Source organism: Phocoena phocoena, chromosome 9, assembly GCF_963924675.1.
Source record: "Phocoena phocoena chromosome 9, mPhoPho1.1, whole genome shotgun sequence".
Lineage (NCBI taxonomy): Eukaryota > Metazoa > Chordata > Mammalia > Artiodactyla > Phocoenidae > Phocoena > Phocoena phocoena.
In genome coordinates, this window is record NC_089227.1 from 7,020,489 (window position 1) to 7,164,667 (window position 144,179).

General features: G+C 44.4%; 3 protein-coding genes across 3 annotated transcripts; all 3 read left to right on the plus strand.

The window, feature by feature from the left end:
• The first annotated feature begins 16,232 nt into the window (after positions 1-16,232).
• URGCP (upregulator of cell proliferation) lies at positions 16,233-33,153 on the plus strand. Its single transcript, XM_065883826.1, has 4 exons — positions 16,233-16,296; positions 28,550-28,598; positions 28,803-28,843; positions 30,560-33,153. The coding sequence occupies exons 2-4, from the start codon at positions 28,567-28,569 to the stop codon at positions 33,151-33,153; spliced, it is 2,667 nt and encodes an 888-aa protein (XP_065739898.1). The 5' UTR covers positions 16,233-16,296; positions 28,550-28,566.
• Positions 33,154-41,677: 8,524 nt separating this feature from the next.
• Positions 41,678-44,505, plus strand: MRPS24 (mitochondrial ribosomal protein S24). Its single transcript, XM_065883828.1, has 4 exons — positions 41,678-41,721; positions 41,809-41,877; positions 42,010-42,121; positions 44,083-44,505. The coding sequence occupies exons 1-4, from the start codon at positions 41,683-41,685 to the stop codon at positions 44,364-44,366; spliced, it is 504 nt and encodes a 167-aa protein (XP_065739900.1). The 5' UTR covers positions 41,678-41,682; the 3' UTR covers positions 44,367-44,505.
• An 8,567-nt stretch (positions 44,506-53,072) lies between these two features.
• On the plus strand, positions 53,073-82,824 carry PKD1L1 (polycystin 1 like 1, transient receptor potential channel interacting). The gene is given in 9 exon segments (XM_065884348.1): positions 53,073-53,104; positions 79,714-79,837; positions 80,645-80,728; positions 81,181-81,299; positions 81,349-81,503; positions 81,552-81,573; positions 82,441-82,589; positions 82,592-82,661; positions 82,758-82,824. Coding segments are annotated over 9 exon segments (822 nt in total).
• The last annotated feature ends 61,355 nt before the right edge of the window (positions 82,825-144,179 follow it).

Consider the following 144,179-nt stretch of genomic DNA (forward strand, 5'->3'; position numbering starts at 1 on the left):
TTGTCTAATAATAGGGGTTGGTTAAAACATAAGATGGTCCACCATGCAGTGAAATGCTACATACCTAGTAAAACTCATATTGAAGAAGAATAATTTCATTGAATTAACACTATTCATTATTTCAAAACATGTTTTAAAACCAACAACTTATTTTTAAAAAGTATCTGACCTCCCCCACTCCAATGGCAGTCATCACTGCCTTGAATCAGGCCTTTTAGCAGTTGCCCACTCCCCAAACTCTTCCTTAACCCTGGTCCTCTTAGATTTATACCTACTTTGGGTCTCACAAACCCCCGTGGCTTTACTTATCAGCTCACATTTACAGAGCATTATCTTCTGAACTCAAGGCAGCAATTCTGAGATTCCATTTTACTGAAGGAAAGAAGGATGTGATGGATTCCCAGGAGGTTAAGAGGCCATTTACCAGGCAATGTATTAATCACTCTACAAATATTAACTCATTCAGTCCTCAGAGAGAGGAAGGGACCTATTATCCTCATTTTTCAACTGAGGAAACTACAGCCCTGGGGAGCTTCTATCTTGCCTGAGCTTCCAGAGCTGGTAATTGGTAAGAGTTCAGATTTCAACCCAGGTAGTCTGGCTCCAGAGCCAAGGCTTTCAGCCACAGCGTTGCTGTCTCTTGTTCTTATTAGTAGTAAAAATAATAATGATTATTAATAATATTTAATATAACACAGAAATGTGATCAACAGTGTTTTTCATTATCCAGAGCTTTTTAAGTGTTTTTACTTACAAGAGCTCACTTATCTCTGAAAACTCATTTTGCCGAGACAGGAACTGAGGCTCAAGTACCCATCGCTGACGCTGTGAAACCCACCGCAGGAATTACAGACTCATTATTATTGGTAAATAATATAATGTAAAGGATAATAAAAAGTGCCTCCACAGTCCTTAGGGCTTCACAGTGTGATGTGACACACCTTTTACAATGTGTAACCGGCTCTGAGAGGCCAGCAACGCGGGCAAGGCAGCACACCAAGTAAGATATAGCAAAGTTATCGTTTTGCTTACTAATAATAACGCCTCGTCCTCCATAGCTAAAGAAAAGGCTTTTCTTAAGGAAATCAAACTCATACCGCAGGGAGGTGGTGACTTCACCTGGGTCCTGCAGCTGCTTCGTGGCCCCGGGGCAGTTTCTCGGCCGTTGCGGCACCGAAGGCGCCTCCCGGCGAGTCCCGGCCTGCGGGCACCTGGGCACCTGGGCAGGTGGGCGGGTCCGGGCTGCGGGTCGCGGACCGCCCCCGTCCCCGGTGCCAGCCCCGTGCCGCCCGCGCCCCCGCCGCCCCCAGGCCGCTCCAGGCCGACCCCGGGCCCCCTCCCCGAGTCTCCACCACCCCGCACGCTCGGAGCCGATACCCGGCCTCACTCTCCTCCGGCTCCGGGCCCACTCACACCCGTCTCCGGCTGACCCGGGGCCCTCCCCGGGGCCCTCCCCGCTCCCCCGCCGCCTGGAGCTGCCCGGGCGGGCGGCCGGCGGCCGGTGCGAGGCCCCTCCCCGGCGGAGTCGCTCAGCTCGGAGGAAGCGGAGGCGGCGGCAGCGCCGAGACCTCGCCGCGCTCATGGCGTCGCCCGGGTGAGTGCGGCGCTCGCGGCCGCGCCGGGGTGGGGGGGGTTGCGGGGTGGGGGCTGCGGGCCGCCGCTGGCGGCCTTCCCCGGCCTGCGGCCCCGGACCCCCGCCCGCTCGCCCGCCCGCCAGGCCCCGCGGCCCTCTCCCACCGACCTCGGGCGGAGGCGGCCCGGGCGGAGGCGGGCTGGGGGCGCGGGATGAGGATCTCGGCTCCGGGGGCGGGCTCCGGGGCCCGGGGCGCGGAGGCCGGCGGTGGGGGGCGGGCGGAGCGGGAGGGCGTGCGGGAGCGGCAGCCCCCCGCCTCCCAGCGGCGCCCCCGGCCTGGAGCCGCGGCGTCTGGTGCTCGCCCGGCGTCTGCCGCCCTGCCTTCCGCATCTGTTTTCTCCGCTTGCTCGCGTTGGAGTTGATGCTGGGTTCTCACCGCCGTCGGGATGCAGCCTGGATGTCCCCGAACGTCCGGAGCAGGGGCCGGGGCAGACCCTGCCTCGGCCTGGTCCGGGCCTCCAGCTTGGGCTGGGCCGCGGGGCCGGGTACAGTGGCTGCCCCTGTTCTGACATCACCTCCATTCCACTGTCTTGGTGTGAAAATGTTCTTTCTTTTAGGAAATGATGGTGACCCACTGAGTTTGTAATTTAAAAAAAAATTTTTTTTTTGCAAAATAAAACCTCAGCAATTCATTATGATTACTTTTTGTTTTGGTAATTTAGTCGTGAAAGCTGGGAATGACAAGAGTTAATGCAACAGCTACGTTTCACAGAGGAGGAAAATTAGTCTCAAGGTCATTGCTTTAGTTGGTAACAGGCTTCATTTGACTGCTGTCCACCATTCAGTGTGTCTCAGACCTAGTGGTTATGGTAGCAATTCACTGCACATCCTTGCACATCACAGAGGGCTTTTACTGGCGCACGGGGTGGGGTCGGGGGAATGGTGGGCTGAGAGGCAGAGAAGATGGATATCAGGCCCCTTACAGGTAAGGGAAGTTCACTGGAGTGAACTGGCTCAGTGCAGTGGGCCTTGATGGAGCAAGCTGGGTTTTGACTCCAGCCAAGTCATGGGCATTTCCCATCTACCTGCTGTCTTTCTAGGTTTAGGGAGGAGCAGTCAGAAGTACCCAGTACTTTGAGCTTGTAATTAGAATAAACAGCTCATCCCTCAGAAGGCCAGGCTGTCACCCAGAGGTTCAAGGTCCCACTGGGTTCCTGGCCCTCGTGTCGGGAAAGGGTGAGGCTGGGCGCATCGGAGGCAGTAGTGGGTGGCTGAGCCTGTGTGGGGCTGCCGTGAAGCCTTTAAAAAATGATGGCGCATTGGGCATCCCAGCCCACTACATTAAGTCAGAGGCGGACTTAATGCTCGGCTGGTGTGCCCTTCTGTGGGCCAGTAGTCCCTAAACTGTGTCTCTGTGGAAGGTCTTGTAAGTGCAGATTTGATATTTGCAGTCCCGACTATTTTTGAGGGATATCATGAGTCTGCAGTTGGTACTTATTTCTGAGGGGTACCCATTGCAAAGCTGAGGTCACAGCGTTTTTAGTATACTTTATGTCGTTTCATGGAACGAACTATGTACTTATTATGGTATATACAAATTTGGGGACAGTCTTCGTCTCCATATGTCCGCAGGCTTTGCTGGTAGACCAGTCTAGCCAGGGAGACTTGGTTTCCTAAGCTTCTTTGGCCTCTCCAAGTCAGCAGACATTCAGCCTAGAAGACTAGGTGCTGCAGGAACAAGTCCAGAGATTCAGGGCAGGGATGGGAGGGGAGCCGTGATTTGTGCTGGGCTGTTCACGGAGGAGCCTCCAAATCTGGTGTTCTTTTCTAAGTGACAATTTCCGTAAGAGAGTTGGGAAGGAAAGAAGAAATTCTGACAGTTTTTGAGGAGCTTACCAATGTGCTAGGCCTTATGGAAAAGAAAAGGACAAGAATGAAGGCATCAAAGGAAAAGATATATTTGAGATGACTCACAGCCCAGTGTGTTTGGAATTAAGGAGAGACAAGGCCAGAGATGGAGGCAGGGCCAGATTACAGGACCTGGCCTCCTTTTGTGGGCTTACTGCCCACTGTTCACTGAAGGATATTTGTCATCAGGCTCTTGGGGAATCCATGTGACAGCAGTATGGAAGAGGCGGAGGGGACTGGGGAGATGGAGCTCATCAGCCTGCTACCGCCCTCAGCCTGCTACCGTCTACCCTCTTCTGCCGGCCTCCACTCCTTATGGCCTCCATCTCTTCCTTACTCTGCCTGCTTCTTCATTCTTGGGGTTTCCTTGGGTTCCGTAGCCCATCTCTGCTAATTCCTACCTAGCACACGTTCTCTGCATGATCGCATCCATTTCTGCAGCTTTAAATGTCCAAATCAGAGGTTCTTAACCTGGGGTACACGATTGGGTGGGCTTCCAGGGTCCTGCATTCCCTGAAGCCGTATGCAGCACTGGGGTCCGTGTGCATTTTCCGGGGACCAAGGTCTATAGTCTTCATCAGCTGTAGCCTGCCTCGAAGGGCCTCCTAGCCATAACAAGTTTACAGTCATCCATCCATACCCACCTAGAGGGATAGCAAACCTAGTTAACTGTGCAAAATATATATTTTTTTCAGATTGTTAATGGTAGATAGTTTGAAAAACAAAGAAAGTATAAAACAGAGAATAAAAATCAAGTGTAGTCTGACTTTCTGTAGACCACCACTTGAAACATTTTGGGGTCTTTTAAATTAGGCCATTATTTTTATCAGAGAGACATCCTTACAGATACAACTAGAGTCCCCCCCTGCTACCCGCCAACCTCCCTGTCTAAGTTAGGCAGGTGTCCCGACAGACATTTTCTATTGCATTTACATGTTATATTTGTTCTTTGCTCTGTTTTTCCCCCAGATTTTTAAATTGATTATTTTACACATAACGTAAAATTTGCCACCTTAAACACTTATTTGCGCCTTTTTTACGTAAATGGACTCATACTGTTCTGCAGCCTGCTTTATTCACCCAGCAATATGCTTTGAAATGCTTTTCATGTGAGAACAACGAACAGATCTCCCTAAAACTTGACATTTATATAATATTCTGGGTCATGCTTATGTTACTCAGAGTGTTTTCAGTTTTCTTTGTAAGATAATGCTGTACACTTGGTGTCTCCCTCTGGACACGCACAAGTGGTTTTCTGAAGTAGATACAAAGAACTGTGGTCAGAGGGCCAGCCCATTTTTTTAGCTCATACTACCAAAGTATGCTTATTAATGACTGTACCACCTTCCCCTTCCACCACCATATTTTAAGGGCTCTCTCCACCTCCCAACATGTGATGACATCAGACTTTAAAAGTTTTGCATGTCTGGTAGAATTATTGAGTCGAGAAATAGGAAGCCAATGGCATCTTTATTCACCCCATGTTCAAAGATAGAAACTTCCTCCCTGACTCCTATGTTCCTTCAGAAATAGTCAGTCCTCATTTCTTTGATCCGGTTGTGAACATCGAATTCTAACCATCCACATCCTTAAGTAAACTCTTACCTTCAGGTTTTTGTTTCAGAAAATGTGGTCATTGTAGCACTTAAGTAGTCTCTGCACTGGGCAAGGAGGGATGTAATGAGACCTGTCCTGGAGTCAAAGTATGGGAGGCAAGGAGCCCCACCAAGCACCTCACCTGCCTTCCTGGCCACTCCCTCAGGATTCATCTCCCCTGGAACTGAAAGCACTCCCATTAACATCCACTGGACATTTAAAAGTACCCCGGACTTAACTTCAACCTTTCGTCTTCCCTGTCCAGGAAGATTCTCTCCCAACACCAACATTGTGTGGGCAGGGAAAGGATCCTGGGCTTCCCCTTCTGGGAAGGGCTCAGCTTTCCCGCTGAAGCCTAGCCTGGTCCAAATGGGCCACGAGAGCTCCAAGCTTTTCACAGTGGGTGGAGGATGGGTCCTCCTGCCAGGCCAGGGGTGGGGAGGAAGAGGCCCACAGATCACACAGTGGGGAGGAGACACTGAGCAAGTCGGGCAAGGTATGTAACTGCTCCTGGGTGAGGTCCAGCCGGGAGCCCTTGGCCTCTGCTCAGGAGCTGCTGTGGCTTCCAGAGAACACACATGGCTTTGCCAGTGGGATGCAGACTCTGCTTTTCCCCAGTAGATCTAGGGTTGCCCAGTGAGCCAGCAACCACCCCAGTGTGTCCCCACTGGAGAAAACGAGAGAACTGGGAGGGGTGTTGTAGCTGAACCATCCCTGGCTCTGCAGAGCAGCTCACCAAAGCCCACTTACCTCCTTGTAGGTGGCAGATGTGCCACTGCGTCATCAGATGGAGTGCCGTGTAGCGAACCTGGCCCCCAGCTCAAGGAGAGCCTCTTCTTATCCACAGCCGGGAGCCCCTGGCAGGGGCTTTACAGCCCAAGGGAATGTTCTTTTAAATTTAGATCCCGCCTGCTTCCAGAGAGTGTATTGTTAGGCCCTGTCCTAAGCACTTTTGCTTATGTTACTGAATCTTCGCGACAACGCTATAGTAAGTACTGTTATTATCCATATTGTATGGGTGAGGAAATTGAGGCCCACCCAAGCAGTTTAAGTTAGAACTTGATGCAAAATGACCCCATTATGAATAGTCGGTTTAAATTTGGTTACTGAGGCACAACAAAAATGTTGGACTCAGTACTTTGTTCTGATCTCAAAGCACATGCACTGTCTCTCCGGCCCGTTCGGGATGAAACTGAAACAAGAATGGGTTCACTTGGTTTGTCTGTATTAGCAGAGCGGTTGTACTTTCAGTTACGCTTTGACAAAATACGGCTGAACGTGGAATAACGTAGACGCGCTCTTTCTTTTAAAGAAGAATTCCCTCCGGGAGGCTATATATTCTGAGCGAGACCACCTGCATGTAGTTCAGAAGTGGTGGTTCTGTCCCAGATTCTCCGCGTTGTAACTTTTTATAAAATTGTTAGTTGCCTTACTTCTAAAAACAAGTAATATATGCATATGGTAAAAAGCTCAAAAGGTATAAGAGGAACATAAATGAAATCTCAGGCACCTTGCCCCCTGTTCCTGTCCGAGAAAGTGGCATCCTTAGAGAAGCATCCTCCCGGGAGGCAGGGCACAGTGTGGATTGGTGTCCTCCTCCTTGTTCTGTTTTAAACCCAGAATGCCTTTCGGAGATGTCTTTTGTTACTTTGTTTCTGTTTAGATTCTTGGTTCCTTCTCATGGATTTGTAGATCTTTGTACATTGAGAAAACTGACTTTCATTGTTTGTGTTACAAATGCTTTTCCTTTGTTACTTACCTTTTGACTGTATGAAGCCTTCCCTGCTCTGAGATCTTTGTTTTAAGTCTTTAATATCTCTTTCAGTGCATTTTTGGTTTCATTTTCTAATTTACCTCTTAGATCCAGGTCGTTTTCATTTTGGTGAAAGGAGTAGTAGGGATTTACCTTTATTTTTTCCATGTTGTTGTAACTGAATAATCCAGATGCTTAGAGCTGCCTGGATCAGGGACAAAATTCCCACCTGTATTTGGGCCTGTTTCTGGGCTCTTCTTTTACTGAACTCTGTCTATTCATGAACCAGTGCTACAGCCTTAACTTACTTACTTGTGGCTTGTACTATGTTTTACTGTCTCGCAGGTTTTGTCCGCCTTCATTCCTGTTCTTTTTCAGAATTTTCCTGATTATTATTGCACAAATATTTCTGAATAGAATCAGCTCCTCTGTTTTCAAACCTAAATTCACTTATTGGTTAATTTAGGGAGAATCGACTTTAAAATTATAGTGAAACTTTCTTTCCCCAAAGGATATGGCTTTTCATTTGTCCAAGTCTTTTATATTCTTTAGTATTTAGAAATTCTTTTCATATAGATGTTGCACATTTATATGTGTATTCTTAAAGTTTTTCTTGTTGTTACTCTAAATGGGAGTCTTCCTTTCACATCGCTAAACTTGTTTGTATATAAGAAGGCAATTGGGTTTTTAAAAAAAATGTTTTGTATGTCCCCAGCTTACTGAATTCTCTCATTGCTCACAGCAGTTTTCCAGTTGATCTCTTAGTTTTTCCACATCACCATTTCTTTCTGTTATCATGGATAAATATAGCAAGGTGCTTCTGCCTTTGTTGTGGGCAGACTGTGTGTCTGAAGGAAGGGAGCCAACAGTGGTCTTTTGGATACATTGTGGAGCGCTGCCTTCCCTAAGCGGCCCCAGCCCTTTGCGGCCCCTGTGCCGCTCGGCATCTCCACGGAGGTCGTGCACGGGTCTTGGGCCACAACACGAGCACTAGCTTGCTCGGGGTCCCGTCATGCGCATCCACAGACTTCCCGTTCGAGACAGTGGCAGCTCTACTGAACCTGAGCATTTGGAGGTTTCCTGGACTGTCTTTCTCACACACTCTGTCCAGTCCTTCACAGAGACTTTCAGAGCCCAGCCCTGTGTTGTCGCCTCTGGTGCCGCCACCCAGGTCTGATCTTTGTCCTCTCTAATCTGTTCTCAACATCAAACAGGCATGTCGACTTGCATGCAGCCCATTCTCCAGAATAAAAGCCAGAAAGTTCCGTCTTACCCGGCCTCTTCTACCGCCTGCGTCCCGCTCACTCCATAAGAGCTGCACCGGCCTACCCGCCCCCCCACCCCCGCCCTGATCCCTGAGCCCCTCCGGGCCTGCATGGCACCTGGAACGCTCTCCCCAGGGGGCCGTGTGGCTTACGCCCTCCTCTCCTACCAAGCCTGCCCTTGCATGTCCCCTTCTCCGGGAGGCCCACCCTGACCTAATTACAGCAGTCTGTGCCCCCATTCACCACATGCCCGGTACCCTGATCCTAGTCTACACTTTCTTTCTTTCTTCCAGAGCACTTAACACCTCCCAGTGTATCTTCTATTTAAAACTTTCAAAAATTGTTTCTTGTCAGTTCCCCCCCCCTCACTGAATGTAAGCGAAGAGCAGAGACATTTATGTCCTTCGCCAATATATCCCAAACTCCTAGAAAAGTTCCTAGCGGGAAATAAATGTGTGGATAAATCCAAGAGAACACTGCTTTATATAAACTTGCTTCACATGTGTAAATATCTCTGGGTCCCTGTAGCAACCTGATTAGGTGTGCAGGACAGGGGTGGCCAGCTTTGTTTTAAAGATTAACATACCTGTATTTTGTGGAGTTCATATAATGAGTGTTCATAGTATCTCTCCAGCCTAACCCTAGTATAAACTCCTGGAGGACTGGGGCAGCATTTTAGAGCTGTTTCCTCTTGTATGGTGAATCTACATGGCACGAACCTGGGACCAAGACCTGTTGCTCATTACACTGATTCTGTCCTTGCAACACTCTTAGGTTGGGGTGTGGCAATGATTATTGCCCCAGGATCCTGCTGGAGGGGTAACAGCAGTAGGCAGGACACCTTTGCCTGACATGTGAGGGGTGTGCTGCCTCTCCTGCCTTCAGGAAATTCTAGGTGCATAAAAGCAGGACTGCAGTGGGTCCCTCTGCCACGCTCCCTGCATGTGCCAGCACGTTTCAGGGACTAAATGCCAGGCTTCACGGTGCTTGTCTATTACCTGCGTTATAATAACTGACATCTACTTGTCCTCATGTGCTGTTTGATGGAAACCTTTCATGTATGTTTTCTCAGCCAGTCCCCACTGCTGCACAGTGAGTTTTAAACTTTTCAGAGCACGTGGTCACCTTGCAGAGGTGGGATGGCCCCTAGTTTTGGCTTCGATATTGTGGATGAATTGTGTTCCCTCCAAACCATATGTTGAAGTCCTAACCCCTAGTACTTGTCAATGTGATCTTTTTTGGAAATAGGTTCTTTGCAGATGTGATTACTCAATATAAGGTTGCACTTGCACTGGGTTGGGGTGGGCCCAAATCTAGTGACTGGTGCCCTTAAAAGAGGCAGAGAAGAGACACAGGCATGGGACTTCCCTGGTGGTCCAGTGGTAAAGAATCTGCCTTCCAATTCAGGGGACGTGGGCTCGATCCCTGGTCGGGGAACTAAGATCCCACACCCCGCGGGGCAGCTAAGCCCGCGTGCCACAACTACTGAGCCCATGTGCCTCAACTAGAGAGCCCGTGTGCCGCAAACTACACAGCCCACACGCTCTGAAGCCCATGCGCCACAACTAGAGAGAAGCTCATGCGCTGCAACAAAGATCCTGCATGCCACAACGAAGACCCAATGCAGCCAAAAAAATAAATAAATGAAAATATTTTCAAAAAGAGTGATATGTGGACACATACAGGGGAGAACCCATGTCAAGAGAGGCAGAAACTAATACAGCTGTCAAGAGCCACACATACATTGTCTTCATTTGGTAGGGATGCTATAACAAAGTACCACAAACTGGGAGGCTTAAAGAAAACAGAAATCTTTTTTTCACAGTTCTGGATGCCAGGTGTCTGAAACTAAGGTGTCAGCAGAGTTGGTTCCTTCTGGAGGCTCTGAGGGAGAGTCTATCCCAAGCCTCTCTCCTACCCCTTGGTGGCTGCCAGCAATCCTCAGTGTTCCTTGGATTGTAGATGCATCATTCCAATCTCCACTTCCATCGTCACATGTTTTTCTCCCTGTGTATCCAAATTTCCCTCTTATAAGAATACCATTCATTGCATTAGGGGCTCACCCTACCCCTGTATGACATGATCTTAATTTAACTAATTAGATCTGCAAAGACCTTATTCCAAATAAGGTCCCATTCATAGCAGGGAGTTAGGACCTGAACATATGTTATGGGGAAACACAGTTCAACCCACCAAGAGGGTTTGAAAAAGTTTATTACTAATTTAGTGAGGCTTTCTGGGTAGAGCAACTGGCCTCAGGTTTTGTTTTGTTTTTTGTTTTGTTTGGGGTGTTGTAATGGGGTGACGGTCCCTAGCTAACACCAAAGAAAGGAGCCCTCAGGCTCTCTTGTCTGCTGGCCCAGATGTGGGGCAGGTCAGGAAGGGGAAGATCTTGAAAGCTATTAGCATCAAACAGCAAAAATTGGGTCAAACTATTATCCGAAGTTATTAATAATATACTGTCAACTACATTACAGTAAGCAACTGCTCCATATTTAGTCTCCTTTTGTTAAATTTTCTATGCCGTCTTGTTTTATTGGCGCCACCCAATGAAGGAGCCAGGTTTGTTGCTAGGAATTAGCCCTGCTCGCAAGGTTTGGACAGTTTATTCTTGGCCTTGAGGGGCACTGTCCAAGGAGTGCCCAACTCTGAGGTGGTAGCAGGCATCTCCCTTTCAGAGATGGGTCTCCTGAATCAGAGTCTCCAGGTATAAATAGGAAAGCTCCTCAGGTAATTCTGTTGTGCAATGGAAAAAGAGAATGAAGGACACGGAAAGTGTGCCTTGCCCTGTCTCCTAGGACTGACAGCCAGTGAGGCGGATGGCCTAGGGCTGTCAGGTTGTTGACTCTGCCTGCCAGACTTGAAGGGAGCCCTGTGCACAAACCAGGATGTCTGCTTCCTAACTTCGTGAGAAAGAACTGTTAGACACACTTGGCCCTCAGGGTGGCATTCAGATCGCTTCTTGCCCTGGAGAGAAGTCTGTGTGGGGTGGTGCCCCCAGAAGGGAAGTTGAGCCGTGATGCCACAGCACCGAGGCTACAGGTCTGGGCAGCATGGAGACCAGGACCCCATGCCCGGGCCGGACCTCTGTGCTGGTGGCCCCCAGGCAGGGCCTGCGCTGGGTTCCACTTTTGGCTCTATGCCCTGGGGTCTTGAAAGGACCAACACGGGCCTCAGGAGAAGACCAAAATCTAAATAGCCCTTAATGAGGAAGTAAAACGGGACGCAGAGAAAGTAGTCCTACATATCGATTAATGCAATGAGCTTACAGCAAGATGAATAGGTCAGAAGTAGGAGGCGGGGGTGGGGGAGGATTGGTTAACATATTGAGTAATTGTTCAAAAGAGCAAAGGCATTTTCTTGGTACTTTTCTGTATATTTGTCTTATTTTTGGAATCAGAAAAAGACATTCGCAGTTTTCAAAAACTGCTTTGTAAAAGGCCGCTCTGCTCACGTCTGGGCCCATTGGAAGCACTGCTTGTTTTCACTCCCTTGGTCTTGTCTGCCTGTGGAGGCAAGAGCTGGCTTGGCAAGACTTGGAGTTGGCAGATGGGCTGTTTTTTATGGTTTTTGTAATTACCAGCTATAATTATGTTACCTAAAACCTATCTGAGCCTTACAAATAATGAGCCAGAAGGGAACCAGAAGATTCATGTTCGGGTTCTGGCCCTGTGCTTCCTAGCTTGGTGATGCTGGGCCGCTTAGGCTGCCATAACAAAGGACCACAGACTGGGTAACTTAACATTTGTTGCTTGCAGTTCTGGAGGTTGGGAGTCCCAGATCACAGTGCAGGCAGATTCAGTTTCTCCTGAGGTGTCTCTCCCTGGCTTGTAGATGGCCACTGTCTCACTGTGTCCTCACCTGGCCTTTTTCTGTGCACCTGCAGAGAGAGAGCAAGCTCTTGGGGGTCTCCTCCTCTCACAGGACACCAGTCGCATCAGATCAGGGCCTTACCTCTGTGACCTCATTCAACCTTAATTACTCCCTTAAAGGCCATATATGCAAAAGCGTTTCAACATAGGAATTTGAGGGGACACAATTCAGGCCATAAAGGTATTGAAAGCAGAGTTGTAAATTAAAAAGCATTGCACAAAGGTGACGTTCCATTGCTGTTCTCTCTTGCAAGACTTGGCTCTGCTTCCAGTTTACAACACAGAGACTCAAATAGGTGTGAACTTTGTTGGCAAGAATCAAGAACAGATTTATATGTATATTTTCAGAAATTAGCACAAACTCAGGGTTGTCCCTGTGATAATTTCACTCTCGTTTTCTGCTTTCTTGCATGGAAAATATAGGGTTGGAGTTAAGCTCCTCTCCTGGGAAATTCTGGCTAGTGTGTCCTGAGAGCCTGTGTGCAGTGGGAAGAGGCCGGGCAACGCCCTGGGTATAACTACCTGTCCTCTGCCCTTGTCTTACCTGGGTCTCAGCACAGGGCTCCATGCCACCACCAGGCCGGGCCTGCTTCTTCCCCACTGGGAAACTATTTTTAACCAGTCATGTTTTCTTTTTTTAAGGTTACCTTTTTTTCTTATTACAAAAGCAATATATGTTCTTTGCAGAAAAATGAAGAGAAGACAATGAAAAGTCCCATTTTTATCAGCATCAGGGTCAGATTAAGTCAGAGAGTTGCCTAGTACTCTGCACTGATAAAGTGGCTAAAACAGCCGTGAACACAGTGACCACTGAGGTTACTGGAACTCCTTTCAGAGAGGGCTGAGGATGAGACCTTCGGGGAACATGCTGGAATAACAACCAAGCGTCCTGAAATCCTTCTTTCCTCCAGGAGGGTGGATTTGATTAACACAAAACAGTTCTTTTGCTGATGAATTAAATGGAACTGGATTGCTTGTCTCTGAGGGGGCCTGCCACAAACTAAAGTTTAAACCTGTACACTCTCGGAAGAACATTGGTTTGAAGGGGTGCCAGATTACCAAGTTTTCTTGAGACTCACACATATCTGATTCTGGTCCTGACCCAGACTAACAGCATTACTTTAATGGCTCATTTCGTTTTATTAAATCAATACATGCCTCTTCTATTTAAAAAATTCAAATAAGACAAAATAAACGGATATCATACTACCTAGAAATAACTAACCACTATTAATTTTAAAACATTTTATTTGGACATAATTTCTACTTAGAGATAAATTACAAAATTAAAAAGTCCCCTTATACAGAATCTCCTGTTCTTAACATTTTAGCTCATTTACCATTCTCATTTATCATTCTTTCTCTCTTGCTGTCTCTCTCCATGCGTATGCATGTGTATACACACACACACATAAATACACATGTATATAATTTTTTTCTTAACCATTAGAGAGTAACTTGCATACATCATCACCCTTTATCCCTAAATCCTTCAGTGTCTTATTTCCTAAGAATAGAGATATTCTCTCACATAACCACAGTACAATTATCAACATCAGTAAACATGACATTGATAGCACCTATATTTCAATTCAGTCAGTAGACCCCAAAATGTCTCCTTCTAGTTCAGGATCTAGTCTAGGGTTAGGTATTGCATTTTTTCTTGTCTCTTTAGCACCCTTAATCTGGAACATTTCCTCAATCTTTTTTTTTTTTCTTTTGTGACATTCATACTTTGAGATAATATTGTTCTCCCCCTCTAGCATAACATTTCATTTTGGGTTTGTCCTTATGATGAGATCAGGGTTCTACATCCTCAGCCAGAATGCTGTATAGGTGATGATGTGTCCTTCCTCAGGGTACCACAGTTGGGGGCACACATAGCCATCTGTCCCCATGGTCACTGGCTTTGATTACCCAGCCAAGTATAACTGCTAGGTTTTATTTTTCTCCTAGCACCTAATAAGCAATCTGTGAGGAAACATTTTGAGCCTGGGCAAGTATCTTGCTCCTTGTCAACATTTTCCTGCAAGAATTGGCATTCATTGCTAGCTTGAACCATTCTTGATTAGGATGATTCTGAAAGTGGTGCTGTGCCAGCTGCAGCACCCTTCACATTAGCATTCTCTTATAAACAAGAGCCCTCATCCCCCCACCCCCCCCGTTTGTTTATCTATTTGTTATCTATACGGGCTCATTAATACCTGTTTTTCAATGGTGTTAAATTGATTACTATATCTAATTATATTCATGCCCAAATTGACTCACACTTGGTAGTGGGAGCCCCTTCAAGCTGGCTCCTGTGTCCTGTGACATGCCCCGGCATTTTCTTTTTTTGAGCACGTCCTAATTTTCTGCAATAAGATGCTCAGGCTCCTCTTGTTCTTTTGCTGCTCCAGCCCTGGAATCTGTAATTTCTCCAAGGAGACCTGGTATCTGTTAGTGCAGAATGGTATTAAAGGCTGCTTGGTATGCTCACTGGTACTATAGTGTCTTTGCTTCATGGCCCTTTCAGTAGACAGAGCTAGGAAATGTATGCACGTTTACACAAATGGATACACATGTATACAACGAGCATGCATATAGAAATCACGAGTACACACCAGTACCGCCAGTTCCAGTGCACCTTTGTGAATTCTTTTTCTAACTTCCTCCATTCCTTATTTGTACACCCTTTCTTCAACAATGGAACCCTGACTTCTGATGAAATCAACACATTTACTCATTCCTATGATATACCTAAAATAGTTTATTCTTAAATAGACTATACTTTATCAAACCTACTTAAATTAATTCAGGGGGCTTCCCTGGTGGCGCAGTGGTTGAGACTCCGCCTGCCGATGCAGGGGACACGGGTTCGTGCCCCGGTCCGGGAGGGTCCCACATGCTGCGGAGCGGCTGGGCCCGTGAGCCGTGGCCGCTGAGCCTGCACGTCCGGAGCCTGTGCTCCACAACGGGAAAGGCCACAACAGTGAGAGGCCCGCGTACCGCAAAAAAAAAAAAAAAAAATAGTGTGGGCAGGGAGGGATGATCCTGAATTAATTTTTTTTTTTTTTTTTGCTGTACCCGGGCCTCTCACTGTTGCAGCCTCTCCTGTTGCGGAGCACAGGCTCCGGACACGCAGGCTCAGCGGCCACGGCTCACGGGCCCAGCCGCTCCGCGGCATGTGGGATCTTCCCGGACTGGGGCACGAACCCGTGTCCCCTGCATCGGCAGGCGGACTCTCATCCACTGCGCCACCAGGGAAGCCCAGAAATTACAATACTTTTTTTTTTTTTTCCCTGCCCACACTATTAACTTTTGATGAACATCCTTCTAGATCTCCCTGTATACACCTATAGATAAATAGACATAGTTTTATTAAATAGTAATCACACTGTACATACTCTTCTATAACCTGACTTTCCCCCCACTAATGAACATATCATTAACATTGTTCCATAACGTATCATACATCTTTTCGTCCACAAAATGAGATCCATAGAATATTTTTTAATGATTGCAGAATAAGACTGTACCATAATTCCTATTATTGTACTTTGATTTAAAAGGCATCTAGGGGACTTCCCTGGTGGCGCAGTGGTTAAGAACCTGCCTGCCAATGCAGGGGACACGGGTTCGAGCCCTGCTCCGGGAAGATCTCACATGCCACTGAGCAGCTAAGCCCGTGCGCCACAACTCCTGAGCCTGAGCTCTAGAGCCTGCGAGCCACAACTACTGAGCCCACGTGCCACAACTATTGAAGCCTGCGCGCCTAGAGCCCACGCTCCGCAACAAGAGAAGCCACCGCAACGAGAAGCCTGTGCACTGCAACGAAGAGTAGCCCCCGCTCGCTGCAACTGGAGAAAGCCCGTGCACAGCAATGAAGACCCAACACGACCAAAAAAAAAAGCGTCCAGTTTTTCACTATTATATATAAAGTTGTCATCAACATATTTGTAACTAAATTTTAATTATTTCCTTAGGGTAGAAGTGGAATTGCTGGTCAAAGGATATGTATAGTTTTATGTTTTTCTGAACGGCTGTTTGCTCTGTCTCACAGTTTTTGAGAGTGCTGGTTTTTCTAGACCAGCGTGGGCACTTTTAAAAGCAGAGATGCCCAGGCCTGGCTTTGAGATTCTAGTTTCGAGGATCTGGAGTGTAACCAGGATTTGTAGTTTCTAAAGGCTCCTCAGGAGATTTTGATGTGCAGCCAATTTGATAGGTGAAAGTGGTATTTCATTAATTTAATTATAATTTTCTTCTGAAATTGTTTCAGACACTCAGATTTGGGAGAAGTGGCCCCAGAAATAAAAGCATCTGAGAGACGAACAGCTGTGGCCATTGCAGGTAAAGTTGGGCTTCTGTCCACTCGGAAGCATATCTGTTTCTTCTGGCCCATTGGGATTCTGGATCCCAGCAACACCCTGGGCTGTGGATCATGGACCTCCAAAATAAATAAGCATAAGGTTTTTATTTTCCCTTTTACAAGAAGACCCATTTAAGGGTCTTTTAAGCTTCCCTCATGTATTCAAAATAGGATTCACTTTTAAAAAGGTATTTACCACACAGTTTTACCGGGAGCACATCACTCCAATTTCAGCACGTTGCTGTTCCTGCCATTCTGAGCTGTGTTGAGGGCAACTGTCTAGTTTCTAAACTGGGCACACCTGAGAGTGAACAGTGTGTTTTGTTGGGGCAAGAGGTATGAATTGGGGCTGTCCCTAGGAGACTGGGACTTGTAGTCTTCCTGATCATGGTCCTTATAAGCTGGTTTTTCTTTCTTTGGGGATTTGGGGGGGTGGGGCTGTAGCTGCCCCTCATGACTTCATCTTTAAGGTGTGGTGGCCACACTCTAGACATCTTAATTTCTCTTAATAACTCATTTTGGATCTATCTTTCATTAGTTTGGTGCTTCTCACAATGAATGTGTTCTATTGGATATTAATAGCATTATGCAAAAATAACCCCACAAAAATATGCAAATACGTTTGGGTTAATCCAGTTTTATTTTATTCATTCAAACAAATATTTATTGACTATTTACCATGTGCTGGCCTTGTTGTAGGGATTGTGAATATAGGCAACAATAGTGAATACAATGGCCAAAAGTCCTGGTCTTCATGGAACTTAAATTCTAGAAGGTTGGCACTATGGGAGTTCATGGCCAGTTGGTCAAGGCTCATAGCAAAGTTGGGATCAAGCAGTAATTGCCCAAAGCCCTTCAGTGTCTCAAGATCTTGAGTTGTGCTACTCAGTACACTAGCCACTAGGCACACACTTTAAAATTAAACAAAATAAAAAATTCACTTCCTCATTCACACTAGCCATATTTCAAGTACTCAGTAGCCATACAGCGAGTGGCTGCATGTTTAACAGTGCAGAAGTAGAACATTTGCTCCATCACAAGATGTTCTATTAGAGGGCATTACTATAGAAAACCAGGCAAGAAAATTTGAGAGTGGGCTGAGGAAAAGAAACGACCTTACTGGCCTACTGTGAGCTAGGCTGCCCTATTACAACAGCCTCATAAGGTAGTTATTATTGGTCCTTTGTTTCATTTGAGGAAACTGAGGCTCAGAGACCTTCTGGCCCATCCCCCAAATTCTATCTTTGTGTGTCTCTCCAGTGAATAAGCCTTGTGTAATTGTTTTTAAAAAATTTCTTTCTGAGGTATGTGAATCCCTCTTCAGTACATATTTTATTTTTAAGACTTAAAGTAAGCTCTTCAACCTATAAGATTAAAAAAAAAGTTGTATTGAAGTATAATATACATATGGAAAAGTGCCCATATTGTAAGTGCATAGCTTGATAAAATTTCACAAACATGAACTGACCTATGTTGACAAGCATCCAGGAGAAGAAGCCAAACAAAAACCATCACCTAAGAAGTCCACCTTCTGATCACTTCCTACCCTGCCTCTGCCAGGGGTAACCACTCTCCAGACTTCCAGAAGCATAGATGTAGGGTTAGTTTTGCCTGATTTGTGCTTTATATAATCATCGTCTAGAATGTATTTGCCTTATCTCAAGTCTGAGGACTCTAATTACTTCACAACTCATTCTTCAAAAAAATTTATTTTCAATCATTAAAGAGAATTCTGGAAGATGGCACAGCAGGAAGCACCAGGAATCCCTCTCCCCACCTGGACAACAGTTGTGCTGGCAGAATCTGTCTGATGTAATTATTCTGGAACTCTAGAATCTGTCGAAGGCTTGCCACTTCCAGGGGAAGAATTAGAGGGTAAACTGCAGTTAATTTTGGTCAGTTTCAGCTCGTAACACAGTAGCAGCTACCCATCTCCCACTCCCAGCCAAGTGGCAGGCAGCTGTGCACACGATCTTAGAGCACCCCGACACAGCTTGTGGGAATGAGGGTGGGCAAAAAACCCCTGCCCTCCAAATATCAAGTATCTGTGCTCTAATTGCTGATTGCTGCTTCTGATCACAGAAGTGAAGACGAAGAGGGGGGCAGCAGTTGTCACACCTCCAAACATTGTTGCAAGCCCCTCCCCCTCCAGCTGAAGTGACTTACTGGGGAATTAAAAGGCCAACACCTTCTCTGCATCATTTTTTGCTTATTCCTTTTTTGTAAGGCACACATTAAAGACTAGAACAGTCAAAAACAACTGCATAGGGGCTTCCCTAGTGGTGCAGTGGTTAAGAATCCTCCTGCCAATGCAGGGGACACGGGTTCGATCCCTGGTCTGGAAAGATCCCACATGCCACGGAGCAACTAAGCCCATGCGCCACAACTACTGAGCCTGTGCTCTAGAGCCCGCGAGCCACAACTACTGAGCCTGCGTGCCACAGCTACTGAAGCCCTAGAGCCTTCGCTCCACAACAAGAGAAGCCACTGCAATGAGAAGCCTGTTCACCGCAATGAAGAGTAGCCCCTGCTCGCCACAACTAGAGAAAGCCCACGCACAGCAATGAAGACACAACACAGCCAAAAATAAAAATAAATAACTAAAAAAATAACAACCCCCACCAAGAAACAACTGCATATATGGGAAAATTAGAAAGTGATTGTGCATTTCCAGGAAAATGCTCAGAAAAGACCAGAGAAGACCTTAAGTTTACACCTTAGGCTGATCCTCAGCACAGAGACAGCCAACAACAATCAAAACCAAAAAAACAAGACACAAAATGACAATAGCAAACCCTGGGTAAGGCAGAAGAATCTGATTTCCAGAGTTACCACATTATTACATTCAGAGGTGTTCAACAAAAACATCATAAAGCATACAAATGAACAGGAAAGTATGGCCCATTCAAAAGAAGAAAATCTATCAACAAAATCTGTCCCTGAAAAGACTATGGCAGATATATTAGAAAAAGACTTTAAAACAACAATCCTAAAGATGCTGAAAGAACTAAAGGAAGATATGGAGAAAGTCAGGAGAACAGTGAGTGAACAAAATGGGAATATCAATAAAGAGATAGAAAACCTAAAAATAAACCAAAACAAAATTCTGGAGCTGAAGAGTACAATAACTGAAATGAAAAATTCACTAGCAGGATTCTAGGGCACACTTGGCAGGCAGAAGAATGAATCAGTGAACTTGAAGACAGGACAATGGAAATGATCAAGGCTGAGGGGCAGAAAGAGAAAAGATTGAAGAAAAGCACATAGAGCCTACTGGACATCATCAAAAGGACCAAGATACTCATGTGGGAGTCCCAGAAGGAGAAAAGAAAGAGGCAGAGAGAATATTTGAAGAAATAATGGTTGAAAACTTCCTGAATGTAAAGAAAGACATACATGTAATCATTCAAGAAGCTCAATGAACTCCAAGTAAGATGAATTCAAAGAGACCTACACCAAGACACATTATCATTACATTTTTAAAAGAAATAGAAAAAGGAGATATTTTGAAAGCAGCAAGTGAGAAGCAAATCATTACACACAAGTGATCCGCAAAGAGATTATCTGCAGATTTCTCATTAGAAACTTTGGAGGCCAGAAGATAGTAGTCAGATATATTCAAAGTGCTTTTAAAAAAAACCTGTCAACCAAGATTCATGTATCCAGCAAAACTGTCCTTCAAACATGAGGGAGAGGGACTTCCCTGGTAGCGCAGTGGTTAAGATTCTGCCTGCCAATGCCAAAAATAAATTAATTAATTAAAAAAGAAAAATGAGGGAGAAATCAAGACATTCCCAGATGAACAAAAGCTGAGGGACTTTGTGACCACTAGACTGGCCCTGGAAGAAGTGCTCAAGGGTGTGCTGCAAAGATGAACATTAGACCGTAACCCTAAGCTGTACGGAGAAATAAAGATATCAGTAAAGGCAAATACATGGGCAATTATAATAGCTAGTATTATTGTAACAATGGTTTGTAGCTGCATGTTTTGTTTTCTAAATGATTTAAGAGACCAATATATTTAAATTAAAAAATCAATGTAATAGCTAGCATTACTGTTGGTTTATAACTCCAAATCTTGTTCTGTATGTAATTTAGGAGACTGATGCATTTAAAGAGTTATTAGTTTATGTTTGGGGGGCATGCATTATATAAAGATGTAATTTTGTGATATCAAAAGCCAAAAGCAGTGGGGACAGAGTGTAAAGGAGCAGAGTGTTTGTATGTTGTTGAGGTTAAACTGCTATAAATTCAAATTAGAATGTTACAACATTACGACATTAAATGTAATCCCCATGGCAACCACAAAATAAATTGTTATAGAATATACACAAAAGGGAATCAAGAAGGAATTCAAACATTTCACTACTTAAAAGTCAACTAAACACAAAAGAAGAGAGGAATGCAGGGAATGAGGGACAAAAAGCTATAGGTCCGTAGAAAATTTGTTTCTGTAGCACAAACACAGAAATAAGTGCCTCCTTATCAGTAATTACTTTAAATGTAAGTGGATTAAACTCTCCCATCAAAAGACAGAGATTGGCAGAATTGATAAAAACACATGGTCCAACTATATGCAGTGTATAAGAGACTCACTTTTGAGATCCAAAGACACAAACTTGTAAAAGTAAAAGGATGGAGAAGGATATTACATGCAAATAATTACCAAAACAGAATGGCAGCGGCTATACTAATTTCAGACAAAATAGGCTTTAAATCAAAAACAGTTACAAGAGACAGAGAAGGACATTACATGTTAACAAATATTTCAAAACAGCAAGAAGATATAATAATTATAAGATTTATGCACCTAATGTCAGACCATCAATATATATGAGACCAAAACTGACAGAATTGAAGGGGAAAATAGACAGTTCTACAATAATAGTTGTAGATTCCAATACCCCACTAAGAATAATGGATAGAACAACCAGACAGAAGATAAGCGAGGAAATAGAGGGCTTCAACAACACGATAAACCAACTAGATCTAATAGACTTATACAGAACACTCCACCCAACAACAACAGCATACATATTCTTCTTAAGTGCACATGGGACATTTTCCTGGATAGACCATATGTAGGACCACAGAGTAAATCTCAGTGGTTTTTTAAAAGACAGATATCACACAATGTATCTTCTCTGACCACAGTGGGATGAAATTAGAAATCAATAACATAAACTGGAAAATTCACAAAATTGCAGAGGCTAAACAATGTCCTTTTAAACAGCCAGTGGATCAAAGACGAAATCACAAGGAAATCAGAAAATAGTTAAGAAGAGATAGATGAAAATGTAAACACACCATGTTAACACTTATGGGCTGCATCAAAAGTGGTACTGAGGGGGAAATTCATAATTATAAATGCTTACATTAAAAACAAGAAACATCTCATATAAACAGCCTAACTTTACAACCTTAAGTTGTACTGGGACAAGAAGAACAAACTAAATGCAAAGCTAGCACAAGGAAGGAAATAATAAAGATTAGAGTGGAGGTCAATGAAATAGAGAATAGAGAAAATCAGTGACCCAAAAGTTGGTTCTTTGAAAAGATCAACAAAATTGACAAACCTTTAGTTAGGTGGACTAAGAATAAAATAGGGAAGAGACTCAAATTACTAAAATCAGAAATGAAAGTGGGGACATTTAGAAATAAAAAATAGAGTACTATGAACAATCGTATGCCCCCAAATTGGATAACCCTAGGTGAAAGACAGTTCCTAGAAACACAAAGTTTACAAAGAAACAGAAAATCTGAATAGACCTAACCTAACAAGACTAAATCACACAAAAATAAAAAATCTGAGTAGACCTATAACGAGTAAGCAGATTGAATCAGTAACAATAATTAAAACAAAAAAAAAACACCTTGCAACAAAGAAGAGCCCTGCTCCTGATGGCTTCACTGGTGAATTCTACCAAACATTTAAAGAAGAACTAATACCAACCCTTTTCAAACTTTTCCAAAAAATTGAAAAGGAGGGAACATTTTTTTAACTCATTCCTAAGGCCAACGTAATCCTGACACCAAAGTCGAAATAAAGACACTACAAGAAAAGAAAACTACAGACCAATATCCATTATGAACATTGATGCAAAAATCCTCAACAAAACACTAATATTCAAACAGAATTCAGCAATATATTAAAAGGATGATACACCATGACCAAGTGGGATTTATTCCTGAATTGCAAGGATGATTTAACAATATGAAAATAGACCTATGTAATATACCACATCAACAAAATGAAGGAGAAAAAAACCCACGTGATCATCTCAACTGATGCAGAAAAATCATTTGACAAAAGTTAATGTCCTTTCATCACACACACAAAAAAACCACTCAACAAAGTAGGAAGAGACGGAAACTACTTTCACATAATAAAAGACTTATATGAACAACCCACAATAAACATTAATGGTGAAAACAGAAAGCGTTTCCTTTAAGATCAGGAATAAGGGAATGATGCCCGCTTTTACCACTTCTATTCTATCTAGTACTGGAAGTTCTAGCCAGAGCAGTTAGGCAAGAAGAAGGCATCCAAATTGGAAAGGAAGAAGTAAAATTATCTTTGCAGATGATATGACCTTATACATAGAAAATCCTGAAGATCCACACATAAAGTTATTAGAACTAATAAATGAATTCAGCAAAGTAGCAGGATACAAATCCAACACACAAAAATCAATTGCATTTTTATACTAAAATGAAGAACCTGAAAAGGAAATTACAAAAACAATTTCATTTACAGTAGTGTCAAAAAGAATAAAATACTTAGGAATTAGCTTAAACAAGGAGGTGAAAGAGTTGTACAATAAAATTATAAAACGTTTTTCAAACAAATTAAAGAAGATATAAATATGTGGAAAGAGTTACCAAGTTCATGGACTGGAAGACTAAATATTGTTTGTTTGTTTTATTGAGGTATAGTTGATTTACAATATTATATAAATTTCAGGTGTACAACAGTGATTCACAATTTTTAAAAGTTATATACTCCATTTATAGGTATTATAAAATATTGGCTATATTCCCTGTGCTGTACAATATATCCTTGTAGCTTATTTATTTTATACATAGTAGTTTGTACCTCTTAATCCCCTACCCCTATCTTGCCTTTCCCTGCAGAAGACTTAACATTGTTAAAATGTCAGTATTACCCAAAGCAATGTACAGATTCAGTGCAATTCCTATCAAATACCCAATGACAGTTTTTGCAAAAATATAAAATTCATTCTAATCATATGGAATCTTAAGGGACAGTGAATAGCCAAAACAATCTTGAAGAAGAACAAACTAGAGGCTCACAATTTCTGATTTCAAAACCTACTACAGAGCTACAGTAATCAAAACAATGTGATATTGGCATAAAGACATATACAGACCAATGGAACAGAATAGGAAGCTCACAAATAAACCTTTGCATATACAGTCAAATGATGTTTGACAAGGGTGCCAAGGCCATTCAATGGATAAAGGACAGTCTTTTCAACAAATAGTCCTGGAAAAATTGGGTATTCTCTTGCAAAAGATGAAGTTGGACTCACCTAAAACTGTATACAAAAATTAACTCATAATGGATGAATGTAATCCTAAATGTAAGACTGAAAACTCGGTCTTAGAAGAAAACATTGGACAAAAGCTTCATGAATTTGGATATGGCTACAATTTCTTGGACGTAACACCAAAGGCTCCTGCAACAAAAGAAAAAATATACAAATAGGACTTCATGGAAATTTTAAAAATTTGTGCACCAAAAAGACACTATCCACAGAGTATAAGCAGCCCACAGAGTGGGAGAAAATACTTGCAATCATATATCTGATAAGGGATTACTATCAGAATATATGGAGAACTCCTAAAACTTAACAATAAAAAAAAACCTGATTCAAACATGGGCAAAGTCCTTGAATAGACATTTCTCCAAAGAAGATATACAAATAGACAATAAGCACTCTAAAAGATGTTCTACGTCACTAACTATATTAGGGAAATGCAAATCAAAACTACAGTGAGATACCACCTCACACCCATTAGGATGGCTACTATAAAAATAACAGAAAAGAACATGGGTTGGCAAAGATGTGGAGAAATTGGAACCCTTGTGCACTGTTGGTGGAAATGTAAAATGGTGAAACCACTGTGGAAAACAGTATGGAGGCTCCTCAAAAAATTAAAAATAGAGCTACCATATGATCCAGCAATTCCACATCTGGGTATACACCCAAAAAAATCAAAAGCAATGTCTCAAAGAGATATTTGTATACCCAGGTTCATAGCATCATTAATCACAATAACTAAAACATGGAAGCAACCTAAGTGTCCATCAGTGAATGAATGGATTACCAAAATGTGGTATATACATACAACGGAATATTATTCAAACTTTAAAAGGAAGGAAATTCTGCGGTATGCTACAGCATGGATGAACCTTGAGAACGTTATGCTAAGTGAAATAAGCCAGTCACAAAAAGATAAATAATGTATGCGTCCACTTATGTAAGTTAAGTAGACAAAATCATAAAGTCAGAAAGTATAATATAATGGTGGTTGCCAGGGGCTGGGGAGAGGGGAGATTGAGGAGTTATTGTTTAATAGGTATAGAATTCCGTATGTACAAGATGAATAGAGTTATGGGGATGGATGGTGGTGATGGCTGTGCAACAATGTGAATATACTTAATGCCACTGATCTATACACTTAAAAATGTTTAAGACAGTAAATTTTATGTTATGTGTATTTTAACACAATTTTTAAAAAGGAAAAATATTGGGGAAAAAAGCAATTTACAGCGAATAATCCTGTGACATTTAGTACATTCACAAAGTTGTGAAATCACCACTTATCTATTCATTTCCAAAACATTTCCATCACTTGAAAGTAAAACTGTGTATCCATTAAGCAGTTTCTCCCATCCCTCCTTCCTCCCAGTCCCTATAGGAACCACCAACCTATGTTAAGCCTTTGTTTATCTATTCTGTATTTTCCTATACATGGAGTCGTACAATATGGGCCCTTTTTTGTTTAGTTTCTTTCACCCAGCATAGTGTTTTGGGGTTCGTCCATGTTGTTCCTTCTTAAGGTTGAATAATATTCTATTTCATGGATAGACCACATTTTGTTTATCCATTCATCTGCTGACAGACATGTGGGTTGTTTCCACATTTTGGCTGTTGTGAACAGTGATGCTATGGACATGCATGTACCTGTACTTGTTTTGAGTCCCTGTTTTCACTTCTTCTGGGTATACACCCCTGAGTGGAATTACTCAGTCTAATGGTAAGTCTGAGTTTAACTTTTTGAGGAACAGCCAAACTGTTTCCCCAACAGCTGCACAACTTACACTCCCGCCAGAAAGGTACAAGGGTCCCAGTTTTTCCCCATCCTGTCAATACTTGTTATTTTCCATCCCTTTTTTTTTTATTTTTTTACAAATTTATTTATTTATTTTTGGCTGTGTTGGGTCTTCGTTTCTGTGCGAGGGCTCTCTCTAGTTGCGGCGAGTGGGGGTCACTCTTCATCGCGGTGCGCGGGCCTCTCACTATCACGGCCTCTCCTGTTGCGGAGCACAGGCTCCAGATGCGCAGGCTCAGTAGTTGTGGCTCACGGGCCCAGTTGCTCCGCGGCATGTGGGAACCTCCCAGACCAGGGCTCGAACCCGTGTCCCCTGCATTGGCAGGCAGATTCTCAACCACTGTGCCACCAGGGAAGCCCCTCCATCCCTTTTTAAAAATCACCATCCTTGTAGGTGTGCAGTGGTATCTCACTGTGGTTTTGATTTGATTTCCCTAGTGAGTAATGAATTTGGGCATCATTTTATGTGCTTGTTGGCCATCTGTATATCTCTTGGGAGAAATGTCTATTCAAGTTCTTTGCCCATTTTTTGTTTTGTTTTGTCTTTTGTTTTTTGGGTTTTTTTTTTGCGGTACGTGGGCCTCTCACTGTTGTGGCCTCTCCCGTTGCGGAGCACAGGCTCCGGACGCGCAGGCTCAGCGGCCATGGCTCACGGGCCTAGCCGCTCCGCGGCATGTGGGATCTTCCCAGACCGGGGCACGGACCCATGTCCCCTGCATCAGCAGGCAGACTCTCAACCACTGCGCCACCAGGGAAGCCCTGCCCATTTTTTAATTGAGTTCTTTTTGTCTTTTTTGTTATGAAGTTGTAAGAGTTGTTTATGTATTCTAGATACTAGACCCAATCACATATGATTTGCACATATTTTCTCCACTCTGTAGGTTGTCTTTCACTTTCTTGATAATGTTCTTTGATGCACACAGGTTTTTACTTTGAAGTCCAGTTTATGTGTTCTTTCTTTTGTGGCCTGTGCTTTTGGTGTCATACCTAAGAATCCATTGCCAAATTCAAGGTTATGAAGATTTACCCTCATGTCTTCCTCTAAGAGTTTTATGGTTTTAGCTCATATTTAGGTCACTGATACATTTTGAGTTAATTTTTATATATGGTGTGAGGTAGGAGTTCAACTTCATTCTTTTGCATGTCGGTGTCCATAGCTCATTCTTAACACTAACAGCCCCAAGGTGTCAAATAGTGTCTTAAATGTCCATTTACTGCCCAATAACAAACATTCCAAAATGTGGTGAAAAATTCTACAGCGTGAGTACTGGCTACTTTAATAATTGAAAAAAACAGTCATTCAATTTGATGGCTGAGATGGTTTTAATTGCCCCACTTAGAGTTCATTTTCAGTGGTAGGTCCTGTCCACATTCTGCCCCTTGTGTTCCATTTGAGCCCAACATCCCCACTGGGTTGGAACCCAAGCCTGTCCCACCCTGACCAGTTCTTGTCCAACAGAAAATATAGTGGAGACCTTGGCCCACAGTACCAAGCCCTTGCTGGCCTCCTGTATTTGCTGCTGGCTTGTGTCCTTGGCTGAAGCCCTGTGCCTCCTCTTCTGTAGTCTGCTGGTGACCAGTGGTTATCATGGCTTCCAGTGCTCTCTACTCAGAGCTCTCCCACCCCATATCAGCGATTTTCTTAGTCTGACAGTGTGACCTTCGGCCACTTTGTGCATCCTTGACTTTATGTACTTATTATCTCTCTGTTCCAAATCAGAGCTATCTCCTGTTCCTAGCAAAGCAAGGCCCTGTCTTCTCTGGGTCTGAAGTTTATTCCTTGCTTCCAGCTCAAAACTACTCTCTCGGAGCCACCTCGATCCCATCTCAGGCTTCTCTAGGTGTCCCATTCTCGTCTTTAACCATTGTACCTTCTCAGATGGCATTTTAGGCTCCTTGGAAAAATTCTTGTGATGTCTTTTGTCCACTGTGAATAAAAGAATCTTTTGACTGCTCAACACTGCGGTTCAATCTGTATAATCATCTGTGTCTTCTCTAGTATGTTCATGCCCATGTTCTCCAAAGCCCCCTGCCTCTTCTCGTTTTTCTCTTTCCAGCTCTTCATGTGTATCTCCCAGAGATGTCATCAAAGAAGACTGAACTGTTTATCTATCTGATTATATGGAAATCATGAGAGAATAAGTCTGAAACTGTCAGAATTTTTTCCTGATTCATAAGCTTTTAAAAATACAATTTTAATTTTGAAATAGGTGATACTTTTACTTGGATCAAAAGTTGAAACAATAAAAATATGTACAGAGAAGTCTTGCTCCCATCATTCCCCTTTTGCTGGCAAATCTAGAGTTTTACGGTCTTTTTTCCCGACGTAAATATCTGAAAAGCACTAAATTAAATAATTCAGTAATTAAAAGTACTTAGTGTTGATGAATACATTATGCTGTTAGAGACTCTGAACAAGTACATCTACTTGTGAGTTATAGCTATTCCCCACTCTATGCCCTCCCCCCATATATGTGCATCATTTTAAGTGATAACAGGAACTCCTTATGCTAGAATAAAAATAAAGTTTGTAGGAGGTAATCTTGAAATTAAACCAAAGAACTTATATCAACTTATATTTTAAACAGTTTCTAAAATCAAAGATTAATCTATGTATGTTTCATGAAGTTATTTATATTTTCACAAAATTTAACAAGGAGTATATCCTAGAGCAAATCATTATTTTGTGTGTAGCTATTACAACTTTGTGTCATATTTGGGGTTGTCAACAAATGAAATTTACGTAGGAAAAACCGAAGCTAATAATAGTACTCAAAATAAACATTAGCTACCATATCTTCACTTGAACTTTTTGGTAGAAGGGTCCTAACTTGCTGATGAAACTAACTGTGTGTGTATGTCTTTTTCTTCCAGATTTGGAATGGAGAGAAATGGAAGGAGATGATGGTGAGTTTCATTATGGAGGGAGAAACTACAGGATCTGGCACCAGATTGGGCTGGGGAAAGAGGGCAAAGTGAACAATAAGTGGGATTTTAGATTTTGAACAATTGGGAGAAGTTGCTACCTTAGTAAGGAAGAGAGAGGGTTCTGAGTTTAGCTTAAATTAATTTGTGTCAATTCAAGCCACCTGATTTGATTGACACTTCATTTTCCTTTGCTTTTTTTAGATGGTCCGAATGAGGCTCAGGACAGTGACTTTCCAACAGGTATGGTTCTTCTCTCTGCTCTCGTTGCCTGTCCTATTGAAGGAAGACATCACCTGGGCCGGTAGTTCCAACCCCTGTGACTGCATCAAAATCACTGCTAGTCCATTAACCCTTTATGTGCCATAAATAATATTGCCAGAGAGACAACTCCCCGGGGACCTGTTACCATACAGAGTTAACACAGAGAGTTTGTATCTTTGGAAGTAAAGCCCAGAAATCTTATTTTTAACAAGTTCCCCAAGTGATTCTAAAGCACATCCAAGTTTGGGAATCTTTCGTCTGATCCAGTGGTTTCAGTAATAGATCCGCCAAGGGTCCCAGACTGGGCATGAGTGCATATATTAATAGGTTTGTTTGCTCTGGCTTTTCCCTGTTGCACTTAGCTACCATGCTACATAAGAACAGTTGTTCTCTGTCTGGATAGGAAAAACAGTGTCCCTGCTTTCGTGCAGGCAACACTCAGAAACCCGAGTTACTTATATGATGGATTTCTACTACAGTCTCCCTCCCCATAGAGTTCTTTAGTTTCTGCAACAAGTTTGCCAGCTCCTGTACTCTCTGGGGTGGTGGCACAGCCCGTAGAACTCTCTCAGCCCCTGTGGAGGGTGGAGTTTCTGAAGAGAGACATTAGGCAGCAAGTGGACCCCTACAGGGGAACGAGACACCTCTTTTCCGGTGCTTTGAGTCCTGCCATTCACCAGGCACGGTCCCGAACCCATCATATGACTTCCTGGGAAACAAGAAGAGGGCTGATCACCTGCACGTCCTCCTGTGGTTTACATCCACATTTAAGGTAGCAGCACGGGCATAGTAGCTTCCTCTTTCGAGAAGAGAATGGAGAGAATCCTGGAGCTCAGCAGGATTTGTATTGATTTATTTTGTTAATAGACTTACCATTTAAAGCTTACTAATTATATGCAGGAAATTATATGCAACGAAAATTGGTAAGATGCCGTGGCCAAGAACGGGGTCGGTGGATGAAAGCTTTGCAGGTGGCCTTACTGTTCTGAGCATCTAGTGCTTGTAAGAATTCATACTGTATTGGATGTTATGGTTGAAAATCTGAACAAATAAGTACAGACTTGTGATAATCTCTACCAAGTATTTTTATCAGTGGCTTCAGTTTTGCAAAATGTTATTTATCTGTGATTTCTGTTACTCTGTACCCAGTAGTAACTCCCTGTTTCCTTCACACATTTTCCAACTTGTCTGTAAAGAGCAGAGAACATTAACCAGAAAACCACAGTGAATCAGTGAGTGTGTCCCCTGTGGGGAATTCCTGGTGACAGGGTTAGGGAGTCCACTGCTGGGCCGGAAGCACGGGAGTATCTTGGAGAGAGCGGAGGCGTGGCCAGAGAATGGGGCCTGTGTTCCACATCTAGGGTGCACAGCTGCTCACTCTAGCCAATTAAACTTGGGATTGGTGTTGCTAAATCTCGGAGGTTTCACGAGAAACCAGACATTTCCTCCCAATTCTTAACAGTTGCCCCCAGATGTCCTTTTCTCTTCCCTCTCTCATGTCACATGTTTCCGACCCCACTTAGATCTGGGGTGGGTGATGTTACTTCTGTCTTGGTCTCAGGTGGCCTGGGGTGCCTGCATTTTACCCTGAAGGAGGCCACCTCCTACACGCCAGGCTGGGCTCTCCCCTCCCCACCTCTAACCTGGGTCCCTGACACGCAGGGTAAGCGCTGATATCTTCATTTCTCTCCACAGTGGAGAGGAGCAGACTACAAGAAATGCTGTCCCTCCTGGGACTAGAGATGTACCAGGCACAGAAACTCAGCCTCCAGGACTCCCTGCAGATCAGTAGTGATAGCATGAAGAACTGGGCTCCACAGGCTCCCAAAGACTTGCCCTGGAATTTCCTCAGGAAGCTGCAGGCCCTCAACGCCGAAGCCAGGAACACCACCATGGTGCTGGACGTACCCCCGGACACCAGGCCTGCTGAGAAGGAGAGCCAGGTGGAAGAGGAGATCATCTACTGGGACACGGCCGACGACATCTCTGCGGACATCTATTCCTTCTCCGAGCTGCCAACACCCGATACGCCTGTGAACCCCTTGGACCTTCTCTGTGCCCTTCTGCTTTCCTCAGATAGTTTCTTGCAACAAGAAATCGTGCTAAAGATGTCCCTCTGCCAGTTTGCACTCCCTCTCGTTTTGCCCGACCCAGAAAACCACTACCACACGTTTCTGCTGTGGGCCATGAGGGGGACTGTGCGGACATGGGGGTCACAGCCCCCAAGGGCGGTGGGCAGCTTCAGAGAAGACAGCGTGGTCCTGTCCCGAGCGCCCGCCTTCGCCTTCGTGCGCATGGAGGTCAGCAGCAACTCCAAGTCCCAGCTTCTCAACGCCGTGCTCAGCCCTGGCCACAGGCAGCGGGACTGTTTCTGGCATCGGGATCTGAACTTGGGCACCAACCCCCGGGAGATTGCAGATGGGCTGGTGGAAATTTCCTGGTTTCTTCCCAGTGGCAGGGAGGACTTGGACATTTTCCCGGAGCCCGTGGCCTTTCTGAACCTGAGAGGTGACATCGGCTCTCACTGGCTGCAGTTTAAGCTCTTGACAGAAATCTCCTCGGCCGTGTTCATCTTGACTGACAACATCAATAAGAAGGAATACAAACTGCTGTACTCCATGAAGGGGTCGGCCACGAAATACTACTTCATCCTGAGCCCCTACCGCGGGAAACGGAACACAAACCTGCGGTTTCTGAACAGGTTAATCCCCGTGCTGAAGATGGACCCCTCGCACGTCCTGGTGAAGGTCAGCAGCACGGACAGTGCGGGCTTTGTGCGCCGGGTCCGCGCCATCGTGGCGCACGTGACCCGGGCCCCCTGCCGGAGGGTGTCCGTGGAGGACATGGCGCATGCGGCCCGCAAGCTGGGGCTGAAGGTCGACGAGGACTGCGATGAGTGCCAGCGGGCGAAGGACCGGATGGAGCAGATCACCAGGAAGATCAAGGACTCGGACGCCTACCGCCGGGCCGAGCTGCGGCTGCAGGGGGACCCTTGGAGAAAGGCGGCCCAGGTGGAGAGGGAGCTCTGCCAGGCCCAGTGGGCTGGGGACCCTCCTGAGAGGTGCAGGGCTGAGCTGAGACATCGGCTGCTGGAACTTCGAACGCAGCAGAATGGCCACGACCCTGCCTGGGGGCTTCAGGAGTTCATCTCGGGCATTAGCAGCCCCTCTCTGGGCGAGAAGCAGTACTTCCTGAGGTGGATGGAGTGGGGGCTGGCCCGGGCGGCCCAGCCACGGCCGAGAGCGTCTCCGGAGACGATGCTTACCCTGAGAGCAAAGCACCGCGGGGCCGTGGACTTCAGCGAGCCCCTCTGGCCAGAGCCCCTGGGGGTGGAACACTTCCTGCGGGAGATGGGGCAGTTCTACGAGGCCGAAAGCTGTCTCGTGGAGGCCGGGAAGCTGCCGGCGGGGCAGAGGCGGTTCGCGCACTTCCCAGGCTTGGCCTTGGAACTGCTGCTGAAGGGGCTCCCCCTGGAGCTGATCGACGGGAACACCCTGAGCACCCCCCTGCGCTGGGTCACGGGGCTCCTGAAGGAGCTGCACGTCCGCCTGGAGAGGAGGTCGCGCCTGGTCGTCCTGTCGGTGCTCGGCGTGCCGGGCACAGGCAAGTCCACCCTCCTCAACACCATGTTTGGGCTGCGGTTTGCCACGGGAAGGGGCCGTGGTCCTCGAGGGGCCTTCATGCAGCTCCTGACGGTGGCCGAGAGCTTCAGCCAGGACCTAGGCTGTGACCACATCCTGGTAATCCACTCCGGGGGCTTGATAGGCGGAGTCCTGACCGAGGCAGGGGAGAGGTTTGAGCAAGAGGCTTCCCTGGCCACGTTGATCATGGGGCTGAGCAATGTCACTGTGGTCAGTTTAGCTGAAACGAGGGACATTCCGCCGGCTATTCTGCATGCGTTTCTGAGGCTGGAGAAAACAGGGCACATGCCCAACTATCAGTTCGTGTACCAGAGCCTGCAGGATGCGTCTGCCCCCGGCTCCAAGCCGAGAGAGAGGAAGCAGCTCCTGGACGAGCCCAGGGATGCGAGCAGAGCCACGGTGCAGATGGAGCATCAGGGTGGCGGGATCCGGACGCTGGCTGGCCTGGCCTTTTGTGACCCTGAGAGGCAGCACGTTTGGCACATCCCTGGCCTGTGGCATGGAGTGCCCCCCATGGCCGCTGTGAGCTTGGGGTACAGTGAGGCCATTTTTGAACTGAAGAGATGCCTGCTGGAAAACATCCGGAATGGCCTGTCCAACCAAAACAAGAACATTCAGCAGCTCATCGAGCTGGTACGACGGCTGTGAAGCATCGAAAGAGAAGGAGTCCAGCTGCCAGAGGCCCGCCGCGAGCAGCCTGTTCCGATGGGGGTGTCCACGTGGGGCTGTGCCCAGCTCCTGAGAGGGGAGCCAAGTGATGGACGGGGCCCAGGTCTGGAGTTGCCCACGCAGTGTCAGGGAAGGATGTAACCTCACAGATCAGCTCAGAGATGCTCTCGGGAGTATAAGAACCCTGGGGCAGGAGGGGTAGACACAAGCAGTAACTTGTCCTTTGTCTCTGAACTTCGAGGCCCCTGGTGGCTTGGCCTTTCGTACAGCTGCTCCCCGTTCTCTGCCTCTGGAGTGGAGAGTGGCTCCTGAGCGCTGCAGCCCGGGCAGCTGGTACCGGGGACAGGGTTGGGGCGTTGCCCTGAGGAGGCAGAGGTAGGCCTTCCCTCCAGCGAGCCTCAGCATCGGCCTCGGTGACCTGGTCCTGCCCACTGAGGAAAGGGCCCGCCGTGGGCAGGGGCTACCGTGCTACTCAGTGTTGACCGACCCTGCCTCAGGAGGGGTTCCTGTCGGCTCTCGTGCGTCCACAGCGCTCCGTTCGCACCTCTGCCGCACAGCGTGACTTACCTGTGCACGTGTCTGCCTCTCCCCTAGACCTGTGAGCTCCTTGAGAGCAGGGGCTGTACACTACCCAACTTTGTACCCCCAGGGCCTGGCGCACTGCAGGCACTTAATAAATGTGTGTTGAATGAATGCAACTAGTGAATGCACAAATGATAGTAATGGGTGGTTTCCTCTCTGTGCCTTAATTTTTCTGTTTCCTCCAAGAGGATCACAGGGTCTGTCTGAGGGGGTTGCTTACTAGAACATCTGAAATAGTGGACACCTGAGAGAGGTGTCTTTAAAAATGCCACCACGTCCCCTCTCTTTAAGCAGAGATCCATTCTTCAGGCTGTTACTGGAAAACCGAACTAAGCATCTTCACAGGGGCTCCAAAATACCTCCATCGTTACCCCGTTTTAGAGACGAGGCAGGGAGGCCTAGAGCAGTTGAGCAGCTTGCCCAGCCCACAGACCTGCATCGGCAGCGCGGAGCTGATGGGGACGCCGGCGCCCTCAGCTCTGTGTCTCAGCTTCCCGGCCGTTCATCTTCCCCAAACTTCCACAGCTTCCGGGCTCACCCCCAGCCTTGCCCCTGGGTGTCAGCCCTTCGTCTCACTTCCGTGCCTCCAGGGCCAGGCCTCCTCCCTGGCATCATCCGTGGCCCACGTGACACCATGAGCCAGAACGTGGAGCTCCTCCTCTCCTGAGTCTCCAGCTGGAACCTTTGTCTGTGCTGGCCCTTACCAAGGGCCAGGGTCACCTCTCTGTGCCTCAGACCCCAGTCCCGGCTGTGCCACTAGTTCTGGGAATCTCTGCTTGGGCCCTAGGGCCTCCTCCCCTCTGTATTTTGTGATTCCAGGAAAATCAGTCCCCCGGGTGGTAACCAGGAGCTTCTCTCTATTCCTTGAACTCCTCCTCCCAGACTCGGAAAGGGAGCCCCCTGGACTGGAACCCTTTTTTGGGTTCCAAGGCTGTCAGGCCCTTCTCTGGCCCCAGGATGCTCCAACTACTGCTCCCCTGATGTTCAGAAAGTTGCCCCTGTGTTCCGGGAACCTGGCTCTGATGTGTGAAACGGAGGCTGGAAGAAGTGCTGGAACTCAGGAAACCTAATTTTTTTTTTTTTTTGCGGTACGCAGGCCTCTCACTGCTGCGGCCTCTCCCGTTGCAGAGCACAGGCTCCGCACGCGCAGTCTCAGCGCCCATGGCTCACGGGCCCAGCCGCTCCGCGGCATGTGGGATCTTCCCGGACCGGGGCACGAACCCATGTCCCCTGCATCGGCAGGCGGACTCTCAACCACTGCGCCACCAGGGAAGCCCAAAACCTAATCTTTTGCTAATAAATTCACTTTAAACCTTTTCACTTCTGAAACTCAAAAAGAGTGTCTAATCCTCAGGCACTACATATTCATTTCTTCGTGGATCACTAAACAACACAAATATTAAGATGTTGGTTCACCTGGAAATACCAATACCTCTCTTTACTTTTTCCCCCTAGAGCCATGAAAACTACCCAGTTGCCTCTCTAGCACTGTAGGAATTTCACCCAGGATATTCCTGGGTCCCAAGTTCAGGCACTGGAAATCTCTCTTAACAATTGTTGACTATCAACCAGTTCCTTTAAAAACTGATTCAAGCTATCCCTGAAATCTGAAACAGGGAAGCCAGCTTTAGTGGCTCCCTACTTTAGTGGTTCCTAAGGTCCATTGTCCAAAGATAAGGTTCAGTCACTCCGTTCCTGAAAACCAGGTGTGTGCTTTTTTTAGAAGGGAGAGGGGAGGAAGAGTTCATAGCTTTCAACAGATTTTCAAAAGGATGCAGGATCCAAGATCGATTAATAACTGCTTAGTAATCAGGGAAGTTATTCCATGTATCCTAGGACCTAAGAAACTACGAAATCACATCCAACATTTGCCCAGTATATTTAAAGTTCTGAAAACAGACCAGTCTGAAGACTGAACGTAACAGACCTTGAGCAAGAGGTCGCCCTCGGGCAGCCCCAGGCAGGACTGCTGTGGAGGACCCACAGTCAAGCGACTGAGGAATTCTGGAACTGCCTGCGCAGTGTCCACAGACCATTGCCTCTGTCAGGTGCAGGAACAGGAAAGGTTGCCCTGGAGCACTGATTTTTCCAGAGTCAGTTATGGTGCTCGCATCACCCGTTTTTAGGGGTTGATGTGGAATTCCATGACCTGCGAGAGGGGTTCACCTTCAGACCCTGAGGTCAGTGCCGCTCTTGTAATTAAATTTCCACAATACCCAGGTCTTGACTGGTGCCCTGGAGCCCAGAACACTGAACATCAGTCTACCCTAGCCATTCCCGGGTTCACCACGGCCAGAGGGTCCCCCTACGTCAGACCTGAAGACATCTTAGGGTCTGAGAAGGCACAGAACTTGCCATGGGGCTACTGGGCAGCAGTGTCCTTGGAGCCCAGCTTAGTGACGTGACAGCCTCTCAGAGAGAAGGGTGGCTGGGCTGCTCCCAGGGGGATCAGGAACTTTGGTGAAAGCAGGAACCACGTCAGTGATCTTGGAGTAAATGGGCCTGGGAGTCGAAGACTGGGCACAAGGGCCCCTGTCCCTCTCCCTGGAGATGGGAAGTAGCTCGGTCAGCATATGGAACTCGAGGCCTGGTTCCGACCTTGGTCTTGCTTCCCGCTAATTACACGGCCCTCGAGCGAGTCATTCAACTTCTCTAAGCCTTACTCCCCACTACTAGCACCTGCTCTGGGGTGAGTGCGCAAAAGCTGGTTTTGGAGGAGCCGGGCTGTGCACATAAGTAAGGCACCCGAAGCTGTGCCTACGCGTCTGTGCACCCATGAGGCTCGTGCAAAGGAAGCTGTGTGCCTTCTACATCGACCTCAGACATTTTAACAGGCCAAACAGGATTCATCTTGTAATCGATCAGTGGTATCTTAAAATTAATTTGCATCTGTTTCTCTTTCTTAATGGTATATCAAGTAATGTCTTCTAATCGACGTTATCTTAGATTTACTGAAACACATTATCTAGCAGGGCTGGTGTTGAGAAATGTGTACCAATGTAAACTTGATCTGGTAGCTCTCCCCAGCTCCTCAGATGTGAATTAGCACAGTAAAGAAAAATCCTTTCTCTCTTTCTGAGCCAGTAATAAAAAAATGAGTTTCGCTACACACCTATCCTGAGTTCCTAAAACTTCAACAAAATTACATCAGAGCGCAGCCTTACAAGTACCAGTAAGTCAGAACCACAGAAGAGAGAGCCGAGGTGCCCTTGGTCCTGGCTTTTGTGACTTTCCACCCCTCACCCACAGGACCCACACACTCTGGACTCCGTGGCTTCATTCATGCTCTGTCTGCCTGGGGCCTCCTTCCACCTGTTCTTGGTTAGGCTGGCACTTCTTCAGGACGGACTTGGATGGCAGCCCCACCTCCATTCTACCACCTAAGGGGGTCAGGGGCCTTTATGTGTTCCTGTCATGGTCCTTATCTAAGACCCTTTTGCTTGCCTGCTTCTCTGTGTTCCCCATCGGAAGGAAGGGTATCAAGCCCATTTTTGTGTGTCCAGGTCTAGCACAGCATCTGAGAATCAGGGAATGAGGTCTCCATGGCTGTCACACATGAGGCCCACTCCTCCTGTCCATGTACTCCAAGCCCTGGAGTTGTGACGTTCAGCCCAGGGTACCAGTGTGGCAAAGGGTGCTTCTAATTGGTTCCACTATCGGGAGACTGGACCTCCTCAGCGCGCCAAAGCTGAAGTCGGTAATTATAGCTTGGGACTTGACCCTTCTTCCTGCACCTCAGCAGAAGCAGAGTGGGGGTAGGAGGACGCAGCAGGAGCTCAAGGGGAACATGGGGTGAGAGCCCCTGGGCTGCCTATGCAAGGGAGGAGACAGTTCAAGACTCTGCTTTGGTCTCAGTGGCTGTTTGGCTTAGTTCCCGGAATCGAGGTTGCGAGAACCTCGGATTCTTCTTGGTGAATGTGTTGGTTATTAGGAGAAAACGAATTAGCAAGAGTAATATAAAAACCATAGGATTACAGGGCTTCCCTGGGGTCGCAGTGGTTGAGAGTCCGCCTGCCGATGCAGGGGACACGGGTTCGTGCCCCGGTCCGGGAGGATCCCACATGCCGCGGAGCGGCTGGGCCCGTGAGTCATGGCCGCTGAGCCTGCGCTCCGCAACGGGAGAGGCCACAACAGTGAGAGGTCCGCGTACCACAAAAAAAAACAAAACAAAACAACCCATAGGATTACAAAATGTGAAGTGTCAGCAGTTCCGAATTAGAATAAGTCCGTCTCGTGAACACCAACATGAGTGGAGTTGTCTCCACTGATCTCACCGCCAACAGGAAGGCAGACGTCTCGGCCTGGGGCAGCGCTCCCTGAGGCTGGATTCTGGTGAGTTCCAGGAAACAAACACTATGTTCTAGGCCGGACCGTGCTCTGCAAGCCCAGGTAGGCCCAGAGTCTCCCTCTCGCACAGTGTCACTCCACAGCCTGGCCAGTGTTCTATCCTTTGATACAGGTGAGCCCTCGGGACAGACCGTCTTCAAAAAAATCCAGACCACACAGCAGCCCCCTATGTGTCTTGTGGCCCAGTCCCCTCAGAGTTAAGAGCTGTGATGTCCTCGCAGGACTAGTGGTAGGAAAGGGCTGTAAGGACCATCCAATAGCCCTCTCCTGCAAAGGGGTCTCTACGGATCAGGTTCTGGGGGTCTCCCACATAAACCTGGAGTTCAGGACGCTGGTTCCCAACCTTGGCTGTATATTGGTATCATCTAAGGAGCACTGAAAAAGGACAGGCGCCACGCCTCTGTCCAGTACTGTCCTTGTGGTGTGGGACCCGATGGGCTCTAACATGCGGCCGGCGTGGAGAATCGCTGCTCTGAGAGCATAAGCGGGAGTCTGGACCCTCCTGGCTATCGTGAGGAGAGCACAGGGGCTCATGTGTGAGAATAAACAGCTGGACATCCCTGTCTCCTCAAGGCTCTGGTCTGGAGCCCCCAGCAGGGGAGTAGGCAGCCTCTTCATGTGAGTCCCTTGCTCCCAGATGTGGCTTCTCCACGCCCAGGAAGTCCCCCCAGGGCCAGTCCTGAGTGGTCTGTGTCCAACCACAGACACACAGCCCATTCCTCCATCCTGCACGGTTCTGAACCAAGTGGTGCAGTGGAACCTCAGATGTGGAACGAGCACACGCTTTGTAACAAGAAGGCTGCTACCCTTGGCTACTTCTGTCACCCCAGGGGAGCCTCGGAGCCTCCGTCTTCTGATCTGCCAAAGCTGGACAATATTGCCTCCTTTACAGGATTGATGCGAGAAGCAAAAAGTGCAGAAAAACACTGTTAGCGTTTTGCTAAACAGAAGTAAATATCCTACTAAAATTTTTCTATTGGTGATTTAAAACAATGTAACAGTTCATACTAATGCATTAAAATGCGCTTTTAAGTTATTTAAATCATGCAAACACATTCACGTGACCCCCTTCCCCCATTCCGCACCACCCCCCTTCAAGGAACCAGGTGAAACCCTTTTTGCAACAAGGCATAGTATAAAACAAAAATAATAAGCAAAAGGCCAATGAAAGATCTAGATCAGTTTGGAATTCCTGGGAGACTCTTCGGGCCTAAGGAAGAGGGGCAAAACTTGAACCCCAAGCACGACAGCCCCTGCTCAGCTGGACAGCACTGCCTGCTGCTGCTACGATAGAAGTCCATGCCATTGTCACGTGCACGGAAAGCCAGCCTCTTCTCCTTTCCTCTGGTGGTGTTCCAGTGAGTTCTCACGGACCCTCAATGGCTGGTTCATCTCCCTAAGAGGAGGCAGATAGCAGGGACTCTATCCTTTTTTAAAAAAACATTCATGAGCTGCTCACTGCATCAGGCATTTTACAGCGTGGTTTTCACAATCATCATGTCCCCATTTTATGGACGAGAGAAGCTGAGGCTCAGGAAGGTCAAGCCACTTGCTGAAATTGCAAAGCCAGGAAGCTGTATTTCAGATACCAGATCCCATGTTCCTCACCACTTTGGAGCACATCCACAAAATTTTATCAAATTATCAAACTTTACGGAAACTTCAAAAAGAAAAAATGACTACCAGCTTAAAAGGGTCCTTCAGGGGCTTCCCTGGCAGCACAGTGGTTAAGAATCTGCAGGGGACACCGGTTCGAGCCCTGGTCCGGGAAAATCCCACATGCCGCAGAGCAACTCAACCCGTGCACCACAACTACTGAGCCTGCGCTCCAGAGCCCGTGCTCTGCAACAAGAGAAGCCACCGCAATGAGAAGCCCACGCACCGCAATGAAGAGTAGCCCCTGCCCTCTGCAACTAGAGAAAAGCCCGCGCGCAGCAACGAAGACCCAATGCAGCCAAAAATAAATAAATAAAATAAATAATTTGTTAAAAAAAGGGTCCTTCAGTTAAAGTTGAGAGTTCTTACATTCGGATAGTATTGTGATTGGAGAACATCTTATTCCTGCTTTGTCCCCTTATCCAATATGCAGAACAGCTGGAGGCCACAGTTTAAATTTTAGAAATAAAATATTCCTAGTAGAGCGGACATGAAAGACGCTGTCCCTTTCTGGAGAAACCAGCTCCAAATGGTCAGAGGAATCTTGACCGTGGAAAATGTACTGCACTGAAGCCAAGAGTCCCTCTTGGACCTTCCCCAGTGTGATCTGAGGCGGCTCACTGTCTGCCTTTGCCTCCATTTCCCTTCCACAGAGATGACAGCAGTATGTAAGCAGCATTAGGGTGGATGATTAAGTCAAAATGGCCAAACGTTGGCAATTTCACATGATTCAACCTAACAGAACTAATAGCAGCTCTATGAGTGGTATTATGAACAAAACCCATTATACAGATTATGGAACTGAGGCTCAATTGCACAAAGATTGTTACACCTGAGCCTGAATCCAGGGTCCACGTTTTTTCCATTACTATGTGTGAGTTCTGAACTAGGATATCCAGTGTTGCTATTTTTCCCTCTGACAATAATTACTGGATACAAATTACAGTGGCGATGCTTTGGTTTGAGTACAGCAGGCTCTGTAACATCTCCAGGAATTAAGCGACCATCAGCCCTTTCTCCCTTAAAATTTTCCTTCCTCAAGGGCCAGACACTAGGGTATGGTCAGATATGAAACCCTACCCTCTGCATAACCCATCCTTTTAAGAACTGGCTGATTTTTAAAGTACAGTGAGTTTACAATATTATATTCGTTTATATTATGTTAGGTGTACGATACAGTAATTCAATATTTTTATAGATTATACTTCACTTACTATAAAATTAAAAAATTTTCTATATTCCCTGCGTTGCACAGTATTTTCTTGTAGCCTCTTTCTGTTTACATTGCAGGCTGTGTTCCTTAATCCCCTACCCCTATCTTGCCCCTCCCAAGAACTAGGTAAAGTTTTAACCGAAACATATTTCCTCTCTATTTGTGGATAAAGTCTGGGTGTTTCTTTCTTTTCTTTTCTTCTGTTTTTTAAAGGATATTATTTGGAGACAGAACTCAGCAGCCTAATTTCTAGGACGTGGTGAAACGCTCCGCTCCCCCGACAGTCGGGGCGGTGGGCGCCCCCTTCCTCCGGCCCGCCCCACGCCAAGACACTCTCTGCCCGGCCGCTGCGAGCTCTCGGGCCACGAAAACTCGCGCTCCGCAACATCCACCTTCCGGATCTGAAACACGACGCAAACCACTACTGGGGCAGGACGGAGGGGTGCAAGACGTGTCCAGGGCTGTCGGGGGAGGCTCAGAGTCCAGCTCCCGCCACCTCCCGGCCCCACACGGCCCGCCTCGCAAGCCCGGAGCCTGGGCCCCCGCCGCCGCCCACAGCAGGTCGGCGCGGACTGCATGCGGCCCCGCCCGGCCGAGACGCTCGCACCCCCGCGCCGGCTCGCGTGTGGTCTCGCCCGTGCGTCCGCCTCCCGCGCCTGACCTTTACCCCGACGCCGCCCCGCCCCGCCCCGCCCTCCGCTCGGCCCAAGATGGCGGCGCCCGTTTGCGGTCTGAGGCTCCGGCCGCTGGTGAGTGGGCGGCACGGGCGGGGCCGGCGGTTGAGGCGGGGGCGCGGGGAGCCCTAGTTTTGGTCTCATGCCCCACTCTCCCTACAGGTGCTGTCCTGGGACCGGGAGCTGCCATGCGTCTGGCGCGCCCTGCACACCTCCGCGGCCTGCGCCAAGGTAAGTGCGGCGTGGAGGCCTGGGGTCTGGGCGCCCGCGACCTCGGAGGGTGGGACCTGCGGGCGAGGGTGTAATCCAGGGCGCGCCCTGGGTCGGTGGTCGCGGCGAGTCACGGGCCCTCTTTCTTTCCAGAACCGGGCGGCCCGAGTCCGAGTGGGCAAGGGGGACAAACCAGTGACCTACGAGGAGGCCCACGCGCCGCACCACATCGCCCATCGTAAGGGCTGGCTGTCGCTGCACACAGGTGAGGGGACGATGCCTGTCGCGGTGGCGGGAGGGGACGAGGACGTGCTGTGGGCCCGACCCCTGGCCCCAGGGAAGGCGTTCTTAGTTGTGCCTGTCACATAAACACGACGTGAACATGTGTCAGAGATTTTGTTTAACTCGATACTCAACGCGAAGTTCAGGAATCAGTCAGACGCTTTCAAAAGAGGAGTAAAATAGACATATGTGGTCAGGATCGTTAAAATGTATTTGAAAGGGACGCAAAACGCTTTTTCCATGCGGGTCAAGGGTTCGGTTGAACTTCCACAGAAATTGTTTGCATGCCTAAAGACAGTTGTTTTGCGTCGCTGCCCGTTATGTGTAATTTACGGATATAAAAAAGCCCAGAGGCAGTGAAAAGAGTGAAACCCCTTGGAATTCGATGACCCGGAAGACTGTTGTGAATATTGAATCTTTCACTACCGGTATGTACAGTTTGCCCGGGTTATTTGCAGATTCCGTGTTTGTGAATTTGACTACTCTAGGTGCTTGCACATTCATTCTCAGAGGTGGGCAGAGCAAGCACCCCACGTGCACCTTCCCAGCTGCGGTTGATCAAGGCCCTGCCTTCTAGTTTCAGCTCGCATGCTGTAAACAAGTACCCTTTTCGAGATCTATGAGTGCCATGTTTTCGAGTTTTGTACTTTCTGTTGGTGAGTCCACTGCCTTAAAATAGCCTGTAATGCTGAAGTGCTGTCTCGTGTTCCTAATTTCAAGAAGACTGTGATGTACCTTACGTGGCATGATTGTTAGAAAAGCTTCCTTCAGGCATGAGTTACAGAGCTGTTGGGAGAGAGTGCAGTGTTAATCAGCCATTTGTAGGTGTCTTTAAACAAAAAAAGAAAATAAGGCTACACATCACTTTGTTGATAAAAATATGGTAACCAAAGGCTTGCAGAAACCTAATTGTATTTCCACCAGGAGCAGTGGTTTAGCATTTGCTAATTCGTTGTTCGTGGTGATTTTATAGACCATAACGAGTGACGTTACAGAACATAACTACTGTGAGTTGATGAGGGTCAGCAGTGTTTTGTTCACTATGAGGGTTCTCAACTTGAATGTTTGAGATACACCTGTCTAGAGAGCTACCTTAAAATACGGATTTCTGTCCGCCACCCTTTTCAAGTTCTAGTTCTAAGGTCTGGGTGTGTGTGTGGAGACTCTTAAAAGAGGTGCAATGGTTCCGTTGTCCACAGTGAGAATCCACTGGTTGAGGCCGTGGCTCTAGTCAGTGAGAGAGCTCACATCCCTCGTGTCAGAAGTAGCTGGTAGGGCTTCCATGGTGGTGCAGTGGTTGAGAATCCGCCTGCCGATGCAGGGGACATGGGTTTGAACCCTGGTCCAGGAGGATCCCATGTGCCATGGAGCAGCTGGGCCTGTGCGCCACAGCTACTGAGCCTGCGCTCTGGAGCCCGCAAGCCACAACTACTGAGGCCTGCACGCCTGGAGCCTGTGCTCCGCAGCAAGAGAAGCCGCTGCGGTGGGAAGCCCAGGCACCACAACGAAGAGCCGCAACTGGAGAAAGCCCGCGAGCAGCAACGGAGACCCAACTCAGCCAAAAATAAATAAATAAAAAAAAAAAAAAAAAAAAAAGAAGTAGTTGGTGGCCTCATCTCTCTGGTCCGTGGGTGACCAGTGCTTCTATAAGGCAGTCAAGAAAGGAGAGGGGCACTCTCTGTCTACATAGAAGAATCATCTGCGTTTTTTGCCCTCATAAGGCCTCATTCTTCTCTTTTGTGAAACAAGGATAATGATAACACGTACTTCACAGGATTTGTTTGGGGATTATTGGAATAATGTTCTTTGAACTTTAGAGCGTTATGCCACTTACAGAAGAAAGGAGAAGAGGCTGGAGTGGGGTGTGGAACTGAGTGCCCAGTGCTCTTGGATGTTAACCTCTGGAGTTTCGGCCAACTCACCATGCTGCCCTTCTCTCTTCAGGTAACCTGGATGGGGAGGACCATGCTGCAGAGAGAACAGTGGAAGATGTTTTCCTTCGTAAATTTATGCTGGGCACCTTCCCAGGCTGCCTAGCCGACCAGCTTGTTCTAAAGCGCCGGGCTAACCAGGTGGAGATCTGTGCGCTGGTCCTGAGGCAGCTACCTGCACATAAGTTCTACTTCCTTGTGGGCTACAGTGAGACTCTGCTGTCCCACTTTTACAAGTGTCCCGTGCACCTGCACCTCCAGACTGTGCCCTCAAAGGTTGTGTATAAGTATATCTAGGACAACCCACTGTAGCCTGCAAAGGACAGAAACTTGTGCAAAAGAACTGAAGTAGAGACGGGAAATGCGTCCCCTCAGACTACTGAGGCTTTGTCTTCAAAGTTGGCTGTTGAATAAATAGACTCTCCATGTTGTGTTGCTTCTTGGTCTGCCTAGAGAACTAGAATAGGGTTTCTTTGAGGATGCTCCAGGGTTCCCAGGAAGGCTGCCAGCTCCTGAGGTTTAGGCAATAGCTATGGTTCAGTGAGTATCTTGTGCCCATCACTGTGTCAGGAACTTTACCTGAAGTTCTTTGTTTTCTCTTAAAATGGAAAGAGCCATTTTTGGAGATTATAAAACAACGTGGACATGTATTAAATCAGCCGTGAAGCTTACTTGTAATTCTACCCCAGAGAAAGCTACTGTGTACAGTTTGTTGTAATTCCAGATGTACTTTTATTCCCCCAGAAATAATGTAGCACACAGTCATCTATTAAACAAGCTTAACTGCACCTGGTCTGTGCCAGACACTCTTCTGAGTAGCTTGGAACCCATCAATGACCAAAACGTTCCATTCCAAGATCCTTGCCTTCATAATACTTGTATCTCAGTGGAGGGGACAGGGAGGGTTCGGCCGCATTGAAGGCTCCAAGCAGGTGAGGAATATAGATATGCAGGTAAATGGAGGAAGAACATTTCAGAAAGTGGCATCTGCAAAAGCCACACATGGTGCTGGGAATTGGGACAGGATTGCTCACCTTCAGCTTCACCCCGACACTGATGACCTTCACCTTGACCATGATCCTGGTACCCTTAACTTGACCCTGAACTTTAACACACCCACTCTAATCCTAACCCTTGATTGTCCCTGATCCTACCCACAACTTGACCTTTACCCTCAGTCTCACTCTTACCTGAGGGTGCCAACCAGGCCCCACCCTGCCCCGATCCTGTCTCCAGTGCTAGCTGACTGACTCACCATGACCCTGACCCTGTGTCTCTCACATTTATGTAACCCTGACTCGCAGTCAGAAACTTGACTCAAGACTTCATCCTAACGCTGTCTCGACCCTTACGGTGACCCTAACTCATCCTAACTGGTAACGCTGATGCTCGCTTTGACAGATTATGAGCCTCATCCAAACTCTTATGACCTTGACTGTGACCTTGACCTTGAAACTCAGCCATCACCCAGACCCTGCCCCTCACCCAGATCTGACCCTACTCTTGACCCTGACCATGACCCTGTTCTTAGACTCAGCAATCCTGAAGTTGTCATTCAGACCCTGAGACTCACCCTGATACCCGGATGACAAACCTCAACCTGAACCTGACTTTGATCCTCACCCTGACCCTTCTGACCTTCACTCTCACACTGACCCTCACACTCCGTCTGATCCTGGACCTGGCTTTTCATCTGAATTTGACCCTCACCCTGTTGCACGTTATGCATCATAATACTGACTCTGACCAGGTGTTCTGACCCTCACCCTTACACTGACTGTGACCTTGACTGAACCTCAGCTGGACTCGATTATGTCCCTGACCCTCATGACCCAGATCCACCCACGTACTGAATCTTATTCAAATCCTCAACCTGACATTGGCCCAATCCTATACCTGACTGTGACCCTTAGGCTCACCTTTGCCTTGATATTGACTCATCCAGACCTTGACCCTGATCCTTTTTAATTTAATCGAAATACATTGGACAGGTAAAGTTATATAAGTTCAAGGTGTACAACATGTTAATTTAAGGACATTGTTATATTTTAATGTGATTGTAGCAATAATTAGCACCTCTATCTCATTACAAAATTTTCTTTTTAGTAGTTGGAAAAATTGTTATAGTCTCTTAGCAAGTTTGTTGATTATAATATTTTTGTCTCTATTGTTTGGTACTAAGCATTATATCTCCGGGGCTTATTTACTACTTGTAAATGTGTACTCTTAACATCTGTCCCCCCACCCGCTCATCCCCTGCTGATCACTTTTATTCTGTTTTTAAAAATTTAGCTTTCTTAAATTGTACATGTAAGTGATGTCATATTCTGTCTTTCTATGTCTGCAAGTCCATCCATGTTGTCGTAAATGGCAGAATGTCCTCCTTCCTCGAGGCTGAATAATATTCCATTGTGTGTGTGTGTGTGTGTGTGTGTGTGTGTGTGTGTGTGAGAGAGAGAGAGAGAGAGAGAGAGAGAGAGAGAGAAAGAGATCTTTAACCATTTGATGAGTACTTATATTGTTTCCATGTCTTGGCTGTTGTGAATAATCCTGCAATAAAAATAGGAGTGCAGCTGTCTCTTTGAAATTCTGTTTTCATTTCCTTTAGCTATATACTCAGAAGTGGAATTGCTGGATCATATGGTTGGTCTATTTTTAATTTTTTTGAGGAAGGTTCATGTTTTTTTTCCATTGTGGTTGAACCAATTTACATTCCCACCAACAGTGCGTTAGTGTCCTCTTTTCTCCACATCCTTGCCTGCACTTGTTACCTGTTCTCTTCTTGATGGTAGCCATCCTAACAGGTGTGAGTGTTGCCTCACTGTGGTTTTGATTTGCATTTTCTCTGATGATTAGTGATGTTGAGCATCTTTTCATTTACCTGTTGGCCATTTGAATGTCTTCTATGGAAAGACGTCTTTATTTCTTCTGCCCATTTTTAAATCAGGTTGTTCCTTTTTTTGATTTTGAGCTGTGAGTTCTTTATATGTTTTGGATAATAACCCCTTATCTAATATATGGTTTGCAAACATTTTCTCCTGTACAAGTTGCCTTTTCATTTTTAATTGTTTCTTTTGTTGTGCAGAAGCTTTAAAGTTTAATGTCCCATTTGTTGATTCTTGCTTTTGTTTGTGCTTTTGGTGTCGTATTTTAAAAATCATTGTCAAGACAAATGTCAAGGAGCTTTTTCTCTACATTTTCTTAGAGGAGTTATAGTATCAGGTATTAAGTCTGATCTATTTTGAGTGAGTTTTTGTGAGTGGTGTAAGATAGGTGTCCAGCTTCATTGCTTTACATGTGTTTCTCCAGTTTTCCCAATATCATTTGTTGAGGAGACTATCCTTTCCCCACTGGGTGCTCTTGGCTCCTTGTTGAATATTAGTTGTCCATATAGGTAGCAGTTTAATTCTGGGCTTTATATTCTGTTCCAGTGGTCTATTTGTCTATTTTTGTGCCAGTACAATACTGTTTTTTATTATTATTATTATTACTATGCCTTTGGAGATTAGTTTGAAATCAGGAAATTTGATACCTCTAGCTTTGTTCTTTTTCCTCAGGATTGCTTTGGCTATTTGGGGTCTTTTATGATTCCCTACAAATTTTAGGATTGTTTTTTCTGTTTCTGGGGAAAATACCATTGGTATTTTGATGGGGATTGCATTGCATCTGTAGGTGGCTTTGGGTAATATGGACATTTTAACAATATTACTTTCTCCAATTCATAAGCATAGGATGTCTTCTGAATTGTTTGTGAGTTTGATTTCTTTCAGGAAAGCCTTGGAGTTTTCATCATACTGATCTTTCACTTTCTTTGTTAAATTTGTTCCTAAGTATTTTGTTGTTTTTGATGCTGTTGTGAAGAGAATCGTTTTCTTTATTTCTTTTTCAGGTATTTCAACCTTAGTGTGTGAAATGCAACTGATTTCTGTGTGTTGATTTTGTATCCTGCAACTTTACTGAAATTGTTGATTAGTTCCAATGGTTTTTTGGTTGAGTTTCGGAGATTATTTTATGTAGAGTGCTATGACCTGCAAATAGCAACAGTTTTACTTCTTCCTTCCCAATTTGTATGCTTTTGTTTCGTCTTGATTAATTGCTCTATTTAGGACTTCTAATGCTATATTGAATAAGAATGGTGAAAGTAGCCATTCTTGTTCTGTTCCTGATCTCAGAGCAAAAGCTTTCAGTTTTTTTGGTGAAAGTAGTCGTTCTTATTCTGTTCCTGATCTCAGAGCAAACGCTTTCTGTTTTTCTCCACTGAGTATAATGTTCTCTGTGGGTTTGTCATATATGACCTTTATTATGTTAGGTATGTTCTTTCTATACCCAGTCTGCTGAGGGGTGGTTTTTTTTCTTTTATCTTGAAAGGATGTTGTATTTTATCAAATGCTTTTTTGCATCTATTGAAATGATCATGTGATTTTTTCTTTCATTTTATTAATGTGATCTATTATGTTTACTGATTTGCATATGTTGAACCATCCTTGCATTCCAGGGATAAATCCTACTTAACCATGGTGTATAAGCCTTTTTATGTGTTATTGAATTCTGTTTGCTAATATTTTGTTGAGAATTTTTGCATCTATATTCATCAGGGATATTGGTCTATAGTTTTTTCATTGTGTCCTTATCTGGCTTTGTTATTAGGGTAATGCTGACCTCCTAGAATGAGTTTGGAAGTATTCCCTCCTCCTCAGTTTTTTGGAAGAGTTTGAGAAGGATTGGTCTTAATTCTTCTTTGAATGCTTGGTAGAATTTGTCATTGAAGCCTTCTGGTCCTGGGATTTTCTGTTGGGAGGTTTTTGGTTACTGATTCAATCTCTTTACTTGTTATTGGTCTGTTCAGGTTTTCTGTTTCTTCCTGATTCAGTCTTGATAGGTTGTGTGTTTCTAGAAGTTTATTGATGTCTTCTAGGTTATCTAATTTTTCGTCTTATAATTGTTCATAATAATTTCTTACGATCCTATGTATTTCTGCCTTATCAGTTGTAATGTCTCCATTTTCTTTTTTTTTCCCATTTTCATTTCTAATTTAATTTATTTAAGTCTTCTCTTTTTTTCTTAGTCTAGGTAAAGGTTTTGTCAATTTTATCTTTTGGAGGGACCACCTCTTAGTTTTGTGGATCCTTTCTAGTCTCTGTTTCATTCGTTTCCCACTCTGATCTTTATTATTTCCTTCTTTCTACTAACTTTGGGCATAATTTGTTCTTCTTTTACTAGTACCACGAATTATGAAATTTGTTTTTTGACATCTTTCTAATTTCCTACTATATGCATTTATTGCTGTAAACTTTCAGGACAGCTTTTGCAGCACCCCATAAGTTTTGATATGTTGTATTTTTGTTTTCAGTTGTTTGAGATGTTTTTTATTTCCCCTTTGACCCATCGGTTGTTCAGAAGTGTGCTGTTTAGTTTCTACATATTTGTAGATTTTCAAGCTTTCCTCTTGTTGATTTCTACTTTTATACCATTGTGGTCAGAAAAGATAGTGGTATGATTTCAGTCTTCTTAAATTTTCTAAGATTTGTTTTCTGTCCTTTCAAACTATCTATCCTGGAGAATATTCCATGTGCACTTGGGAAGAATGTGTATTCTTCTGCTGTTGAACGGAATTTTTTTATACGTCTGTTAATTCCATTTGTTCTAGAGTGTAGTTCAGTTCCACTGTTTCCTTACTTGATTTTCTGTCTGGATGATCTATCCATTGCTGACAATTGGGTATTGAAGTCCCCTACTATTAATATATTGTCTGTTTCTCTTTTTAGATGTGTTACTATTTGTTTAATATATTTTGGTGCTACAGTATTGGGTGTGTATATATTTACAATTGTTATATCTTCCTGATGTATCGACCCTTTTATCAATATATAATGACTGTCTTTGTCTCTTGTTATCATTTTTGGGTTAAAGCCAATTTACTCTGATATATGTATGGCTATGCATACTTTCTTTTGGATTCCTCTTGCATGGAATATCGTCTTTATTATTTTCACTTTAAACCTGTGTGTCTTTGGGGCTGAAATGAGTCTCCTGTAGGCAGCATATAGTTGGGTCTTGTTTTTTAATCAGTCCAGCCATTTTTGTGTCTTTTGTTTGGTGAATTCAATCCATTTATATTTAGAGTGATTGCTGATGTATAAGGACTTACTGCTGCCATCTTATTTATTGTTTGCCTTCTGATTATTTTGTATCTATCGTTTCTTTTCCCTCTGTTTCTGTCTACCTCTGTAAAGTGGTGGTTTTCCATGGTAATTTTCTCAGTCTCCCTTTTTTTGGGTGTGTTTTGTGACTCTACCGTAGATTTTTCCTTTGTGGTTACCATGTGGCTTACATAAAACATCTCACAGATAAAATAGTCATTGTTATGCCGATAGCACCTTAACTTTATCCACTTATAAAGTTTCCACCATTTTACTCCTTTTTTTAAAATACTTTTGATGTTACAATTTACCTCTTTTTATGAAAACTGAATTTTTTGAGAAATTACAATATCAATAGCTATAGTTATTTTTAGTGTACTTTTAGCCTTTATATTAAGTGGGTAATGCACCACTGCATTAATATGTAGAGTTACAGTTTTTTAATTCTGACTTTATTTTTCACCTTTGTTAGAGTATTGTGTACTTTCGTTTGCTTTTATGTCACTAATTAGTCTTTTCATTTCAGCTTGAAGAGCTCCTTTCAGCCTTTCTTGCAAGGCAGATCTAGTGGTGGTGAACTTCCTTAGCTTTATCTGAGAAAGCGTTTAACTTTCCTTCTAACCTGATGGATAACTGCCAGATAAAGTATTCTTGGCTGGCAGTTTTTGTCTTTTAACACTTTGAGTGTGTCATTCCACTTTCTCCTGGCCCGTATAGTTTCTTCTGAGAACTATGCTGATAGCCTAATGGGTGATCCTTCGTGGATTACTTTCTTTTTTCCCACAGGCTCCCTTTAAGACTCTTTGTCATTGACTTTTGACAATTTTCCTATAATATATCTTGGAGAAGGTCTTTTTGCATTGAGGTAGTTAGATGTTCTCTTAGCTTCATGGAGTTGTATATCCAGTCTCTTCCCCAGGTTTGGGAAGTTCTCAGCTATTATTTCTCTAAATATACTCTCTGCTCCCTTCTCGCTCTCTTTCCTTCTGATATAACAATTATTCTTATATTTGTTTTTCTCTTTAAATCTCATAGCTTGTAGTGTTTCTTCACTTTTTAAAAAACTTAGTTCTCTTTGAGGAAGGAGTCATTTCCAGATTTCTGTCCTCCAAGTTGCTTATTCTTTCTTCCATCCAGTCCGCCCTAAGCTCTCTAATGCATTCTTCATCTCGTTAATTGAATGGTTCAGCTCCAGAATTTCTGTTTGGTTCTTTATAAAAATTTCTATCTCTTTGGTAAAGAACTCTTTCTGTTCTTTAATTTTATTCGTGAGTTCATCGAATTGCCTTTCTGAGTTTCTTTGTAAGCTTATAGAATTCTTCAAACCAACTATTTTGAATGCTTTATCAGTTAGATCACAGTATTGTGGACCTCGGAGTTTAGTTGCTGGAGTATTGTCATTTTCTATCTGTGATGCCATATTGCCGTGATTTTTCATAGTTTCTGATGAAATGTGCCTCTGCCATCACATTTGAAGTAGCGAATAACCTCCTTAACTAAGGAAGCCTTTGCTTGCTTACTTTGTACATACAGTTCAACAGGCTGGCAATTAGAAACTTTTCTTTTGTTTACCGGAAGGTGGCAGTATAGCTCAAGTTTTTGGTTTCTCTTTACTTGTGCTGGCTCTCATGGCTGCACTCACGGACATTTTAAAAAGAGCTGCATAGCACAGGGAGATCAGCTTGGTGCTTTGTGACCGCCTGGAGGGGTGGGATAGGGAGGGAGGGAGACGCAAGAGGGAAGAGATATGTGAACATATGTATATATATAACTGATTCATTTTGTTGTAAAGGAGAAACTAACACACCATTGTAAAGCAATTATACTCCAATAAAGATGTTAAAAAAAAAAGCTGGTGGGGCTTCCCTGGTGGCGCAGTGGTTGGGAGTCCGCCTGCCGATGCAGGGGACGCAGGTTTGTGCCCCGGTCCGGGAGGATCCCACGTGCCGCGGAGCGGCTGGGCCCGTGAGCCGTGGCTGCTGGGCCTGCGCGTCCGGAGCCTGTGCTCCGCAGCGGCACAGGCCGCAGCAGTGAGAGGCCCGCGTACCGGAAAAAAAAAAAAAGAGCTGGTGGCAGAGTGTGGGGAGGTGAGGGCTTAGCACCTGGGGCTTCAGGCTACCCACAGCCTGGTCGGGGGATCCTTCAGTGGGGGCTCTCACAGAAGTTCAAGGGCAGACCTGCTGAAATCCTGAAGCAGACAGCAGAAAACACACCCTTTAATGCCCTTTGTTGTTCTTATCTGCCTCTTTCCCTTTCCTCACCTCCCCAACTCCCTGCCCCATCATGGGGGTTCCTCCTCAGAAATATGGGTGCTGCCAGCGAGAAATGGATCCCTCCAGCTGTGATCCATGCAGCTGGGCAGTGAGCCGCTCATCACTTCCGCTTTCTGCCCCCCTTGCGAGAGAGGTCACTGCTGTCACCTGGGAAAGCCCAGCATGTTGCAGTGTTGCCCTGGGGAGGGGGCACTGACTCCTTGCTGTCCCTCCTTCTCCTCTGCCTCCAAATTTGTCTCCATCTCCTACAGTGATGTACCTGGTTTTCCTGTCAGGCTGGCTGAACCTCCGCAAATTCTGTCTCCTGTGAGTGTCCTCCCTGTTTTGTATGCTCTAGTTTCACTTATCCCCCCTCCTCAGCAAGTGAAGGTGGGGCAGGATCACAGACTGCCTTGGATTCACAGCCCCCTGAGGTCCTACCCACCTGCTTTTGAATGATCATAAATGTAGTAGCTTAGAGCAATTTAAGTTTATTTCTTACAGTTTTGTAGGCTGAAGTCAGACCTGGGTCTCACTGAGCTAAACTCAGGGTGTTGGCAGAGCTGCATTTCCTTCTGGAAGTGTGAAGATGGACGAAGGGACCACGAGCCATGGAATGCAGGCGGCCTGTAGGGCAGAAAAGGTGAGGGAAGGGCTTTTTCTCCAGAGCCTTGCCAACCCATCTTAGACTTCTGAGTTTCACATCTGTGAGATAATATTTGTGTTCTTTTAAGCCACCAAGTTTGTGGTGATTTGTTACAGCATTAATAGAAAACTAATGCAGTACTCAAACTTTAGATGTCAACCTAAAAGTCACTTTTCTTTTACATTTGTAAAACCAATGTTAATTGAGTCTCGCTGGGTAGAAGCTTTGATTTACACCAGCCATATTCTGATCCCCATTGTATATGGCCACCTCTGTAAATTTCTTTATAGCACTGATCACAATAGCTCTAATGGAAGAGCGATTTGATGACTATTTAGTATCTACCTCCCTGCACACACCACCACCCCCGCCGACACCAGGCTCTGTGAGGACAGTATATGGCCTGGTACACAGGAGCACAGAGCAGATCTTGGAGAGCCCCATCACAGGGCTTCACCTGAGCCTAAACTGGTTGTCACTCAGTGGACAAAGGTTTCCTCCAATGTACCATGATCGATCCTGTGCCCTGAGGATGCTAAGGGTCCCTCTCAGAGACTGCCATGAAGAGCTCCTGGTCTGGGGGAAACAGACACTCAGACAATCACTACCCAGTGATGTGGGCACAGGTTAGCCTGGTGCCGAGGGAAGGACAGCAACTTGACCTGGATGAACCAAGGAAGACTGCTCAGAGGAGGACAAGCTGAGCTGGCACTGGAAGGGATTTTCCAGGCAACAGGGGATAATGCATCAAGGCAGAAGAAACTGTTCGTGTAGAAGTTTGGGAGAGGTGTCCAAGTATTGGGAAAGTAACTATGGAAGCAGGTTCTAGCAGGAGCAGGTCATCTTATTTTCAAAGAATATCCCAATTTTGTTGCCATCTTTGTATCCCAAGGTGGCTACCTGGGGAGGTTTCCCCAACAGCTTCACATGACGAGGAGACAGAGAAATCTGGAGCCTTGCGTGCTCTTGGTGGGGATATAAAATGGTGCAGCTGTTACGGAAAACAGTGTAGTGGTTTCCTGAACATTTAAACATAGAATTGCCATATGATGCAGCAATTCCGCTTCTAGGCATGTACCTAAAAGAATTGAAAACAGACTCAAACAGATACTTGAATATGGGTGTTCCTAGTAGCATCATTCACAATCACCAGTACATGGAAATAAGTCAACCGTTTGTCAGCAGATGAATGGATAAACCAAATGTGGTGTGGTACATTTAATGGAATCATCATTCAGTCTTTAAAAGCAGTGAAACTCTGACACATGCTATAACATGAATGAATGTTGAAAACATTTTATGCTAAGCGAAATAAGCCAGACGCAGAAGGACGAATGTTGTATGATTCTGTTTATATGAAGTGTCTATAAAAGATAACTTCATAGAGACATGAAGAAGAATAGAGGTTCCCAGGGCCTAGGGGCAGGAGGGAATGAGGAGTCATTGTTTAGTGGATTCAGCGTTTCTGTTCGGGATGATGAACGATATATGGAAGTGGATGGTGGTGGATGGTTGCACAGCCTTGTGAATATACTTAATGCGGCCGGATCACATACTTAAACATGGTTTAAATGGAAAATTTTTTGTTACATATTTTTTATAGTGAAAGTTAAACTTCTCAGAACTGGTTCTGAAATAGTTACATGTAATACGGAATAAGACCTTTGTTTCCTAGAGGGAGAAGTAGCCTTCTTGTTCACACTGGTACTGCACACTCGAGGCTTTTTCATTCACACCCAGCATGATCACGTGATCTTCTAACCAGAGGAAGTTCACTCTCATCTGGCCCATTTGGACCTCCTTCCATCATCCCATTCCCCTTTTCAACTCACCCCTCCCCGCAAAGCATGGGCCATCACTGATCTGTCGACCATCTCTGTAGTTTTGTCTTTTCCAGAATGTCATATAGCTGGAATCAAACAGTATGTAGTCCATTCAGACTGGCTTCTTTCACTAACTAATATGCAGTTAATCTTCATCTTTGTCTGCATGGCTTGATAGTGCAGTCCTTTCAATGGCACATTTCAAGTATTTAGTAAAGTCACATTGTTGTACCTTAGATCTCCAGTACTTATTCATCTTGCATAACTAAAGCTTTGTACCCATGGACTAATATCCCAACAGCTCCCCGTTCTGCCTTCCCCCTGGTAACCACCACGCTCTCTGCTTCCATGGATTCAGCTACTTTAGATTCCACATAAAAGTGGGATCATGCAGCGTTTGTCATTCTGCATCTGGCTTATTTCACTTAGCATAATGTCCTCCAGGTTCATCTATGTATCCCAAATGGTGAGATTTTCTTCTTTTTATGGCTGAATAGTTTTCCATTTTCTGTGTGTACTACACTGTCTTTAGCCGTTCATCTGTAGATGGACACTTAGGTTGATTCTATGACTTAGCTATTGTGAATAATGCCGCAGTGAACATGGGAGTGCAGATATCTCTTTGTGGTACTGATTTCATTTCCTTCAGAAATATGCCCAGAAGAGGAATTCCTGGATCATATGGCAGTTCTGTTTTTAACTTCTTGAGGAACTTGTGGCTGCACTAATTTACATTCCCACCAAGAGTGCCCGAGGGTTTCCTTTTCTCCAAAGTGAGCATTTTCAATTTGGAGTGATCATCAGTGATGCCTCCGTAGAACCTCGCAGCTGGTTACTCCTGGGTCTGAGCACCAGACCTTTCAGCTGTCTCGGAAGAGATCTGTGGGTATGAGGGAGCTTTGTTTTGCAGAGGGAAGTTGAGGCAGTGAGGATGAAATGCAGGACCTGTGCAGGGAGGGCAGGGAGGCATCACAACCTCCTTCATGGCAGCTCGTCAAAGGGCCCTGAAGGATGCAGACACAGCCTGGCTCTGTCTTGAGAGCCGTATCTGAGGAGCCTGGCTTGAGGGGTTTATTCCTTGTGGGTGGCTGGGGTCTCAGTGAAGTCTCAGGAGTACCAGGGCCCCGCTGCAGGCCTCTGGAAGAGCAGCCCCTGTGTCCCCCTGCCCCCGGTCCTGGCTCCCAAATGCTGGTGGACACCCACTCTGCTCCCAGATGCCCACCTGCCCTGAAGATACCTGCTTCACATACTTTTCAACTCGGAAACACCTGAACTGGACATTCCTGGGTAAATGTGTTTAAGTTACTCTTTCATTTTCACCCACTTTAGCCACTATTTCAGCCAAGCCTGTCCTTCGTGTATGGAGGACCGAGGTCTCTAAGAATAAAGGACCATGGTTTGATGTTTTGTTTTTCTCTTCTTCCCCTCTGCCCACCACCTGATCATGAATAGAAATAAATTGGTAACTCATGTTGTGTATCTTTTGCTACATCTAGAGAGTTGGTTATATGCATGATCGAATATATAAAATACATCTAGAACAGGTCTAGAACATTATTTCCAGCGGTCACCTGCTAATAATTGACATTTAATAAATACTGGCTTTTTTTAAAAAGCTTTTCTCCACACCCTCTCCAGCATTTACTGTTTACAGATTTTTTGCTGATGCCTGGCCCTTATTTGGTGTCGCTGGTGCCTGACATCAGAATCCTTGGCCAGTCCCCAGACTGGCTCCACAGTTGTCATGTCACTTGTGTGCACAGAGCCACACACCCATTCACATCTGTCCCATAATTTGCATTCTTCTCGTTTCAGTCAATGTTGTTACATAAGCGTGTTCTCATGCCAGTAAGTGGTTTGCAGAGTTTCCATAATGTCGCATTATTTAGTCAGCGCCATGCTGCTGAATATTCAGTTTTTTAAGTTATTATAAATGAGATTACTCTTCCTAAAAAAACACTCGAGTAGTGTTCGGGATGAAAATGCCATCTTAGTAGATGCCGATTTGCTTTACCTGATTTTCTTCCTTTTTTATAATTAAAGGGTCGGTTGCACGGGCTGTGCACATTCCAGAATGGGAGCTAGACTTCCTGCCTGCCTTTTAGGAGACGTGTGATTATGGAGGCCTCTGGCTCCAGCAGACAGACCCTGTGTTCCTCTGCTTCTCTGACTCAGAAGATCTGGGCAGTCTAGATCTGGGGAGCATCTGTCCTTCGCAGTCATCAACCCCAGGAGTATATAGCCTGGCTTACAGAGTTGAAATCTCCCTAAGATCAAACATCTTGACTAATAAGAGTTAGGTACAGCCAGGTGCTCATGTATGTGCACATGACCGGGTTGACACCCGTGTGAGGCTGACCCAGACATCCCGGAATCCCTAAGGGCCACATCATGTCCAGATGGTGATGGTGAGGACACAGCTTTGTACACTGGTGTGCCCCTCAGGCTCTGGCTCCTGGCCACTTTTTTTCTTCTGCACTCTGTTCCGAAAATTTTAGCTGTAGGAGGGCTGGAGCATAGAAGATGGAAGGGAGGGGCAGTTGCTGTTGCAGGAGAGGCTCACTGGCAGCCGTGACAGGAAGAAAGGACCGGAAAACTGTTAGCAGCAGGTGGGGCAGCTGGTGTCAGGGCTGCTTCTTTGGGTCCAAGAGTCTAGTGCTGTACTATTCAGTGACCAGTGGCCTGATCTTAGAGATGTGCACACTGAGGCCGGATGGGTCAAGGGATTTCCCAGGCCTCTGTACCATGCGCTTGGCAGCCCACCTCTCTAGCCCACCTCTCAGGGATCTTCAGGGGAGGGTCCCCTTGTGGGCGGCCTCCAGGATGGCATCCTCAATCAGGAATGAGGCCTTTGTGTTCCAAAATGGCCCTTATGCTTTTCCTGTGTGCAAGGGAGGTGCTTGGTGGGGACTGTTTTTCACCAGTTCCCTGCTTTTCCATTCTTGCCTCTCCCCCCAGGGGGTCTTTGTAGGAAAAGCTCCTCCGGGTTCATTTCTTTCAATTTCACTCTTCCCTCCTCATTTTAGAAGGTTCTGAAGCACGTTCTCTTACTCCCTTGTAAAGCTGTTGTGTCAGAGTTTGAACCCCACCAGAAGACACCTGAATCCAGTGATGGTTTTGCCGTTGCTTAATCAAAGGGACTCAGGTGGAAAATGAAACCATTGCAGGCCCTGCCAATGTCCCCACTGGGAATGGATCTCATCAGGGCACCAGGACTCACAGACTTCAGGAGAACCCTGCCCTCTGGACTGGTCTCCCTCCTTGCTCTCTGCTGCTGCTCAGAGACCCGGGCACCTCCAGCCTTCCACGTCCCAGGACCTGGAAGGGCCTGCATTCTGGGCCAACTTAGGGATAAGGCAAGATCTCCATACCCCTTTATGTGCTTGGGGGCGAGAATGTCTTGAAAGCTGCAACTAACTGATTCCAGATTGCTGAGAGTTAAATGCCCAGCTGTTCTGGGTGGAAAGATTGAGTGTGAGGTTCCTTTGTCTGCAGGGCCTTCCCAGGGTAAAGAGCTGTGCACTCCCTAGGGCCAGTCAGTTCCCCGCACCATCCTCCCAGGAAGCTCAGACCCAGGAGGAGAGCAGAGGCTTCTCTCCTTACAAACTACCACTCCAACAGTGAGGAACCTGGCTCCCACTATCTGCCATTTATTCAGTTCATTGCTCCTTTTCGGATTAGAGATATAGTGGTTTCAGAATTGTTAGCTACTACCCCATGGGAAAGGACTTTATGAAATAGAGTGCACTGTTTATGAACCGTACATTTTGCCGTTATTCCATTCGTTTCCAAATCACTGAGCTCAGTACCTTCTGCCCCATAACCTACAGTGAGTTTTTTTTCCATGTGTTTCTAGTGCAGTTAGATTCTTTGTCATGTTTTGTGTTCCATCCTGCACCACTCCTACATCCTAAATAACTTACTTTGAATTGATTATGGTTTATTCATTGTTATGTAAAAAAATCTGTAGGTTTTGATGTGACCAAACTCAGGGTTGGCTGCTCGCCACTTGAAAGCCAATACTCAAGAGACAAGTGTTGGTTGGAAAGGAAAGTTTGCTTTACTCAGGAGGCTGGCAACCTGGGGAGAAGGTGGACTTGCATCCAAAAACCAAATCCCAGTTGCTGTTGGGGGCAGGGGAAGAACTTTTAAAGGGGAGTTTTAGGAGTGTATAGGCAGAGGGAGGGGGCTACGTGCGGAACAGCACAGTCGGCTCTGACGGTCGTCTTGACGTTGGTCATGTGGTGGTCTGATCAGTGTCATCTTGATTGCTTTAAGTACAGCTAATCTTCAGTTCTAGGGTCCGTTTGTTCCCATTTCCTTGAGGCCAGTTCTTGGAATTTTGCAAGGTGGAACAGCTTATGTCATGGCTACAGTCTGGTCATTATGTAGTTAACTTCTTCCGCCTGGTGGGGCTTTCAGTATCTGCAGGACAGCTCAAAGGACATGGCTCAGAAAATTATCTGTAGCCCTTGAGGAGGAACTAAAGGTCCCTGGCTCTGTGTAATGGCTAAACTATTATTATTTTGTCGTGTTTGACTGCTTTCCTTTGCTTCTGCGTTTTCTCACTTCTCTGATGAAGCTTATTCTCTGGCCAAAGTTTTTCTACAGACAAGAGGCAGGTGGAGGACATGGGGGAGGGAGCATCTGTCCTGGGAAGGGCTCACAGGTCCCTGCTCCATTACACTGACACATGTATAGTGGCAGTGTCCATCACTAAATATCATACGGAATACTTCAGACCCCTGCCCCGTGATCTGTTTATCATCGCTATAGTTTTGCAGAATACTGTATAAATAGGGGTCATACTGTAGCCCCTTCGGTTTGAATTCTTTCACTTGGCAATATGCACGGAAGATTCATCCGTGTCCTTACGTGAGCTGACGTTTCATTCCTTTCTATTGCTGAATTGTATTCCGTTGTATGTGTATGGGAGGGAAAATAATTTTCTTTCTCCCCTTCGAGGATCTTGGCTGAGAGCCCTCCTTAATAAAATGCAGATTAATAGGAGAAAAACAAACAGAAGTTTAATAACATGAATGCCTCCTATATACATGGGAGAGACCCAGAAAAAATGAGTAACTCCCCAAAGTGGCCTAAGCCATCATCCTTAAATACCATCTTCGTCTAAAAACAAAAGGAAGATGTGGAGGGAGTGGGGATCCAGTTAAGAGCGGTTATCAGGCAAAGCACAGTAAAGGAGGGAATGGTTGTTATGCAGGTTTAAGTCCAGGCCTTCTCCTTTCATAAGAGTTTCTTGAAATTTAGTCATCCTTCTATTCCTGGTAGAGAGGGAGACACCCTTAAAAATGGAGATTTCCCTTAAAACTGTAAATTTCCCTCTCAAAAGGGCAATTCTGTTCTGGTTTTCAGAGATTCTTTTGTGTCTGCTGGGTTTTTTTTGTCTTTTTCTTTGTTATACGTGGGCCTCTCACTGTTGCAGCCTCTCCCCGTTGCGGAGCACAGGCTCCAGACACGCAGGCTCAGCGCCCATGGCTCACGGGCCCAGCCGCTCTGCGGCATGTGGGATCTTCCCGGACCGGGGCACGAACCTGTGTCCCCTGCATCGGCAGGCGGACTCTAAACCACTGCGCCACCAGGGAGGCCCCTGTGTCTGCTGTTTTTAAAAATTAATCAGCCCCCAATAATCTTTATGCCAAAGAGGCATATTTTGGGGGGGGGCATATTCTGCTCCCCTCGACATGCTTATGCATTCATCTACTGAAGGGCTTCCTGAATTCTTAAAAGTTTTTAGCTATTAGGAATAGAGCTGCTGTGCATAGTTGCATGCTATTTTTTGTTTGGATAGTTTTTCAAAGCAGCTGCCTAAATACTTAGAGTCACGATTATTGGCTCCTAAGGTGAGACTTGTTTAGCTTTGGGAAAAAAACGGTAAAACTATCTTCCAAAGTGGCTGTGGTCATTCCATCAACCATGAATTAGAATTTCTGTTGTTTGTCACCCTCCAGCAATTGGTATTGTCATTTTTCTTTTTTAGTTTAGTGGTTCTGTAGGTGTGCAGTGCTACCTCACTGTTGGTTTAATTTGTGATTGTATGGTGTTGAGCATTATGTTGTATGCTTATTTACTATGTATATTATCTTCTTTGGCAAGGTGTCTGTTCAGATCTTTATGCATTTTCAGTGAGTTGTTTGTTTTTGCAAACAAAAACAAGAGTGTCACTCATCATCACTCATCATTATACAAAGGATTAAGTCACAGCTCACTGCAGTCACCCACTGACAGTGTGCCCTGAGGGGAATTCAGGATGGAAAACACAGGATGAAGCGCTCTGTGCTTTGGATATTCGGGCCCCTAGATAGTTAAGATGCATATGGAAGGAAAAATTTCAGTGATTCTTGCACCTTCCCATACATAGAAAAGCACTAAAATCATTAACTGGAGATTTCCGTTCTTTGTGATTAGCAGTAATCTTTTTATGGTTGACTACTTGTATTTCCCAGCCGAAAAATTCATATATATACTGCCTCTTCCCCTACCTCTTCTGAAACAGCTTCTCAGAGCTACTGAGAGTTTGTCTCCTGGGCTATAGTTCTCAGTAAGACCCTGAATAAAACTTAACTCGCAACTCTCATGTTGTGTGTTTTGCTTTCAGTTGACAGTTTAGAGTTCTTTCTGTATTTTGAGTATAAATTCTATCAGATATATGTGTTGCAAATATTTTCTCCCAGTTTGTGGCTTGCCTTTTGGTTCTCTGAGCAAAGTCCTTCACATAGTAGACATTTTTAATTTTATAAAGTTCATGTTGTTTATTGTTCTTTTGTGGATAGGCTTTTGGTGTTGTTTTTTAAACCTCATCACTAAACCCAAGATCACGTGGATTTCCTTCTAAGTTTTCTTCTAGATATTTTACAGTTTTGCATTTAAAATTTGTCTGTAGGGATTTCCCTGGTGGTGTAGTGGTTAAGTCTCCGCACTCCCAGGGCAGGGGTCCAGGGTTTGATCCCTGGTCAGGGAACTAGATCCCACGTGCATACTGCAACTAAGAGTTTGCATGCCGCAACTAAGGAGCCCACATGCTGCAACTAAGACCCAGTGCAACCAAATAAAAACAAATAACTAAATAAATATTTAAAGAAAAATAAAATTTATCTATAGACAATTTTGAGTAAATTTTGGCATAAGTTGTAAAGTTTGTGTCTACATTCATTTCATTCCATATCACCTCCAATGAATTTTTCCTTAAATATTTTTGTAGGAGTTATGGGATATTCAGCTCCATTTTAGTTTGAATTTCCGAAATTTAATGGATTCAGCAGGACTGCTGGCAGGGGTGCTGCCTCTGCTTGGTGCACCTACATTTCCCCCACGGTTCACAGGGGTCACTGAGCCCGCCTCTCTGACTCAGGTCCTGCCTGAGGCTTGGCTCTGCCTGCCAATGAATGGGAGCAGGGAGATCAGTTTCCTTGGCACCTGCGGGGAGGCGCGGGGTGAGACACTCCTGCAGGGGGAGAAAGAGCAGAAAGGTGAGGAAAAGTGGGGAGATGCTTTCTGTGCTGGGGGAGTCGGCATTCAGAGGGCCCAGAAGAGGAAGGGCTTGATGTGGAAAATTGCATGTGTGTTTTTAGTCAGTTTTTGTGTGTGATGTAAGATGGTGTCTGTGGTGTTCTTTTGTGTGTGGTGTCCAGTTTACCCAGCACCACTTATTGAGAGGACTGTCTTTTCCCCATCGTACGTTCTTGGCTGGTGTGTCGTGAATTAACTGCCCGCGTATGTGTGGCTTTATTGCTGGGCTCTTTATCCTGTTCCTCTGGTCTATGTGCCTGTTTTTATTCCAAAGCTACTGTGTTTGGGTTACCATAGCATTGTAGTGCAGCGTGAAGTCAGAAGTGTGACGCCTCCCAGCTTGGTTCTTCTTTCTCAAGGTGCTTTGGCCATTGGGGTTCCTTTGTGGTTCCATACACATTTTAGGGTCGTTTGCTCTATTTTTTTGAAAACTGCCATTGGAATTTTGATAGGGACTGTGTTAAATCTGTAGTTTGCTTTGGATAGATGTTTTAATATATTAATTCTTTTAATCATAAGCACAGAATATCTTTCCAAATATTTGTATCTTCTTTGATTTCTCTCTTCACTGTCTTACAGTTTTCAGTGTACAGGTCTTTCAAGCCCTTGGTCAAATTTTTTCCTAAGTATTTTGTTCTTTTTGATGCAATCGTAAATGAGATTGTTTTCTTAATTTCTCTTGCTGATGGTTTGTTGTCAGTGTATAGAAATGCAACTAATTTTTTATATTGATTTTGTAGCCTCCAGGTTTACTGAATTTGCTTACTAGTTCTAACTGTTGCTTTTTTTTTAACTGTAATAGTTTATTTTTTTAATTTTTTAAAAATTGGAGTATAGTTGATAGACGACGTCGTGTTAGTTTCAGGTGTGCTGTAACATCTAATAGATTTATGATGGGGCAGTAGAATATTGGAATTTAAAAAATCCCACTGTTTCAACCATATCCAGGTCATCCACAACACCCAAGACATGGTGGCTACTAATATAGTCTTCCCATAGTGCCTCTTAATGACATGTGGACTCCTACAAGGGCAATTAGCCTCACCACTTTGGGTGAACTGGATCTGAGTTCCAGAGGCTTGGTCTCTATAAGGAAGTTTGAAGCTTCTCTGCTTTTCTGGTATGATACTGAAATGGTTGTTTTGAAAAGTAATTTACTTTCCAGTAATTTCAAACATACAGAAAACCTGCAGTTGCAGTACAAAGTACCCTTTACCTCAACATTCAGATTCCTCAGCTTTACCATATGCTTCACCATATTTGCTGAAGTGGCACGAAATACTCCAGTGTGTTTTACCCCAGGCACTCACCACATAACCCCAAATGAGGAAGGCATTATGGTTTCCACCTTATAATCCAAACCACAGGCCCACTTCAACTTTTACCGCTCATCCCAACTGTGTGAAAATGTCTTTTTTCCTTTCTGATCCAGTTTTCTTTTTCTAGCACTGTTCCTGAGACTTTCCTTCATTTTCACAGCTTTGATGGATTTAAGGTGCCCGGATAACTCCAATTTTGGTGGGCTTTTCTGTATGGCTTCTTTCCTTTAGGATGCTTTCAGTGTTGATCTGTGTTGTTATCAGTACTTTCATTGTTTAAATATGCATAACATAACACTTACCATTGAAACCATTTTAGGTATACAGTTCTATGACATTAACTGCATTCACACATTGTTGTACAAATATGACCACCTCCAGAACTTTTTCCTTTTCCCTAAGTGAAATTCTGTATGGATTAAACACTAACTCCACATTCCCCCTCCCCCCCACCACCACATTCTATCCTCCATCTCTGCACTGAACTGCTCGGAGGACCTCATATCAGTAGAATCATTTAATACTTGTCCTTCCATGACTGGCTGATTTTAAGATTCGTCCACGTTGTAGCGTGTGTCAGAATTTCCTTAGTTTTTATAGCTGAGTAATATTCCTTTGTGTATACACCACATTTTGTTTATTTATTCTTCCCTTAAGGGGCACTTGGGTTGCTTTCACCTTTGTGGAAATATAGCCATTGTGAATAATGCTGCTATGAATATGAGTGTACAGATATCTGTTTGAGTCTCTGGTTTCAAATCTTTTGGGTACATATCCTGAAGAGAGATTGCTGAATCATACATTAATTCTACATTTAAGTGTTTGAAGAACCACCAGACTGGTTTTCATAGTAGCTGTACCATTTTACCTTATCCCTTTATATGACAGAATAATACGGCAGTTTATGGTTCCACCTAATTTTGTCTATCCATTCACTAGTTGATGGACATTTGAGTTGTTTCTAGCTTTTGGCTATTGTGACCAGTGCTGCTATGAATATTGTACAAGTTTTCGTTTGAGCACTTGTTTTCAGTTGGGGGGGGTACCTATTTAGGGGTGGAGGAGTTGTTGAACTATATAAATTATATTTTTATCTTTTTGAGGAAAAGCCAAACTATTGTATACATAGGCTGTACTGTTTGACAGCTCCACAAGCAGTGTTTAAGGGTTCCAATGTCTCTACATCATTGCAACATTTGTTATTTTTAGTTTTCTTGATCATAGCCATTCTAGTGTGTGTAAAAGGGTATCACACTGTGGCCTTTAATTTGCGTTTTGATCACGACTAATGATGTTTAACATTTTTTTCATGTGCTGCTTTTTTTTTTTTTTTTTTTGGCGGTACGCGGGCCTCTCACTGTTGTGGCCTCTCCTGTTGCGGAGCACAGGCTCCGGACGCGCAGGCTCAGCGGCCATGGCTCACGGGCCCAGCCGCTCTGCGGCATGTGGGATCTTCCCGGACCGGGGCACGAACCCGTGTCCCCTGCATCGGCAGGCAGACTCTCAACCACTGCGCCACCAGGGAAGCCCCAGAGGAGCTTTTATTTATGAGCTGGAGACAGAGCTCTTGCCAAGCCCTCAGAACCTTTCTCCATTTATTTATTTACTTTATCTCCTCTGTGGGGCCGTACAGATCTTCCATACTGAGAGCTCCGAGTACAGCTGGCCTCCGTGGCTGAAGGGGCACGAGCACATAAAGGGCAACTGTGCCCTTCTTTGTAGCGGAGGCGTCGCCACATTCTTGAGGTGAATGGAATTTTTCTGAATCAAAGCCTGTCCTGAAAGTATCAGAGGGACTTGTAGTGGAAACACACACAGTGGTTCAAGTTTCAGCAAAGTGAATGATTGTCCCTAGACTAATATATCACAACCTTTATTCCCAAAGAATCCGACTCCCTCCCTCATGGTAGAGAATAAAAGCTTTCTCGGACTCCCCTGGTGGCACAGTGGATAAGAATCCGGCTGCCAACGCAGGGGACACGGGTTCGAGCCCTGGTCTGGGAAGATCCCACATGCTGCAGAGCAACTAAGCCCGTGTGCCACAACTACTGAGCCTACGCTCTAGAGCCCGCGAGCCACAACTACTGAGCCCACGCGACGCATCTACTGAAGCCTGTGCGTGCTCTGCAACAAAAGAAGCCACCACAATGAGAAGCCCACGCACCGCAGCAAAGAGTAGCCCCCGCTCGCTGCAACTAGAGAAAGCCTGCGCGCAGCAACAAAGACCCAATGCAGCCAAAAATAAATAAATAAACAAACAAATAAATAAGTAAATTTTAAAAAAAGAAAGTAAAAGCTTTCTTTATTGGGATGTCATTTTTTTTTACCTCCTTGTAAATTTTTTCTTTGTTATTGATCCTTTATCATAAATTCTATCACCAATTTTTAGAATTGTTATACCAGGCACTTACTGACAGATGAGTAAGGATTAGGAGAAACTCCGTGTTCCCAGACTGTTTCTGGAATATGCATGAGTAACCCATGCTGGGGGAGGGGGGCAGAGGGTTGGACAGGCCCCTCTCAGGTCACATGGGTCCTGGGCTAGGCCTGGCCCCAGGGGAAGTGGTTGTGCAAGGCTGTGTCCTTCCACATGTCTGCTTCTTCCTGTTGGTGTGTGTGCCACGGGTGAAAACCGCCACTCTACGGCATTTATCTCAGAAGCACAGTTTTCAAATTTATGTCGGATTTGTTTAAAACAGAGCATGCTTGTGCAATCTGTAGGCTTTTTAAACCAAATGGGTTTTTTTGGTTCAAATGTTTAATACTTAAAAGTTTGTTTAGTGTCAATGTTAAATTGAATATGATGTTTAAGTTCCCTTTTGCAGAGCAGAGGGAGTGCTGGGATCCTTAAGATTTGGGGTCTTTTTAAAGTCATCAAAGTCTAGTCCACTGTCCGTGGAGCCAGACAGGTCAGATCCTTATATAACTACTACACTGTCCTCACCACCTGCCCTCTCAGCCACGGGAGCAGCCCCCAGGGAGTCCACGACCGGTGTGCACCGGGTTCTCGCTGCTGGTGACGCTGCGGCCCCAAGGAGGCCTCCCTGGGAAGAGCGATCCCCAGCACCCAGCTTCTCCACCAGAAGTACCCTGGTGCTTTAGATGTGGAATCACATCAACCAGGGGCCTTTACCTACACCCACCACTTGCTGCATGTGTGATGCTCGTGGCATCTCTTTCCTCATCTCTAAACTGGAAAGTGTGTGCAGTGTCTGGACTACAGTTGGCATCTGCATACATCTGCTCCTCCTCCTTCCCTGATTCTCAACCGGCCCCTTTATCACTGGTTTTCAGATTGCACAGAAACTATTTTTGTGCCTGAAGATTTAGAGAAGTGTTCTTTGTCTGTCAGTGAGAAAGGTTCTGGCCCAGCCTCTGTCTTCTCCCCGCTTCCCTCCCCTAGTGATGCATTTGATTTTGCTGCTCGCGTTCAGGCCACATTGTTTTCCTTACCCGGCACATCCTGGCAGGTGCCACCACACGGCAGGGCTCCAAGTCTCGGGTCAGCTGGCAAGGGGACTTCCATGGATTCCACAAACTTCGGGAGAGAAGGGCTGTGGGGAAGGAACAGTGACATTTGTAGCAGGATGCTCTTATGTCTTTTTCTCTCCTTCTAAGAGAAAAGAGCAAGAAGTGTCCTCTGAAAGGGCAACGCAAGCACCCTGAAAGGCAGAATCCCAGGTCTTGGTCCCCACACCGGCTGATGGGTCGTCTTTGGAAAGCCACACAGGCACTTGGAACTCCTGCTCCTTTTGGGGGCTGGGGACGTGACATCTGCCTTTCCCTCTGTTGTGATGATGCAGTGAAACACTGTTTTGAGGGGATTTTGTAATCCATAAAGCAATGTGCAGAAATACACCAGGGGCAATGTCCCTTATCCATGGACAGAGTCGGTATTAATTTCAGGGGAGTCTGTGGTTTTAAATGAAACATTATGATTTTGCTTTTCATATAGATTTTGAAGCTTATTCCAGGGATATCCAAGAAGCAGTGGCATCCAAAGAAAGGCAGTCAGCTGACCGTGAGTCTCTGACTGTTACCTCTTTCCTGGAGCCCCCTGTGTCCATGTCCCTTACGTCCACTTCCTTTTCTGAAATCTAGGTTTACCAAGCTGCTCTGTTGCATCAAGACCACCAAGAGCTCCCAGAGCGATAGGGAAAAGTTTAGGCTGCTTTGCATGACATGATCTGACCCAAACCTTTATTCTAGCTCGTCTACTATTGCACTTCAGGTATCCTGTGCTTCAAACACCGGATAGTAGTCCTGGGCCTCCAATAGGGACATCCCTCATCCACAACTTTGTCCATCCTTCCCAAGCTGTCATCTTGGAGAGGTTCATTTTTTCCAGTTAGCTTTGATTTCCTCTCAGAAGCCTCCCTCCTTCTTGTCTTGTAGCACTTCCCCTTCCCCCAGCAGCCCAGTGTTTTTATTTCTACCTGCTTAAAGCAGGTGGCTCATCAAACTCACCCACTCTTTCTTTGTCTGAGCTCTTTGAGGAAAGCTTCCACAGCAAGTTTATATTTGTGTCCCCAGAACTATCACAGTACCCGGCACTTTGGTGCTCCATGAGTGTGTGATCAAATGACCAGATGGATGGTCAGTGAGTGATTCATTTATCTGTCCAGTGAAAAGATGGATAATCAGCAAACGACTTGTTTGTTGAATGAATAGATGATCAGTGAATGATTCATCTGTGGAATGAATGATGAATCCTCAGTGAATGATGTGTCTGTGGAATGAATAGCTGGATGATCAGTGACCGATTTATTCACCCAGTTTACTGCAGTGTGTCCTTTGACAGTCCTCTTTAAATGCCTCAACATTTTGATTTCTCAGGCCTCTCTGTGTTCTTTCCTGTTTACAATACACATCTGTTCTAGAGACTTGCTTTTACATTCACAGTAGGTGCTTAATAAATAACATTGAATGAGGAAAAAGCATTGCATTCACAGAATTATTCTTCCTTGACAGTTGAGTTCATTCCAACCCCCCAACATTTATCCATTTTATCACTATATCTTGTTTCAATGACCTTTATCTGAAGTCTCAAATTAGTCTTCCCCAAGCAAAGTCCAGCCATCATCCCTTGCCTAGACTATGCAGGAAGCTTTCATTTGCTTCTCTGCTTCCAAAGGGCTTTTAGGACCACAAAGCAGACTGCCCCTCCCCTGACCAGTCTCTCCAGAGATCCCTCACCGCACTCCCTTTGACAGCCGAGGGCCCCTGGCAATTTCCCCCATCTCATTTACACCCTGTCACCTTACTCACTCCAACCATATCACAGATGATTCCCAAAGTATTTCCCTCAAAGAGCTCATTCAAGTCTGTGTTCTGAGCCCCTACGCAAGGGCACCTCCCTGACCACCATCTCTAAGATAGCCCCCTTCTGATCCCAGCTCTCTCTCTCAGTGCCTGCCTTTATTTTTCCTCAGGGCACCTGGCTTTACAGTGGTTGTGTAAGTATTTTCCTGTTTTTTGCTTTTTTTTTTTTTTTTTGGTCTTGCTACCATAGATGTCCAGATAGCAAGGACTTGGTCGCTGTGGTTTACTGCTGTATCTCCAGTCCCTAGATGAGTACTTGGGTTCAGTAGGTCAGAACAAATATTTGTTGAATAAATGAAGGGAGGAAGGAATATGCAGTTGTACTGCAAATCATGTGATGATCAAGTTCATCTCTTGAATGCGCTTTGTTGCTGAAGACGTGATTTAGTTATGCAACATCCAGCAGTAGTTTTATTGATACTGACCTTGAACTGTTAGCGCTTTAAGAAGGTCATTGTGACTTTTCATGTGAGAGTACACTCAGTGGGTCCCCATGGGAAGAAAGATGATGAGAAATTTACAGCACAGAGAACCAGTTTTCTCAGCAAATAAATTGCAAAGAAACCAAATAGAGATGTAGATGCTACCTATAAGGTAAAAGAGATATGAGAAGAAAATAGTTAACGTAATTCACCATATTAATAGACTAAATAAGAAAAATCATATGATCATCTCAGTAGATGCAGAAAAAAATCATTTGATAAGGTTCGACATTCATTCGTGAAAAAAACCCCCAACTCTCAGCAAACTAGGAATAGAAGTGAGCTTCCCTAAACTAATAAAGCGTATTTATGAAAACCCTACACTTAACCTTGTACTTAATGGTGAGACAGAGTGCTTTTTTAAATTTAATTTAATTTTATTTATTTTTTTATACAGCAAGTTCTTATTAGATATACATTTTATACATATTAGTGTCTACATGTCAATCCCAGCCTCCCAATTCATCCCACCACCATCCCCACCCCCCCGCCACTTTCCCCCCTTGGTGTTCTCTACGTCTGTGTCTCAATTTCTGCCCTGCAAACCGGTTCATCTGTACCATTTTTCTAGGTTCCCCATATATGAGTTAATATACAATATTTGTTTTTCTCTTTCTGACATACTTCACTCTGTATGACAGTCTCTAGGTCCATCCACATCTCAACAAATGACCCAATTTTGTTCCTTTTTATGGCTGAGTAATATTACATTGTATATATATACCACATCTTCTTTATCCATTCGTCTGTCGATGGGCATTAAGTTGCTTCTATGACCTGGCTATTGTAAATAGTGCTGTTATGAACATTGGGGTGCATGTGTTTTTTTGAATTGTGGTTTTCTCTGGGTATATGCCCAGTAGTGGGATTGCTGGGTCATATGGTAATTCTATTTTTAGTTTTTTAAGGAACCTCCATACTGTTCTCCATAGTGGCTGTATCAATTTACATTCCCAACAACAGTACAAGAGGGTTCCCTTTTATCCACACCCTCTCCAGCATTTGTTGTTTGTAGATTTTCTGATGATGCCCGTTCTAACTGGTGTGAGGTGATACCTCATTGTAGTTTTGATTTGCATTTCTCTAATAAGTAGTGATGTTGAGCAGCTTTTCATGTGCTTCTTGGCCATCTGTATGTCTTCTTTGGAGAAATATCTATTTAGGTCTTCTGCCCATTTTTGCATTGGGTTGTTTGTTTTTTTAGTATTGAGCTGCATGAGGTGTTTATATATCTTGGAGATTAATCCTTTTGTCTGTTGATTTGTTTACAAATATTTTTCCCCATTCTGAGGGTTGTCTTTTCGTCTTGTTTGTAGTTTCCGTTGCTTTGCAAAAGCTTTGAAGTTTCATTAGGTCCCATTTGTTTATTTTTGGTTTTATTTCCATTTCTCTAGGAGGTGGGTCAAAAAAGATCTTGCTGTGATTTATGTCAAAGAGTGTTCTTCCTGTGTTTTCCTCCAAGAGTTTTACAGTGTCCGGTCTTACATTTAGGTCTCTAATCCATTTTGAGTTTATTTTTTGTGTATGGTGTTAGGGAGTGTTCTAATTTCATTCTTTTACATGTAGCTGTCCAGTTTTCCCAGCAGCATTTATTGAAGAGACTGTCTTTTCTCCATTGTGTATCCTTGCCTCCTTTGTATAGATTAGTTGACCATAGGTGAGTGGGTTTATCTCTGGGCTTTCTATCCTGTTCCGTTGATCTATATTTCTGTTTTTGTGCCAGTGCCATACTGTCATGATTACTGTAGCTTTGTAGTGTAGTCTGAAGCCAGGAAGTCTGATTCCTCCAGCTCCGTTTTTTTCCCTCAAGACCGCTTTGGCTATTCAGGGTCTTTTGTATCTTGATACAAGTCTTAAGATTTTTTGTTCTAGTTCTGTAAAAAATGCCATTGGTAGTTTGATAGGGATTGCACTGAATCTGTAGACTGCTTTGGGTAGTATAGTCATTTTCACAATACTCATTCTTCCAGTCCAAGAACATGGTACATCTCTCCATCTGTTTGTATCATCTTTAATTTCTTTCATCAGTGTCTTATAGTTTTCTGCATACAGGTCTTTTGTTTCCCTAGGTAGGCTTATTCCTAGGTATTTTATTCTTTTTGTTGCAGTGGTGAATGGGAGTGTTTCCTTAACGTCCCTTTCAGATTTTTTCATCATTAGTGTATAGGAATGCAAGAGATTTCTGTGCATTAATTTTTTATCCCATAACTTTACCAAATCCATTGATTAGCTCTAGTAGTTTTCTGTTGGCATTTTTAGGATTCTCTATGTATAGTATCATGTCATCTGCAAACAGTGACAGTTTTACTTCTTCTTTTCCAATTTGGATTCCTTTTATTTCTTTTTCTTCTCTGATTGCTGTGGCTAGGACTTCCAAAACTATGTTGAGTAATAGTGATGAGAGTGGACATCCTTGTCTTGTTCCTGATCTTAGAGGAAATACTTTCAGTCTTTCACCATTGAGAATGACGTTTGCTGTGGGTTTCTTGTATATGGCCTTTATTATCTTGAGGTAGGTTCCCCTCTATGCCCACTTTCTGGAGAGTTTTTATTATAAATGGGTGTTGAATTTTTTCAGAGCTTTTTCTGCATCTATTGAGATAATCATATGGTTTTTATTCTTCAGTCTGTTAATATGATGTATCACATTGATTGATTTGCATATATTGAAGAATCCTTGCATCCCTTGGATAAATCCCACTTGATCATGGTGTATGATCCTTTTAACGTGTTGTTGGATTCTGTTTGCTAGTATTTTGTTGAGGATTTTTGCATCTATTTTCATCAGTGATATTGGTCTGTAATTTTCTTTTTTTTGTAGTATCTCTGTCTGGTTTTGGTATCAGGGTGATGGTGGCCTCATAGAATGAGTTTGGGAGTGTTCCTTCCTCCGCAGTTTTTTGGAAGAGTTTGAGAAGGATGGGTGTTAGCTCTTCTCTAAATGTTTGATAGAATTTGCCTGTGAAGCCATCTGTTCCTGAGCTTTTGTTTGTTGGAAGATTTTTAATCACAGTTTCAATTTCATTACTTGTGACTGGTCTGTTCATATTTTCTATTTCTTCCTGGTTTACTCTTGGAAGGTTATACCTTTCTAAGAAATTGTCCATATCTTCAGGTTGTCCATTTTATTGGCATAGAGTTGCTTGTAGTAGTCTTTTAGGATGCTTTGTATTTCTGCGGTGTCCATTGTAACTTCTCCTTTTTCATTTACAGTTTTACTGATTTGAGTCCTCTCCCTCTTTTTCTTGATGAGTCTGGCTAATGGTTTATCAATTTTGTTTATCTTCTCAAAGAACCAGCTTTTAGTTTTGTTGCTCTTTGCCATTGTTTTCTTTCTTTCTATTTCATTTATTTCTGCTCTGATCTTTATGATTTCTTTCCTTCTGCTAACTTTGGGTTTTTTTTGTTCTTCTTTCTCTAGTTCCTTTAGGTGTAACGTTAGATTGTTTATTTGAGATTTTTCTTGTTTCTTGAGGTAGGCTTGTATATATAAACTACCCTCTTAGAACTGCTTTTGCTGCATCCCGTAGGTTTTGGATCGTCGTGTTTTCATTGTCATTTGTCTCTAGGTATTTTTTGATTTCCTCTTTCATTTCTTCAGTGATTTCTTGGTTATTTAGTAATGTATTGTTTAGCCTCCATGTGTTTGTGCTTTTTACATTTTTTTCCCTATAATTTCTAATCTCATAGCGTTGTGGTCGGAAAAGATTCTTGATGTGATTTCAATTTTCTTAAATTTACTGAGGCTTGATTTGTGACCCAAGATGTGATCTATCCTGGAGAATGTTCCGTGCGCACTTAAGAAGAAAGTGTAATCTGCTGTTTTTGGATGCAATGTCTATAAATATCAATTAAATCTATCTGGTCTATTGTGTCATTTAAAGCTTGTGTTTCCTTATTAGTTTTCTGTTTGGATGATCTGTCCATTGGTGTAAGTGAGGTGTTAAAGTCCCCCGCTATTACTGTGTTACTGTTGATTTCCTCTTTTAGAGCTGTTAGCAGTTGCCTTATGTGTTGAGGTGCTCCTATGTTGGGTGCATATATATTTCTAATTGTTATATCTTCTTCTTGGGTTGATCCCTTGATCATTATGTAGTGTCCTTCCTTGTCTCTTGTAACATTCTTTATTTTAAAGTCTATTTTATCTGATATGAGCATTGCTACTCCAGCTTTCTTTTGATATCCATTTGCATGGAATATCTTTTTCCATCCCCTCACTTTCAGTCTGTATGTGTCCCTAGCTCTGAAGTGGGTCTCTTGTAGACAGCGTATATATGGGTCTTGTTTTTGTATTCATTCAGGGAGCCTGTGTCTTTTGGTTGGAGCATTTAATCCATTCACGTTTAAGGTAATTATAGATATGTATGTTCCTATTACGATTTTCTTAATTGTTGTGGGTTTGTTTTTGTAGGTCCTTTTCTTCTCTTGTGTTTCCCACTTAGAGAAGTTCCTTTAGCATTTGTTGTAGAGCTGGTTTGGTGGTGCTGAATTCTCTCAGCTTTTGCTTGTCTGTAAAGCTTCTGATTTCTCCATCGAATCTGAATGAGATTCTTGCTGGGTAGAGTAATCTTGGTTGTAGGTTATTCTGTTTCATCACTTTAAATATATTCTGCCACTCCCTTCTGACTTGCAGAGTTTCTGCTGAAAGATCAGCTCTTGACCTTATGGGAATTCCCTTGTATGTTATTTGTCATTTTTCCCTTGCTGCTTTCAATAATTTTTCTTTGTGTTTAATTTTTGCCAATTTAATTACTATGTGTTTCTCCTTGGGTTTATCCTGTATGGGACTCTCTGCACTTCCTGGACTTCGGTGGCTATTTCCTATTCCAAGTTAGGGAAGTTTTCTACTATAATCTCTTCAAATATTTTCTCAGGTCCTTTCTCTTTCTCTTCGCCTTCTGGAACCCCTATAATGTGAATGTTATTGCGTTTTATGTTGTCCCAGAGGTCTCTTAGGCTGTCTTCATTTCTTTTCATTCTTTTTTCTTTATTCTGTTCCGCAGCAGTGAATTCCACCATTCTGTCTTCCAGGTCACTTATCCGTTCTTCTGCCTCAGTTACTCTGCTATTTATTCCTTCTAGTGTATTTTTCATTTCATTTATTGTATTGTTCACGTGTCTGTTTGTTCTTTATTCTTCTAGATCTTTGTTAAACATTTCTTGCATCTTCTCGATCTTTGCCTCCATTCTTTTTTCAATGTCCTGGATCATCTTCACTATCATTACTCTGAATTCTTTTTCTGGAAGGTTGCCTATCTCCACTTCATTTAGTTGTTTTTCTGGGGTGTTATCTTGTTCCTTCATCTGTACATATACATAGCCCTCTGCCTTTTCATCTTGTCTGTCTTTCTGTGAATGTGGTTTTTGTTCCACAGGCTGCAGGATTATAGTTCTTCTCGCTTCCACTGTCTGCCCTCTGGTGGAAGAGGCTATCTAAGAGGCTTGTGCAAGCTTCCTGATGGGAGGGACTGGTCCAGAGTGCTTTTTAAGATCAGAAACAAAGCAAGGAGATCCTCTCTCACCACTCCTACTAAACATCGTATTGGAAGCTCCTGCCAGTGCAATAGGCAAGAAAAAGAAATTAAAAGCTCACATATTTGAAAGGAAAAGGTAATCTGTTGGCAGATGATTTTACCGAGTGCAAGTTTCATGTGCCTGATAGATAGTGAGGCCAAACAAACGAAAACGTGGGAGTTCAGAGCAGGGAAAGGTTTATTGCAAGGCTGAGCCAGGAGAACGGGTGGCTCATGCCCCCCTAAACCCTGAACTCCCTGAGCGGTTTTATCGAAGCATTTTTAAAGGCCAAGTGAGGGAGGGGCCTTTTTGCAAGACTGAGGCCTGGAGAAAACTCTTCCCACATATGAAATATGGAGAAGGTTTGAAATTGACTTGGGGGCATGATTTTCTCCACTGTTGATCGGAGGCCTGCATTTGCAGTCCTTGGGTGTGTCCGTAGCACCTTGTTTTAATAAATAGGGAGACAATGATATTTCAAGGCACTTTAAAGTCTGGCAGGCGAGAAACTGCACCAAAACCAGAGTATGACCATTTATTTTTTTGCTGAAGACATCTAAGCTGTTCAGTGAAAGGACATTGTTGCAGTCCACAATCAATGACGCCCAGTTTCCAGTGTAATACCCCCTAGTGTATTTTCTCTAATGTTCATTTGTTTTTTCTTACTTTTAGAAGTACTAATGTTCTTCCTAGGTAAACATGGAAGAACTGAAAAATAGGAAGCAGAAAAATTTCCATAACGTACCACCCAAGGCAGCCACTGACAGCGTTTGTTGTTCCTATTCCTTCTCCACGTTTCAAAGTTTCTGAAATTGGGATGCAAGTTATAATCAATGTGTACATTTAATTTGGTGTTCCTTTTTACTGAGAGTTGTTATTAAATCAGTGCTCAGACTTTATGTTCACCTGCCTAAAGTATTCATTTGAAAGTTCTTTTAAGCAATTTGGCTTTGAATTCTGAAGTGCGTGATACGAATTCATATTGATTCTTTACTACGTTTTCAGTGGCAGAAAATCAAATGATGTCTTCCAAGTTTTACTTTCTCTGGAGAATATTTAAAACCACATTCGTGCGGCTTTTCTGTGAATGCATTGCCTTGGCTAAGTAATTTATTATGATGTAAATTATTTTTGTTGAATTATTTTTGGGAGGGGTCAGTGTCTGGCAAACCTATTTAATATTATCGATTATTTAAAGACGTATTTATTTTTATCTTGCACAGGAGAGAGGGTAATTGATGCCTACCCAGATAATGGAGAGTGAAGGTAGATTTAGGACCCACCAGCAAGTAGGACCTGGGTGTCTCAGTTCATGAGTCTGGACTCTCCATAACTCATTAATCCAGCTTGTTACTGGCAAACATTCTAGAAGTGAAACGAAGCGGTATTCTCTGTCTCCCTATTTGCAAAACCAGCAATTATTTCCATTCACGACCCACTTTTCAGCTCTCCTACCTGTGCAGGCTCACAGTTTGTGCCGGCAGGTGGCGCTGTGTACAAAACAAAGTAACCATTGGGGTGGTTCTCTCTGGAAATGGAACTCCACCCCTGAGAAATTTCTGGCTTTGCTAGTTTACTTTTTACCTCACATTTCATGGCAGCATTACTTGACATATTTCTTATATGAATTCTTGCCTATTGATAAATCAGAAATATCACAGCTGAGATAATATTTGTGTGTTGTCTCGTGTACAGAGCAGTTGATGTCCTTGGGTTACTGGCTCACACGCTGGCCCGGTTGGTTTGCATAGATCAGTGGTTCCTACAAGGATGCAAAAACTCGCTCTCTCTGGACACTCTGTCCCCCGGGCAGGGATATCTATGACAGGATATCATAGGATATACTGTAACAGAATGTTCCACTGTCAGATCCTGACACACCCACGGCTCCTTACCAAAGCTTAGCGTTTGTTAGCATCCCAGGGCGAAGAGCTAAAGCGCAGTAGGGAAATGGATTAAGTTGCATTCAGGAGCCGGGTTTCTAGCTCTCGTTGGGTCACCAGGTGACCTTGGGCAAGTCCGTTGACTCTGGACCTTAGTATCTTCATCTGTAAGGTGAGGCAGTTGGCCTGCTTGATTTGTTGTGTCTCAACAAAAAATTATCATGTTACTGGATTCCATCATATTTGAGTTTTATTTAAAGTCTTTATGAACTCAGTAAGTTTTCCATGGAATTCCAAGTAAAACAAAAATCACCACTGATACACAAAATAGTCACTCTACCCACGTGCCATAAGTGGAAAATAATGGCTGATTTTATCCTTTGTGCTGTTTAGCTAGCTTTGGAGGCCTGTCCTGTATAACTGCTCCAATTAATACAGAGTGGGAACGTTCTTGGATTGTTCGGTTCACTTCCTGCTCTCCGAGCGCATCAAGAAGGAGGCATGAGATGTGTACAGTCTGGGTGTGGGACGTTTATGTCTGGGTCACATTCACATCTTTCTTTACTTTTCCTTAATGTCACCCCAATAGGGAACGAGTGTCAGAAAGTAGTAATATTTCCCCCAAGCTGTGCAAACCCAACGTGGCTTTAAAGACTTTAAAGGTCTGTATCTCTCTAATTTTTAATGCAGAATATGGAGCATATCATCTATAAATGTACAGTTGGTCGGTCAGATACTCCAGAGCAGCTCATTAGGACTGTGTAGAGAACTGGCCGGCATCTCCCCTCTCCCCTCTCTCCTCTTTCGCTCCCACTCTCTTTGCCTCTCTGCTTCTTCCCTTCTTAGCCTTTCCCTGACTGCATTTGTGCACGCTCACATGACTGTGTCTGCTTCCTTCGCTCTTCATCAGCCCCTCCACCCTGCCCCAGCTGTCTCCTTCCCGAGTGCCTCACTTTCCTGACCCCGCCTCTAATGTTCCTGCAGGTCCCCAGCTCACCCTGCGTTTGACATGGTATGACCAAGGTTGCAATCAGTGTAGAGAAGTGATACCCAGCACCCGATGAAGGGCCTGCAGAGATTAGACTCTTAAAATGTATAAACAAATGAAAGATCAAGGCCAGGAAGAGATGGGAGGTAGCCTCTCTGTAAGGAAAAGGAAGCGTATTTTGGTCCCACTGTTCACGGAGAGAGATCTGGGTGAAGCAGCCACATCAGACCCATCTCTGTTTGCTGTGGGGATGTTCTGAGTTCGTCACCTCTGACTTTACTCAGTGCCCCTTATTGCGAAGCCGCACGTAGGAAAGATTTTAAGAGCCAGGCGAGAAGTACTTTTTTTCTCTCTGAGGAAATTTAACTTTTTCCTTTCCCTTTGGCTGCAACTCAGGGTCACAGGTCTGCCCCGACGCTGCTGTGAGCGGCTCTGGCCCATGCACGCAGCTTTATTGCGTTGTCTGAGCGAGCTAACGATGATCTATTTTGACAGATTGAAGTGATTTCGTTGCTCCCTTAAATCGGTTCCTTGTTGGCGAGTGCAACAGATACCTAACAAGTGTAATAAGTTGATGGAAAGAAAACACACTAACATTTGTTGGCTCCCTACTGTGTGCCAATACAGCACTTGGTCTGTGCTTTTTCATCTAACGCTCACAGCCATCCTGGGAAGCAAGGGTTTGCTGTTGTTTTGGCTTTTTTGTCTTTGTGGAAAGACTAAGTGCCAGGCCCAGGAGGCAGTAACACAGAGGAAGGATGGCATCTCTACCCATGGTCCCAGCCTCCCTTTTCTGTTCCTCTCCCGACGCATGCTCTGCACCAGCCACACTGGCTTTCACACCGTCCCTTAACCTCCCAGGCACACACCCATCCAGGGCTTTGCCTCCCCTTCTCCTCCGCCTGGAACGCCCTTGCGCAGCCGCCATGTGGCTGACCCCTCATTGCCCTCAGGGCTTTGATGAAACGTCACCTTGTATTGAAGTGTTCTGTGGCCACTTAGAGAAAAATTTCCACCTGTCCCCGCCCCCCCACTTCCTGCCTGTCTAGCTTGCTTAGTTTTCTCTCCTTAACCTTTCTCACTAACACAATATCTGTTTTGCTGATTTATTTTATTTGCTGTTGTTTCCCGTGCCCAGAAGAGTGCCCTGCACATAGTTGTGGCGCTGTAACGTTTGTGGAGTGAATGAGTGAGCACGTGAACGAGTGCTTTCTCCACTATTCTGTCTCCTCACCTGCCGCTAGGGGGCACTCCCCACTGCAGGTGGCTTTGTTTCATTCCTGCCGAGTACAGGTGACCCCTGCTGTCCTGAGAGTAGAACGTTCCTATGAAAGCCTTTGTTAAGCTGAAACACTGTGAAGTGAAGAAGCAGTTACCTTAGGACAAGCCTTGCTAACAGATGCACAAAATAAACAGATAAACCATAGACGGTTCAAAGCCATGGCAGCTTGCTGCTGAGATGCTGAGCACGTTTCCCAGGAAGCAGCTCAGAGGTGCCCCTTTCCCTGCCTGGAGTCCGCGCCGCGTCCATAGTGACTGCTACGTACCAAGCCTGAATGCTGTTCTTGTGTTTCACCTTTTCTTGTGAAAGTAAAATTCCTCTTTGAATGTCTTTCAGTTAGCAAACACAGGTACGAAGGTACGTCTTTCTTAAAAGTGAGGTGGCATAAAGTGAACTTGTGAAAAGTGAGGGATACCCACAACTTTATGGTAGAAAAATAATTCTTTGTTTCTGTTCTCGCTCTAAGAAGTGCCAGGCACTCCTTCAGTGGCCCGAGAAGCTTGGATGGCTGGTGGGACTGGAGCCTGACCACGATGCTGGAAGGCCTGTACTGGGGAGGCCTCTCCACAGCCAGCATGCCGGGTGCTCAGGTGGGCGTCCATCTGCCCTTCACAGTGGTGGTGTCACAGTGGGGTGAAATAGCCACAGACACCTGACCTGTAACACTGCGCACGTTCTTGAACGATCTGTAGGTCGTAAGGCCCGCGGCTGTCCCCAGAGCGTCCTATTCTCTTCTCTGCCCCTCACACCTCTGCCCCCTCCTCTCACACCCCCTTTAGCCACACCAGCTTCTTCAGACCCCTTGTTTGCCAGGCCAGAGCTGGACGCAGGGGCATGGCTGGTCCGTAGGAGCTCGTAGGCCCATGGGGATGGAAGGCTGGTTCAGTAAGCAAAGCGCTGTGACACGGAGGCACAGGGACACCTCTGGAGCAAGAAGGAGCGAAAGCTAAGATGGGACCATCCGGAAGCCGTGAGGCAAGGCTTGTCCTGCCCTTCTGAAGCCAGGTTACCAGTGGATGTGCATTTTGAGTCATAACCGTATACTTTGCTTACTTCTTATTTTCCACCTTTAAAAAAAAATTCAATTCTTCGTCCTGAATTCCTCAAACGTTGTGTTGCTAATTCTACATTTGTTGTATTCTGTGCGGTTACGGGGATGACACTGGAGAAACTTTAGAAAAAGATAATAATGGATCATTCTGATTTGCTACAAGGCCTGGGAAGGTTAGCTGCTATCTTTCTTAGAATGCTGGCTAAACCTTTAGAATGTTTTCAAGAAGAAAGTAAAGTTCTGACCTCTGATTTGGTACCTGAGGGGATCCAGAGCTCACCCATGGCTGGACTATGGTGCTCCAGGTATGTTGTGTGTCCAGGCATCTTCATTGTTCTTCTTCCAGCCCAGAGCTCTTGGAGGAAAGCACCACCTCCTAGGCCATTTGGTCATTAAACAGCTAAAAGGTACTCCTGATAGTTTATGTGAGGTAAGATGCTCCCCTTTTCTTCTTATTTCTAAAACTACATTAAGTTAGAAACATCTAGGAGACATTCAGGCAGGAAACCAAAAGACCATTTTACTCATCTCTGAGAGTCTGGCTGTGGTTTGAAAATGTCAACCCCCGGGGTTTGGAGAGTGTGGGCCTCTACCTTCATTTCCTTCTCTGCCAGCTCCCTCCTGGACCCTCTTCCTATCCTGGCATTCTGCTGCAAGTTCACTCAGTCCACTCTTTGTTTGGCCTCTTAGAAACCTGGCATTCTGTGCAAAACCAGAATATTTCTATCGAAAATATCTAAAACTAGAATATCACATATCTTTTTCTAGTGGGAGGGTGTGAGTGAAGATGGGCACTTACCTGCCTCATCCTGTAATGGAAATCAATCTGATGGCCAAGGCCAGACTGGTGGATGACTTAGGTGCAGCCTTCTACTGCTTAAGCTAGAGCCCGGGGACCACGAGGGGGGATTGAGGGAGCAGAGGGCCCTGTGTCAGGACAGCGTATGTGCCCATGTGCAGCCAGGCTTGGAAACCCCCAGGTGCAAGGCCGACTTTGAAATGTGCATCTGATTCTTCTTCTGATTGGTGGTTTCTTCCTCATCTTCCCAGCGCATTTTCAGAGCTTGTGGAAGACTCTTTCCCTACATGTGGCCCCAAAGATGGAGGCCCTGAAACCCCCTCTGTGATAGACCCAGAGATCCAAAGAGTGGCCCCAGGTGGCCCCAGGGGCTCCCAGGAGGAGAGCTCGGCCTGGGCAGCACAAGGTCAGTGTGATTCAGAGGGTCAGCTTCGTCCACACTTGTCCACTCTAGTACGGCTGCCTGGGTGCAGCAGGTCTGCACTGAGAGCAGCTTGCCAGGGCCTGAACAAGGTGGTTCTTACTGTGCAATGACAGAGTCACTTCCCCGGGGCCATGCGGTTAGGCCGTGACAGAAGTAGAGGGCAAGCTCAGCCCTGCAGCCTCTAAGTGCATGAGAAAGCACCAGCCAACACTTCCTTCCAGGTTGCTAGAAGGTCTGGAGCTTATAGAACCTAAAGGACGCTTGTTCTCTGCTAAGCAGGGTGTTTATACGGCCTCATTTGGTCCTTGAGCACCTCTATGAAGGAGGGCTAACCTACTGCATCGTGCAGATGAGGGACGGAGGCTCAAGCCACCACGTTGCAGTCACAGACTGCAGTCGGCCAGCCTGGCCTGTCCCACCAGTCGCACTGCCCCTGCCACCACCTCCCTGGTATTGTGCTAACACCGGTGGTGACAGATTGTCTGAGACTGACAGGGAGCTCTGTGGCAGTTACAGTAATGCCTGCCTCTGAGTAATGCTAGTAACAACAACAGCAACAACAAAGAAATGATTTAATTGTTAGTAAGTACGGATTGGTAAAAGGTAGCTTGTTTCCAATGATGGAGTCCATTGCCAAAAAAGAAAAATGAATATTCTAGAATCCTTGTGGTGACAGATGGGGTATTTCTCTCTGAGTTGTACCTATGGGAAATGGAAGCCCTCCTCTCTGCAAGATTCCCTCTGCCTGGGGGTCCCAGGCAAGGAGAGAGGGACAATGAACTGTCCCTGTTGAAGGGGTCGGAAGACGCAGAAGGGCCATCTGTCCAGCTCTGTGAGCCCAGGAGTTGCATCCGGCGTCTGGGTGTGGAGCCTGGGACGGGGTGCTGCTAGGGTCCCTATGACTTGCACCACTTTGCAGGCCTGCTGCACATGCAGCCCTGACCGGCCCCAGGGCCAGTGGTTGGATAGACCACAGCACCAGGGCTGTGTCCGTGCACTTTACCCTCTACAACCCTCCAACCCAGCTCTTCTCAAGCGTGTCCCTGAGCGCTGAGATGCTCCCCACTGGGGTCTCACCCTCTCCTCCCTGCTGGAGCCAGTCACCATCTTCTGCAGTGACTCAGCCCCACTGTTCCAGAGGTGAGTTCATTGGGCACTTGGACCACTCATGGAACACAGGAGCTTCACCCAGGGCTGGGCACCCTCCTCCATCCAGGCCTCATGCCTTATCCGCAGCTGGATCTTAGCTCAGGCTGCCATAATGAAATACCGTACTCTGGGGGACTTAAACGGCAAACACTGATTTTCCACAGTTCTGGAGGCTGGAAGTCTGAGATGCAGGTGATGGCGTGGTCGGGTGCTGGTGAGAGCTCCCTTCCTGGCTTGCAGACAGCCGCCTTACTGTGTCCTCACGTGGTGCCGAGAGGGATCTCTGGTGTGTCTGGTATCTCTTCCTCTTCTTATAAGAACCCTAATTCCATCGTTGGGACCTCACCCTTATGAACGCATTTAACCTTAGTTACTTCCTGAGAGGGCCCATCTCCAAAAACAGCCACACTGAGGGTTAGGGCTTCAACATATGAGCTGGCAGGGGGCAGGGGGTGAAGGAGCACACGCCTTTAACGCAATGGGTCTTGGTAAGATGGAATGTATTCCTGTAGTTTCCTTGAGCAATGGAAAGTACCAGAAATCATTCTGAACTTTTCCTCAGGAACTTTGCTGCCTTTTGCCTATATTTCACTTTTCTGCTATGAAGATCTCAGACCAGCTGACACTCCAGGTCAAGCATGCTTTGCCTTGGGAGTGAAGAGAGGAAATGCTGTGAGCTTTTAGACTCTAGAGACAGTTGAATGACACAGTCCATGTTGGGGTTGTGAATGGAGCCTCAGAGCTGTGCCTGTGTGTGAGCACAAAGGGAAGTGAAGGACGGGAGAATGGGCTGCTCCCAGGTGCTACACTCACCTCGGGTACCAAAAACTGTCCTCAAGGTAAGTAATATTCTAGTGCAAAACAAAAAGTCAAAATTCATGCCAAAAAATTCGTGGTGGACAAAACATCAAAATTTTAAGCAAAGACAGGGTCAGTGCTACTGGTTTTTCCTTCTGTCCCAGACTCCAGTGTGGCTTGGCACACAGTGGTGCTATCCAATACCTCACATTAACCACCCAAGATGAACTTTTCTCTGATGACATTTGCAGCTTCTGATAGTGGGCCCACGGGGCACAGTGCATATGACTCCAAAAGAAGACGGAAAGGAATGTGTAAGGCCCCTCCTGGTGGGCTTCCCTGGTGGCACAGTAGTTAAGAATCCACCTGCCAATGCAGGGAACATGGGTTCAAGCCCTGGTCTGGGAAGATCCCACATGTCACGGAGCAACTAAGCCTGTGCGCCACAACTACTGAGCCCACGTGCCACAACTAAGCCCACGTGCCACAACTACTGAGCCCACGTGCCAAAACTACTGAAGCCCACGCGCCTAGAGCCCGTGCTCTGCAACAAGAGAAGCCACCACAATGAGAAGCCCGCACACCGCAACGAAGAGTAGCCCCCGCTCACTGCAGCTAGAGAAAGCCCGTGCGCAGCAACGAAGACCCAGCTCAGCCAAAAATAAATAAATTTTATAAACACACACATCTGTAGTTTAAAAAAAAAAAAGGCCCCCCAAAAGTTCATGATCTAATCTGAGTTTGGGCGCGTGACCATCCAAGAGCCACAAAGCACTTTGTGATGGGCTGGGGGCGTGGAGGCAGGAAGGTGGGGTGTGAGATTAGTGCTCACCGTGTGGTTGTGGTTCACAGAGTGCTTTCGACACACGCTACCTCGTGTCAGTCTTCTGTGAAGCAGTGATTACCATTCTTCTTCCAGTCACGGGGACGTAGTGCCTGATACGCAGTCGGCACTCCCTGCATGCTCACTCTTTCTTTGCTTTGAAATGAACGTTAGTGTGTGCCAGCACTACTCCCCAGAGGGAGGGAAGGGGGAATCCCCCAAAAGAGGACCTTTTTAGCTTAAAAGCGTCAACTCAGAGGGTCCACAGGAGCTCTGCAAGGCCGACTTGGCTCAAAGAGGTTATTTCCCAATGTTACTGAGCATCCTCTTCTTCCCCTTGTTCTTCTGAATGAATGAAGGCATGAATAAGTGAAGGCATGGACGAATGGGTAGCTCCTCAGTGGCGAGATAACCATAAGCAGAACTTGAAGGAAATTCCTTATACGGGAGCTTTTAAAGGTTTTTTACTTGTCCAAGGAAACTGATAATACATATTTCATATTTCATAAATTTCACAAATACATGAAAACATTCTTTTGAGCATCTTGAGGAAACACTGGGAGGGCCTGGCATGGAGGTTAGGAGACCTGATAGGCAGGAGAGTGATATTCACACTCCAGGGTTTCGAAGAGTGCGGGGCCCACGTCGAACTCATTTGTGTCCATCACACCGGGCACCGGGTGGGATTTCCGTGCTGGATGCATTCAAACCGCCCCAAGGGCCTGTGGAGCTTAGACCTTAAGAAACAATTTACCAGCATTTTTGTTCATCTGGTTTGTTTGTGTTGCCTCCCCTAGCTGGTCTTCCTGGTGCTCAACCTGACTCACCTCTGTTTCCAGTTCTCTGGCATGATTGGGATTTTGCTCTCCAAGTCATGCAGGTATCACAGAAAGCCCTTCCTTCCTCGGGAGCCCACCTGGTCGCCCTCTCTCTTCAACCTCGCAGCTCGCTCTAGTTGGGGTGGGCCTCACCTGCTATGTGGCCTCCGGCCACCTCGTTACTCTTGCTGAGGAGGTGACTCACTGATTCCACAAAGGGTTATGTCAAGGGTTTATGGACCTCAGTCACAGGGTGTCATGGAATCAGATATGGCAGGTGTTCAAGGCAACCAAACAGGGGCCACGCACTGTGATGATGTCCAAGGGAAGACCTTGGCTCCGCCTGCACTGCAGCCTTCCCTTCTGACTCCACTTCTGTGGGTGCCTGCCCTGAGGGTTGTTAAACTGACCCCCCCATAGAAACAGCCACAGGACTTCAGCTGGGACGTAAGCTAGAGCTGCCTCCCAGGTGCTGGAAGAATGAGGTGTCCTCACAACAAAAATGAGTGGTTTTCTACTGCTGGAGTAGGACACACAGACAGAGAGCAATACATGTGAGTGTGTGGATGGGGAAATGCATAGGCTCTGGAGTCAGCTGACCCAGCCCCCATAGTCCACGTGCCTTTGGGAAAGTTACTTAACCTTCTTCGAGCCTTCGTAAGGTGGGACCATGATACATCAGGCTCTGTTAGGGTCTGAGCGTGTGTGTATTTATATATACACAGACACACACAAATCCTTGGCACATGGTGAATGTTCCATAAATGATAATTATAATAACGACAGTAATTAAGAAGTCTTTATGGCATCCCTCAGGTCAGGTAGAGGCAGGTAAGGGGCCCTCTTCACTATACACACAGGGAACTCTGCTGACTAGCTGTCCAGTGAGGTAGCCACTAGCCACAGGAGGCTCTTGATACTGGAAGTGTGGCTAGTCCAAATGCAGATGTGTCAAAAGTGTAAGATACTCACTGGATGTCGGACACTTAGTATGAAAGTTAAGAGTGTAAAATATCTCATCCGTAACTTTTACACTTGAACATAGGTTGAAGTGACAATGTTTTAGATATAATAAAGAAAATATATTATAAAATAAATTTTATCTTTACCTTTTAAAATGTGGCAACTGGAAAACTTTCTTTTCCACCTGTAGCATGAATGGTATTTCTCTTGGTTAGTCTGGCTAGAGCCTGTCCCGCCGTTTTCCCCAGGCTGAGCCATGCTGCTTCACTCTGCGGGGAGCCAGGGTGTGCCAGCAGAGACAGCTTGTCTGGGTTCAGCTGTTAGAGGCCATTGTTGACCTTGCACTAATTAATGAGGAAACAAAACACACAGAAAACCTTGATCCTTTGCCCATGTAAATTTTAAAACATCTAGCTTTCATATAAAAAAAATTTTTTTAACATCCTTATTGGAGTATAATTGCTTTACAGTGTTGTGTTTACTTTCTGCTGTATAACAAAGTGAATCAGCTATACGTATACATATATTCCCATATCTCCGCCTTCTTGCGTCTCCCTCCCACCCTCCCTATCCCATCCCTCTAGGTGGTCACAAAGCACCGAGCTGATCTCCCTGTGCTATATGGCTGCTTCCCACTAGCTAGTTATTTTGCATTTGGTAGTGTATATATGTCAGTGTTACTCTCTCACTTCATCCCAGCTTACCCTTCCCCCTCCCCGTGTCCTCAAGTCCGTTCTCTATGTCTGCATCTTTATTCCTGTCCTGCCCCTGGGTTCTTCAGAACCTTTTTTTTTTTTTTTTTAGATTCCATATATATGTGTTAACATATGGTATTTGTTTTTCTCTCTGACTTACTTCACTCTGTATGACAGACTCTTGGTCCATCCACCTCACTACAGATAACTCAATTTCTTTTCTTTTTATGGCTGAGTAATATTCCATTGTATATATGTGCCACATCTTCTTTATCCATTCGTCTACCAGTGGACATCTTGGTGAGAATAGATGAGATTGTACACCCAAAAGTGCTTTCCCAATGAACTCACGTGTAGAAAGGTGAGAGGCCTTCATAGAAGCCCCTGGTGGGATGGACGTGGGTGCTGGGAGTGGATGTGGAGGTGGGAGGCTGGGTGGGGACCCCGCCTGCTATTTCTCCAGCAAGGAAGGTTCTGTTGGATCATCTCATTTATCTGAGCCACAGACTCCATGGGTATAATTGAATTAGGAGTGCCTCTGGTTTTTATGAGGATTAAGTTAAAAAAATGTGCATGGAAAGAGTTGTTAACCTGTAACCTATTCTGTGCATACAAAGGGACGGGAGGGAACCAACAGGCACTGAGTATTTCCCACGTCCCCCTCAGTGAATTAAGAGAATGAAAGGACAGCCACAGAATGGGAAAAATATTTGCAAATCACATATCCAATAAAGGGAATGTGCCAAAAATATAAAAATTGCTATAATTCTTTATATGCATGTCTTCCTCTTTGGACTGTGGATCATATCCTATTATGTTTGTTTCATCATTGCCTGAATATAGTAGGATCTGTTGGTGGCTCACAGACCTGGAGCCACGCAGATCCACACTGGGGCTAGATGCACAGTGAAAAAGGAAGATGAATTAGGCGCTCCAGTGAAAAGTGCATTCTAGTGGTGGATTCCCAGAGATCCAGAGAGATCGTCTGCATCTCAGAGCAGTCATCATCACATGGCTGAGTGGCAGTGACAGCGTTCCTTGGCAAAGATGAGAACCGGAGGAGCCTCCTACTCAGGCTCATCCCCAGCCCCTGCCCAGCCCTAGTGAACAATCACTGGGGAAGGGCTCCCCTCATGCAAAGATGAATTCCGTTATGTAGAAGTGAACAGTCACAGTCAACACCAGTCACTGTTGGATCTGTGCAAACATACCACAGGGAAAAGCAGTAATTAAAAATGACCCAAAGAGAAGGAGATGAAGATCAGACTTTTGAAAACGGTTGCCACAGGCAGGTCAAACTGTAACTAAGATGTTCTCCACACACAAATGAATTCATGAAAAAATGAGCTCTTTGAAATAAGACTGCAAAGCCTGGATGAAAGAGTTAAAAAATGAACTAAAAAGACAAAGAATAAATTAACAGAGGTGAGGAAAGAAATGGAGAAGAAAAGGAGAAGAAAAAATAGGGATTAAAAAGATACAGATGAAGCAAGAGAGAGAGAGAGAGATTCACAGAAAAGAGTGAAGAATATGCATGACAGGCTTGAGACTAATCAGCAAAATTAGATTTTTTGAAAATGTTACAGTTTATTTATTTTAGGGAAGATATTACACATGGAAGTCAGACAAAGAAGAATATGCATAAGACAAAGAAAAAGAAAGGATATGTATTGTTAGTATCTCCCTCTACCCCCCAGAAAAAGCCCAGAAAATTTAAACAGAAAAAATATTTAAAGGTATAATTTAAGAAGACATTCCTGAAATAGAGATATAAATCTATATATTTTAAAAGGCATTGTATCCAAGGGAAGAAATGGATTCAAATCTATTAAAAACAGAACAGATCCATGTTGTACTGGGCCCAGTAGCCTCTGATGACTTCCCAGGAGCTGTGGTCGCACCGGATGGGGAAGGACAGGCTCAGCACATGGTTTCAGGGCTTGTGATTCTCAGGATGCCACGCACCCTCACTCTCCTGGATCTTGAGGTCCTCCACCAGCTTGTCCTCCACGATGCTGGCCCTGTGGTGGAAGAAGCCCTCCACCATCTTGAAGAAGTTGGGGTCATCCTCATTGTCAGCCACCACCTCACTGTAGTGTCTCCAGGTAGGTGGTAGGCTGCCCGCAGACCCAGCAGCAGCATGGCCAAGTCAGCTGCTGCCGAGCCCAGGGCAGCGGGCCAGGCACTGGACAGCAGCAGCGCTTCACCCAGGCAGTGTAACTATTCTCTGGACTGAATCCTGAATTTGTCCTGTTGGTCAAATGATTAAATTCTGCAGGAACTAAGGACCCACCCAGGTGGAGGATGGAATGATGTTGACACTCCTCACTTTGATCAGCTAAAGCTTGGACTCTGTTGACATTTGCCCCAATTCTATGCTTATTCTCCTCTGCTCAAGCCCCTTCATGAATATGCATGTACCTTAGCTTAAAACCTCACCACTTTTGCTGTTAGGGAGACACTGCTTTGGGAAAGATCCCTGGTGTTCTCCTTACTTACTGCAAGTAATAATAAATCCTTCCTTCTCCCAGAAAAAAAGACAAACAAAAAAGCAAAGAAACAAACAAAAATTCTAATAAAGTTACTGGACTTAAAAATAAAGTTACTGGTATCTACTGACATCCAGATACCTTCCCTTCCCCCAAAACTCAAGTTACTTCCAAGTGATTAAAATTTATTTAAATTATTTAGAAGTGTTTTTATTAATTATTATTTAAATCATTAAAAACTGTTTAAATGTGCAATCAGTAGAAAATTGGGCAAATCATAGGAGAAACATAATTTTTGTAGAGTGGGAAGTCTAATGACCAAATGTGTAAAAGAAATTAGAAGAAAAAATATACATAAAGAAAAAAGATAGGGTACCACTTAGTACATTGTAAGATAATGAAAAAAATTTTTTTAATTTAGAAGAAGGGTGACTATTATGCATTTATCTTCATACTATAAGGTTAATATTGTTTCTGGATTATAGAATTAAAACAAAAGACAATGTATATGCTGATAATTGGTGTTTAGAGGAAAATCTATGGCTATGTTATGGAGTAACAACTAATGAAAGTAAACTAAGTATGTACTCAACTAAAATAGGCAGGAAAAATATACAGATGCACATGCACACACACTCAACCTGAGCAAAGCAGAGGGAAGTCTGTTTTATAAACTGAAAGCATATTTTTGTGTGTGGTGTTAAAGAGCATTCTAATTTCATTTCTTTACGTGTAGCTGTCCAGTTTTCCCAGCATCATTTATTGAAGAGACTGTCTTTCCTCCATTGTATAGTCTTGCCTCCTTTGTCATAGATTAATTGACCATAGGTGCATGGGTTCATCTCTGGCCTTTCTATCCTGTTCCATTGATCTATATTTCTGTTTTTTGTGCCAGTACCATACTGTTTTGATGACTGTAGCTTTGTAGTATAGTCTGAAGTCAGGGAGCCTGATTCCGCCAGCTCCATTTTTCTTTCTCAAGATTCTTTGGCTATTCAGAGTCTTTTGTGTCTCACACAAATTTTAAGCTTTTTTTGTTCTAGTTCTGTGAAAAATGCCATTGGTAATTTGATAGGAATTGCATTGAATCTGTAGATTGCCTTGGGTAGTATACTCATTTTGACAACCTTGATTCTGCCTATCCAAGAACATGGTATATATATCCTTCCGTTTGTGTCGTCTTTGACTTCTTTCATCAGCGTCTTACAGTTTTCAGAGTACGGGTCTTTTGCCTCCTTAGATAGGATTATTCCTAGGTATTTTATTCTCTGTGATGTGATGGTAAATGGGATTGTTTCCTTAATTTCTCTTTCTGATATTTCATTGTCAGTGTGTAGGAATGCAACAGATTTTTGTGTATTAATTTTGTATCCTGCCGTGATACCGAATTCATTGATGAGCTCTAGTAGTTTTCTGCTAGCACTTTTAGGATTTTCTATATATGGTATCAAGTCATCTGCAAACAGTGAGAGTTTTACTTCTTCTTTTCCAATTTGGATTCCTTTTATTTCTTTTTTCTTCTCTGATTTCCATGGCTAGGACTTCCAAAACTATGTTGAATAAAAGTGGTGAGAGTGGACATTCTTGTCTTTTTCCTGATCTTAGAGGAAATGCTTTCAGCTTTTCACCATTGGGTATGATGTTAGCTGGAGGTTTGTCAAATATGGCCTTTATTATGTTGAGGTAGATTCCCTCTATGCCCAGTTTCTGGAGAGTTTTTGTCATAAATGTGTGTTGAATTTTGTCAAAAGCTTTTTCTGCATCTATTGAGATGATCATATGGTTTTTATTCTTCAATTTGCTGATGTGGTGTATCACACTGATTGATTTGCAGATATTGAAAAATCCTTGCATCCTGGGATAAATCCCACTTGATCACAGTGTATGATCCTTTCTATGTGTTGTTGGATTCAAATTGCTAGTATTTTATTGAGGATGTTTGCATCTGTGTTCATCATATTGGCCTGTAATTTTCCTTTTTTGTGGTATCTTTGTCTGATTTTGTTTTCAGGGTGATGGCAGCCTCATAGAATGAGTTTGAGAGTGTTCCTTCCCCTGCAAATTTTTGGAAATAGTTTCAGAAAAATAGGTGTTAACTCTTCTCTAAATGTTTGATAGTATTCACCTGTGAAGCCATCTGGTCCTGGACTTTTGTTTGTTGTGAGTTTTTTAATCACACTTTCAATTCCAGTTCTTGTGACTGGTCTGTTCATATTTTCTATTTCTTCCTGCTTCAGTCTTGGGCGATTATGCCTTTGTAAGAATTTGTCCATTTCTTTCACATTGTCCACTTTATTGGCATACAGTTGCCATCTTCCAGAGTAATGGAAATAAAAACAAAAATAAACAAATGGAACCTAATTAAACTCAGAAGCTTTTGCACAGCAAAGGAAACCATAAACAAAATGAACAGACAACCTATGAAAGGGGAGAAAATATTTGCAAACAATGCAACAGACAAGGGATTAATTTCCAAAGTTACAAACAGCTCATACAGCTCAATATCAAAAAACCCAAACAACCCAATCAAAAGATGGGCAGAAGACCTAAACAGACATTCCTCCAAAGGAGACATACAGATGGCCAGGAGGCACATGAGAAGATGCTCAACATCACTAATTATTAGAGAAATGCAAATCAAAGCTACAGTGAAATATTACCTCATAACTGTCAGAAGGGCCATTATCAAAAAATCTACAAACAATAAATGCTGGAGAGGGTGTGGAGAAAAGGGAACCCTCCTACACTGTTGCTGGGAATGTAAATTGGTGCAGCCACTATGGAAAACAGTATGGAGGTTCCTTAAAAAACTAAAAATAGAGCTACCATATAGAGCTAGCAATCCCACTCCTGGGCATATATCTGGAGAAAAACTTGGTTTGAAAGTATACATGCACCCCAGTGTTCATCACAGCACTATTTACAACAGCCAGGACATGGAAGCAACCTAAATGTGCATCAACAGATGAATGGATAAGGATGATGTGGTACATATATACAGTGGAATATTACTCAGCCATTAAAAAGAATGAAATAATGCCATTTACAGCAACATGGATGGACATGGAGATTATCATACTAAGTGAAGTAAGTCAGACAGAGAAAGACAAATATATGATACTGCTTATATGGTGAATCTAAAAAAAATGATACAAATGAGCTGATTTACAAAACATAAACAGACTCATAGACTTAGAGAATGAACTCATGGTTACTGGTGAGAAGGGTGGGGGAGAGGGATCGATTGGGAGTTTGGGATTAACATGTACACACTGCTATATTTAAAATAGATAAACAATAAGGACTTACTGTATATCACAGGGAACTGCTCAATATTCTGTAATAACCTAAATGAGAAAATAATTTGAAAAAGAATAGATACATGTATATGTATAACTGAGTCACTTTGCTGTTCACCTGAAACTAACATAACATTGTAAATCAACTCTACTCCAATATAAGATAAAATTTTTTTAAAACTGAAAGCATAATTTAATTATGCAAAAATGAATTAATCCAAGAGATGATTCTTTTAACAATTAAGTAGATGAATTATTAGCTAATATATATATAAATATGATGGAAAAGTGAGTATAGTAATATACAAAATAAAAACGAGAAAGGGATAAAACCTTTAAGGAAATTAAATGAATTATAAAACATTTGGAAAGCGAGAACAGCCATCAAGACTCCTTATGCACCAAACTGATTTTAGAGATAGAAATCTTAAATAGTATTCGAAGTTCTATCCCTCCAGAGGCACCTCCACCCAGATGGTTTCACAGGTGAAATATACCAAATTATTAAGGAACATAGAAGTTCAAAATGCTCTGTAAACTGTTCCAGAACAGAGAGACAGAAAAAGCTTCCACATGTGTTTTTATGAGATAAAGCAATATATTATCAAAAATGGACAAAAGTATCTGAAATTTAAAAAGAGAAAACAACAATCACAAGAGAGTCTTACTGATTTCGATATCAAAAAATCTAAATGAGACATTGGCAGATAGAATCTAGCGTCAGAAAAGAGTAGTATGTCGTGATCATATGAGTTTTAAACCAGGAACAGAAATGTTTTAATATCAGAAAATGTATTAATAACCTTCACCAAAAAATGGAGGAAACTGTCATTTGATTTTCTCCATGACTGTATTTGATAAAATTTAATATCCATTCCTAACTTTTAAAACATACTCTTAATAAAAAAGGAATTGATATCATTTTTAAAAATAAGAAGATATCTCAAGTTAAAAGCCAGTGCTATGTCTTAAGGTACAATATCCAAAACATCCCCCCTGAGTTAAGGACAAGGAGAGATTGTCAGTTCAAAAGTCCCATAATAGTGTTGATACTTTTTTTTGCGGTACGCGGGCCTCTCACTGTTGTGGCCTCTCCCCTCTCCCGTCGCGGAGCACAGGCTCCAGACGCGCAGGCTCAGCGGCCATGGCTCACGGGCCCAGCCACTCCGCGGCATGTGGGATCTTCCCGGACCGGGGCACGAACCTGTGTCCCCTGCATTGGCAGGCGGACTCTCAACCACTGCGCCACCAGGGAAGCCCGTGTTGATGCTTTTAAGGGACTCATTCCTTAAAAGGGATTCATGATCTGATTCCTGTAAGCACACTTACCTTGTTTATAGACTTAATAAGTCTTACAGCCAGAGGGAACTTCAATGAAAATGTATAAACTGGTTGGTAGTCTTTTATGCACACAGCACAGACTGTTGTGAATCCTACTATAATCATAAACTATAGTTATTTAGACTAATTTTCTGAAGCTTAGAAAATAGCTTCACTCAAATGATGACGGGGGTTTGCAATGGCTGTGTCTTTGCCTTTTTGACATACTGTTCTTGATTAGGATGAGGGAGATTTTCAGAAGCAATGTAATCACTAATCTTCATTTTGTACCATGAAAAAACACAGTTCTTTCTGGACCTACCGTCGCATGAGACCCTTATATTCACAAAAGCCAGTGCTGTCAGGGCCGAGCCTCTCTCACTTGGCTCCCAGGTGTGTCTATGCCTGGCGAACTCAAGTTTCTGCAATGAGAGTTTAGCTGGCCTTGAGTGGGGTAGGACCGGGAATGTACTTGGCATTGGAACAGGCCGAACAGGCTGGACTTCACAGAACAGACCCTCTTTTGTGTGGTGTGATCTGAGGAAACAATCTGTTTGAATTTCCTAACTTGAGGGCAGTTATTTTTTCATCTTAACCATTAATCATTAAGATTTGTATCTTGGGCTTCCCTGGTGGCGCAGTGGTTGAGAGTCTGCCTGCTGATGCAGAGGACACGGGTTCGTGCCCCGGTCCGGGAAGATCCCACATGTCGCAGAGTGGCTGGGCCCGTGAGCCATGGCCGTTGAGCCTGCGCGTCCGGAGCCTGTGCTTCGCAATGGGAGAGGCCACAACAGTGAGAGGCCCGCGTACTGCAAAAAAAAAAAAAAAAAAAAAAAAAAAAAAAAAAGATTTGTATCTTTATGAACTAGAAGGATTTGATGCCTGGAGCTATCAATAACCACCTACAAATCACATTGTTCTTTGTATTGTCCGAGTGACTCATCGCAGTGAAATGCCGTGGGGCTGCCAGCCTCCAGCAGGATCCACGGGTCTCCTCCTCACTGGCCTGGCTCCCTGAATGGGACCCCGGCTGTCTCTCCAGCTGTGACAATCTGGCCTGGAAGAGAAGCTCCACACCAGTCTGCACTTCTTACTGAGCAGAAGGACTTTGTCCCCTGGGCAACTCCTTCCCAAATTCTTGATGCCCAGGTCTCAAAACTGCTCTGCAGTCTCTCTGGGACTCACTGCTTTGTAGGAACTGGCCAGGCCGCTGAGAATGCCGGTGTAAGTTAAGAGATGCCAGAAGGGTTTTTCCCCACATATTTTCCTCTTATGACTCAATTGTATGATTGAGTGAGGCAGGAACATCCAGAAGATCCAGAACATTCTGACCTCAAGTTACACAGTCTGCCTGAGTGGGTTTTGGTCCTTTTTAATTTTTTTCACTTTGAGATACTGATTTTATTTACTTTTTAGGTATATATATGGAAATAGGATTGCTGGATCATATAATAGTTCTATTTTGCATTTTTTGAGGAGCCCAAATACTGTTTTCCATAATGACTGTACAAATTTATATTCCCACCGACAGTGTTCCAGGGTTCCCTTTTCTCCACATACTCACCAACACCTGTTATTTCTTGTCTTTTTGATAATAGCCATCCTAACAGGCATGAATTGAAATCTCATTATGGTTTTTTTTTTTAATCTTTATTGAGTAATTTCTCAGCACGCACCTGCCGGGGAGAAGTTGGGAAGTTTTGTCCAGCTGTGGAAGATCTGTGTTCACTTTCCACACACGGGGGTCCTTGTGACAGCTGATGTGGGTTTTACAGAGAGTGCTGGCTCATCCAGTGTCCGCAGCTCCTGGCTTCAGAAAGGTCTGTGTTGTGAACCCTGAGGGCCGGTGATATTCACAATAAAGGAAGCCATCAAGAGGGTGGGTTTCCTTTCTGTCTCTTCCCCTAACTTCTCCAATTTGGGGTATATCTTGAAGAAGATTTTAGAAGGCTTGACTTTTTAAATGCAATCAGACAGCCTAGGTCACAGAAACCTGACTGTCAAGGAAATTTGCTGTGCTTCCCCTCATATCCAGGAGTTTTTGTAATTATAGCTGGGTTCTATCTACCCAACTTACTGAATCTGCAGTGACTCACGGTGTTTTCTAACTGATGATGGGAGATATCTGAATACCCTAAACTTGAATCTTGGAGGAGAAAACAGGCTCATAAAGGTTTGTTCAAAGAGATTTCAACTTAACCTGAACATGCGGAAAGGATGGATTCCCTGAAGAGGCAGGCAGGTCTGATGGTCAAGCACCTGCTGAGTGAGATTCAGTTTTGTTTTTTTTTTTTGCGGTAGGCGGGCCTCTCACTGTTGTGGCCTCTCCCGTTGCGGAGCACAGGCTCTGGACGCACAGGCTCAGCAGCCACGGTTCACGGGCCCAGCCGCTCCGTGGCATGTGGGATCCTCCCAGACCGGGGCACGAACCCGTGTCCCCTGCATCGGCAGGCGGAGTCTCAGCCACTGCGCCACCAGGGAAGCCCTGAGATTCGGTTTTAACCACTGGCTGGGTGGACCTTGGCAAGTGATTGACCTCTTCACATCTTAATGCCCACCTCTGTGAAAGGAGGATACTAGTACAGACTCTGCCAAGGGCCCCTGAGAGAAGTAAATGTCAGCACCTGCATACAGTAAGTGCTCTCTCTATGGGCTTAATATATGATTATTCAAACTGAGTTTCAAGATTTATTCACTCTCCAAGTAGTTTGTGCCAGTCACAATCCCAGGGTCTAGGGGCCCATTGACTTAAAATTATGTCCACCAAGAAGACACAATATTCCTGGAAATTGAAAAATATTGGTCTCAGGATCATGGGCATAGTTGTGGGCAACTTTTGTGCCCAGTTGGATCTGCAGGATGATGAGTTTCTTCATGGGAAACTTGAGTGGGGCCATTAATGATGAAAACACTGAGGTTGCCTAGGAAGAAGGTACCCCATAATTCCTAAGATTAGTTCAATATGTAAGGACCAGATTATTCCTGCATTCTACTAAAAATGATCAGGTGGGCCTGATCCTGGTCTGCCCTTGAAAGCTAAGTTCTGTCTCATTCACTTTCTCTCCACCACAGTGCTTTCTACAGGGCTTGGTACTCAGTAAATATGTAGTAAATACACAGTAAATTGAGTACCGAGCAAGAAGAAACTACTGGAACATGCATATGGATACGAAGAAGGCAAATAATAAAGTAAAAAGAGCAGAATGGTAACAGGTGATTCTGAGTGAAAGGTATATGAGTGCTCATTGAAATCATTTGAAATTATTTCCAATGAAAAGCTTTTAAAAAAGGACCTATTACTGTAGCTTTGTAGTATAGTCTGAAGTCCGGGAGTCTGATTCCTCCAGCTCCGTTTTTCTTTCTCAAGTTTGCTTTGGCTATTCATGGTCTTTTGTGTTTCCATAGAACTACCATACGACCCAGCAATCCCACTACTGGGCATATACCCTGAGAAAACCATAATTCAAAAAGAGTCATGTACCACAATGTTCATTGCAGCTCTACTTATAATAGCCAGGACATGGAAGCAACCTAAGTGTCCATCGACAGATGAATGGATAAAGAAGATGTGGCACATGTATACAATGGAATATTAGCCATAAAAAGAAACGAAATTGAGTTATTTGTCGTGAGGTGGATGGACCTAGAGTCTGTCATACAGAGTGAAGTAAGTCAGAAAGAGAAAAACAAATACCGTATGCTAACATACATACATGGAATCTCAAAAAAAAATGGTTCTGAAGAACCCAGGGGCAGGACAGGAGTAAAAATGCAGGCATGGAGAATGGACTTGAGGACACAGGGAAGGGACGAACGTGGGATGAAGTGAGAGAGTGGCATGGACTTATATATACTACCACATAGATAGTAAAATAGATAGCTAGTGGGAAGCAGCTGCATAGCACAGGGAGATCAGCTCAGTGCTTTGTGACCACTTAGAGGGGTGGGATAGGGAGGGTGGGATAGGGAGGGTGGGAGGGAGATGCAAGAGGGAGGAGATATGGGGATATATGTATATGTATAGCTGATTCACTTTGTTATAAAGCAGAAACTAACACACCATTGTAAAGCAATTATACTCCAATAAAGATGTTAAAAAATAAATAAAAAGGACCTATTATATTATTCAAGTAGATGACAAAATGGTAGAATCACAGTTGTGGGATATGATTAGTTTTAATGGTTCTTGTTTTTCTGAGCTATACAGCTAAGTGTATCTTGGAATTTTTCCCGTGATGGATGTCACAAGAAATGCTAATTAAATTTAATAGAATTATTTGTATGATTTATAAATATTTAATAAATTAGAATTGGCAATAACCAGACAGAAATGTTGAAACAGACAGCCTCTGAGATAATGTTCTCTGCTTTCATGGACTATATTATGTCTGCCTGTGATAACTTCACGAGAAGGAACATTTTTGTAGCTGCTGATTCATTTCTTCCTGGCAGACACAGCTCCAACAAAGTTGAAATATTACTGTTAATCTCCTTTTATTTAGATGTGTGCTAGAATAGCATTTGAGGCACTATGGATATAAACCAGCACTTCTGTGTTACTACGAAGACATAATTTGTTTATTTGAACCAAATTGTCTTGTAACGGGGGCCAAAAAAGTTGAATTCTCCAAGACTAAACTGTACTGTCAGCTGGCTTCTTTGTGAAGACGTTTCTGTTTAGCTTGGAGTCTTACAAACTGCAATTATTTCCCCAAATAAAATACTGTATTAGTTTGCTAGGGCTATTGCAACAAACAGAAATGTGCTGTCTCCCCATTCTGGAGTTCCCGAGTACGAGGTGGTGGTGTGCAGGGCTGGGCTCCTCTGAGGCGCTCGGGAAAGGTCACTTCCAGGCCTCTCTCCTTACTTCTCACAGCTCCTTGGCTTGTGGCAGCATAACTCCAATTTTTACATGACGTTCTTGTGTGCATGGCTTTGTGTCCAAATTTCCCTTTTTTTGTAAGGACACAGTTGCACTGGGTTAGGGCTCACCCTGATGACCTCATCTTTTTTTTTATATATAAATTTATTGAGTTATTTTTGGCTGCATTGGGTCTTTGTTGCTGCGTGCAGGCTTCTCATTGTGGTCTTGTTGTGGAGCATGGGCTCTAGGCGTGTGGGCTTCAGTAGTTGTGGCTTGCTGGCTTCAGTAGTTGTGGCTCGCTGACTTCAGTAGTTGTGGCACACGGGCTTAGTAGCTCCGCAGCATGTGGGATCTTCCTGGACCAGGGATTGAACCCATGTCCCCTGCATTGGCAGGTGGATTCTTAACCACTGCGCCACCAGGGAAGCCCCTCATGACCTCATCTTAATTTGATCATGTACAGGTACTGGGATTAGCACTTCAGCGTCTTTGGGGAGAGATACAATTTGACCCACAACAAATACATTTAAGCTACTGTAGATAATTGAAGATAAGGACAATATAGTTTTTAATTAACTCCAACTTTCTGAGAAATTTAATTCCACAAATCTGATAAAAGTGAAATACTCAAATAATTTCACAAACTTTATATTTTACTCTATGTAGAGCTTCATTTAGGGAGGCTTTGTTGGCATCTTAAGTTGATTATCATAAGAATTTTAAAACAAGTAGATCATCTGAGTTCTTTAACTCTGAAAAAGATCAGTTAATCAAAAATGAATTATCTTTTGCTATTTTATTTATTTATTAGTTGTTTTTGTTTGTTTATACTGCAGGTTCTTATTAGTCATCAATTTTATACACATCAGTGTATACATGTCAGTCCCAATCGCACAATTCAGTACACCACCATCCCCACCCCACCGCGGTTTTCCTCCCTTGGTGTCCATACGTTTGTTCTCTACATCTGTGTCTCAGCTTCTGCCCTGCAAACCGGTTCATCTGTACCATTTTTCTAGTTTCCACATACATGCGTTAATATACGATATTTGTTTTTCTCTTTCTGACTTACTTCACTCTGTATGGCAGTCTTTAGATCCATCCACGTCTCAACAAATGACTCAATTTGCTATTTTAAATAGGAGCATAATTGGAGCTCCCCTAAAACCATGTGGGGGTCTGTGTACTCCTAAGAGACAGAACATCGTGATGCAGGAGCCTCTGAGGGCGGAGTGCCCCATTACCTCCCCCTCAGGTGAGCAACTTGCTCCCGAGGGATAAGATCTGTTAGAATCCCATAGGGACACCCAGAATCCATGTCACCAGGACCATACTTCCATAGACATTTCCATAGCAGCTTGAAGTAAGTGCCTATCTTGCATAAATTCTAAAGCAGCAGTTCACACATGGGTGCTGCCAGTTGTAGGTGTGTCCTGAGTAACTCATCAGGAATCGTGAAGGGCTTGACAATTCAATAGCTGTAAGTGGGACCAAGGGGAGGGGAAGAGCAGACGCAAGAGGTTCCCTGTCAGAACCCACACTCCCTCACGGGCATCCCACTAGATCTTTCTTGCGTGGAAGAGAAAGAGTCCAAATCAAAACTAGCACCTATGGGTTTGCCACACACAGGAAGGTCACCACTCGCTGCACTGTGTGGAGATTTATCTGATCAGATGCTCAGAATTCAAGTCAATGTAGAGTGAGTTATGAAAATCTTTGGGACTGGGGGAACCCTATTCCAGGGCTGACCCTCTTGGATGTCTCTCCCTATTAAGTTTCTACATAGTGGAATTGGTTAAATGGCGCTAAAATACTAACTCTTGGCCTCGAAAAACTAAAGACCTTAGAAAGGTTGGCAGTTGGCCTGAGTTGAATCATTTTCCAGAGATTTGTGCTTGCCACAGCCTCCTTCTTGGAGTCTATACTTTTGTAAGTTACTGCATTTTTTTACCATCTCCCTGGCCATGTTGTCAGGAAAGGAGCAAGGAAACTTGAGAGTCAGAGTTCAGGAATGTGAGCTGACCTTTGAAATACCTCAGTAACAGCCAGTGCCCTGCAGAGGGTGAGCATTTTTCTTCAAATGTTGTGAATGACAAAATTTATAATTCTCACAGATAGCTGGTCTCTTGTACAGAGGGAAGGTACTTGATGCCTGTGGAGAAGGCAGCTATGCTATGTGGTGACAGTGATCAGGACAGTGTGGTAGTAGCAGAGGGAGAGACACAGAGAATCCAGAAATAGGCCCATCGCAAGTAGGGCAGACTAATTTTTAACAAAGGTGCAAAAATAATTCAATGGAGGAAGAATAGCCTTTTCAACAATGATGCTGGCACAATTGGACATCCAGAAGCAAAAGAAAAAAAGAACTTCAGGACTTCCCTGGTGGCACAGTGGTTAAGAATCCACCTGCCAGTGCAGGGGACACGGGTTCAAGCCCTGGTCCGGGAAGATCCCACATGCCGCGGAGCAACTAAGCCTGTGCGCCACAGCTACTGATCCTGTGCTCTAGAGCCCGTAAGCCATAACTACAGAGCCCATGAGCCACAACTACTGAAGCCCGCGTGCCTAGAGCCTGTGCTCCGCAACAAGAGAAGCCACTGCAATGAGAAGCCCGCGCACCGCAATGAAGAGTAGCCCCCGCCCGCCTCAACTAGAGAAAGCCCGCGCGCAGCAACGAAGACCCAATGCAGCCAAAAATAAATAAATAAATAATAAATTAAAAAAAAAAAACCTTCAACCTACACTTCACACCTTCTACAAAAATTAACTGAAAATGGATCGTGGAAAAGTGTAAAATGATAACATTTTTGAAAAAAAAAGCAAAGGAGAAAATTAGCATGATCCCTAAAAGAAAAAAAGTTGATAAATTGAATCTCATCAAAATTTAAAACTTTTGTGCTGCAAATAACCCTGTTAAGAGGATGAAAGTACAATCTATAGACTAGAAGGAATTACTTGCAAACCACATATTCAACAAAGGACTAGTATTTCACATATATAAAGAACTCTTGGAATTCAACAATAAAGATACAAATAATCCAGTTAGAAAATGGACCTCAAAATGAATAGGCATTTCACTGAAGGGAATGTGCAGATAACAAATAAACACATGAAAGGATGTGAACATCACTAGCAATCTAGGGAACTGCAAGGTAAGACTGCAGTGATATATCACCACATACCTATGGGAATAGCAAAACTACACAATAGTGTCACCAAATGCCAGCAGGGATGCAGACTAGATCACTCATCCAGCGCTGGTGAGAATGTAAAATGGTACAGCCACTCTCTGGGGAGTGGTTTGGCGATTTCCTCTAAAGTGAAACATGAAAATGTATGACCCAGAAATGATACCTTTGATCACTTATCCCAGAGAAATGGAAACGTATTTATACAAACACCTGTGCATGAATGTTCCTCGCAGCTTTATCTGTAATACTCCTAAACTGGAAACCTCCCCAATATTTTTCACTGATTGAACAGTTAAACAAACTGCAGAATCTTCACACCACGGAACAGTACGCAGGCCTATTGGTAAAGGCAGCAACCTGGGCCAGTCTCTAGTTATGCTGAGGGCAAAAGCCAAGTTCATAAGGTTATTACATACTATATGATTGTGTTTATACAACATTCTTGAAATGACAAAATCATAGAGATGGAGAGAAGATTAGCGGAGGAGCTAATTAAAAGATTATGGAGTAGCTATAAAAGGGCAGCAGGGGCTATCTTCATGATGGTGCATTCTGGATCTTGACCATATCGATGGTGGAGATATTGTCCTGGAGTTGTTATTCAAAATGTTACCATTGAGGAAATCTGGGTAAAGTATACGTGGGATCTCTCTGTATACTTTTTAAAAACTGCATGTAAACCTATAGTTATAGGTTTTAGTTATAGGTTTATCAAAGTAAAAAATTTAATTTAAAAATAATTTAAGGTTGTTGTAACATGCAAAATTAACAATGTGAACTACTTCCTAACACCTCCTTTCTCCAGCTGGGCCTATGGTTTATCCTCTCCAATTATCTTTTAAGGGTAAGAGTTCCAGAGCATGAAGGCATCTAAGATCCTCAGGGAGTAGACATCCTGAGTTGTTCTGATTTCTGCCTAATGAGATCCAGCCCTGTCTTGGGCTCTACACCATCTGTTTCTACTTTCTTTTGTACCAAGACAGATGGGGGAGATCCTGTGCCATGGTAGGTTCTGTAGAGTCACTCTTAGAAGCTTAAAAATTCTGTATTATCTGGGATCAGGGTAATATGTTTGTGTCAGTAACCAAATATCTCCAGAGAGAACACCAGCAGGAAATGTGGGTGGAAGAAAGATCAGAAAATCAGGCCAAGCTGGAGAGCTTCAGAAGCCCTGCCGGAAGCAAGGATACCCTCTCGACATTATAGCTCAGCTATCTGGCAACTTGCTCCGTTAAAAATCAACACAGTTAGGCATATTTTAGCCACGAAAGGCTCACCAGCATTTGAGTAACATCATATCCCAAACCGAAATTGACCAATGAAACTGAGTCTGCCAGGGACCAAGGAATCACGCTGTCGACATGTACCACTTATAATCTGACCTCTTGACAGGGTTGCCTGGTGGAATGCGTAGCCACCTGACTTACTGGCAGGACATCTGCTGTCAGCAGTGTCTACTTTCTTCTTCTCTGGATCCAGGTTTGCTGCCCTAGCCTAAAAAATAAATGGAACTTTTTGTGTGCTGGGCAGGGCCAGTTCCGGCATTCTTGAGACCAGATAAGTTATTGAATTGAGGTAAGCCTATGAAAGAATACATTTCCAAAGACTATTGAGATTCTCTGTACAGAACTAAAAGTCTTAGCTTAGTTACAAATGTAACAACTTGTTAGCTCAGTCTCATTTCTGAAAAAGATCATCATCAGTGTTTATTCCATGGACAAAATTCCTTCCAAAATAAACAGTCTAGCCTTGCATTCCGAGTAGATCTAGTTCAAGATCAGAGTTGCCACTGAGGTTAGGAGGAAGGAGGTCCAGGTCCCAGCCTCCATATCACGCCATGTCAAGGAAGACAGTCACGTGTGACAGCCCATATATTAATGCCTCTGCCTCTACCGCTCCTGTATTCCATCATTCTCCACAGTCCCCACGTGACATTGCCCCCCATCCCATGTGACAGTGCCCCTTCTCAATATCCCCATTTGACATTTCTTTGACTTGCTTCATCTGCTTGGTGTGACCATTTTTGGTTCTCCTGTTTGTACTTTTTGTGTCTCCCCAGAATGATAAACAAGAGTCCAGAAATGGGATGGTTAGGAAAAATTAGCTTCTGTGGTGGTTGTTTGTCATTTGTGGCCTCTTTTTCTTCTCCTCAGTCTGGCTAGAGGTTGATCATAGACTTTATTGTTCTCAAAGAACCAGCTTTTATGTCATTGACTTTCTCTCTTTCTTCAAGGCACTGATTTCTGCCTGGATCTTTATTACTTCCTTTCTTCTGATTATATTAGGCTTAATTTGTTCTTTTTATAGTTCTTAGGTAGAAGCTGAGGTTGTTGATTTGAGACCTTACTTCATTTCTAATGTAGGCCTTTAGTGCTATAATTTTCTCTTAGAATACTGCTTTAGTGACACCCCACCTATTTTGATACAGTATATTTTCATTTTTAATTCAGTTCAAGATACCGTCTCTTTTCCCTTTTGATTTCTTCTTTGATCCATGGGTTATTTAGAAACACGTCTTTTAGTGTTCGTGCATTTGGGAATTTTCCATATGTCCTCATGTAACTACTGATTCCTAATTTTATTCTGTTGTGGTCAGAGAACACGCCATATGGCCTGAATCCTTGACAGTTACTGAGACTTGGGTTATTCCCACAATGTGGTCTAAGTTGGTGAAGGGCGCAGAGTCTGTTGCCGTCTGGGTCACGGTGGCTGATGGTGTCGTCCAGCCTCCTGCACCCGCTCATCTGCCTGCCTGTCCCCTCACTCACTGGCAGGGGTGGAAGTCGCCCTCTGAGATTGTGGTGCTGTCTGCTTCTCCTCACAGTTTCATCTGTTTTTGTGTCACTGTATCCTTATCTTTGTTCCCTGTAAAGTGTCTTTTCTCTCTAGGTGCTTTTCAGATTTTTCTCTCTATTGCTGGTTTTGGGCAATTTGGTTTTTTTGGTGTGGTTTTCTTCATGTCTATGACACTCAGCTTTTGCTTGGATCTGGGGGTTAAAGTTTTCATGAAGATTGGGAAATTGGGGGACGTTATTTCTTCAAGTATTTTTCCTGACCTACCCCTTTCACTCTCATTGGTGTCACTACCTGTGAGACACTTGAAATTGTCCCACACCTCACTGGTGTTCTTGTCATTTAAAACAATCTTTTTTTTTCTCTTTGTGTTTCATTTTGAATATTTTGAATGTCTATATACTCAAGTTGACTAATTCTTTCTTTTGCAGTGTCTAATCCTCCCTGAATCCCAGCCAGCGTGTGTGTGTGTGTGTGTGTGTGTGTGTGTGTATCAATCTCACACATTATAGTTTTCACTTCTAGAAGTTCAATTCATTGGTTTTTAAAAAAACGTATCTTCCTTATCTCTACTTAAATAACTCTTTTAGTGTCTATACCTGCTAATTCTAACATGTGTGTCTGTTCTGCATCTATTTCCCCAGACCTCCAGAGTTTCCTTTCATGCACTCTCCAATTTGTATTCTGATATCTACTCAAAGGGGACCCTTGCATATCTGGAGCTTTCTCTCTGGCCCTCTCTCCTGCTAACTCCAGCTTTCTGAACTCCTAGACCCTCATCTCCATCTTCTAGCTAAGGAATCTGCTGGGCCTGCCTGGGGCCCCCTTTCCTGTGCTGTAGCCTGGAAACCCTCACACAGTGTGACTGGAGCCATCACGGGGCTCATCCTCCTTATTTACTGCCTCTCAGCAATTACTGGCCTTTGTCACTGATGTCCAGTGTCTTGATAACCATTGTTTCATATATTTTTTTCTGTAGTTTTTTTAAGCTGTTTCAGGTAGGAGGGTAAATCCAATCTTGATTACTCTGTCTTGAAGCAGCTTATTAAAAAGTTATGAGCCAACCATTCCACTTCCAGGTGATTACCCAGGGTAAATGAAATCATATGCCCTTATAAAGATTTGCACACCAATGTTCATTATAGCTTTATTTGTAATAGCTCCCAGTTGCAAACAACACAAGTTCCATCAACAGGTGAATGGATAAACAAATTGCGGCACATCCATACATACACATCCTCAGCAGTAAAAAGGAATGAACTATTGATGCATGCTACAACATGGAAGAATCCCACCATACTTATGCTGAGTGAAAGCAGCCAGACAAAAATGGAGTGTTTACTGAATGATTCCATTCATACAAAATTCTAGGAAACGCAAACTAATGGGTAGTGACAGAAACCAGATCCATGGCTGCCTGGGCTGGAGGTGGGGCTGCTGGAAGGAGGGGTCACAAGGAGACACAAAGGAACATTTGGGGGTGATGGCTATGTTACTATCTTGATTGTGGTGGTGGTTTTACAGGTGTGTATATACCAAATAGTATACTGTAAACAGCTGCACTTTGTTTGTTGAATATACTTCAGTAAAGCTGTTTAAGAAATAGTGATCCTGAGCAAGCTTGGTGGTGTCATTCCTACTTCCAGCCCAGAGACACATGTCTGTGTCTAAGGAAGAAAAAAGCCCATAAGTCAAAACTAGAAGAACAGTGAGAAAGATAGTGGGTACGCAGCTGCCCTGTAATCCTTGTCATGCTCTCGGACCGTGGCAATGGCAGAGGGCAGCAGCAGAGGTCTCTGTGCCTGGTCGGACATTAGCAGAACAAATTATCGCTTACCTGTCCAACTATATTCTTAGGGAAAAAAACCTAAATAAAAAACTTGCAAGATCGGATAGAATGCATTTTGTAGATAAAACTTTGATAACTGTTGCTGAATGGCCCTCCAGAAAGATTTTTCCAATTTATTTTCCTACCAGCAATGAGAGAGTTTCCCCCTCTTTTCAATGGGGATCCATATTGGGGATTATCTTTCTTCTTCATCTTGTTCAGTCTTAATGACTAGTAAGTAGCTCATTGCTGGGATTCACATCCCTTTGACAATTAGTGAAGTGTAACATATCTTTTATTTTTGCTGTGACCACTTTTTTTTTAGTCTATTGTTTGTTCGTGTATTTGCAATATTTACCTTTTGGTCTGATTTTAAGAGATCTTTATTTAGTAAGTGTATTAGCCTGCTAGGGCTGCTATCACAAAGTACCACAGACAGGGTGCCTCAAATGACAGAAGTTTATTTTCTCACAGTGCTGGAGGCTGGAAGTCTGAGATCAAGGTGTCAGCGGGGTTAGTTTCTCCTGAGGCCTCCTTGGCGTGTAGGCGGCTGTCTTCTCCCCATGTCCTCCCATCATCTATTCTCTGTGTGTGTCTGAGTCCTAATCTCCTCTTCACGTAAGGAAACCAGTCAGACTGGGTTAGGGCCCCACCCGTATGACCTCATTCTACCCTAATCCCCAACATACGAATCCGGAGCCCATGTCTGTCAGAATTTTAAGTATTCTTTCTAGTCCATTTTTGCCTTCTAAATTTATTTCTGTTGATAGCTAATACTAAGAAACTATATTTTTTGTTGCTTACCACATGCCAGGCACTAAGTTCTTTATAAATATTAACTAGTTAATCATCACACAGCCCTGTGAAGTAGGTTTTATTATGAACTTGTCCTGGATCACACAGCTATGAGGTGGTGAAGCTAATATGTTCACTTGGGCGATGTTTAACCACTATGCATCTGAAGTAGGTTTTATTATGAACTTGTCCTGGATCACACAGCTATGAGGTGGTGAAGCTAATATGTTCACTTGGGCGATGTTTAACCACTATGCAATCCTGCCTCCCAGGGGAGAACCTTAGATGCACAGAAGTCTCAAACTTAAATGTGCTTATACGCATGCTGTTTCTGCTTCACTTTTCGGGTTGTGCTTTACAGAGGCTTTTCATCCCGAGAGCATGACAATGATTTATTTTTCCTCTGCTATTTTATATCAGATTGATTTGGAATTTGTTTCGGACCAAGAATTTTTTTTTTTTTTCCATTTCAGTCATCAGGCATTGAGGACTTACGATGGCCTGGTGCTGTGCTAGGGTGCTTACAAACACTAATTTACTTAAGCTACACAACAACCAATTTCAGCAGACCTCCTGGTTTTACACATGAGAAAAGACAAGGTTCCAGGAAGCTGTTAATTGTTCCAGTTCACATAACAAGTAAATGGGAAACTGGGGTTAAAAATCAAGGTTTATCTGTCATCAGATGGTTACTCAAAATCACCATTCTGACAGTTGAGATGGGGGTAGGATTCCAACTCTGCAGGTTTCCCAAATGCTTCATTTGCTAGTTGCCCTAAAGCTATGTATCGTTATATTTGTTTATTAGTTTTACTGAGTCGGCTTGAGTATCAAAAGACTAAATTTTATTTTGTGGAATTTCTAGTCTATCTGGTCTGTTCCTACAAGTTATCACATCAGTATAATACATGCAATTGAATGGACCAGGATAGAATTCTGATATTTAAAGCAGGTTTTCAAAATAAAGTCTTCGTTTTGTAAAGTTAAAAATTGAATCTTGCAAAGTTAATAACTCTCATTTTCTTGACTTAATAATTCTGTATAAAATGGTTATTCAAACTAAATCTTTGAAGTCAGCTGGGCTGCTGTTTTGAATCCATTTAAAAACCTCTGTGGTCAGATCAGAGTTTGCTAAGGAGATTACTGAATTTGGAGTGCATGCTCATATGTTTGGATTCAAAATAGTTTCAAAATACTGGGTTTAGAGTGCATTAAAAAAAGGTAGCAGCAGATGGATGGTAGGGACATGCCTCTGGCACCCAGGGAAACACAGTCCATGCTGTGGGTCTGGAGAGACGGGGCTGCAGATTGGGAGAGGCTGGAGTCAGGCAGAGCTGGGAGACCTTCAGTCTTGTCCCTTATAGCCTGGGCAAGGCGCACGATCGCCTTATAGCACAATTACCTTATGGGCAAAATGGGAGTAAAGTGAAACCTGCCTCAAAGAAGTTCATGAGAATCCACGATAATGCGTGTAAAGCACATAGCACGGTGCCTGACAGCAAATGGCAACTCTGCTGTGATTGAAACTCGTATGTTATTCTCTGTGTGCATTTACGTGTTTGAGAATTGGAGGTCTCCTCCGACAGTAAAATTCATGACCGATAGGCTAATTTATTTGGGATGTTGCCCCATTTTTACATGTATGAATAATGAGAGGGTGTCCAGATGTGGCAGAGCCCTGCATAGCCATGATGCCTGGCGTGTGGTAGGTGAAAAGAGGTCTCCCAGTCGCCGAACATTCCTCCTTCCCCCAGTGAAGTCTCAAGACTCCGTGAAATATATCCCCGTCGAATGATGTTTTGTTCCATTCCGTGGGCTATGGGTTGACAGACTTTTTTCACCGATTCGTTCATTCCAAAACTATTTGTTGAGCACCCCCTGTTTGCAAATATCTGTGAAAGACACAAGGATGATAAGACACATGTGACCACTTTTCAAGGACACCTATTCCAGCAGGGAAAGCAAGAAGCCAACAGACAACTTCAGGATGAGGCAGGGCAGGCCCAGTCCCAGAACGGGCAAGATGGACGGGCTATCACCTTGGCCATGATGTATATGGTGCAGGAGGCGCACTGCTGGGTCTTCCTTGTCAGTCTGCATGGCATGGAGGAGGGGGTTGACATATGCTTTGGGATCGGGGTGGTCTTAAAATTTAAGTATGTTGAAGCATGCTCCACTGTGACTTCTGGGTACCTAAGCCCACAATGGTGTGGTAATGGAAAAGTTGCCAGTGCCATGCATGGAAGCTTTTTCTTGACAAGGCCCCTGCTAGGCACTTTCTGTGAGTACATTAGTCTCTTACTGCTGCTGTAACAAGTTACAGCAAACTAAGTGGCTTAAAATGACAAATTTATTATCTCACAGTTCTGGAGGCCAGAAGTCTGAAAGGAGTCTCAGTCTGCAAAAATCAAAGTGTCATCGGCAGAGCCACTGGGCAAGTGGACGTGGGAGGAGGATCTGTTTGGGAAAATTAATTGGGAACCAATCACTGGGGAAGGTGTAAAAGGAACTTCCCAACACAACCTTGAGAAACAGAGGTATTATTGCACCAACGTGCTACATCTATGCCCCAACTGGTCATGGTGGTGTTTAGTGATGGTTGTGAGTAATTGGTTGAGCTGGCGGTTTTAGAACTTCGGAATATTGCACATTTTTGGCAGGTAGCGTTGCATAGGGGTGGAGGGTGCAGAGCCTGTGGGGTCAGAGGCCCTTCCTCCACATTGTGTCAGTTTTGAGCAACTCCCAACTTCCAGGAGATGTGGTTTCCCATCTATAAAATGTGGACATCTCTCTTCCCTCCCCTTCTGGCCGAGGAAGATGAATTCATTGTCTTTACTGAGTTGCTGGCTCACAGTTGGCCCTAGAAGAGTGTGAGTTAATCTGCAACTTTTCTGCAGGACAAACACAATGAAAATATTCCCCCAGGGTGTTGGAGGACTACGTGACCTCCTTGGTACAAAAGTGATCTGATGCCAATGAAATTCTGCATATGCAACTGTTTTGTTTTTCCAGAAAGCTGTCAAGGTCCCAAGGCTCCTTGCTGTGAGAGCCAGCTCGGAGGGGAGGGGAGTGGAGTGGCCTCAGAGCCAGATGCATAGACCCTCTGAAATTCACTCTGTCCCCTGGCCCCTCTGAAAGTGCTATTCCCACAGGCATTTCCCGAATTCTCTGGGAAACAGTGTCGTTTCCTCAAAAGGGCCTTTCATTTTATCCCATCCTGAATATCTAATTATTTTCTTGCTGAACTCCCAGCTCGGTGGGGCAGGGGGGGGCCCACTGGGGTGCTGCTCGGCAAGGCTAATTGGGTTCTCTCACCTCCAGTCTTAACATGCACTCTGAGAGCCATTGTCCCTTAACCTGGGGTCCCGCTCCCATGTCACAGCCTGGGGACCTCACAGCAGCATCAGCGCTTGGCTGGAAGGGAATAAGGAAACGCGGCGTTTTCTGTGAATCTGACGGTATAGTCACATGTGAGAAAACTGGAAAAATAGCTTACAGGTTTAATTTTTGTTTTTATTAAAACACTTTTAAGTGAAGTAATTCAGACAGAGAAAGACAAATACTGTGTGATTACACTTATGTGTGGAATCTTCAAAAAAAAAATTACAGAGAACAGATTGGTGGTTGCCAGAGACAGGGAGTCGGGGTCGGGGGTAGTCAAAATGGGTGACTACCCAAAATGGGTGAAGTTGGTCAAAAGCTACAAACTTCAAGTTATTAAATATGTCAGTCATGGGAATATAATGTATGGCATAGTGACTGTCATTAATAGTGCTGTATTGTATATTTGAAAGTTGCTAAGAGAATAGATCTTAAAAATTCTCATCATAAGAAAAAAAATTGTGCCTCTGTGACGTGATGGATGCTGAATAGACTTACTGAGGTGATCATTTTGCAATATACACAAATATCAGATCATTATGCGTACACCTGAAGCTAATATAATGTTATATGTTGATTATATCTCAAAGAATTAACTTCAATCATAGAAAAAAAATTTCACCCTTAATATTGCCAAGGGGAGTGAGTTCTCTTTTTGTTTCTCTCTATACTTGCCTCTCTGCATAAAAAGAAATGTTGAGATGATGTATAAAGAAAACTCTCAGCACTACAAGGTAATTAAGGAACAAGATGAGGAAATAAAAGTCATAGAGGAGAAAGCAAATGACAACCAGGAGGAAAATAAATCGCTGAAATCCAGCTGCTGGTGGCCATGATCAAAAGGTACCCCTGCTGGAAAGTCCTTCAGCGGGAAACACTCTTACAGCACTGATTTGAAACAAGCTCCCTGGGTGGAGCCTTGTGGAAGTGGCTGTGGGGACACGTGGGGCATCACTCTTGACTTGCCTTGTCAACTGCAGTCGACAACGGGCAGCCATGTGCTTTAGTGGCTTCAGTGCCTGAGTGGCTCCCTGGGATGCCCCTCGATGAAGGACAGGGCCTAATGCTGGCAAACGTTTCGGCTCTTGCTATTCTATTCAGAATGGCACGAGACATGTGGTCCTTGGGTGCATCCGCCTCTGTGCCGGACACAAGGCACTGACAGACACACACAAGCCAAGTAAACCAAATAGACAGGACCAGCCAGGGTTCTGAAGGGCAGAAGAAGAACGGGCTTGCTGTGCATCTAGTCCTGCAGCAGGCCAGCTCCTGCAGGGCTCTGGACACATGCAAACCGAGAGACGGAGCCTGGAGCGCCATAGCTCCTGCCCCTGTGTGCAAGGTGGCGGAATGTAGCAGTGCATTCCTATGGGCCTAGGGAGAACAGTGGCTGCACCATCGAGATGCATGGCTAGCAAAGAGGCCGAGTCTGGGATCCCTGCAGTGACCCTGAGGGGAGCACCCCCAAAGCAGCAAGAGAAGAACTGGTTCTGCCTTGCCTGGGAGAGCAGGTGGGGATCCCCAAAACCACCAGAAAAAGAGAGGTAGGTAAGAGAAAGGAAGGATAAAATGAAACAAAATATCAAAACAAAAACTTCCTACTCAAAATGAGATGATATTAAAAATTCAAAGCACCTGAAGCTATCTGAAGCTAAAGAAAGACAATAAAGTCAACACTCAATACAAAAACTCCTATATGTAAATATAAAACATTTTTTAAAAAAATAAGGAATTGTGAAATAGAACTGTCATACATAAACCAAATACAAATGATTAAAAAATTAGAAATTTAAGAAATCAAAAGTATAGCACTGACATTACAAGGAAAAAAGAAAGAAAAAAGATAAAACTCTAGACTAGATACAGTTGAAGGCAAAATGGTGAATCAAATGCTATCATTTCTCCAGGATCTAGCAGAGAGCAAAGAGATGAAAACATATCAACAAAAGGTCCCCAGATTGTGGGTTTCCAAAAAAAGGGAAGGGAGAGAATGGAAGCAAATCTACCTTGAAGATAAAATAACTGAGAAAATTTAGGCACTGAAGAAATACGTAAGTCCTCAGATCAGAAGTGCTCAAAGCATCAAGCAGCCTGAATGACAGGGAGTCCACACCGACACCTGGTACAGAAGCTTCATGTGTCATGGGTAAAGAGAAATGCTAAAAGCTACCAGAAAATTGAGAAAAGACAACATACAACAGATATCAGCCAGATGACAGAAGACTTCTCATCAGGAAAATCAGAGGCCAGAGGTACTGGAGTGATACTTTCAAAGGGAAAATATTGATTACCTAGAATCCTATGCCATGTAAGCTAGCATCTAGGATGCAGTCAAGTGGAAGACATTTCAGGCATATGAAAGCTATTCCAGTTTCCTACCCATAGACACTCACTAAGAGAATCATGAAAGGTTGTAGATCAGTGAGAAGAAAAGTGAACCCAGACAGAAGTCATGGTATACAAGACCAAGGGTGAGGTTGGAACTCGATATATTATGTTAAAAATGAAACCTGCTTATTGATTATACATATACAGGTACATGTTAATTATTGATTATACATTAATTATTGATTATACTTATGTAATGTATATATACATTAACAGTTTTTGTTAAAAAGATAAACATGTAAACAAAAATTACGTGGGATGGGTGATGTTCAACAGGTATTTACAAGATGCTGTGTTCTTTTAGGTGCAGAGGGAGGAAATGTAATGTTGAATGACAGTTAAAGTATATGTATGTTAAGCTATATGTAAAAAAATATATATATATATACTGTATTATGAATTAAGGATATATCATATAAAGAGATATATGTTGCAAATATATATTAAGTAGGGATAACTGTCAACAGACTGTGTGTGTGCTTAGAAACCATTAAAATAGGGGAAAGAATATACAAAATATTTACAGTAGAACAGAGGCACAAAGGAAGTTTTTAAAAGAAAAGCAGAGAAAAAAATGATAAGTAAAAGCAAAAGATAAGATTGGTAAATAGGTCAAATATGTCACCTATAGTAAGAAATATGATGAATAAACCTACTAATAGGCAGAAACTATCATATTGAATTTTTAAATAACAAAAATTATCTAAGTGTTGTATATGAAAGACATATCTAGGGCTTCCCCGGTAGTGCAGTGCTTAAGAATCCGCCTGCCAATGCAGGGGACACGGGTTCGAGCCCTGGTCCAGAAAGATCCCACATGCCATGGAGCAACTAAGCCCGTGCGCCACAAGTACTGAGCCCACGCACCACAACTACTGAAGCCCGCGTGCCTAGAGCCCATGCTCTGCAACAAGAGAAGCCACCGCAATGAGAAGCCTGCACACCACAACGGAGAGTAGCCCCCGCTCACCACAACAACAGAAAGCCCACGCGAAGCAACGAAGACCCAATGCAGCCAAAAATAAATAAATAAAGTAGTTAAAAATAAAACTAATAATTCTTTTAAAAAAGCATATCTAAACAACATAGAAATGTTGAAAATAACAGTTAAAATATACAAATATTAACCAAAAGAAAGCAATATTGATATGAAAAACAGAATTTGAGGCTAAGAGTATTAAAAGGGATAAATTTAAAGGAATGATCAATAATTAAGATATAATAATCATGAACTTACTTGTACCCAACAACATTGTCTTGAATTATATGAAGGAAAAATGTACAGAATTACAAGGATGTAATGACTACTTTACCTCCATCTGAAAAAGAAGGATCAAGTATACAAACCAGCAGTAAAAGTAGAAAAGATTTTGATAAACATTAATCTTGATTTGATAGTTCTTTGTGAAACCCTATACTCAACAAAAAGGAACTATACGTTATATTTGAGGTCACATAGATTCTTTACAAAAATTCATTGTGCAATATGCCACAAAAGAAATCTCAACATATTTTTAAAAAATTAATATTATCTGGAACTTTTCTCTGACCACAATGGAACCATTTAGTTAGAGCAAAAAATAGAGATAGATTACTTGAAAACAGCCATAATAATGAAACTTAAAATAACTGAAATAACTCATGACTTAAAGAGAAAATCACAATGCAAATTAACTTGTATGATGCATCTCAATCAGAATTTAGAAGAAAATTTATATTTTAAATATATTCATTACAAAGCAGGGAGGTTTAAAAATAAATAATTTTAATGTCCAGCAGAGGAAACTAGAGAAAGATAAATAGAATAAACACAAAGAATGTAGAAGAAAAAATTAAAAAAAGATAAGCACAGATGTAAATAAAATAGGAAACAAACAAATAGACTCAGTAGAATCAAAAGATTGTTTTTTGAAAAGAATGCTAAAAGTAGACAAATCTCTAACAGAATTGTTATAGAAATAATAAGAAAAATCACAACTGAATAATAAGAATATAAAAAGATATAAATCCAGACACCATACAGATTAAAAAATTAGTAAATTAATACTATGAACAACTTTCTCCTAATACATTTGGAAACTTAAATGAGTTAGACATTTTCTAGAAAAATATGATCAATTGGACTAAGAAAAAAGAGGAATCCAAATCATAAACTTTAAAGAATTAGAAGTAAAAATCTAATGATACTCAAAAAAATCTAGGGCATTTTCACAAGCAAATTTTAGGAAACATTCAGGAAATGGATATCCTTATATCATACAAATTGTTCCAGAGAATTCAGGAAGAGTGAAACCTTAGCAACTTGTTCTATAACATTAGTAAAATATGGATTTTTTTAACTGGCTAAGGGCATTATAGGAAATGAAACTTTTAGATAAATCTTATTAATGAACATCATTTCAAAACTCTTAAAATACTAAAAAGTCAAATTTACCAGTGTATAAAAATAATACTTTATGACAAGCAGTGTTTATTCTGAAAGGGGCTTAACATCAGAAAATATATTACCACATTACAGATTAAAGAAGAAAAAGTAATCCATAAAATTTTACACTATTTCATCATAAAACCTGTGCAAGCTAGTAATAAGAGAACTTAGGTGGCCCTTCCAAACCTATAGCAAGCATCATACCTAATAGTATAATACTAGTAGCATACGTATTAAAATAGAGTAGAGAAATGCAAATCAAAATTACGAGATATAATCTCACACCAGTCAGAATGGCCATCATCAAACAATCTACAAGCAATAAGTGCTGGAGAGGGTGTGGAGAACAGGGAACCCTCTTGCACTGTTGGTGGGAATGTAAATTGATACAGCCACTATGGAGAACAGTATGGAGGTTTCTTAAAAAACTAAAAATAGAACTACCATACGAGCCAGCAATCCCACTACTGGGCATATACCCTGAGAAAACCATAATTCAAAAAGAGTCATGTACCACAATGTTTATTGCAGCTCTATTTACAATATCCAGGACATGGAAGAAACCTAAGTGTCCATCGACAGATGAATGGATAAAGAAGATGTGGCACATATATACAGTGGAATAGAACTCAGCCATAAAAAGAAACGAAACTGAGTTATTTGTAGTGAGGTGGACGGACCTAGAGTCTGTCATACAGAGTGAAGTAAGTCAGAAAGAGAAAAACAAATACTGTATGCTAACACATATATATGGAATCTAAAAAAAAAAAAAAGGTCATGAAGAACCTAGGGGCAAGACAGGAATAAAGACACAGACCTACTAGAGAATGGACTTGAGGACATGGGGAGGGGGAAGGGTAAGCTGGGACAAAGCAAGAGAGTGGCATGGACATATATATACACTGCGAAATGTAAAACAGATAGCTAGTGGGAAGCAGCCGCATAGCACAGGGAGATCAGCTCGGTGCTTTGTGATCACCTAGAGGGGTGGGATAGGGAGAGTGGGAGGCAGGGAGATGCGAGAGGGAAGAGATATGGGGATATATGTATATGTATAGCTGATTCACTTTGTTATAAAGCAGAAACTAACACACCATTGTAAAGCAATTATACTCCGATAAAGATGTTAAAAAAAAAGTAAAAAAAAAAAAAAAAAAAGAATAATGTTCCTTTCCCTGCTTCTTAGGATTGTTGTCAAATTCAAATGAGTAATATACACGAAAGCATGTTACAAAGTGGAAAATACTGTTAAAGAGGAAAGTTTTTTAATTGCAGTATAGTTAATGTGCAATACTATATAAGTTACAGGCATACAGTGTAGTGATTTATAATTCTGCATGTGCATAGTAGTACATACATGTTTGTGTGTGTGTGTGTGTATATATATATATATTTATGTGCCAAATATAACCAAGAGATTCATCAATAAATAAATAAATAAAATTAAATACAGGACAAGACATGGATGTCTGCTATCACTGCCTCTGTCTTGTGGATAGAAAACCATGCAATAAAATAAAAACATTTAGGAAGGATAAGATTTAGAGAGAAAGAAACAAAACTGTCCTCATTTTCAGATGACATGATTGTTTACCCCCTTCTCAAATCAAGGCAATCAACTGAAAGAATTCTTAAATAGAAGATCAACATACAAAAATGAATAGTATTCCATTTAATGGGATCCCTATCAAATTACTCATGACATTTTTCACAGAACTAGAACAAATAATCCTAAAAACTATGTGGAAACATAATAAGACCCAGAATTGCCAAAGCAATTCCTAGGAAAAAGAACAAAACAGGAGGCATAATCCTCCCAGACTTCAGACAATACTACAAAGCTACAGTAATCCAAACAGTGTGGTATTGGTACAAAAACATACATATGGATCAATGGAAGAGAATAGAGAGCCCAGAAATAAACCCACACACCTATGGACACTTAATCTTCCACTAAGGAGGCAAGAATATACAATGGGAAAAAGACAGTCTCTTCAGCAAGTGGTGTTGGAAAAGTTGGACACCTCCATGTAAATCAATAAAGTTAGAACACCCCCTCACACCCTACACAAAAATAAACTCAAAATGGCTTAAAGGCTTAAATATAAGACATGACTTCATAAAACTCCTAGAAGAGAACATAGGCAAAATATTCTCTGACATAAATCATACCAACGTTTTCTTAGGTCAGTTGCCCAAGGCAATAGAAATAAAAGCAAAAATTTAAAAATGGGATTTAATCAAACTTATAAGCTTTTGCACAGCAAAGGAAACCATAAACAAAATGAAAAGACAGCCTAAGGACTGGGAGAAAATATTTGCAAATTATGTGACCGATAATGGGCTTAATTTCCAAAATATACAAACAGTTCATACAATTCAATAACAAAAAAACAAACAACCCAATTGAAAAATGGTCAGAAGACCTAAATAGACATTTCTCCAAAGAAGATATACAGATGGCCATTAGGCACATGAAAAGATACTAAACATCAGTAATTATTAGAGAAATGCAAATCAAAATTACAATGAGGTACCACCTCACACTGGCCAAAATGGCCATCATTAAAAAGTCTGTAAATAACAAATGCTGGAGAGGGTATGGAGAAAAGGGAATCCTCTTACACTGTTGCTGGGAATGTTAGTTGGTGCAGCCATTATGAAAACAATATAGAGGTTCCTCAAAAACTAAAAATAGAGTTGCCATATGATCCAGGAATCCCACTCCTGGGCATATACCCAGACAAAACTAAAATTCAAAAAGGTACATGTGCCCCAATATTCATAGCAGCACTATTTATAATAGCCAAGACATGGAAACAACCTAAATGTCCATCAACAGATGAATGGATAAAGAAGATGTGGTATATATATACAATGGAAACTAACAAAATGCCTTCCCTCAGGGCACTTACTTTCTAATAGGTGGAGCATGCAATAAACAAATATACTATGACATTGAGTAGTGGTAAATGTTATGAAGAAAATGAAGTAAGTGGGTAGAAAGGATATATTTTAGTAGAGGATGAATAAGGAAGGCCCTTTTTGATAAAGTGATATTTGATCAGAAACCTGAATGAGGTTAAAGCAAGCTGTACAGTTATCTGAGGAAAGAGAAATGGCAGGAAAAAGAAGTGGCAAGTGCAAAGGCCCTGAGGTAGGAACAGAGTCAGTGTGTGAGAAATAGCAAGTGTGTCTTTAGCACAGTGAACAAGAGAGAGAGACAGAGACAAACCAACAGACACTGAGAGACAGAGGGAGGGGGAGAGAAGGAGGAAATGAAGTGAGGAAAGCAGCCAGCAATCAGGTTGCTTGAGGACATGGTATAATTGTGAATTTTATCCTGAATGTGAGCAGGGAATAGCATGATCAAATATGTTTTTAAAGATGTAACTCTGCTGTTGTGTGGACAAGAAGCTGTAGGGAAGCAAGAGAAGGAGGAGGAGGTCTAATTAGGAAGCCAGAGAGTAATCCAGGTGAAAGGTGGGAGTGGTGTGGTGCTGAGCAGCAGTGGTGGTGGGGATGAGAAATGGCCGGCTGGGGGAGAGCTGCTTAAGGTAGAGCTGTCAGGATTTGCTGATGGATTGGATATCAGGTACAAGAGTCAGGATAGTTCCAAGGTTTTTAGCCTGAACAACTGTTGAGCATGATGGAACGGCTATTTTACCTGTATGTGGGGAATCCACTAAATTATGATCAGACAATTGGTTGTCCACATATGAAAGTAAATTAGATTCAACACCTCACACTACACAAAAGATTAAGTTCCCCATGTGTTTAAGACCTAAATGAAAAAAACAAAGCTTTAATGTTTTTAAAAGAAAAACATAGGAGTTTCTTAACATGCAAAAACAAAATTTTAAAAATTAAAAATGAATTTGATTATTTAAAACTGTTTTAGGGCTTCCCTGGTGGCGCAGTTTTTAAGAATCCGCCTGCCAGTGCAGGGGACACGGGTTTGAGCCCTGGTCCCGGAAGATCCCACATGCTGCGGGGCAACTAAGCCCATGCACCACAACGACTGACCTTGCACTCTAGATCTTGTGAGTCACAACTACTGAGCCCACATGCCACAACTACTGAAGCCGGCGTGCCTAGAGTCTGTGCTCCCCAGCAAGAGAAACCACAGCAATGAGAAACCTGTGCACTGCAACAGAGAGTAGCCCCTGCTCGCTGAAACTAGAGAAAACCCACGCACAGCAATGAAGACCCAATGCAGCCAAAAATTTTTTAAAAATCAAAAAAAACCAAACAAAAACAAACTGTTTTAACTCCAGCTTTACTGAGGTATAATTTACAAATAAAATTATGTATTTTTAAGGTGATGATTTGATATACATATGTATTGTGAAATGATTATCATAATAAAGCTAATTAACACATCCATCACCTTACATAGTTATCATTTCTGTGTGTGTGTGTGTGTGTGTGTGTGTGTGTGTGTGTGTAATGAGAACACAAGGTCTACTCTCTTAGCAAATTTCAAGTATACAATATGACATTATTAACTATAGGCACCATGCTGTACGTAGAGCCCCAGAAATTACTCATTTTTTAACTAAAAGTTTGTGCCCTTTGACCTATTCACTACAGTCCTGAGCACCTGGTAACTACCATTTTCTCTGTTTCTGTGAGTCTGAATTTTTTAGATTCCACATGTAAATAAGATCATACAGCATTTGTCTTTCTGTGTCTGGCTTATTTCATGGCATTGTGTCTCCAGGTTCCTCCATGTCATTGTGTCCTCCAGGTTCATCCATGTCATTGCAAATGGCAGAATTTCCATCATTCTTGTAGCTGAATAATATTCCACTGTACGTGTGTGTGTGTGTGTGTGTGATATCACATTTTCTTTATCCATTGACAGAAATTTAGGCTGTTTCCATATCTTGTCTATTGTGAACAATGGGTTTATTTCTAGGCTGTCTATTCTGTTCCACTGGTATCTGTATTTATGCCAGTGTCATACTCTTTTGATTACTATAGCTTTGTAGTATAGTCTGAAATCAGGCAGTATGATTCCCTACAGTTTTGTTTTTTTTCTTTTAAGATTAATTTGGCTGTTTGGAGTCTTTTGTGGTTCCATATAATGGAATATTAAGATAATTTTTTTTTATTTCTATGAAAACTGCCATTAGAATTTTGATAGGGATTGTATTGAATCTGTAGATCACTTTGGGTAGTGTGCACATTTTAACAATATTAATTCTTCCAATACAAGAACATGGGATATCTTTCCATTTATTTGTATCTTCTTCAATTCTTTTATCAACTTTTTTTTTTTTTTTTTTTTTTTTCCAGTATGCGGGCCTCTCACTGTTGTCGCCTCTCCCGTTGCGGAGCACAGGCTCCGGACGCACAGGCTCAGCGGCCATGGCTCACGGGCCCAGCCGCTCTGCGGCATGTGGGATCTTCCCGGACCAGGGCACGAACTCGTGTCCGCTGCATCGGCAGGCGGACTCTCAACCACTGCGCCACCAGGGAAGCCCTATCAACTTTTTGATTGTTTTCAGTTTACAGCTCTTTCACCTCCTTAGTGAAACTTATTACTGAGTATTTTAATCTTTCCGATGCTATTGTAAATGGATTTTTTTCTTAATTTCTTTTCCATATTTAAAACTTTAAAACTATTCTCTGAAACAAAAATCTATACACCAAGTGAGAAGACAAAATATAGAGTGAGAAGAGATATTATTAATACATATAACTGGCAAAGAATTATATTCAGGATGTACAAAGAACACCTACAAATCAATCTGAAAAAGGAGAATCCACAAAAACAGGCAAAAAGTCATGAAAAGGCAAAGGACAGAGAGGAAACTGCAAGGTCAATATTGTAAGTGAAAACATGCTCAAAATCAAGGAAACATTAAAACAACCGGCATTATCCTTCTGTAACCATCAGCTTAGCATAAATTAAAGTGTCTGACAGGGCTTCCCTGGTGGCACAGTGGTTGAGAGTCCACCTGCCGATGCAGGGGACACGGGTTCGTGCCCCGGTCCGGGAAGATCCCACATGCCGTGGAGTGGCTGGGCCCGTGAGCCATGGCTGCTGAGCCTGCGTGTCCGGAGCCTGTGCTCCGCAACGGGAGAGGCCACAACAGTGAGAGGCCCACGTACCACAAAAAATAAATTAAAAAAAATTTTTTTTAAAAAGTGTCTGACAACACAAGGGTTCAACAGAAGATAAAGAAGCAAGAAAATCCCTATGTGCTATTGGAGATCGTAAATTCCCACAATCACTGTAAAAAACAATTTGGAGAGAAGCAAACCTACTTTTCACATATGCTGGGTAAGGAGACAAATGGCATGCCCGTTTGTACCTCTGTAAGAGCTGGCACTTGGAAGCTTTGGGAGGTGCAGTCCTCCTTGGGCTTCTGGTTCCCCTACATGCCTTGCTGGCTGTGCCCAAACTGCAAAGCCTTGACTGCTCTTTACGCAGCCATCTTCAGGGCTGTATTTTCAGGGAGGAACCTCAAAGGATGAGGGAATTTTTCACTCCAGGAACAAGAGGCAGCTTCTCTACTGCCTGCTCAAAACCTGCAGGATCCCCAAGCTCAGAAGTCCTCTCCTGCAACCCAGCCCAACCCAACCTGTGCAGCTGTCATCTGGCTCTCCACGTCACCCTGTAGGTCTGGGGGTTTGGGGAACCAGCACAAATATGCCAACACTCTGGCTGCTGCTTTGGCTGTGAATAATGAAGTCTCTCATCTCTGACCCAGGAATCTCATTTCTTCTACCAGCATTCAAGAGATTGCGGCAGCCTTGTTAGCTGGTAAGTGGGGTGTAACATCAGACCCTTCACAGCTCTTGACAGAAGTCACCTAAGTACCCATCATCATGATTGAAGTGTACAATATGCATGAAATGAAATGTTCTACACTAGTTCAATGAAATGAATTGCTATATCTGTCAGTATTATTACTGATGATACATAAACATTGAGTGAAACATTATGACAAAAACATAAGTGAGTGAAAAAAGCTCATTATTGAATGATGTATTCAAATAGAATTCAATACTTTGTTATATATCTTTTATGGATACATTCATCCATAGTAATAGTATAGTAACATTCTGGGGATGAAAACATCGATTTAAGGACAGGGAGGTACAGAGGGACTTCCATGGTCTCTGTGTACTTTATTTCTTAGTGAAAACTGACACAAATGTGGCAAAATGTTAGAATTTTGTAAGTGGCTGTTCTCTATACTTGACTATATTCTCTCTGTTAGGAATGTTCCATACATTTATAATGCCAGTGGTCATGGCATCAGTGTCTCAAACCCACAGCACTTTTTCCTTCAATTATGAATGCTGGCTCTCACAGTTCCAACAGTCATGTTTCTAAATGTAAATACATATTTTTGTAGTGGAAACTTCTCTCAAATTAAAACATGTCCCAACTCAGGATCCTTGGAAAAACATCACTAATTGTCCTGACTTGGAGGAAACCAGAGACACTTCCGCTTAAAAAAATAACGCAGAAAAACCCAAAAAACTCTATTCAAGTCCCAATGTGAAGGCAGAAAAAGAGCCCTCACTGCTCCCTGTCTGCACCTAATTACTCCATCTCTCTTTCTCCCAGGATTTTGTCCCTGGCCTCCTGCTCTGACTGTCTGAATACGAAAGATGAACTCATGTGGACACAGGCACTGTGGACACAGGCTTTGATTTGGGAGAAAAGATGAATCATTCTGGGCTGGTAACCTGATCTTTGCCCTTCTGCTGGTAAACAGTTGAAAGGCACTCAATCCATCCTCCTCTTTTTAAAACCAGAGCAGTGAATAAAAGGGCCAGAGGGCCCCGGCTTGAAAGGGGGGGCCATTCATCACCTTCAGTGGAAGTAGGGTCAGATTTATTCTCTGGTCCTCCCTCCGCCACACCGGCCCAAGAAATATTCACCTTGTTTCGGTTAGTGGGCCAAGGGTCAGAGGTGAACAGGGCTGCTCCAGCGGCCTGTGCAGTCCTGCAAACAGGCCACACAAGGAGACGGTGTTTAAAATCAGAATTCCTCGCACACTCTGCGTAAGTTTCCAAAGCACAGGGGTCAACCTGTGAGTATTGGAGGGGCTGTCGGTGCTGCCTCGCTACAGAGGACATCTGGCAAGCTAAGATCCGAAAAAGAAAGGACGTGTCCCTGCATCTGCCTGCCTCACGTGGCTGACTTTCTAATGCCATTGTGGCGGGGGCACAGGGCTCTGCTGCTAGGTGTGAGTGGGCGGCTTGACAGAGCATCGACTCAGACGTGAGAACTGGCATGAATATCACACGGTGGGCGGGAAGCAGGATGGGTGGCCAAAGCGTGAGCACAGAGATCAGATGTGTCCGGTGGCCAGACTGCTCAGAATCAGGTGGCCCGATGGCCCGGGGCTCCCTTCTGCAAGATGCTGCAAAAGCCGCACCCTGGCAGGTCCAGTCCTGAAGGCTGGGCTGCAAGAGGAAGCATCCTCAGTGGTTGTGGGGTCCTTGTGACACCTGTGGGCCCAGCCCACCTGCAGACTCGCATCCTGGACCCCAGGAGAGAGACTGGGCTTCACCTTCGCCTGTGGTCAGAACCCAGAGCACTGGAGCTGCGACAGGGCAGCAGCCAGGGACAGTAATGTCCACAGAATGAAGTGTGGGTGCTGATTCGCTGAAGGAGGCCAGACAAGGAGAGGAAAACCCGGCAAGCATTTTCTTGGTAACTGATGCTCAAGCTCCCAGAGAAATTTCAGAAGTAAAGCGGGTTCTGGAGGACTTTTGAATGGCCTCCTGCAATAGCATGGGGAAGGAAAGACCTGAGAAATATACATTTGTGCATAAACCTGTGTCAGTCTTCATTATTCCTTAAGAGGCAACCAAAGGCAAGAAACTCCTGTGCCGAATGGTATCGTCAGTTTTAACAGTCTCAGGATGTATTGCTGTATTGGTTTTCTAGGGCTGCCATGACACATGACCACACAGAACCTTTTTTTTTTTTTTTTTTTTTTTTTTTGCGGTACGCGGGCCTCTCACTGTTGTGGCCTCTCCCGTTGTGGAGCACAGGCTCCAGACGCTCAGGCTCAGCGGCCATGGCTCACGGACCCAGCCACTCCGCGGCATGTGGGATCTTCCCGGACCGGGGCACGAACCCGTGTCCCCTGCATCGGCAGGCGGACTCCCAACCACTGCACCACCAGGGAAGCCCCACACAGAACCATTTGTGTGACACTCTGGAGACTGTCCGTGCGAGATCAAGTGTCATCAGAGTGGTTCCCTCTGAGGCTGTGGGGGAGCTGTTGCAGGCTTCTCTTTGGCTCGTAGCCAGCTGTCTTCTCCCTGAGTCTCTTCACATCCTCCTCTTGTGTATCTGTGTCCAGATTTCCCCTTTGTGTAAAGACCACTTGTATTGGATTAGGGGCACATTCTGTTCTGGTATGACCTCATCTCAACTTGATTACATCTTCAAAGACCTTATTTCCAAATAAAGTCACGTTCTGAGGGACTGGGTCTAGGACTTCAACGTATGAATTTTAAGGGGACACAGTTCAAGTCATAGCAATTGCCAAATCAATGTTTTAAAAGATTAAGGCAGGGCTTCCCTGGTGGCACAGTGGTTGGGAGTCCGCCTGCCGATGCGGGGGACGCGGGTTCGTGCCCCGGTCCGGGAGGATCCCGCGTGCCGTGGAGCGGCTGGGCCCGTGACTCATGGCCGCTGGGCCTGCGCGTCCGGAGCCTGTGCTCCGCAACGGGAAAGGCCACAACAGAGAGAGGCCCACGTACGGCAAAAAAAAAAAAAAAAAAAAAAAAAAGATTAAGGCAATGAACACTCCCGTCAGCAATGTATTAGGATGTTATTTCGTTGCAATCTCTCTGGCATTTAGTGGTATCTTAAAAAAAATTTTTTTTGCTTATTGATGGGTTTTTAAAATAGCTAATTCATTCCTAAGTAAACTGGCCACGTATGCAGTAACTGAGTCCTTTCAAAAAATGTAAGAGTATGTCTCCTCTCGTTCTGACTAGATTTGAAAAAGGCACCAAGAAGATAGACGCTCAGTAAACAGATGAGCTGGTCCCAGAAGGATTCCTGCATCCTGGGGCCCCTCGAGGTAAGCGTCCTCCTACAAGTAACCATGAGTGTGGTAGAAATAACATACAAAAGTTAGAAGTACAGGATTCAAGTCCCAGCTCTGGCACTTTCTATGTCTGGTATTTTTCCAACCTCCTGAGGTCTTTGTTACCTAATAAGCAAAATGGAAATAATATTACCCTCCTCTCGGGCCTTTCGAGGATTAAGTGGGGTTTTACAGTATCACACTGGGTGTGTCGTAGGTTGTTAGTAATGTCTGTAACTGCTGCGCAGGCTCCCGAAGTCACTCTGCAAGGACCAGATTCTTCCCGTGGAGTAAACCAGTCACGCATCTCTAAGGGGACCAGATGACCAGGAACACCAGGCTATTTATGTGGGATCGCAGGTTTCTTCACGGAAGAGGACTCTTCCTCTCATTACTAGCTTCATGTGTCAGAACTGAGTCACACCGGGGCATCCACGGGCTTAAAATTCAATTACTTGTCATATTGTTATTCAACCATTTCCTCCTTTCCTTGGTAAATTCAATTTTTCCTCATTCTAATGAAGCTCCTTGGAAAAATCAAATCATTCCTTTGTGTTAATGAGAGTAATCAACTAGTGATGGACGAGGCACAGAAGGGATGTGGGTTTGGAGGGAGGTCCCTAAACTAAGCAGAGATGGTGCCACGGCTGCTTTACATTTATCCTTAGCGAAAGGGCTGAGCTGTGCCCACAGCCCAGATGTACTGTGGTCAGCCCTGGACACCAGTGGACCCAGAGGGCGAGTGTGTAAAAGAATACAAATAATTGTACCGTTTTCTCAAAAACAATACACAACTTTACTTCAGTCATAACCTTCAGTATACTCTCTAGAAATTGAGGAAAAAATTTCTAGAACAATATATTCTGCAACCAACTTACCCTCACAAAACAGATCATTTCAAATCAACCCATTTACAGTTTTGAAATCGGGTTTTATTCCTTCCCCATGGTGAAGTCTGGGTTTGTCACCAACCTTCACTCCTCTGTGGGTGCCACGCCAACAGACACGCTAAGCCCAGGCCATCCTGCGATCTGGTGGAGCCTCGGACGGCAGTGGCCATGTGAGGCGTGCACCCTCCTGCCTGCTCAGCTTCCTAATACCTCAGCCGTCTGCAACCCGGGGCCGGGCCCAGCAGAGGATGTTGACTCTGGCTGTTGCCAAGTGTCTGATCCGAGAAAGGAGTTCCTCCCACGCTGGTCGGTCCCTCAGGAGGTACCCCTCTCTCTCTCTCTCTCTCCCTCTCTCTCTCTCTCTCTCTCTCTCTCTCTCTCTCTCTCTCTCTCTCTGTCTGCCTCATAGACACACACGTACACACACACATACATGCACACATGCATGCATGCCTTGGGGAGGATTAGGAAGGAAAAGAGGCACATAGCCCTCTGCGCCCACAGGTTTTGGAGAGAAGAGACAGATGTGAGGGGGGTGTGTATATGTGTGTGACCACTTCTCTCACGTCTTCTTAATTGCCTGAGTGATTTGCTTTGAGAAATCAATACCGATGAGACCCAGGAGTTTTGTCATTACTGTTGTTTGTTTGTTGTCTTTGCTTTCCAGCTATCGCATCCTTTCTCTGATGCAGTAGGGATCCAGCTATTTGCTTGAATGCAGGAGAGGGAAAGGGGTAAGCGAGGGAAGAAATGGCAAGGAGCAAAAAGAACCTGATCCATTTCTGAAAAGAAATAAACATGTTATCCCTCCACGCTACGAAAAGCCTGCATTCCAAGGGCGACTGACATTGAGATGAGAATGGCGGTGATTTATCTCAATAACTGATGACACAGCAAGCTAAAGGCTGTGCCATGCTAGGCAGGTGAGGTGCTTTGATAAGATGCAGGGGAGAAAGCCTGATTGGGAGAGAAAAGGGTTCATTCCTGCAAGCAGGAGTACCACCAGGCCTGGAGCTGGAGGAGGGAGGCTGGAAGAGGAAGCAGGACACATAGCAGGGAAAACATTTAGTAAACATGCTCTGTGTTCCAGGCACTCTTAGGCGTATTATGAAACTTTCCAAGCTCTATAACAACTGTAGAGTACATGATGTTTTCTCCATTTTATGGAAGAAAAAACTAAGGTTTTGAAAGGCTAGGTAATTTCCAACAACTCAAGCCAGAAACCTGGATTCATCCTGGACACCCCGCTTTCCTCAGCCCACCTTCTCCATCCAGACACTATCAATGAACCAGCCCCATTGAGGCGACCTCCTAGAACTGTCCCACTGCTTTCTTCCTATTGGCCACCATCTCGCTTCAGCCACCTTGTTTACTGCATGGATTTTTATGATAGCATCCAGTGGTCTTGCTGCCCAGTTAGCTCCCCAGAGAAACAGGTGCAAAGACTGTTGGGCTCCCCTGTTTGACTACTTGGAATACCTGCTATAAGCTGCACTTTCAAAGAGATCCGGTTCACCTCCATTCTTTTTTTTTTAATAAATTTATTTATTATTAATTCTTGGCTGTGTTGGGTCTTCGTTGCTGCACGTGGCGAGCAGCGAGAGGGGCCTACTCTTCGTTGTGGTGCGCGGGCTTCTCACTGCGGTGGCTTCTCTTGTTGCAGAGCACGGGCTCTAGGTACACGGGCTTCAGTAGTTGTGGCACGTGGGCTCAGCAGTTGTGGCTGGCGGGCTCTAGAGCGTAAGCTCAGTAGTTGTGGCGCACGGGCTTAGTTGCTCCGTGGCATGTGGGATCTTCCCGGTCCAGGGCTCGAACCCTTGTCGCCTGCATTGGCAGGCAGATTCTTAACCACTGCGCCACCAGGGAAGTCCCAACCTCCATTCTTAAGAGGAAGCATGGTGGTTTTCTTTCTAGAATATTTAGTATAGCCTTAGGCACATGGCTGATATCTCCACTTGCTCATCATCAAACTGAAACATGTTTTCCTGAAATCTAAAATAATTTAAAGTTTATGAAGCCAGCTTGGTTTTGATCCAGACACAAATCCTTAGCAACTAAGAACATTTTTGCTTTTTTTTCTTAAAAAAAAAAAAGTCTATTTTGTTTTGCCTGAAACTTGGAAGGCACACATATATTGATTCATTTACAAGAATTAAAGTAAATTTTAATTCTGCTTTAACTTTCCCCCTCGTCATCCCCAAACCATACCAACTATCTTTTTGTGATGCATTTTCTGAGCCACAGCCTGCGGCAGAGACTGAAGCCAGGCAGGGCACTGTGTGGATGAATTATGGCGTCAGCCTCCCAGGTCACATCTGGCTCTCATTCCATGAGCTCTGAATGGTGCCGTCTGTGTTCTTCAGACACTCTGCACCCACAAGTTATCAATCACCTAGGAAGGAACAAACTCTAAGACCTCCTACCTGCTTGGGGTTCTTAGTACAGAACATGAGGCAGAACACCGAGCTTCATTTTTTGGAAGAATGGAAGAAATAGAGAGGTTTCTTTGAGCAGAAAATGTTGACTGTTGCATGATTATTCAGAGGTGACTTTTGTTAGACTCTTGCCTGCTCTGCCCTCTGTCTCGTATTTAATGGCTTTCCCATCTCCATCTCATTCCAGCAAGCGTTTCACCACACACCAGGTATCACCCTTGTGGTTCACATCCCTACTTCATCTTCTCCTCCTCTGCCCCCTTAGGCAGATATTGTTACTTTGCTTCCTGCGTGAGGCCACTGGGAGCCTGTGAGAATTTCGATGTCTTGCCCATAAGCCAGGGTCTTAACGTGCTCCTTCCAATAAGCTGTGTTGCTTGGAGGACTTAAGTCTTTGAAGCTCCTGAACATTCTGACTTTCAGCACATCTAGAACTGGGGTGTATTTTTGAGATGAGACAGTTTAATTCCTTAATCTCCCTGAGTGGGGGGGGGGGGGTGGACTTCCCTGGTGGCGCAGTGGTTAAGAATCTGCCTGCCGATGCAGGGGACACGGGTTCGAGCCCTGGCCCGGGAAGATCCCACATGCCGCGGAGCAACTGAGCCCGTGCACCACAACTACTGAGCTTGTGCTCTACAGCCCGTGAGCCACAACCACTGAGCCCACGTGCCACAACTACTGAAGCCCGAGCGCCTAGAGCCTGTGCTCCGCAACAAGAGAAGCCACCACAATGAGAAACCCATGCACCACAATGAAGAGTAGCCCCCTGCTCGCCGCAGCTAGAGAAAGCCCGTTCGCAGCAACGAAGACCCAACACAGCCATGAAATAAATAAATTAATTAACTTAAAAAGAAATCTCCCTGGGGGAAACTAAAGTTCTGAGGGACAGGCTGCTTTCAAGTTAAACAGACTTAGACTTGAAATCAGAGGTCCTCGTTTGAATGCCCATTTTGCCAGATCTTAGCGATTTGGACAAATCTTATAATCATCCTGAACATCAGGTACTGATATACCATTCACGGGAGTCAAGTGAGATCATCCGAACAAGCAGGGCTTCAGGGTCTGCTCTTGGACGTGACTCCTGCCCTAGCGGATCTCGTCTAGGGAGAGAGGCAACTGGAAAGTAAATTTTAAAATATACTCTTAAAATTATGCTGAGACTTGCAGAACTCCTGGCACATAGTTGATTTTCCATAAATGAGTTGACCTTGTTACTGGTTTAAGATTTAACTATTGGAAATAAAATCATGAAAAACAAAACTGTACAGGAGACTGTTAAAGGAAATAAAAGAGATAAGACAAAGGCAGTGTGAGATCCTGAACTGGATCTTGGTTGAATAAAAATCTTTAAAAGACACTTTTTGGACAAAGTAAAACAGTTGCATAACATTAAATTTCATAGGCATGATAATGGCTTTGTCATTATACAGGAGAGTATCTTCGGTGAAGCATTTACTAGGGAAGGCTGTGTCTGCCACTGTGATAAACAGTTCTATATAGTAAAGAGACAGAGAGAGAGGGAGGTGAACCCCAGGAAATTCTAAAATTACATCCACCCCCCAACGAAGGTTCAGGAGCATTTAGAATGGACTTTTCTTCTGATTCAGTAACTATACTTGTTGGAACATATCCTAAAGAAATAATCGTAGATAAGGTATGACTTCTTTGTCACTGGGTAGAAGTGGTGCACTAGGTGAGACGTGAGCACGGCCCCAAGTGGATATCGCATGCCCAGAGTCTACATCTTGAGCAGCAGTACGAAGAGGCTGAAAACAATTGAGTTTTACTCCGAGAAAGTGTGTGGTGCCCTTGCGCCTGCCCATCCAGCCCGGAGTCACAGCCTCCAGCCAAATTTCGTTGATAGATAAGCCCATTTCCCTGAGGGTGGCCAGGCTTGGCTACCGTTCACAAAGAAGCACAACAGATACAACAAAGAAACCGTTGTTCAGTTGCAGATTAAAGGAGTTACAGAGCAAACCTTCTTATCCCTTTCAACAGTCCCATTACCCAGCATTTTAATTATAGGCTTATATGAGTTCTCCTAGGCAATTAAACCAAAGTATCCCTGCATATGTTCATATAAATCCACCATTCCGTCACTGTCTGGAAGTTACAGTCGTCATGGCCAGCCTGCCCCTCCAGCCATCTCTCGTCTCTCTCTCCCACTGGTTATTCAGATCCCACACCAAAGAGGGAAAAGGCTCACCCAGATTGGCCTTTGCCCAAGGTATCTCCAGGATGCCTCCCAGACCACCCGCTCTGACTCACACGTGTGACTGGTGGTCTCCACAGTCTAATGTTAGGTCTACCAGCCAGGGACTTTTGCTGCTGTTACCCCTAGTTCCCAGGGCCCCAACACAGCACCTGGACCTCAACAGGCATGCAAAAATAGTTACTAAATAAGCCAACAAGTGAGCAAGTGAATTGTAGAGCCTGCAAAGAAAGAACAAAACGAGTGGCATAATTCTAAAAATGTTATAGCCAATGACCATTAAAAGGGTAATGGTCGCAACTCTGTGCCAACAAACTTGAAACTTAGACGGACCAATTTCTCGATGGAGGACATCCACAGAACCCACTTAAAAAAGAACTAGATACTCCAATATCTATCAAAGAATTCGATCAGTAATTAATAACCTTCCACAGCAGAAAGCAGTGGACACAGACAGTTTCACTGGTGGATTCTACCAGACTGTAGAGAAATTACTCCAATTCTCTACACCAGTCCCAGAAAATAGAAGCAGAGATAGAACATTCATAGAACATTCTATGAGGCCAGCATTGTGCTAATGCCCCAAGCCAGAGAGAGACATCTTAAGAAAGGAAAACTACAGACCAATATCTCTCATAAAGGTAGATGTGAAAAATTCTCAAAAACATATTTGCAAATCAAATCCAACAATGTATACAAATAATTACATGCCAGGACCAGGTGGAATTTATTCCAGGTATACAAGGCTGGTTAAACATTCAAAAATCGTGTAATGGAGTCCATCACATCAACAGACTAAAGAAGAAAAATCAATCTATGAACTAAAAAAGAAAAGATCATGAGAAAAGGTTGTTTCTAAAGAATTTATCATCTCCCTAACAGAATAAGTTCCTTAAAATTCTCCTGTAAATACAAGATTTACTATCCCACAAGCTAGATCAAATATATGAAGTATCGCCCAGAGGAGCCGGGGCTTCTGGGAGAGACGCCCCTGCTGGCTCAGATGAGCCTCGTGGCCAGCATGCCTCCCGGGCTGTGTTCCGTGTGACCCAGACGTCACCAACATCTCTCTGTTCCTCACAGCCCCTCTCAGGGACTGACACCACCGAGACCCTGACTTGGCAAGATGGAGACCTGGGCGTTATCCTTGACTTCTCATCTCCACCTCAAATAGTCTATAGATTTCTTTTCCCTGTTATTTCTTAACTCTGCCTCCCCCCATCAGGGTCTTTATTTCCAGTACCACAGTTAAGGCATCACAATCTGTCTTCTGGGCTTTTACAACATCCTCCTAACTTACCTCCCTTGCTCAGGTATTTCCTCTTTCCAGAGTGAATTTTCAGGAATGAAAATCTGACTTTTTACATTCTTTCTTAAAGCCGTCCTCCCCAGCACCTGGTTTTTCTACTTTATTGCCCCAGACGCAGGCATACTCATCTATTGCTGACTCACCAGCCCCACCCTCTCTCTGCAAGGTGCACTGCGCACCTACATGCCTGCGGTCCTGTACTGGTAGCCCGGGTGCAGCAGGAGCAAAGCAGAGTCCTGCCCCCTAGGACACACACTCTAGTAGGGAGACCAAACAACAGACACATAGCAAACAAACTGGGTGTTTCAGGAACTTACGGATTTTATGACGATAAGACGGATAATAGGTTGGAGATTTCCTGAAGGGTAGCCTTAATAGGAGGATGGGCAGACTTGAGGGGAAACCTTAGTGATGAGGGTAAGGATCTGGGGACGGGAGAAGCAAGGATGGTAGAGGGGAGAGCTACTGGGGCCGGAACAGGCAGGTACTTGTTGATTGTGGTGGGGGTTAGAACACCGGCAAGGTAGGAAGCCACGGAGTACCGTGGTGCAACAAGATGAGATTTGCACCGGTGCCCCTCTCTGCTTGGAGCTTAGGCGGTTAGAAATCCCAGGGTAGAGGCAGGAGGCTGACCAGGCAACTTGCCATCATCCAGGCAAGAGATGCTGGCAGCTTACACTGGCTTAAGATATGTTGTGAAATTAAACAGGATGAATTGGGTATGGGTGTGAAGGGAAGACAGAAGCCGGTGGGATCCTCGGGTTATGGCATATTGGGAAGGCTGCACAGGAAAAATCGAGAGTTCTCTTTGGCACGGTTGTCATCCTATTTGAAATTTCAATTTCAAATTCAAGCAGAGATTCAGAGAGGTAGTCGGGTGACTGTGGGGAACTAGGGAGAGAGGCCCAGACCAAATAGATTTCTGACATTTGAAGACACGGTTGAGATGACCTAGGGGAGAGAGAGAGAGAGTAGAAAATGGAAGCTGAAGGTGTGGAACAGAGAGTACAGACAGCTGTGTGAGAAGTTTGGGCAAAGCCTGGTTCACGCCTACCGCCTTTCAAGACTCAGCTCGGAGACACTTCGCCTGGAAAGCCACAGCTGACCACACGAGGCCGGAAGAGGTGCCATCCCACCTGCTAGAAAAGCCCTTGCCCCACTCAGTGGTAAAGACTTGCTTGTCTGCCCGCCTGCCTCTGCCTGGAGGACCCGGGCTGTGGCTTCTGCGTGCAGCACTTGTCTGACACCTGTCAATGATCAATCACCTCCATCATGCAAGTCAAACAAACGACTACAACATATGTAAAGAACTATCAAAACTCAGTGGTAAGAAAACAAAGAACCCAATTAAAAAGTAGTTGATAGACCTGGACTCTTCACCAAAGAGAACATACAGGTGGCAAATGAGCACAGGAAAGGTACTCACTATCATCAACCATCAGGGAAATGCAAATTGAAACCACGATGGGCACCACTACATCCCTGTTGGAATGGCTAAGATAAATATTGACAATACCAAGTGCTGGTGAGGCTGCAGAACCATAGCTGGTTCTGTATTGCTAGTGGGAATGCAGAATGGTGGAGAAAACACTCCGGAAAACGGTTTGGCACTTTTTCTTATAAAGTTAAGCACACACCATACGAGCTAGCAATCCCACTTTGGGTATTCACCCTAAAGAAATGAAAACTTACGTTTATACAAAAGCCTGTACAAATGTTTGTAACAGCTTTATTCATAATCACCAAAAACTGGAAGCAAGTCCTTGAATGGTTGAATGGAAGGAGCATCTGTACAACGGAGTGCTATCAGCAATAATAAGAAATGGACTGTTGATACTAAGAGCATCCCATATCCACACACCTCTCGTCACCCGTCCCAGCTCCTCTGGCAAGACGTGGACAGGCCTCCCGTCTACTCGGAGCAGACAGATGAATCTCAAAGACATTTTGCAAAGTGGAGGAAGCCAATCTGAATGGGATGGCATTGACAATGGTATTGACAATGCCCATTTATGTGACATTCTGGACAAGACAAAAGTATAATGACAGAACCGATCGGTGGTTGCCAGGGGCTGGGGGTGGGGCGTGACTGTATAGGAACACCGTGATGGAGCCTGGGGGGGTGATGGAATGGTTTTATATCCTGATGGTCCTGGTGCACACACAAATCTATACACGCGTAAAAATTCATACAACTGTACACCACAAAAGGCAATATTACTGTAGGTTAATTTAAGATGCATCGTTTAAGATTAAAAAAATTTTTTTTGGTCACACCGCATGGCCTGCAGAACTTCCTGGACCAGGGACTGAACCTGTGCCCCCTGCATTGGAAGCGTGCAGTATTAACCACGGGACCGCCAGGGAAGTCCTAAGATGCATCATTTAAAAACCATCACTTGCTGCACGGATGAATGGATGAAGTTTATTTGCAAATCAGACCGACTTCCAGGATTTCTTAGTTACTTTGCCTCATTCTAGCCAAGATAGGTGACTCTGTTGGACTAGAAATGAGAAATTTCACCCAGGACACTAGAGGGCTTGACTATTGCGGCACTGGTGCCTTCCTTTGATGTTAAACCACAAGACACAAGTTTACATGTTGATGGGTCCAGAACTGTGGGGTCTTCTCAGGCCCTGGATACAGAGTTCTCTCTCCTGCAGGAAGACCTGAGTGACTGGAACATCACAGTAACTGGAAACATCAGAGCTAGCAGTTATACTCCAATAAAGATGCTACACACACACACACAGACACACAGACACACACACACAGACACACACACAGACACACACACACACACACACACACACACACACACACACACACACACACACACACACACACCAGAGCTGGCCAGGTCTGAGATGGTGGGCAAAGCACTCCAGCTTCTGACACCCAGCTTCCCTGCCCACGGAATGGATCAAAGGATTCCTAACTTACAAGGTAGTTGTGTGTGACAGTGCTTTCCAAAGTGTGACTTGTCGGTGGCAAAGTGGAGGCCGTTGAGCATCCCGTATCCACACACCTCTCGTCACCCTTACCAGCTCCTCTGGCAAGACGTGGACAGGCCTCCCCTGTACTCGGACTGCCCTGTTGGGAGGCTGCCCTTGCAGTCCCTGTAACTTGATTCTGTCTGTCAGGAAAGGCCAAGTCTGGGGGCTGGCACCCTTCATTTGGGTTTGATTAATGGGGCTGCGGAGGGTCTTCGGGGCACATTCGCTCTGATGCACGCTTCTTTCCAGCACCAGATATGCCAATTATCTGTGTTTTCCTTCGGGGAAGAAGGAGGAAATGGGCTGTTAGTAAAAACACAGACTCACTTATTATAATAAATCGTAGTGAAAAGTAAAATAAACATGACCCCACTCATAAAGGGTGAATCTGAGACGCTTTCTCCTTGGTTGACCACTGGTGCAGGCAGTGGCATTCACCACACTTTTAGGGGTACATGGGCTATCGTGGAGCAATAACGTCAACAGTTAGGCTACGGAAATGCTACCGAGGCTTGATGTTTTTGTTACACGAAGCACTCATACAAATTATGAAAATCAAATCCCAATGGGCAAGTGAGAGATAGATAATTCACTACAGAGAAAAAGGAGTTAGGGAACGTACACGTGGGAGAATGTTCAACCTTACTGGTGATTAAAGAAATGAAAATTAAAATAACGAGATACCTTTCATTGCCTATCAAGTTAACAAAAACATCAGAATAAAATAAGTAATGCTGGTAAGGTCCAGGAAATTCATAGGATGCTCGTAGACGTATAATTTGGTACAACTATTTTCGAAAGCAATTTGGTAATATGTATTAAGAACCATAAAAGATATCCATACCTTTTCTGATGTTTATGTCATTTAACCAGTAATCCATGTGAGTAAATCTGACCAAAAGAAAAACACTTAATGTATAAACAATGTGACCAAAAGAAACAACTCTAAAGACACCAAAAGAAAAATGCTATGTACAAAGTTATTCATCACAGTATGTTTGGAAATAACCTGAATATCCCTGAACTATTTTGCCTACATCTAAAAAGTGGTTGCAAAGGGTTTTAAACACCTTGTAGAGGTATTTATGATATAATGTTGGGTTATAAGGCAAGTTATAAAGTTGTTTATATAATACAGCTTCAGTTATGCAAACGAGCCTTTACAGAGACTGGAAGAAAATTGAACGAAACAGCAATGATGGTCATATTTTCAAAATGGGACATATTTAATTTTTTAGTTCTAACCTGTTGGCATATCTGTTTTTGTTTTTTAATGAAAATATATTCAGGGAGGAAAACAAGGAAGGATTAAAGATGAGCTCAGATCTTCCTAATGACCCGTAGCTCATCTATCATTCATGACTGTATCTTAATGTTTCTTGGGCCTATTTATATGGTCAACCCCCATGACCTCTGGCTAATGAGTTCCTTACGTTGTCACTGCTGTGCAGAGGACGACTTCCTTTCCGCCTGAGTCTACCTTTTAAGACTGTAAGGAAGCCCTTGGATCACATGAGTGCTGTTGTATTAGCTGATTTGGGCAGCATCCATGCTCACAGCTGCCCAGAAACTTCTGTAGGTCCCAAGCACGGCTGGTAGAATGTCTCTTAGGGTACCAACTGCAGGCATTTGGCAACATCCAGGAAGTTGGATATGTTTACACCCTACAGCCAGCGGATCCCCCATCGAGGAATATTCATCTGGTCTCTCGGTGCCTGGCGCGGCATTTGGAGAGGAACAGAGCAAAGAACCGAGAAAGGGGACGTGTATCAGGGTAGCACCTGTGAGGAGTGGCCAGGCCGAGGCCCAGTTCTGGTAGAGGGCGCGCCCGGTCCAGGTCCAGGAACAACGCCTTTCTGATTTTTTTTTTTTTTTTTTTTTTTGACTGTGCCACATGTCTTGTGGGATTTTAGTTCCCTGACCAGGGATCGAACCCGGGCCCTCGTCAGTGAGAGTGCAGAGTCCTATCCACTGGACCACCAGGGAATTCCCAGGAATGCCTGTCTGCTTGATTCTGGAGGGTCCAGGGAGGAGGAGGAAAGATTCACCGGAACCTGGAGGTGATTTGTGGTTTGGGGTTGAGGCAGAGCAAGGGGGTGCCCCTTGGGGTGAGGGCGTAAATTCACAGAACCCCAGACACAGCCGGGCTATTCTCTCCAGCCAGGAAGTTGGAATAGCAAGGAAGTTGATGGACTGCCTCCCACTTAACCCCATATTCACTCAGGGCCTTTGGTTCCCCCAGTTCTGTTGTCAAACCCCGCCCTGCCTCTCCAGAGTTAGGATGCGTTTATGGCCAGCCCCAGCCCTGGGACGTGTCTGGTCCTTCTCTGCCTCATCTTCCGGATTCCCCTCCATGCTCTCTGCTTCGGATCTGCCCTGGAGGCCTCAGGAAAGGAGGTGTCTGAGAGGGTCCCCGCGGGGGCGGGGTGGGGGTGGCTTCAAGCATCCAGCCTGTGCCTGGCCTTGCAGCTCCCAGCTTGGTCACCTGAGACCTGTAATTTTCACAGCCGGGTTCTAGATTGTTCCTTTTACTGTCCCCTTGTTATTGAAGCTACCTTAAGTGTGTACCTGTTCTTTGCCACCAAAATTTCCCTAAACAAGCCTCCTTTGTTTTCATGAATTTCTCTGACGGCGGCTGCATGTTATTCTCTCCTCTGTGGTTTTCAGCTCTTCAGGATGCAAAATTCCTACTGAAAACCAAGAGAAATCCTTGACTAAACCATGAGCAAAAATATTTTAAATAAAGCATCTGTTCAGTCACGTTCATACTGCCTCCACATTACACATCTTGTGATCATGGGGCCCAGACTTGATGCAAGGCACTGAGTCCAGGGACATGTGGTTGATGGATGGACCAACTGGGAGTGGCCCCTGGCCTTTGGTGTCCAGCTACTTTGTTCCCTGTCAAGCCACAGACGAGATTTAGAAGTATACTAAATAAATCAGATTCAATAACACTGAAAACAAAACCTTCCTGGTTGATATTACCAAGAGCCATCAGATATCCAATTTCCTGTAGTGAATGTCTTATTGCACTAAGCTGCCCAGTTCTTTCCTGACAAAGAAGAAAGTCAGATGGTCTTCAGGAGAAAATAAGGAGCCAGCCTACTGCAGGAACAGAGAAAGGACCAAGAGGAGGGAGGTCACGGCGACAACCAGTAAGCGTCTGTGCTTCACTCAGTCCTCAGAGAAACCAAGGTGGGTTCCTGTCTGCATGGCACAGATCGGAAAAGAAGCCCAGAGAAGTTGAGTAACTTGCGCACCATCACACAGCAAGCAGGTGCTGGAGCTGGAATCTCAGACAGGAACGAGTGTCAATAAGAACTGAAACAACTGGAGAGAACCAGCCTGGGGCCCAGTGAGTCAGCACCAAACCCCAGGAGGGGACCCACTGAGCATTGCTTTGGCTACAAGGTCAAAAGCAGCCATCTCCAGGGAGCATGGGGCTGGGAGGGGCTGCAGAGCTTCAAAGCTCCCCTCCTGCTCCCCCAGAGCACCAGGCACAAATGGAAAGCTTGCCCCTCAGGGCTCAAGTCTCGTGATGCCACCTGGCCCCTCTCCTCTATGGGCGTATAACTTATCTCTGGGGACATCTCCAGCCAGGGACACGCATGCAGCCACACGTGCAGAAGCTGCTGCTTCTCCTGCACACAGTGTAGCGTTGGGAGGCCCCAGAGCCAGCTGTGCACGGGCCCCTCTGAAGTTGAAAGGTTTTCTGAGTCTTGCGGCTCTCGTCATGGAGAAAGCAGCTACAAACTGGATGACTGCCCCTTCCTTTCTGTCACCTGTGTCGGGACGTTAGGGAGAATGTCACTCTTTGGCCCCAAGCATCCTTGTGAAATAGGCGTCTGGCAGGGCCTGTGTCCCGTGGGACTTTCATGACCAAGTCACTCGTTCCCCCCGGCATGCGTGTGCCAGACACCTGGGAGTCTGGAAACTTTCCTGAGCCCAAACAGACCGGAATCCCTGTCCTTGAGGGGTTCCATATCTGGGGGCGGGAGGGAGCCAGTAATAATAATCACAGGATGACGGCATGGATGACCTTTAGGAAGTGGAGGTTACCGTGGAGAAATGAAAACTGAGAAGAAAGAGACCCAGCCATGGGTGTGGAGGGAAGTGAAGTGACAGGTTTCCTAAGAAGGTGACAGAGGCCTCTAAGGTGGCGGCATTTCAGAGACTTGAAGGAGGCAGGCCCAGGGCGAGGCCGGTCCTGTGGCCGGGGTCTCAGCGATAGGGCACTGCAGGCAGAGGCCCGAGGGCCTGGGGAGACAGAAGACCAGCAGGGGGCCGGAGTGGGGCAGGCCAAGGCAGGCGAAGGGGGGCTCGGGTGGGAGCCGGGACCAGCGCTCCGTCTGTTGTTGGATTTGACGGGGGCTCGGATGAACTTGTGCTTACCAAGGGGAGAGGGACGGGGGAGGGACAAGTTCGGAGTATGGGATTAAATACACACACTACTATATACAAAATAGGTAACCAACAAGGATCTACTGTATAGCACAGGGAATCATACCCAATATCTTACAGTAACCTGTAATGGAATATAATCTGCAGAAGAAGCCCTGAATCACTATGCTATGTATACCCGAAACTAATGCAATATGGTAGATCAACTATACTTCAATCTATCAATAAAAGGAGCCGTGGAGCTGCTCGTGGGGCACAGAGCGAGGCGGTGGCAGGAGAGCCCGGGGGAGGGTGACAGGATGTGAGAGTGGGGTGGCGGGGTCCAGCATGGAAGGTGGTACCGTCCCCATGATGAACACCGGCTCAGTCAGGACGGTACATCGTATAAGGCAGAAATCTGGTTGATAGATACTCAAGTTCAGCCCTCGGTGTGAATGCCACCCAGTCTCGGGTGTATTGCTTGTGTGGTGAGGTCTTTTGCTCAAAACTTGTAAAACGTAGAGCCACTTGGAAGAACCATACGACATCGCAGATGGAAGGAAACTTTGGGGTCCCTCTGTCCACTTCTCACTGAGCAGATGAGGACAGGACGACCCAGAGAGATGAACTGGTTTTTCTAAAGTCAAACGAGTGATTCTCGAACTTGAATTTGTGTGCATGTCACCTGGGGGTTCATTCAGACCCTGTGGATCTCGGGGGAGCAATGGAGGCTGGGGGTCTTTGGGACCAGGAGGACAGAGAGCGTAAGGCCTGGGTGGGAGACAGACCGTCCCCGTAGATACTGAGGATGTGACGGGGCCAGACTTACTGTGAAGTGATTTGAAAGCTCTGAAGATCATCACAGGAATGCATCCCAAGCCCAGGGTCCTGGATCTGCACAAAAAGACCCCTCACGTGGGCCCTGACGAGGCCGGCAATGGACGGTGTTCCCATCTGTAGCCTCAGCATTTTCCTGGGGCCTGGAGACCCGAAGGAGACGGGAACTGTGGGCAGTGGGGTGAAGGAAAACTGAAAAGGCCCTGGAAGTTTTGTATTTCCCTGGAGAAGGGAGGGCTGACGGGCTCTCCAGTCCCCAGGACCGCTCTCTGCCCGCAGCGACCCGAGCCCCGTCTGTCCTGCGGTCAGATGATGCCTGAGCCAGAGGAGAACCCTCACCGCAGGCAAAGCGGAGAGGTTGGGTGTGGAGATTGAGATCCCCCTGTGGGGAAGTCCAGCCTGCCTCCACCCTCTGTCTGGGGATGGACACGCCTCCTTGGCACCCAGTTTGCTCCCCACTCCTGCCCACGTCCTGTGTCCCAGCACTCACAGTCAGTACTCCTACTCCCGGGAGTCAGCCCTGAGTCTGATAGGTCCTGCTGGGGACGTTATTTTAAATGGCTATCCTGGTGCAGTGATTTGGGGGCTCAGGAGAAATTGGGGGAAACGTCCTCGACATGTCTGCAGTCAGCAGAATAATGGTCCCCAAAGATGTCCACATCCATATTCCCACATGGGAATATGTGATCTTGCCTACAAAGGCACTCTGTGCTTTATCAGAAACAAGCAAATAGAAACACAGCAGATGGAAGCCACCAAATATAAATGCACGGGTAACCACGACACTGGTTGCCTTCCTTATACCTACTCTCCCTTTTCCCATAGGTGCAGAATTACCATGTTGAGTGGAGGAGGGGACCAAGGAGAGCAGCTGCTCTAATAGCCAGGTATGGCCGTGCCACACAGCTCTGACCATGAGATACTAGGGGAATTTGCTGGGAGAGGTTTCTGGAACAGCTCCTTAAGAGGTGGACAGAGCGGGGCCTGGGTCCTTTTGGCCTATTTTCTCTCCCTCCTGCTTTTGGGCTGGAATGTAGATTTGAGAGCTGGGCCTCCAGCAGCCATCTAGATCCATGAGGTTCTGGTAAGCAGGGAGTCAGCCACAGGACAGAAAGCAGAGAACGAGCAAAGGACCCCAGGCCCGGAATCACATAGCTTCTCTGAACACCCAGCCCCCAGACTGGTTCTATGAAAAAGAAGAAAATAAACTCTTATCTTGTCTAAATTTTTTCTGGCCTCTGTTAATAGCAGCAAATTGTCATTCTAATTGATGTAGCTCTTACTGGAGGTAGCATTGCACAGAAGTGTCTTAGCAGGAAAGCACTCAAGCTGTACTGTGTGGTCTGTGCGATCCTGTAGTGAAGTCGGGGGCCGCGGCAAGCTCGGTGGGCCTTGCTTTCCTCATCTGCAGATTGCACTGTTAGTGGGGTTGAGTGGGAGGGCTACCGTTAAGCACTTAGGACTGGGTTTAAGATGCACCGAATATAATCGGTTATTTATATCAGAAATGGGATGATTAATTAATGCTATGCTATATTGAAAAGGACAGGGAAAGATGCCCTGTACTGAGAACAACAAAACATGAACAGGATGCACTAGAAATAACCTAGAAGCTCACAGGACACAAATGACTTGCTGGTGGGCGGGCTGGCCTTGTCTCCACATATGCCACCACCCAGCTCTGCATTCTGACCATGCAGGCGTGGGAGACCTTCCCACCCAGCAAGGCTGGCTGGCAGGGTCTGTGGCTGGCGACTTTCTCTGCATCCTGCCCGTCGGTCAGCCTGTGTCCTGGGCCCGCGGGGACACGTGGCAGGGAGCCAAGTCCGGTGGAAGGCATGAGGCCGGATGTTTCTTTTGCCTCTAAATGTGCTGTGTACACAGACCCCCGTCACCATTCAGATACCCAGAACCGAGGCGACAGGTGACAAAGCTCTCTGTCTCCAGCCCAGACATCCCTCCCTGGCATAAGAAAGAGTGTGGCTGCCATGGCTTGGGCGTACAGGGGACCCAGAGCTCCTTCCCCCGGACCCAGTCACATGTTCACATCTCTGGCAGAGTTGAAGTTATACAGTTAGTTCTTTAAGGATGAAAGCTGGAGGTGGGAGGAGAAAAGAGAGGGATCGACAGAATCAAGTCAGAGGAAGGGCGCAGGGGTAGGTTAGGTCGGATGGAGTTGCCATACACTTTGGGAACGACAGCCATGCAGGCGAAGGGGGCGTCACAACTTCTCAACACAGCCTGGGCTCCTGCGATTGGTAGCTGGCACCTGGGCGAGGGATAGCTCTTACCTGCCTTCCTGGCTGGAGGGGAAAGAATGCCCTTCTGAGCTTGCTGGTTCCTTTCAAGGCACAAAGGCCAGAGGAGGTGTAAAAAGCTGCCCAACCTCTACCCGCTCTGAATCTCTGAGCTGCTTTCTGGTTTTCATGGTTTTCCCACAAATCTACTTTCTCACAGTTTCTCATTCACAGAGACTGGATTTAAGGGTAGGCTGAGACCTTAGGCTTGCCTCGCCCGCTCTGCTCTTATAGACACTGCAGCAGATTTCTCAGTCCACGTGGAAAGTAGATCTCGGGGTGCTGGGGAAAGCGGACTCCAAGGAGTTCTACATGTGTGGACAGGACAAAGCCTGCAAGGAGGACTTTTGGGAGGCCAGGCTCCAGGCCAGGAGTAAGGGATGGATCCACCAAGAATGGAGCCATGAGCGGTGGCCTCAGGCCCTCCTGTGTGGGCCACCCCAGACGTGTTGTGGGGAGAGAGTAGGTGAGAGGCGGGAGAGAGCACAGCACACCAGGGAGAGGTTTTCTGCATGTTTCCTGTGGCATCCGTGGTCCTATGTGCAAATCCTGCTCCCTTGGTGATGAGCTGTGAGACCCAGGGGAAGGCACTGAACCCGCTGAAGCATTTTTTTTTTAATTGAGAGATAATTGACATTAACGTTACATTAGTTTCACGTGTACAACATAATGATTTGCTATTTGTATATACTGTGAAATCAGTTCAATGGAATGACACATCATGTACCGTGAATAAGATCCTGCTGAAACAAGTTTATGTTCTGTGTTTTCTGTGAAAGAACATGACTCACTAAGTGACTTAAAATGCTCCAAGTGTTAAATCCAGACATGAACATATGGCTTTACTAGTAACTTTGTGTATAGTCTTGTTCAGAGAGAAACTGAGGCATGTTAACATTTTTTAAGGGTTTATCTGGGCAAAAATCAATTTGATTTGGGAAATGGTTGGAAGCGCTGAGCAGAGGTTGGGGGGAGATGTACAGGAAGAAGGCGGAAGCAAAGCAAGGAGCTGACTGATGGCTGCAGCTTGAGGCCCAGGGGGCTGTGTGTGATTGTTTGCCCTTAGCGTTTTGATTCATAACCTTGAGGCATTTATTTATTTATTTATAAATTATTTTTTATTTTTTGGCTGCGTTGGGTCTTCGTTGCTGCGTGCGGGCTTTCTCTAGTTGCGGCGAGCGGGGGCTGCTCTTCGTTGCG

Bases quoted from the DNA above. Each gene is read 5' to 3' on its own strand.
- URGCP (XM_065883826.1), top strand. From the start codon at position 28,567: ATGGAAGGAGATGATGGTGAGTTTCATTATGG. The intron at 28,599-28,802 runs AGGGAGAAACTA...TTTGCTTTTTTT, and splicing joins GATGGTGAGTTTCATTATGG to AGATGGTCCGAATGAGGCTC. The intron at 28,844-30,559 runs GTATGGTTCTTC...TTCTCTCCACAG, and splicing joins GGACAGTGACTTTCCAACAG to TGGAGAGGAGCAGACTACAA.
- MRPS24 (XM_065883828.1), top strand. From the start codon at position 41,683: ATGGCGGCGCCCGTTTGCGGTCTGAGGCTCCGGCCGCTG. The intron at 41,722-41,808 runs GTGAGTGGGCGG...CTCTCCCTACAG, and splicing joins GTCTGAGGCTCCGGCCGCTG to GTGCTGTCCTGGGACCGGGA. The intron at 41,878-42,009 runs GTAAGTGCGGCG...CTTTCTTTCCAG, and splicing joins CCTCCGCGGCCTGCGCCAAG to AACCGGGCGGCCCGAGTCCG.